Raw genomic sequence first — 114,316 nt, 5'->3', positions numbered from 1 at the left:
TAGTGACTGTGTGCTGTTCTACTTTTGAGGTACCAATGGTAGCTTTCTTTGAGACTGCTCCTCAGGGATGAGCTTCTAGTTTGACTCGAACGTAAGTTCGACTCGAACATCGATCGTTCTTCGAATTACGAACATTATGGGCTGTCGCGGCCCATAATTCACTGCAGCATTGCAGTGCATTGCTGGCTGATGATGGGCCAAGCATGCACTATGACCCGCATGCTTTGGCCAATCACAGCGCAGTAAGAATGGAGAGTCATAATTGGTCAAAGACAGGGTAACTTTGGCCAATTATGCCTCAGGGGATTTAGTACATGCCCCACACTATATAAGGCTGCCTGGAAATCGGCCTTGTGTAGTGTGTTCAGGCGCGCTGAGAGATAGAGAGAGAGAGACAGTGTCATTTAATTTGCGTTAGATAGAGCAGGCAGGCAAGTCAGTTATCTGCAGTCAGTGTATTTAGTATATATATATGCATCCCAGGTGTTTATATATATATATATATATATATATATATATATATATATATATATACTGCATTCAGTTTAGCTAGATCCATTCCTGTTATTCTCTTCCTAATATACTTACAGGCAGGCAGCTGCAGTATTTTCAGTCAGTGTAGTGTATCCTATGCACAGTGTGCAACTAAAGCTAACTACAGACAGTTGCTGGTGTTCTCTTCCTAATAACACCTCAGGCAGGCAGCTGCAGTATTTTCAGTCAGTGTACTGTATCCTGTGCACATTGTGCAACTAAAGCTAACTGTAGACAATTGCTGGTGTTCCCTTCCTAACAATACCACAGCCAGGCAGCTGCAGTATTTTCAGTCAGTGTATTGTATCCTGTGCACAGTGTGCAACTAAAGCTAACTGCAGACAATTGCTGGTGTTCTCTTCCTAATAATACCACAGGCAGGCAGCTGCAGTACTTTCAGTTGTTGTACTGTATCCTAACTGCAGACAATGGGGCGTGGCCTGGCGCGCAGGGTGGATGGAGGCTGCGTGAAGGAGCTCCGACATCCTGAGAGCACTGGGGGCTGAAAAAGACCAGGAACAGAGCCAAAAATGTCATCACTGCTCAGGAGGGGGACACACAACAGATCCCTGCATTCTTTGGGAACCCCTAAAGGAAAACTCACGCCGTCAAGCCTGAGGAAATACCGCTACAGCAGCGGTGATAGAGGGTCCAAGATGGCGCCGGATCACAGAACGGCAGGAGAAGAGGACATGGAGGATGATGAGATCTCCCTTCCTGCACCAGAGGACTCCACCAGAGGTAAACAGACAACTGACCACCCACCAACATTTGCAGACATGACAGAAATAGCTGCAGATGTCAAAAACTCACTATCTGCAGCCATCACTGACCTAAAATCTGACCTGACGAGACTTACAGTCAAATGCCAGTGAATGAAAGGGCTGGTAAGCGAAGTGACAGGGCTCTAGACAGGCTGGATGATATTACTACTTCTCATTTACAACACTTGATTGAAATGAATAGAGATATTGAAGATTTAGACAACAGAGGGAGAAGACACAACATAAGAGCGAGAGGAGTCCCTGAATCTGTCCTCCCTGAACAAATGAAGCCAGCTTTATCCTTCATTTTCAATAATCTCATTGAAAGACCTGAGGCTTCACCGATTGAATTTGACAGAGCCCACAAAGCTTTTAGACCAAGAGCCCCTGATAATACGCTACCCAGGGACATCATTTGCTGTCTCCCTAATTTCTGTCTGAAAGAATAAATTCTGCAGAAGGCTAGAACAAATGAGCAGATCACATTTAATGGAGTAGATGTACAACTTTTCCAAGATCTTTCACCTATCACCTTGAAAAATAGATGGGCCCTGAAACCATTATTGGGGATCCTGAAAGAAAAGGGGATTAATTATAGGTGGAAATTCCCCTTTGCCCTCCAAGCCACCTATAATGGCAAACTATATATGCTCAGAGTCCCGGATGACTTACTACGCTTTTGTGAAAACCTGCACATGGCTCCAGTTGAGCTCCCTGACTGGTATGCAGAATTCCGTATCCCGCCTGCAATTAACAATCTGCCTCCCACATCAGGCTTTTCTCCTGAAAAATCACCCTTTCAAAATGGAAAACAGCGCAGAAATGCAAACAGAACCTCCTATAACTCTCCTGCAACCCAAAGCCCTAAATCAAGGGACTCGAGACAAAACAACCGCTCATAAAAGATCCGTAACACAAGAGAAAAACAAATTAAACAGTTAAATAGCTCACATGGTTTCTTGAGCACATGTTTAAAACACCATTTCTTTTTTTACCCAGTTGATGGTCACTTTTAGCCACTAGAGGACAACCTTTGCTAAGCAATGTTCCTAAACTAGAATCACATATTGCTTAATACACCCATGGCAAACATTAACTAAAACAAATACCATGCTGCAGGACATGTACTTTATTCTCTAAATAGCAGTACCACGAGCAGATCTCTTGTGCTCTTACATATTCGACACAGCACATAAGGATATACAATAAATGACACAGAATAGACATATATTTCTCACAAAACCACCAATAAAGGACCCGCACTCGCCTTAAACCTTTGCATTTGAGGACCACAATTGGCACCCATGTAGTTATAAATGAGTCAACTGAGATGACCAGACACCTCCGTCTCAGACCTCCATCTGCTATTCACAGAATACACAGCTAACCTTCCCATCACACGGCAAAACGGACGACAATATTTTTGCACCAGACAGATTATCATAAATACTGTACTCAATGCATATGTAACTTGATCTTTCTCTTTACAGTTTGTACACACAAGGACTAAATTAATACTCAGTATTAACATATGACAGATAAAAAGACAATACGTTCTAAACCACTAGATAGCGCTTGAAGTACTCTATATGCACTGAGGTTGAATTGCACTGGTCATCTTGTGTATGCTGATTAAAAATAATAAAGTATGATGCAGTTATGTCCTAGATCATACACTTCTATAAGGGCAAAGGATCCTCCTTACACCTGTTGTGCAATTCCAAAGAACTACTCCTTAAAGATCTTCAGGCTGAGTACCGACGTCACGGAGTAAGATAAGAGACACAAAACCCAACTTACCATAAACATTATTGCAACACAGTTCTAAAGTTAATTGTTTAATAATCACAAAGATTTTGAACAGAGATCATACTCATATATGGGTTGTTTACCTACACAAAAATATATATTCCTTCTTTGAATGCATATACTGTTCATATTTAATGAATATCAGATAACCTCTAGAACCTTAATGCACTATATGGGTTATACTCCTGCACAGATGGTCAGCTCCCGGTTGCCTCACAATGTAAATATGAGGTGGAAGGCTTCGGAAGAAGGAGGAGACCGGGAGTTAGACACCTTGGAACCGTTATGTTTAATAATTTGTATTGATATCCATACTATGGTACACTAGAACTACTTTGTTTTTCACAATATGCACCCCTATGCTAGGTACCCGTATCCGGTTACACTCCACTAAGAAAGGAGAGAGACAAACCCTGAGTGGATAAAGATCTGGAGACGGATCCCCCTATGATTCAGCTAGTTATGAAAAAGAGAAAGTTTTATAATCTATATTAGTAATCACAATGTTAGACTTTTTTTCAAAAGCAAAGTTACGTTAGTTCCAACTGTTTTGGTGGTTTATGATATATAACTAGAGTCTCAAGTGTTAATTTCTAAGGTCAAAGAATGCAAATTTAATGTTAATTATACAACACCCCAGCGCTTTCGGATGATAAAGAGCTCAGACAAGAATATTGTCTCCTACCAACATTCTTATCACCCCTTACCTGTCCACCAACGCATCTTCCACTCACCCCCTGGAGTAATAACTGGTGATATGTGATGATAACGCCAGCTTGCTCAATACCCCTGGAGTGTATAAGAGAGCAAATACTCACTTAAGGCTCCATAAAGCCATCCTCTTCCCCTAAGTAACCCTTCAACCCATCTTCTCACATCTAAATTCCCTACCTAGTCCCTCCCCTCCCCCCTCTTTCTCCCTTTTTTTTTTCTTTCGACATGGCATACTCTTTACTAGGGGAATCCCCGAGCGTTATATCGCATAATGTAAAAAAACATAAACACAACTCTGACTCTCTCTTAATGGTGTACATAGCGGTTGTTACAAAACCAGATAAAGATATAACGGATTGTGCCAACTTTAGACCAATCTCCCTCCTCAATATTGACCTAAAAATCCTAACTAAAATTCTCACCAACAGATTAAAACTCCTCTTATCAAAAATCATCAGCCATGAAAAAGTCAGCTGTATGCCAGGTAGGGAAGCCAAGGATAGTACAATCAAAGCAATGAAACAAATCTATTGGGTCAGGGACTCCAAAATCGAAGGCCTTCTGCTCTTTTCGGATGCAGAAAAGGCCTTTGATAGAGTTTCCTGGGATTACATGATGTCCACGTGTTCACACATTGGCCTAGGAAATAATATGCTGAACTGGATAGGAGCCCTTTACCAAAACCCCCAAGCCAAAATCAAAGTAAACAATATACTATCAGACCCAATTAACATAAAAAATGGTACCCGACAAGGCTGTCTCTTATCCCCACTACATTTTAGAATTACTTTAGAGCCACTAATTAGAAGCATCAATCTAAACTCAGATATACAGGGATTCCAAATAAATTGGAAAGAATACAAATTAGCAGCCTATGCGGACGATCTTCTATTTTTTCTCACGCAACCACATTCCTAACCTCCAGAAAATATTCAAGACACTTGGATTCATTTCTAATTTTAAAATAAATCAAACCAAATCAGAAGCACTCAGCCTTACCCAACCCCCCCATTGAACATGACTAAAAGAAATTGCACCTATAAATGGGAACAAAAAAATCTAAAATACCTAGGGGTTAATCTTACAACAAACATTGACTCTATATATGATGCCAATTTTAAACCATTATTAAATTCAATATCAAAAGACCGTAAAAACTGGACCCCTAAACTATTCTCGTGGTTTGGCAGAGCCTTCATTCTGCAAATGACGATTCTCCCTAGATTATTATATTTCTTTAACGTTTTACCAATACATATCCCCAAAGCATTCTTCACTAAGCTTAAAGAACTACAAAGAAAATTTCTATGGGCAGACAAAAGGCCTAGACTGAATCACCACCTACTTACCTTCCCCAAAATCAAGGGCGGTATAGGACTCCCGGACTTCCAAAAATATCATACAGTAACGCACATCACCAGAGTTATCGACTGGCACTGCCATGGAGACATTAAAGAATGGGTACAACTAGAACTCTCCTATAATAAACAACAGCTACTATACTTCTCCTGGACTGTCCACTCCAAATCATCCAGAAAAATAAAACATCCTCTGATCACCACCACAATTGACATACTACATAAAACAGTAACACAATACAAATTAGCCTCAATCCCTGGCCCACTGACACCGATCTCCGACAACCCAGATTTTATCCCAGGGATAAATCAACAGAGACTTCCAAGATCTACAAGGTGTTCCAAATTTCTATCACATTGTCTATATGGTAACAAGTTAAGAAATATAGACTCATTTCAAGAGTTAAAAAACTTCCTCCTGAATAGTGAACACAGAGCTGCATACTGCTCACCCATGACACCTTTGGAATATATATGCTACAAAAGATCCCCATTACAAATCTACTTCTCTTGTATACTCCTGGTTGACCCAAACAACCCTCAATGAAAACAATAGACATAAAGAAAGATGGGAAGTGGATCTGGGTATCAAAATTAGCGAAGCTCAATGGGAAAAAGCCTGTATCTTAGCCCATAAGTGTTCGCTAAGCACAAGGACTCAGGAAACAGCCTATAAAATTCTAACCCAATGGTATGTGACCCCACAAAAGGCCAGGGGGTGGTTCCCTACTACCTCCGACACCTGTTGGAGATGTGGCACAGATATAGGCACATTTATACACATATGATGGACATGTCCCCTGATCCTGAACTACTGGAGTATAATTATATTCTGGATAAAAACCCATTTCCCAGACCAAACTAAATCTAAATGCTGCAGCCTGCCTAATTCATATCAATTCATACACACTTAGCAACTACAAGAAGACTCTAACCAGGCACCTCTTGAACGCAGCTAAAACTTTGATCCCCATACATTGGAAATCCTCTACCAGGCGTCAGGGATTGGTTTGACAGAGTTCAATACACCTATAAAATGGAAGAAATTCAAGCAATGAAAAAAGAAAACAATGTCAACTTTAACAAGACATGGCAACCATGGTCTTTATTCACACTATCAGACGAATATAATACAACGATTAATCCAACTTAACATACGCAGGGTTTTAGCAGATAAAAGTATATAGTCTCTCCACTAGTGATGGCCGAACGGTTCGCCCGGCAGTCGCTTCGTGTCAAATTTCGGCTGTTCGCGGTCCGCCCATTCGGCGGACTATTGGCGCCGTTCGCCCGGCGGACTTCCGTGTTTACTGTGTAAAAGAACTTTGACCAATGATGACACATCCATCATGGGGTACAGGACAGCCAATTGAGACATTACAGCACATGGACACTTGGACATTCCCCCTAACTTATAAATATACCCGATCCGGCGGCCATTTTACATTATTTCTTCTGTCACTATAGGGAGAGGTTGCTGTGTGGAGCAGGGAGAGATTGCAGTGACCCGAATCGCTAGCTATTTGGTACACAAAAGTTCTTTTCAGGACTGGTATAGGTGTTAGGTGTAGTTCACAGTTCAGGATATAGGTTTGCTGTGCTACTGATTGTTGCAGCAGCCTGAGTGTCTTTTGTCAGTTTAGAGAAAGGGACAGGACAGTGTGTCTGCTGTAGGGACAGTCAGTTTAGTCATTAGCTGTTACTATCAGGTCCACAAAAGTGCTATTCCAGTTATTGTTCCAGTAGCCTCTGTTTTGTCAGTTTATATAGGGACAGGCAGGAAGCAGTGTGTGAGGCAGCGAGGGTCAGTTTAATCAGTAGCTGTTACTATATTAGGTCCACAAAGGTTCTTTTCAGTACTGGTATCAGTGGTATGGTAATAGGCTTGTACACATATAATATTCTTTCTTCCAAATATAGAAAGAATATTATACTTGACTGCTGCCCTTCTGCTGCAGTCTGCTAATCATTCACAACCTACTTGTTCCACAAAGCTCCTTATAAGGACTGTTATAACCTGGTGTAGGGTGCTATAGTACATAGGGTTGAGTGAGGTACAGTCTGCCATTCTATAAGGACTGGTATAGGTCCACAATACATAGGGTTGAGGTGCACTACTGCTGACCGCTGCCCTATACTGCAGCAGTCCTTCATCGGTATAGGGACTGACGTACAGTCTGCTAATCACTCACACACAACCTACTTGTTCCACAAAGGTCCTTATAAGGACTGGTAAGGTATAGGGTACTACAGTACATAGGGTTGAGTGAGGTACAGTCTGCTATTCTACAAGGACTGGTATAGGTCCACAATACATAGGGTTGAGGTGCACTACTGCTGACCGCTGCCCTATACTGCAGCAGTCCTTCATCGGTATAGGGACTGACGTACAGTCTGCTAATCACTCACACACAACCTACTTGTTCCACAAAGGTCCTTATAAGGACTGGTAAGGTATAGGGTACGACAGTACATAGGGTTGAGTGAGGTACAGTCTGCCATTCTATAAGGACTGGTATAGGTCCACAATACATAGGGTTGAGGTGCACTACTGCTGACCGCTGCCCTATACTGCAGCAGTCCTTCATCGGTATAGGGACTGACGTACAGTCTGCTAATCACTCACACACAACCTACTTGTTCCACAAAGGTCCTTATAAGGACTGGTAAGGTATAGGGTACGACAGTACATAGGGTTGAGTGAGGTACAGTCTGCTATTCTATAAGGACTGGTATAGGTCCACAATACATAGGGTTGAGGTGCACTACTGCTGACCGCTGCCCTATACTGCAGCAGTCCTTCATCGGTATAGGGACTGAGAGTTTTGTCACAGGGTCATTTAAAAAATGACAGGCAGAGGAAGAGGCAGGCCCTTCCACAGGGGTGGTAGGGGTAGGGCAAGAGCAACAGGCTTGAGCCAAAGTGGGAAGTTGCAGAAGGTGCGTTCAATTACTTTAAAGGACGCACCAGACTTGGTTGAGTGGCTCACTCAGCCTTACTCTTCTGCACCCTCCTCATCCTCTCGATCTGCACCCTCTTCTTCACTCTCTGCTATGTGCACCCCCAAAGACACTACCACCAACAACACCACCACCACCACCACCACCACCACATACCTTCCGCTTGAGTCACAGGAATTATTTTCCGATCCATATCAAGACATTTCTGATGCGCAGCCACTCTTGGTATTGGATCAGGAAGAGGAGGTAGCAACAACCGCTACTCAGTAGTCTGACGACAGTACCCAGATCAGCCCAAGGAGGAGGTTGGTCCCCGGTGTTGCTGCCTACTCCGAGATCTCTACTTATAGCGGTGGGGAAGGTGACGTCGACGATGACGTGTCTAGTGATGTCACGTGGGTGCCCACAAGAGAGGAAGAGGAGGGGAGTTCAGAGGGCGATATGGACCAGTAGATAGGGAGGAGAAGCAGGAATAACTTACATTGCAAAGGAGGGACAAAGCAGACTGCAAACGTATCAGGAGCGAGTCATCGACCATGTACGGTCACATCTGGCGCTCCCAGGACACCGGCACATGGCTCCGCAGTGTGGGCTTTTTTTAACGTGTCCGCTGCTGACAATAGCGTTGCCATCTTCAAACTTTGCAGTCAACGCATTAGTCGCGGTAAGCCCAACACTCACCTAGGGACAACCGCCTTAAGAAGGCACATGAGCAGCCATCACCGGGCCCAGTGGGAGCAACGGAACACACAAAGCCACACTCCAGGCTCTCACCGTCCAACCTCGTCTTCTACTTCTCCTCTCTCCTCATAATTGTCCTCCACTCCACCTTCCATCACGTCAAGCTCACGTTTTTCTGCAAAAAGGCAGGCTTCCGTGGGCCAAATGTTCGAGCGTAAAAAAATGATGACGCCGGATAACCCTCTTGCCCAACGGTTGACGGCTGGCTTGTCAGAACTCATAGCCCGCCAACTACTGCCATATAAACTGGTGGACTCGGAGGCCTTTCGCAAATTTGAGGCCATTGGAACACCACAATGGAAGGTCCCAGGAAGGAAGTATTTCTCAGAGAAGGGCATCCCAGAGCTATATGGCCATGTTCAGCGGCAAGTGAATGTATCTCTGGCACACAGTGTCGGTGCCAAGATACATCTGACCACAGACACGTGGTCTAGCAAACACGGGCAGGGAAGGTATATCACTTTTACTGCCCACTGGGTGAACCTTCTGACGGCCGTCAAGCATGTAACCCGTGGCACCCGTGTAGATTTGGTTTTACCGCCACGGATTGCATGCAGGCCTGACTCTTCTTCTCCTCCTCCTCCTACTCCATCCTCCTCCCTCTCCTCCTCGGCTGACTCCTCCTTTTCCGCTGCTAGCGTCTCTTCCGCTGCGCCGCCCAAGCTCCCCAGAACCTATTCGACATGCCAGGTGAGACGTTGCCATGCTGTGCTGCGTCTGTTGTGCCTGGAAGCCAAGAGCCACACTGGCCCGGCACTCCTTTCAGCTTTGCGTTCACAGGCAGATCAGTGGCTAACACCGCTCAATTTGACAGTTGGTAAAGTGGTATGTGACAACGGTGCCAATCTGCTTAGCGCATTGAAACAAGGCAAAATCACGCACGTGCCATGCATGGCACACGTCTTAAACTTGGTCGTGCAGCGATTTGTTGTCAAATACCCTGGGGTCCAGGACATCTTGCGGCAGGCAAGGAAAATCTCGGCCCATTTCAGAAGATCTTACACGGACATGGCTCGCCTTGCTGACATTTAGCGGCGACACAATCTGCCGGTCAGACGTCTTATTTGCGATTGCTCGACGCGATGGAACTCAACCTTCTATATGCTTGATAGGCTGCTCCAGCAGAAACGTGCAGTTAACTTCTACCTGTATGAACTCTGTGGCAGAACAGGTTCTGGGGAGCTGGGGGTTTTTTCACCGCGCCAGTGGCTGCTCATGCGAGATGCATGCAGACTTCTGCGCCCATTTGAGGAGATCACCAAACTGGTCAGTCGCAGCCATGGCGCCATCAGTGACATGGTACCTTATGCCTTCTTTATGGAGCGTGCATTGCGTCGTGTCATTGATCAAGCTGTGGAGGAGCAGGAGCGGGAAGATGAGGAAGTCGCAATGCTGGATGAATTCCCAGGGGGGGCTACTCTATCTGAGACAAGTCAACAACAGGAGTCTGAAGAGGAGTCAAAGGAGGATGGTGCCGGGGCGGATGAGGAGGAGCAAAAAGAGCATGCTTTAAACCTTTCTGGGATCCCTGTTGTGCGTGGATGGGGAGAGGAGAATGAAGAGGACAACATTATCCTGGATGATGAGCAGGAGCCAGGCCACCACACCGCTTCCACTTTAGTGCAAATGGGGGCCTTCATGCTCCAGTGTTTTAATAGGGACCCCCGTATAAAAAGCATAAGGGTCAAGGACCAGTACTGGGTGGCAACGTACTTAGACCCCCGGTACAAACACAAAATGGCGGAAATGTTACCGCCGTCACAGAGGGCTGGCAGAATGGAGCACTTCCAGGCCTTGCTTCGAGAAATGCTGCATTCTGCCTTTGCGTGCGCTGGCAGAGGAGCAATTCCCACTCCCAGAGAAGGAGTTGCGGGTACCAATCCAACAGCGCCTGCAAGAAGAGGCCAGTTTGAAGATGTGTTGGTGACTTTGGATATGAGGTCATTCTTTCAGCCGACCCATCGACAGGTGTCATCCGGATCCAGCATCAGGGAACGCCTAGACCGTCAGGTGTCCGACTACATTGGGTTAACGGCCGATGTGGATGCTCTGAGGAGTAATGAACCCCTGGACTACTGGGTGGGCAGGCTTGACCTCTGGCCAGAGCTTGCCCAATTTGCAATGGAACTGTTGGCTTGCCCCTCATCCAGTGTCCTGTCCGAAAGGACGTTCAGCGCAGCAGGGGGGATCGTGACCGATAAGCGTACTCGCCTAGCTCACGACAGTGTTAACTACCTCACATTTCTAAAAATGAATGAGGCATGGATCTCGGAGGAATTCAACACATGTCACAGAGGGCTGGCAGAATGGAGCACTTCCAGGCCTTGCTTCGAGAAATGCTGCATTCTGCCTTTGCGTGCGCTGGCAGAGGAGCAATTCCCACTCCCAGAGAAGGAGTTGCGGGTACCAATCCAACAGCGCCTGCAAGAAGAGGCCAGTTTGAAGATGTGTTGGTGACTTTGGATATGAGGTCATTCTTTCAGCCGACCCATCGACAGGTGTCATCCGGATCCAGCATCAGGGAACGCCTAGACCGTCAGGTGTCCGACTACATTGGGTTAACGGCCGATGTGGATGCTCTGAGGAGTAATGAACCCCTGGACTACTGGGTGGGCAGGCTTGACCTCTGGCCAGAGCTTGCCCAATTTGCAATGGAACTGTTGGCTTGCCCCTCATCCAGTGTCCTGTCCGAAAGGACGTTCAGCGCAGCAGGGGGGATCGTGACCGATAAGCGTACTCGCCTAGCTCACGACAGTGTTAACTACCTCACATTTCTAAAAATGAATGAGGCATGGATCTCGGAGGAATTCAACACATGTCACAGAGGGCTGGCAGAATGGAGCACTTCCAGGCCTTGCTTCGAGAAATGCTGCATTCTGCCTTTGCGTGCGCTGGCAGAGGAGCAATTCCCACTCCCAGAGAAGGAGTTGCGGGTACCAATCCAACAGCGCCTGCAAGAAGAGGCCAGTTTGAAGATGTGTTGGTGACTTTGGATATGAGGTCATTCTTTCAGCCGACCCATCGACAGGTGTCATCCGGATCCAGCATCAGGGAACGCCTAGACCGTCAGGTGTCCGACTACATTGGGTTAACGGCCGATGTGGATGCTCTGAGGAGTAATGAACCCCTGGACTACTGGGTGGGCAGGCTTGACCTCTGGCCAGAGCTTGCCCAATTTGCAATGGAACTGTTGGCTTGCCCCTCATCCAGTGTCCTGTCCGAAAGGACGTTCAGCGCAGCAGGGGGGATCGTGACCGATAAGCGTACTCGCCTAGCTCACGACAGTGTTAACTACCTCACATTTCTAAAAATGAATGAGGCATGGATCTCGGAGGAATTCAACACATGTGACCAGTAGACCATGTATATGTCTATAAACAATTGTTTTATTGAGCACAGAGACCTTCTTTCTTCATTTGGCTCACTTCCTTGTCCAAAAAAAGCAAACCGTACTATATGCCCGTACCCTCCTCTTTGAAGAGGTTGAGCGGTGTCATATTTCTACTGGGGCTGCTTATTATGAGGGGCTCCCACCATCCCTTTGCTGTGCTGACATCCTCCTGGGGCTGTACCTCTGCTGTGCATATTATGAGGGGCTCCAGGGGAGGGCTGACAGCCTTAGGCCTGGGGGGCAAGTCCAGTCAAGTGGCCCACTTTAACCCCGAATCAGTTCACTATCTATGCCCACCTTGTATTACAAGGTTACCCATGGCTAGTAGCCAGCAGAGCCCTACAGGCCATGATTAGCTCCCAGCAGGACCTACAGGTGCATGCCCATCTCCCAGCCCGTGGGTCCTGCTCACCTCTGGGTCCTGCTGGCCACTGGCCATAGCCAGCTCCCAGTAGGACCAACAGGCAGCGGTGGTGCGTCCATAAAGGCGCAGGAACGCCGCTCCCGTGTCACTCGCTCTCTCACATAGATTCATGCATTGCATAAATCTATCTATGGTCGCCGCTGCCACCCCCTATTCATGTGCCTGGTCCCTTGTTGGGTGCCATGCATATGAATTACAGCGGCAGAGTTTCTTTGGAAATGCCTGATTAGAGCCATAGGCTCAAATAGGCTTCCTGATTAAAGCCATGGGCTCTAATAGGCTTCCGAAAGGGAAAAACAGTGGGCTGATTACTCATTGGTGTGTTAGAGAACCAAAGACATCGCTTTCCTAACACTGACCTGCCTCACAGCCAATCAGGTTGCTCAGGTCATGTTACCTGTCACCTGATTGGCTGAAACAGGTGCCGCTATTGGACGCCTGACGGGAGAAGAAGTGCAGGAGACGCATGTTGCTGTCACCTGCTGCCCCACAAGACAGGGTAAGTGCAGGGCAGAAGGCGAGCGGGCGTCACACTGGCAGATTTTGGCACACTGGCAGCATTGGGCACACTGGCAGCGTTTGATGGCACAGTGGCTGCATATGATGTATTTTTTTCACATTTTTTCAGTTTGTTTGCCCCCCCCAAAATATTTTAGCACCAGCCGCCACTGCCAACAGGCCATGATTAGTTCCAGCAGGACCCACAGGGAATGGCCAGCTCCCAGCAGGACATCATGTACTGTACCATTCCCGAGTCTTTTCTGCAGGTGATCCCTCTGTGTAGTGCGGGGACAAGGTCATCCAGTGCCCAGGCAAAGATAGCAAACTGCATCCCCCCCCAGGTGGAGGAGGGAATCGGGGTAATAGTGCCATAATGTTTGTGACGTGCTGTGGGGTCACTGGAAGGAAAAAAATGCTGCTGCATTGCTGTCAGTTTGAGAAGGACTGATTGATAACTATGTCAGTGCCATCCAGTGCCACTGTGATAAAATGTAGAATAAGGCTAGGTTCACACTGCTGCGGAAGCGAGAACTGGATGTGATTCGCACCGCACTGCAGTGCAAATCACATCCGATCTCTGTGCGATGCGAGTTCAGCCATACAGATAGTATGGCTGAATTCGCATCGCACCCGCCGTAAAACTCGCACAATACCCTTTTTTTGGTCCGCAGCAGAATCGGATCGCATGGGTGTTCACACCATGCGATCCGATTCCTGTCCGAGTTTGCAGATCGCACTGCGATATGCGGACTGATCTGGGGGTGTCATTAACATTTCACTGACACTCCCAGCAGTCCGCATAGGGCAGTGTGAACTGCCGGCGGGAGGCATGCGATGCGGGAAAACGCTGCGGATTCGCGGCGTTCCCGCATCGCTCCGGTGTGAACCTGGCCTTACTGTATTTTATTGCAGCTTACTGCACCTCTGGACTGCGCTGCAGTGTAAATGGAGCACATAGAGAACAGCTGTATTCTATGTGCGCTAGCAGTGACTGGTATTTTTCCAGTGTGGAAAAATGGCAGTCACTGCACTAGTGTGAAAAAGCCCTAATTCTGTAGTATAAGAGAGAGTGAAGGGCTGCATGTGTTAGAGGCATGATTCTGACAGAACTATTGTTTTAGATAAAAGTAAGCTGGGATGGAAAGGGTGTCAGCCCAAGTACATCTGTGGAATGCCCAGAGCTGACAGGCTACAGTGATTTATATGAGGAGAGCAGAATTACAAAACAGAAGAGAGGATAAAATGAATGGGAAAAAGATAAGTGAATTGGTGCAAGGAGAGTCTGACTTACCTACAGCAAGATTGTACCTGCCGGGAGAGATGAGTACACAGAGGGAGGGGGAGGGGGATGAAGCATGAGTGAAATCAGCCTGGGAAAAATGAAAGAAACTGAACAGAAACAAACCAAACGTGATGTGTCCTGGAAGGAGAGAGGTTATAGGAGTGAAGAGTGATACATTGCAGCCAGTAGGAGAGTTATCACAAAGCAGGTGCAGCTGCTAGGAACAGAGCAGCAGGAGAATGATAGCTTGAAGTTGCTGGGTGGCCGACCCCCTGTGAAGTGATGGGTCTCCCTGCCGGGAGTTGGAGTTACCTGCTGCGCTGCTCAGTTCCCTCCAGTCTCTACCCACCAGACTACAACTCCCAGAATGCAGCGCAGCAGCAACACAGCCAATCGGCGGCCAACTTCCTCAAAAAAAAAAAAGTGTCAGCAAACAGCGGCTGTTTTGATTAAAAGTAAGACGGCCTGGGGGGGAATTTCCACCCTGCCCCCCGGCCCAGCCCGCCCCTGAGGGGCTCCCACCATCCCTGTGCTGTGTTGACTTCCTCCTGGGGCTGTACCTCTGCTGTGCATATTTTGAGGTGCTCCCACCATCCCTGTGCTATGCTCATTATGAGGGGCTCCCACCATCCCTGTGCTGTGCTGACTTCCTCCTGGGGCTGCTTATTATGAGGGGCTCCCACCATCCCTGTGCTATGCTGACATCCTCCTGGGACTGCTTATTATGAGGGGCTCCCACCATCCCTGTGCTATGCTGACATCCTCCTGGGGCTGCTTATTATATGGGGCTCCCACCATCCCTGTGCTATGCTGACATCCTCCTGGGGCTGCTTATTATGAGGGGCTCCCACCATCCCTGTGCTATGCTGACATCCTCCTGGGGCTGCTTATTATGAGGGGCTCCCACCATCCCTGTGCTATGCTGACATCCTCCTGGGGCTGCTTATTATGAGGGGCTCCCACCATCCCTGTGCTATGCTCATTATGAGGGGCTCCCACCATCCCTGTGCTATGCTCATTATGAGGGGCTCCCACCATCCCTGTGCTATGCTGACTTCCTCCTGGGGCTGCTTACGGTGCAGGTGTCAGTGCTGTATATCACGGTGCTGATGTCAGTACTCTCTATCATGGTGCTGCTGTCAGTGCTGTATATCACGGTGCTGGTGTTAGTGCTTTATGTCACGCTGCTGATGTCAGTGCTCTCTATCACGGTGCTGTTGTCAGATGACTCTATCACGGTGCAGGTGTCATTGCTGTATGTCACGCTGCTGATGTCAGTGCTCTGTATCACGGTGCTGCTGTCAGATGACTCTATCACGATGCAGGTGTCATTGCTGTATGTCACGCTGCTGGTGATCATCTCCTGCACCCTCTTCTTTGCCTACCCTGGTCCCTGACCTTCCCTCTCCTCCATTGCCTTACGGTGCAGGTGTCAGTGATGTATATCACAGTGCTGATGTCAGTACTCTCTATGACGGTGCTGCTGTCAGTGCTGTATATCACGGTGCTGGTGTGAGTGCTTTATGTCACGCTGCTGATGTCAGTGCTCTCTATCACGGTGCTGCTGTCAGTACTGTGTATGACGGTGCTGGTGTGAGTGCTTTATGTCGTGCTCTCTATCACGGTGCTGTTGTCAGATGACTCTATCATGGTGCAGGTGTCATTGCTGTATGTCACGCTGCTGGTGATCATCTCCTGCACCCTCTTTGCCTACCCTGACCTTCCCTCTCCTCCATTGCCTTCATGCGCTCCACAGTCCTGAATTGTCACAACAATTTCCCATATAAAAAAGAATGCTTGTAGTTGTCGATCCCAGATTCACCTCATACATGTGTTATGTCATTGGCCATGTGGTGGGACTATGTTTGCACAGCTATTAATTTTTTTGTGGCTGCAAATTTGACCTGTAGGTTTGCAAAGTTCGCCTCCCATTGAAGTCAATGGGGCCCGCCGCGAACGTTCTGGTTCGCAAACTATCGGCCACGTTCGAGGCCCGCGTTCACGAAACGTCCCGTCGGAAGTTCGTCTATCACTACTCTCCACTATTTACAATATTTATAGATTATAGGTGATACATTTTTATCTATAGTATTATACAACCTAGACTAAGTATGTCAAAACCTGTTTTGGTTCTATTATGTTTTTCCCCTCCTCCCCCCATTCTAATTCCCTCTCCCTCTTTTTTCTCCCAAACAAACCAAGCTTCCTACAATATATGCATTATTATTTTATTACCTTATGCAAAGTATGCAATATTAAATTGTTCGCTGACACAATTTTTTCTTTTATGTACAAGTTAACGATGTTTATAAGTCACTTGTATGCTGTATTGGCTTTCAATAAACTTTGACTGTGAAAAAAAAAAAAACTGCAGACAATTGCTGGTGTTCTCTTCCTAATACCACAGACAGGTAGTTGATTCAGTTAGCTGCAGTATATTAGTGTACTGTATACTGGGCACAGTGTGCAGCTAAAGCTCACTGCAGACAATTCCTGTTGTTTTCTTCCTAATAATACTACAGGCAGGCAGGCGATTCAGCTAGCTGCAGTATATACATCCCAGCTTTGTGCAGCTACATCTCATTGCATGCCATTCCTTGTGTACCTATTCCAATACATAAAAGACAGTATGTCTGGAAGGCCAACAAGGAGAGGCAGACAGTCAGAGGCCAATAAAAGAGGACACGCAGACTCTGTGTCTAGAGGCAACAGTCCTGATCGTGGACACGGTGCATCCTCATCAGCACGTGGCTGGGGGGGAGGGGGGGCGCTTGTCCTTTGTCTCGGCAGCTGGCCATGTTGAGCCACAAGAGTTGGTAGAGTGGATGACCAAGCCGTCCTCATCCTCTGTCACCCTTGCTACCTTGGCTGCCAATGCAGGTGCCAAAGCGGCTTATTCCTTGGACTCAAGGTCATCATTGGTTACTCCTTCCCTAGCACCACAGGAGACCCCCCGAACTGTTCGACCACAGTGTTTTGAAGGCTCCGTTGATGGTACCCAGCTTGAGGAAGGCAGTAACGTGAGCCAAGAGAGAAGGGTTGCCCAAGAGGGACATAAAACTGGCAGTCATGTTCCCCCAGCTGCAGCATACTGCCAGGTTTGCTCCAGTGACAAGGAGGGAGGGGATGATGAGCTCACTGACTCTACGTGGGTGCCTGATAGGAGAGAGGAGGAGGAGGCAGAGGAGGAGGAAGGGGAGGCACAACTTCAACAAGGCTTAAGGGCAGCCAACCAACTGCATCACACCGCAGAGCTCCACAAGTGCAGGGCACTGGTGACTCCGCGCGTTAATCCAAATGTTCTTCTGTGTGGGCCTTTTTTGAGATGTGTGCAGCAGATCGCACGTTGCTATTTGCAACATATGTCTGAAGCATAGCAAGCGTGGACTAAACAGCAAGTGCTTGTGCACCACATGCTGAATCAGACATATGTCGAGCTCCCATGCAGCCCATTGGCAACACAGTCCTCTCAGAAACCTGCACTGAGAGGAATAAAGGTGTAGAATTAGGTGTGCCAATCTGCTATCGGTGCACCAACATCCGAATCTAGCAGGCAGATTTGCTTACCCCAGTTGCTTCACTGGCGATAGAAGTCAGCTCCCAGCCATCCACATGTCCAGCAGTTGAATGCTAGCTTGGCTAAATTGCTAACACTTCAACTGCTGCCTCTTCAGTTAGTAGACTCTGCCCCCTTCTGTGAGTTTGTGGAATGTGCGGTACCTCAGTGGCAGGTTCCCAAACGCCAATTTTTTTTCACGGAAGGTGATTCCGGCTCTCTACCGGCATGTGGAAGGCAATGTCCATGCCTCGCTGGACAGAGCGGTCAGCGGTAAGGTGCATATTACCGCTGACTCATAGTCCAGCAGGCATGGACAGGGACGTTACCTATCTTTCACCGTGCACTGGGTGACTCTGCTGGCAGCTAGGAAGGATGCAGGGCAGGGTGCAGTAGTGTTGGAGATTGTTCCGCCACCACGCCTCCAAAATTCTACTAGTGGTGATTCTGCCACACCTCTCTCCTCCACCCCCTGCTCTTCTTCTTCCTCCGCGGCCTCTTCCTTTGCTTATTTGTTCTTGGAACCAGCGGTGCTCTGTAGGAGTTCTTGAGGCTGTTTTTTTATTGTACAGAAATGAGCTTCAGTCTTATTTCTTCCAGCAGTTATGAACTATATAGAAACGTTTGCTAAGTTCTCAGAGCTTGCTGGGGGGTATATTTTGTTAATGGGTTCAACTACTATACTCTCGCCCTAGGGCTTCAATTAGCGTTAATGGCGTACAGTCTTCCTCCTTTATGCTATCTTGTGGCACAAGGCAGGGGTGTGCTTTGTCACCCCTCCTTTTTGCCATTGCTATTGAACTATTGGCATCCCTTCTCCTGTCGACTTCGGACCTAATGGGTTTGGTAAGATGAAAGATGGAAGAAAAAGTAGCACTATGTGCTGATGATGTAATTTTATTCGTATCTAACCTTCGGTCCTCTGTGCCAGCGGTTATGAAATATATAGATGAGTTTGCAAAGTTCTCAGGGCTTACTATTAACTGGGAGAAGTCTGTGCTTTTGCTGCTGGATCCACTTCTGAAGGATTTGCCATCAATATATGCACAACTTGTAATTGTTTCCTTTTTTAAATATTTTCGAGTCACTATGACCACATCCCCTCTGTCATATATAGCGGACAATATTGCTCCATTACTGACAAGATTTCAAATTTAAAGTAGGATTTGTTGTAAACTTCCTCTCTCAGTAATAGGCCGCATACATTTAATTAAGATGGTCTGGATGCCGCAACGTTTATATTTTTTACATAATTCCCCAGTTTGGATTCCTCTGAAGAACTTTATTAAAATCACAGACATTTCATTGAGTTGTATCGGCTGCTGCACAGTGAGGCCTGCCATACTTTTCTTTTTTCAGCACATTCTGCCCGCACACAACCTCAATGCAGCAGTGTAACATATCTTATTTTGTTGTTGTTTATATCTTCCAACTAACACTAATTATAACTGAACAACATTGTGCTGCGATTTTAACTGAGAAATGCATAGCTGCTTATTTGCATTCCTCACAAGGTGCGTTCCTGGGAGGGAGTGCTAGACATGTAGCTAATTAGGGGAGGGAAGTGGGAGGTTTAATTTGTACTTCAACAAAAGTAAAACTATTGTCAGTAAAGAACACTGGAGAAAAGGACAAGTGAGATGGAGACTGCTGGAAAGGTATGAAAACAGCTTACAATGGGGGCAGCATAGGTGGTAACTTACAATATACATATACCTACGATTTTATCATGACGGATAATGTTGGCTTCTTTGTTTTGCTTTCACCTTTGGTCATTTCTGTTTTTGTTGGTTTACTTTTATTTTTATTCATATTATCATTCTATTGTTGTGTAAGATGTATACTCATACAGTGGGTTTGTAGTTAAATTGCCATAGGTATTGTTGTGTTAAATATATACACAGACAGTGTGTCTGTATGTACCTATGATTTAGATATTTGGAATACCTTTCATGTTCCAGTGATATTATCAAAACCTAAGAATGTAGAAGGTTTTTGAGCACAGGGCTTTGCCTGTATACATGTGGCCCATATGAAAAATATGCTTTTTTCCTGCATAAAAGGATTAATTCATTAGCTAACATTCCGGTTGCACAGCCATTTTAGTTACCATTTTGGTTAAGCACCCTCTTACATTAGAGACTTTCATTGAAAGCACTGACCATAATATAACACCTAATGGTTACTTTTGCTGTGAATTAGCCCTTCTTGACACTCAAAGGTTATACCACAGGCTAATGTGACGAATTGTGTTTTGGGTTAATATTAATGCGTTTTTTTATTGCAACCACTGACAGTTATCATTTATGAAAATGTTTTGTACTTTAAAAGTTTTTTTTTAACCTGGTGTTATTCTAACACAGTGTTGTAAGCTCACCTCAGCATTGCAAACAGATTGTTTTGAGCAAAACCTGTTTTGAGCAAAACCGGTTACAGCAACAACAGGTCTTACAGCCCGTTCACACCTGAACGTTTTGTAGCCCTACGCCTGAAGCTACAAAACGCTGGAGGGGAAAAAATCCATTATTCTCAATGGAGATGGTTCACATCTCCACTCCATGTCGCCTGAAGCCCTACGCCTGAAGCTCAAACAAGTTCCAGACCCTTTTTTGTCACACGAATTGGGCTGATTTGGGCGTTTTCATTCCCATAGAAACTAATGGAAACGCTCGATTCGAGCGTTTAGCGTGACAACGAGCGTTTCTACGGGCGTTTTGACGCTGTATCTGCTCAAGAAAAAATAAGCAGATGAAAAATATTTTTCCTATTGGCTGAAAAAAAACGCTGAAGTTAAAAAACGCTCGTTGTCGCGCGTTGTAGTGTGACAAAACGCTCGTTGTCACGCGTTGTAGTGTGACAAAACGCTCGTTGTCGCGCGACAAAACGCCGGTAAAAACTTTCAAACACGCTACGCTCAGGTGTGAATGCAGCCTAATAGTTCTGAATAGTAAATTTCTGACTGTTGTCTGACTGTTATTACAGTCCACTTCAGTGCATTAGCCCAGATGTCCAGCTATTATCTCAGTTAGGTCTGGTCTCAAACCCTGACACTATAGACAACATGAAGAAATCTGGGTATATAAATAATCCCAACTGGGACACCCTCAAATCCCCCTCCTAATAATCAATACTTACATGCAGTCTCTGGCTCCAATATTCCTTACCTGGATCCTAGCCTTAGAAAGTTTAATTCTCAAACCATCATCCATAGGGGGTCCACAGATTTAACAAAATACAAATGCCTCCTCTGAATATTAATATAACTTTCCTCACACTAATGTTTCTCCACTTCACCCATACCTCTCGAATGCACTTAAGGTGCAAATTTATACTAATTACTATACTTATGCCTCCCCACCCATCATATCTAAGAAGTGTTGTACACTGCCACTTATCTAAGCAACACAAAGGCCACTACTTAGCCTTTACCTCCCCACTCAACCAAACTTGCACATAAGCTAACCATATCACCCCCTGTATCTCCACTTCCATAAGCATAGCTCCAAAATTGCAGGATTCGAACACAGGGTGTCACAGTACTACTACAGTGAGCCCACAGGCGAGCAGGTGTCACGGGATCCCCCAGGGTGTGGCGTCTAAGGGCCAGCCAGTATTCTGCCAGGGACCCCCTCACGAGGGATTGGGCTTAGCTGTGTGCTGACCCTAGGTCACGACCCCCAGGTTCACCCTGCTCGCTAGGGGAGTACCAGAAGACACAGTCAGATGAGGATGGATGGACGGATGAAGCAAAGGAGAGCTGGATAGCGAGTCAAGGTCAGGGTGGGCTGCAGACAATGTAATCAGGACAAGCCGAGTCGGTACACAAGAGATCAGTTCACGAGAGGTCAGGTTAAAGCAGTTTACACAAAGGGGCTCAGAAACAAGCATTGCTCAAGCATCCAGAAGATGATCTGGAAAGAATTTAAAAAGAGAAGCACATGGGGGGGCTGGACAGGAAGTAGCAGGAAGGAATGATATAATTAAGCAACAGGTGGAGCCGGCGACACCCATAGCTGCAGAGTGCAGTAGAGTTGAACACAAGCTAGTGGAACAACAGGTGCCAGCCGACCCACAGCAGTAAAGGTAAGACACAGATCAGCTCCACAGCTGATCTGTGACACAGGGCTTTTTTTCTCAAACAATAGGTGCTGGAACTCAACCACGACCCCCCAAAACCACTCCCCTACACACATCCTCCAAATCACATAAAATAGTGGGCGTGGTCAGTCAAATTTCACGAACAGTAGGAGGGTCTTAAAGGTCATTAAATACCAGGATTGCATTACACACAGAGTGCAGAGCTGTCACTTGTAAACACAGAAACCGGACTTTTGTGTTTACAAGTGATAGTGGTGGGCAGGGAGCAGAGGGTCTGTGCCAGAGGTGGTGGAACTGAGTTCCACCAAGTTCCCCCTGAAAAAAAGCCCTGTTCGGACATCCTTAACACTCTAGTCAGACCACGTAAATATACTTTTCTGGAAGAATAGATGGCCTATTTCTTCCTCTGGTATATTAATCCCTTCCCCCCACACCTAACTAGTATTTATTTCACAGTTCTCCCTCATACCCTCCCCTCGTATCTCCCTAAACCCCCCCATTAATCTCCTTATTTTTATCTAACCCTTTTCCCCTTCCCACACCTGACAGCCCTCTCTCTCTCCAAAATTAAAAATCTATGATATATCCACAACTCCTGAGCTTGATACAAACCACCATCTCTATATCATTAGAAAACCATCTTACTATCCTACAGCATGTCTACACAAAATCTCCAAACCACTCCTCTTTCACTGAAACTGGTCTCCATCCACGCCAAAGGCCTAAACATTCCTGAGAAGCACTCGCAACTTCTTAGAGAGTGCCACAAGCTCAAAGCCAATATTGTTTGCATACAGGAAACTCACTTCTTAGATAAAACCCCTAGACTTTTAAATTGAGAATTTCGTCTAGCATTCCATTCAACAAACAAAGAATCCGAAACAAAGGGGGTTTCTATCCCTATATCGAAACACATGCCCTTCCATACGACAGATTCCATGTATGATCAGGTAGGTAGATACATCTTCCTAAAAGGAACAAAAGGCTCCCAGGCGGTCACCATCGCATTCTTCCATCAAATTTGTGACCTTCTGTCCCCTTTCTCAAAAGGGATTTTAATCCTTGGAGGAGAATTTAATGTTTCTCTTTCTAGGCACATCCTCAGGTACCTCAATGATGTCCTACAGGGCGTTAAAACAGTTACTTCAAGGTCTCTTGCTGCATGATACCTGGAGAATGCGGAACCCTCAAGGTAAAGACTACATATACTTCTCGCCCCTTCACCAAAAGTACTCTACTTTTTCATTTCACAACCTGACATCCCTCTATTGCAAAAACCCACAATAGAACCACGACTATCAGATCACCAACCGATCACTATCCTTCTAACTTTCCCTGAAAAAAACACAAGGACACAAACCTGGAGACTCAATCCCACCTATTTAAAGACTCAGTTGATATAGAAAGATTCACCTCTTGCTTACGAGAGTATTTTTCTCTCAACGACACCACAGACATAACATGCCTTATCTTGTGGGAAGCATACAAATGTGTCATCCGGGGGGAACTCATAAAAACTGCATCCAAAATCAAAAAAGAAAGCCAGCTTAAAATGACATCCCTCATGTCCCTTATACGTGCGTTAGAAGCAACCCACAAGCAAAACTTAGCAACCTCTACCTACCAGGAATTGACCCAAACAAGACTTCTTCTCCTTGAAGAGCTTAACATGAAAACCAAAAGACAGTACACTCTAAAGCCCCATACACACTATCAGTTTTTCTGCTGAGTTTTACTTCAGATTTACCTAAACCATATAATATAAGGTCAAACCTTAGGAGTGTCAATTTGTATGCAATCAGGCAGGCCCTTGTACTACATGGTTTTGGTAAACCTGAAGGAAAAACTCAGCAGAAAAACTAATAGTGTGTATGGGGCTTTAGACATAAAATCTTCTATGAACAAGGGAAAAAAGTGGTAGACTACTGGCCAGAGCAGTTCAAAACAAAAAAAGGAAGTGCCACGATAAATCACATAAAGGACAAACAAGGGACCTCACACTCCTCGAATTAGTAGATTACTCACTGTTTCAAACAGTACTACCAATCGCTTTATAATATCCCATCCAATCCTAGCTGCCCCCGTAATTCTGTTACAGGATCTCGCACAATTACAGATTTTCTTTCAAAATATGGGGCACCGCCCATATCTACAGAGATTTATAGCAAACTGAATGTCCCTCTTTCTGAAGAGAAATTAGAAAAAGTCCTTAAGGAACAAAAGTAGTTAAAGCCCCGGATCCAGACAGCCTCCCATCACAATATTATAAAATCTTTAAGGACATTCTAAAATGTTGCTTTTTATATGCCTTTCGTTCATTCGATTCAGAGACTCATACTATTTGAAGCACATATATTAGCCATTCCAAAGGAAGGAAAAGATACCACACAGGTAATGAACTACCGCCCTATATCTCTCATCAATTTATACGTAAAAATGTATGCCCCGTAGAGAGGGTAGTGACAATACCATCAAGGCCCTAAACATCCATCATTGGCTTAATCATAATGGAAAACACGGTTTCTTTCTTTCTTTAGATGCGGAAAAGGCATTTGACAGGGTGGCCTGGGACTATATTGAAGCGGTTCTCACAGCCATTTGTTTACCTAACTTAATGTTGTCATACATAAGAGCTCTTTACACCTCACCCACTGCTGGGGTTCGAGTCACTGGCCACCTATCAAACGCCTTTCATCTCCACAATGGTACCAGACAGGGATGTCCCCTTTCCTCACTACTATTCATCCTCAATCTCAAACCTCTTTTAAACAGAATAAGAATGAACCCAGACATTAAAGGCATTACAATAAAAAAAAAAAAAATGGACGTATAAGCTTGCAGCATTTGCAGACGACCTCCTGCTGTTCTTATCAGAACCCCACATCTCCATACCAAAATTTGCTAAAAGATCTAAAACACTTTCAGACTTTTTCCAATTTAAAGATAAATTACCTAAAATCACATGCCTTAAACATAACACTACCCTCTGACACCGTTATACAATGCCAAAATTTCCCCTTCACATGGGCCACAGACTCAATCACATACCTTGGAATCAAAATTTCAAAATCTCTATCTAATCTTTTTCAAGCCAACTTCACCCCAGCCCTAAAGGAAACAAGAGAACAATTAAAGCGATGGAACATCCTCAATGTGTCATGGTTTGGTAGAACCTCTCTTCTCAAAATGACCATCCTTCCCCGTTTTCTCTATCTTCTACAAAGCATTCCCATACAAATTCCAACTTCTCTCTTTACCTCCTTCCGACAAGCCTGTTCATCTTTCATTTGGAGAAATAAACCACCAAGAATTAAATTCGATAGACTCACCCTTCCAAAAAACAAAGGTGGAATAGTGCTTTCTGACCTCTGCTGCTACTACTGGGCAACTCATCTGACCTGGATAGTGGACTGGAGCATTCACCATGTGGTTAAAGATTGGGTCACTTTAGAACACTCAATCACCCCACAGTGCCTAAGATCGCTACCATGTGTACACCCTCAACATGTATCCTCTCAAACCAAACTACACACCTGAATAGGGCTTACATTAACAATTGCTCATACCTCCAACAAAGCAAAAAACCCCACCCCCTGGCTGAGCCCGCTCACCCTGTTACGTGCAAATCCTTCATTTTTCAATGAGCAATCAGCATTCTCTAGTACAGCATGTTCAGCGTGGGACCAAGATCTAAATATAAAAATCACAGATTCTAAATGAGAATTAATCTCTACCTACATCCATAAGGGTTCCCTGAATGTAGCCACCCAAGAATGTGGGTTCAAGATCTTTTTGAGCATTGCTACATGAATTCTCAAACTCAATCCCTAATAGATGCTGGCGATGAGACGCTACAGATGGTTCAATATTGCATATCTGGTCCAAACATTTTGGCAGACAGTGCATGACACTATCCTCTCTGTCATCTCAGATAATATAGACTTTATTCCTGCCATATACCTACTTCACCTTACCCATATCCCCAAAAAACGCTATCTTAAATCGCTAACAATGTTCATGATAAACGCAGCAAGACACTGCATCCCATGCCACTGGCATGCTCCAGATGTCCCGACGAAAGGGGAGTGATTTTGCAGACTTAACAATATAAAAAAAATTTAAGAACTCATCAGCATCTCACACAAAATGATACCCAAATTCACATCAACATGGTACAGATGGCAAAACTTCAAAACAACAACGGATGAACTCTTCTACATAATTGTTTTACTGAAAAATAAATGTACATACAATTTACCTGTTGATATCTCCTTCGGTCCCTCGCGTAATCCTATTGAGAATGAGGGACCACATTTTCTAATTCCTAAGCTGTCAATCAGATGAAACTATTCTTAGGAATCATATAGGTTTGGTCTGGATTGAGAGAGATGGGGGTCTGGAACTCCCCTCACCCCCTTACCTCCCCCACCTCCTTTACACCCCTTGTCTTATCCTTATACCCTCCCATGAGCTACGTACTATATCTTTGGTCATAGATTATAACATCCACAAACATCATTATGATAAATAATAATAAACCCAGGTACGGCATGTGGAATTGTAGAGAAACGAATGTACTAAATTCTGTCTATTTGTCTCTCCTGATGATGATCCATCACAGAAAAGTATATCTTGTTTAATTGTCATGCTCTCATATACTATTTTAGTTACCCAAAAGTTCATATGCTATAATGACCTACATATCTTCATTATTGTTAACATGTGCAAGATTCTATTGTCTTATTATACGTTTCTTTTACACCAATAAAAATGTATGGAAAAAAAAAAAGGAATTTCAAATTTGCAGTCTAACCAGGCTTAGTAATTGGGAGAGCTACATTTTATTTTTCAAAATGGTGGCTCCCAGGAATTTAAGGCAATTACAATGTCTGCTGGTAGTGAGTTAGGTTTGCAATAATTATATTGCTTATTGGTAGGGAGTTGTGTTTAAAATTATTATAACACCAATGTTTTCTGATTCTAAGATGTAATTCAGACATTTATATTTCTTTATAAAGCTACTGGTGCTCTATAAAGCAGTGATGGCAAACCTTGGCACCCCAGATGTTTTGGAAATACATTTCCCATGATGTTCATGCACTCTGCAGTGTAGTTGAGCATCATGGGAAATGTAGTTTCAAAACGTCTCGGGTGCCAAGGTTCGCAATCACTGCTATAAAGCTTAAGTGGACATTGATTGCACTTACTCTGGTCTCCTTCTCTGACCTAAAACTTTCAAACTAAATAAAGGATAATTTCACTGTTTGAGGAAAAATAATAAATGCACATATCTTTGCTGAAAAAAACAAAACATTGTACCTACGATCAGTGAGCCAGTGGATCACGGGTGCAATGTCAGGCTTCTGCACACTCTCCGTCTGGCTTTCTGCCATTACCTCTGTACAGGCTTTCTGTTTAAAAACTGGAGGAAGAGTGAATGTAATAGGAGTTTGCTGATCAGCAAGCTCACAGTTTATTGAAATTACAAGTCCGTCTGCCGTGGTGGGAAACGGGACTTGTAGTTTATTCATTCACAGATCTCTGTAAATTAATCATGTGATGCAAATTTGAAAATGGGTGGGAGGGAGAAAAACCTGTGTCCGCTGTCACAGGGAGGTGAGGGGGGCAAGAGGGTGTATCTGGTACATTTTACACCCTAAATAAACTGCTAGGGGGGTGGTGGTAAACATGTGAATATTAGCTTTTAGAGATGGGAGTATTAATGCAAACCTGTTGCTTTTCCCTGCATAGGAAAAGTACAGGTTTGTTTTGATGTAGTATACATTTACTGTATACTGACATTTACTGTATGTTATATTGATATTCCTTCGATGTTAATATGCTTCAATCTTGACTTTAATATCCAATATGAGCCACTCTAGGAAAAGTATTTTTCGCTCCCTAACACGCCATAAGATGCACCTGACCATAAGACGCACCTAGGTTTTAGAGGAGGAAAACAAGAAAAAAAATATTCTGAACTAAATGGTGTACCAAAATATTTACCAGTGCCCATGAAATGCAGCCTGACCTGTGTCAGAGAAATGCAGACTTACCAGTGCCAATAAAATGCAGCCTGACCATTGTCAATAATGCAGCCTGACCATTGTCATTATTGAAGCCTGGCCTGCACCATTATTGCAGCATGACCTGCGCCATTATTGCAGTCTGTCCTGCGCCATTAATGCAGCCTGACCTGCGCCATTATTGCAGCCAGACCTGTTACATTATTGCAGCCCGACCTGTGCCATTATTGCAGCCTTCCCATTGCCATCGCTTTGGGGCTGCTCTGTCTTCTATCTCGACAAGCAGGGAGATCGCCCGGTGCTCGCGGGGGCTAGGGATGTCTTTCCTCCACTCTCCTGCCTCTCTTCCGGTACTAAGGTGGTGTCGGCGGGGGGCGGTGCTGGCGTAGGCGGGGGCGGTGCCTGATGTACATTCGGACCATAAGACGCAGAGACATTTTCCCCCATATTTTTGGGGGGAAAAGGTGCGTCTTATGGTCAGAAAAATACGGTACTCTCTGAGAGGACTTAAGGAACAATACCGTAATCACTACAGTTTGTAAATGTGTACCAGTTCAGCTATTAAATTCAAGATATTTAGAAGAACACAGCCAATATACATTGTGAGAGATTAGTATGAAATGAGGAAGAAGTCATGGAACTCAGTATATCAGTCAAAGTACACCTTTAATACATTCTTATATGAAGAAAAAAACAAGAAATACGTGTTTGAAAGAATCCAATGGACTACTGTATATACAAAAATAAGCATAATCATAGAGGTGTTTAGGTTTATTTAAAGTCTTATTACCCATACATATACTAAAACACCATGGTAAAAAAAAAAAACATTTAAGTTGTAACCCCACCCTGCATTCTATTCCACATGTATACTGTACATGAGTATCAGACAGTCCCCACTGGGGACAGTGTATCCACATGTATTATCCAGACTTGTTGTAAGGGGCAAACTAATGTCTACTCTATTCAAAAAATCAGGAGGAACACCCTGGACATTGATAACAGCCCTCCAGTATAACAGATGTAGTGCTGAAACTAAGTTGAAAAGGACAAATTTTCAGCTTATAGATCTTTGAACAAGTTGAAAAAAAACATGCAGAGCTATATACACTCACTGCCCACTTTATTAAGTACACCTGTCCAATTGCTTGGTAACACAAATGCTAATAAGCCAATCACATGGCAGGAACTCAATGCATTTCGGCATCTAGACGTGGTGAAGACCAAGCATTAGCATGGGTCAAGAAAGGGATTTAAGTGACTTTGAATGTGGCAAGGTTATTGGTGCTAGATGGGCTGGTCTAAGTATTTCAAAAACTGCTGATCCACTGGGATTTTCATGCACATCCATCTATAGTGTTTACAGAGAATGGTCAGAAAATATCCAGTGAGCAGGAGGGCTGTGGACAAAAATGCCTTGTTGATGAGAGGAGAATGGGCAGGATAGTTCAAGATGATAGAAAGGAAACAGTAACTCAAATAATCACTCATTACAACCAAGGTATACAGAATACCACCTCTGAATGCACAACACATCAAACCTTAAAGAAGATAATCTTCAGCAGCAGAAGACCACACCAGGTGGCACTCCTGTCAGATAAGAACAGGAAACTGAGACTATAATTCACACCGGCTCACCAAAATTGGACAATAGAAGATTGGAAAATGTTGCCTGGTCTGATGAGTCTCGATTTTAGCTGCGACGTTCAGATGATAGGGTCAGAATTTGGCGTAAACAACATCTTGCCTTGTGTCAACAGTTCAGGCTGGTGGTGTAAAGGTAAGGGGGATTTTCTATGGCACACTTTGGGCCCCTTAGTGCTAATTGAGCATCATTTAAATGCCATGGACTACCTGAGTATTGTTGCTGACCATGTCCATTTCTTTATGTCCATCTTCTGATGGCTACTTCCAGCAGGATAATGCACCATGTCACAAAGCTCAAATCATCTACCACTGGTTTCTTGAACATGACAATGAGTTCACTTTACTCCAATGGCCTCCACAGTCACCAGACCTCAATCCAATAAAGCACCTTTGGGATGTGGTGAAACAGGAGATTCACGTCATGAATGTGCAGCTAACAAATCTGCAGCAACTGCATGATGCTATCATGTCGATAAGGACCAAAATCTCTAAGCCCTTGTACACACGGTCGGAGAATCTGTCGGAATGAGTCTTATCGGACCGCGTCGTCAGATAATCCGACTGTGTGTGGTATGCATCGGACTGATTCCGTCCGAATCTCCGTCCGATCCAAATTTCCAACATGTTGGAAAGATTTCCCGACCAACTGGGCCGGACGGACCTAATCCGATCATGTGTACAGCATTTTCATCGGACCAAGTGCCACGCATGCTCAGATCAAATTCCTACATGAAAGCTATTGGCTACTAGCCTGAATGTAGTCCCATCGTAATGAAATTACGTCATCACGTTCTGAAAGATCGGATTTTTCGCCAACTTGGCCCGACCGTGTGTATGCAACAGTTTCGGATACAATCCGTCGGACTAAATCCGACGGGCAAAATTCGACGGATTTGGTTGGCAAAATCTCCGACCGTGTGTACGTGGGCTGAGGAATGTTTCCAACACCTTGTTGACTCTATGGCATGAAGAACAGCCCAAAGCCATCAAAAGCTGCTCCAATGATTATAGAGGAGCCAAAAATAACACATTTTACATCTTAACAACCTATCTAGGATGGTTTTACATATATTTAAAATGCATCAAGTATTCACTGAACTGATAACATTTGGTGGTAGATGTAGAAAATCATCAAAATCATCAGATCGAAGATTGTGGCAGTTTCAGACCCAGTATCCATTGTGCACTTTAAAGGTAACACATTGCAAACATGTGGATAGAGGGTGCAATGCACTGGCTTTGAAGGTATGGATCTTCAGTTACAGGGTCGAAGGAAATATGAATGTACTACAATTGCAGTGACTTCACCATTGAGAACATTGGGGGTGATTTACTAAGAATAAGGCACTGCACCAGTTCATACATTAATTGGTGCACCGGAAAAGTCATTAATTGAACGTGCGAACCGGCGCACATTGAAGCGCAAATAACGATAATAAATACTCGCATATGTAAACTGCAACTGGCCCTAGGGTAACTGCAGTTTTCTCATTGATAATGGTGCACGCCCAATACAATTGGTTAGTGTCATTGGATGTGTCTTGTTAGGCAATTAGAAGTAGTTCTCAGTTAATTAACCCTTTTGATGCTAATCTCATTCCTATCACTTCTAATATGTCTTTGAAATTAGTTTTTTTCTTTTTTTACCCAAATCTTTCAATACATTACAAAGAACAGAGAAGTGTTTCTAAACCCAATAAATTATTTTTTTCAGATCTTGATCTTTAACCACTTGCTTATTGGGCACTTAAATCCCCCTCCTGCCCAGACCAAGTTTCAGCTTTCGGTGCTCTCACACTTTGAATGACAATTACTCAGTCATGTAATACTGTACCCAAATGTATTTTTTGTCCTTTTTTTCATACAAATAGAGCTTTCTTTTGGTGGTATTTGATCACCTCTGGGTTTTTTATTTTTTGCGCTATAAATGAAAATTTTGAAAAAAAAAGTTGTTTTTCATTGTTTCTGTGATAAAATTTTGCAAATTATAAATTTTTTCATGAATTTTGGCCACAATTTATACTGCTACATATCTTTGGTAAAAATAACCCAAATTAGTGGATATTATTTGGTCTTTGTGACAGTTAGAGAGTCTACAAACTGTGGTGCAAATCATAAAAAAATGTATCACATCTGATGTACTGGTGGCCGATCTCAATTCTTGTGACCCGAACAAGCCAGGAAAGTACAAATATGCCCCAAATTACCCCTTTTTTGAAAGTAGACATTCCAAGGTATTTAGTAGGAGGCATGGTGAGGTTTTTGATGTTGTCAATTTTTCCCACAATTCTTTGCAAAATTAAGATTTTTTTTTCCACAAAAGTGTCATTGTAATAGGTTATTTCTCTCACATGGCATGTGTACACCACAAATAACGCTCCAAAATACATTCTGCTACTCCTCCTGAGTATTACGATACCACATGTGTGGGGCTTTTTCACAGCCTGGCCACATAGAGAGGTCCAACATGCAGGGAGCACCATCACGTGTTCTAGGAGCATAAATTACACATCTAACTTGTTGACTACCTATTACACTTTTAAATGCCCTGGAGCACCAGGACAATGACACATGACACTGACATGGCACTGATGACAGATGGCTCTGATACGTGGCACTGATGGCACGTGACACTGATGACAGATGGCACTAATACATTGCACTGATGACACATGACATTGATGACAGATGGCATTAATATGTGGCACTAATGACACGTGACACTGTGGCACTGATGACAGATGGCATTAATACATGGCACTGATGACAGATGGCACTAATACGTGGCACCTATGACAGATGGCACTAATATGTGGCACTGATGACACGTGACACTGATGATAGATGGCACTGATATGTGGCTACTGGTGACAGGTGACACTGAAAACAGATGGCACGTGACACTGACAGGTGGCACTGATGACAGATGGCACTGATACATGGCACTGGTGACACTGATAACAGATGGAACATGACACGGACAGGTGGCACTGGAGACAGGTGGCACTGGGGACAGATGGCACTGATAGGTGGCACTGGGGACAGGTGGTGCTGGGGACAGATGGCACTGATAGGTGGCACTGGTGACAGATGGCACTGGCAGGTGGCACTGGGGACAGATGGCATTGACAGGTGGCACTGGGGACAGATGGCACTAATAGGTAGCACTGGGGACAGATGGCACTGTGTTGTGTTAGTGTTCACAATTTTTTTTCACTCCCGCTGCAGCACGGAAGCTCTCCCTCCTCACACGCTGTCTCTGTGTGAGGAGGGAGAGCCAGCGATGAGAGATGATCTCATATGTTTACATATGAGATCACCTCTCATTGGACATGCCAAGTGAACAGGAGGATGTCCAGGGACGTCCTCCCGGCAATTGGCATCCGTGCTGTAGACGTCTTTCGTCTATAGCGTGGGCGCGAAGTGGTTGAAAGTGACCATACACTGCAATCAGTTAGATTCCAATAAATTTATAAATTAGATTTAGTGCAAGAGCCTGTTTGATTTCCTATATTTTGAATTAATTGATCAAGTGCGTCTTCCTATTACCTATTTTGCCTAAATATCGAGTTGTACAGAGATTGGCCAATCCGATTGCTTAGTGCATGACCATCTTAAGTGCCAAATTTGGAATGTAGATGTGCCATGACCCACCTGTATTATCCTAATGATATTTCCTGGGCATTATACAAGGTACATGAAAAAACACCTTTTTTCAAGACATGCTAGAGTGATCAGGAATCTTCAAACTACGGCTCTCCAGCTGTTGTGGAACTACACATCTCATGAGGCATTGTAAAGTGGGAGTGCGGCATCTACCCAACTTCCATCTGCTGGTGGACACAAGAATCTACATTTATAGATATATCTATGTACACACACACACACACACACACACACACATTGAAGCAGGAAGCAATATACATTGGCCCAGAAGTGAATCTGTACACTGGAAGTAGGTTTGTGTTTTGAGGCCAAATCATTTAGACATATACACATGACCCACACAAACACCACCCCATGTAAAAATACATTTAAAATGATCTTAACTTGCAAATAAGGATCATCTCTTGAAAGAAATGGTGTGATACTGCGCCACAAAGTATATGATGCAGAAAAAATAAATAAATATATATATATATATATATATATATATATATATATATATATATATATATGTATATTTGTTGGTCAAAGGAGGAATTGCTGCCTCTACATATTACTACCACCTAGTCCTAGGGGGAGCAAGAAAATGAATGGAAGGATGTAGATGTGGTGCTACTCCTCTGGTTTGATATAATTAATAATGAATGAGGACCATGTGGTAAAAAGAGTATTGAATGAATAGAGACCAAGTGATGAGGACCTACACCTGCAGCAGAATCCTTTCCCAGGTTTCTTATTAAAGCGACAAAAATAAAGTGCTAATTTAAATGCTACTGTGTTACACCCTCTGCTTGTAATGAAGTTTACAATAAAAAAAGGGGGTGTTTAAAACACTCTGTGTTCTGCCTGATGCAATTCAGATCAGGTGACAAAGTAAAAATGAAACCAAAAATGAATTGAAGCAAAAAATAAATGACGTGCTAAAAATGTGTTACACCCTCTGTATAATACAAAATATCTGGGATGTATTGTGATGTGATCTTGATGTGATATTTAATGTGAGTGAGGTTATGAAGCCTCCATATGATTTTTAGTGCAGTAATGATGAATCCTATTGTGTTATAAACGACATATGTGTTTGACCCTCTGCTGCAAGAGCTTGCTGCATACTACACAGTCAATTAGAAGGAAAAAACAAATAATAAATGGTGTGCTGCTGTTGCAATTGAAGTGATAAGCAAAATGTGTTTAGTTTGAATTCAGATTGATAAACAAATAAAAATAAAATTAGATTATAAAACAATAAAGTGATAAAAATTGATCCATGAAAATAGATAGTTGAACAATAAATGAATTCATTGGTCATTTAAATAGATAGTGACATTGAATTAAATAGGCAATAGAAATTAGTCCATCATAAAGTGACTTGTGCTCAAAAAACAGTGTCCAATGCCTGGTCAGAATATTGTTGCTGTTCCTTTAAGTGGCAGTGGTGCCAGTGATATTATCCGTGCTGATGATAGATTTGCCCTCACCAGATAGCCTTACCCCCCAGGGGTAGTGCGCATTCAAAGTGTAAGCCCCTGTGTAGCTCTCTGGATTCGGCTGGGCGTTCCACTGGGGTGTTACATACAAAAGAGAGGGATGTCCATAGAGTGATACTGCTTTTAAATTATATGTATTAGGTAAAAAAAAATAATATACTCACTCACAGATGGCAGCACATGAAGTCAGAAGGGGTGGGGTCAATCGGTCACATCACCAGGTGGCCCTGCCCTTGTCTACTTAACAGCTATCACAACCAAGAGACAGCAATACCATTGAGGCAGAGCTTCTTTTTTTTTTTCAAAAACCGTCTATTGTGTTTTTTTGCTATTTGATGAATGGATAAGGGTACAATGTACCCCATACCGATTCACATAGGGGGGTGGGATCTAGGGGCCCCCTTGTTAAAGGGGGCTTCTAGATTGCGATAAGCTCCCTGCCCGCAGACCCCCATAGCCACCGGGACAAGGTGTTTTGGGGGGGACTCTAAAGCTCCCTCCCCATGTTGAAGGCAAGCGAGCGGACTGGTATGGTTCAGGAGGGGGACATTTTCTCACCCCCCCCATCCTGGCCTGCCAGGCTGGTTGCTCGGATAAGGGTCTGGCATGGATTTTGGGGGGGACCCCCCGCCAATTTTGACGTAGAGTTTCCCTTAAAATCTATGCCAGACCAAAAGGGCCTGGTATTGATTTGGGGAAGACCTTGAGCTGTTTTTTATTTAAATTTTGGTGTCAAGTTCCACTTAAAACCTATACCAGACCCAAAGGGCCTGGTATGGACTGGGGGGGGGGACCCATGCAGTTTTTTTTTAATTCTGTCATAGGGTTCCTCTTGTATATACTGTACACTGACTGCACTAATATATATATATATATATATATATATATATATATATATATATATATATATATACACTACACTGACTGCACTATATTCATAGTCTACACTGAATATATATATACTAAACTGCCTGCAAGCCACTAACTAGCCTGCCTCTAGCAAACTTTCTCTCATTCATAACACTATATAGGGCCGCCGTGTAAGCAGCCTTATATAGTGTGGGGCATGGACTTGGCCCCCTGAGCCATGATTGGCTAAAGGCACCCTGCCCTCCCCGGATAGGGGAAAATTACTGTGACACAAATAAATCAAATGCAAGAAATATTTTGAATACAACACGTCACTTTAGAGAATGTCACCAGGGCGATCTTTCCTCATTTCACTTCAGAGGAATAGTTGTCTCACTCGCCCAGAGGAGGTGACAGGGAGAGAAGGCAACTGGGGTGAGAAGGATGGTGGATTTTTAGAATAGGGGTTAAACCTGAGGTGGGATCTGGACTTGCACTTACATTAAGAATGCCTCTCCCCAGAGCCTGCTCCTTCTCTTTTCCTTTCTCTCTTATGTTTTTTTTTTCACATACCTGGATTATTATTTTCATATTTTTTATTTAATGTTTTTTGAATTTTATGGTGTGCTATCTTATCCATATGTCTATACGTGTATGAATGTATACATATGTGTGTACATGTGTGTGTGTGTACATGCATGTGCATATTATCACTACAAGGTGTGTGAAAATGGATCACCCTATATGTATTGCAGCTGATTCTCTTTTTTGGATAATTGCCTGCGGTCAATTAAGACAATCAATGGGTGGAGCCTGTGATCTTTAGAGCTACTATTTATTTCAAAGTTTTACGTCTGTAATGTGGTTATGACTAAGGCCCTATAGGCTAAAACGCATCAACTGACTTAATCTGTGTTTGTTCACTGTGGCTATTCAGTAAAATGAAGAAATTTTAAGAGCAACAACCGTTGCGGATAATTTTTTCTACATTACTCTACTCAGCCAGCAACTGTGGATTGAGCAACTTGGGAGCTCTGCTATCTATATGGTGTATGGGTAGCAGCACTGACTTTTCTGTTTATACTCTGGAGTAGGGAAGAGCCGAACACCCCCCAGTTCGGTTCACATCAGAACATGTGAACAGGCAATACATTTGTTTGAACATCCAAACACCATTAAAATCTAGGGGACTCGAACATGAAAAATCGAAAGTGCTAATTTTAAAGGCTTATATGCAAGTTATTGTCATAAAAAGTGTTTGGGGACCTGGGTCCTGCCCTAGGGGACATGTATCAATGCAAAAAAGAGCAGTAATTTTAATAATGCTTAAAGTGAAACAATAAAAGTGTAATGTTCCTTTAAATTTCGTACCTAGGGCGTGTATATAGAATGCCTGTAAAGAGGCACATGTTTCCCATGCTTAGAACTGTCCCTGCACAAAGTGTCATTTCTGAAGGAAAAAAAGTCATTTAAAATCACTCACGGCTATAATCAATTGTCGGCTCCTGGTAATACAGAGAACAGTCATTGAAAGTCATTGATAAAAAATAAAAATAAAAGTGTGGGGGTCCCCCAAATTCAATTACCAGGCCCTTCAGGTCTGGCATGGATATTAAGGGGAACCCCGTGTCAAATAAAAAAATAATGACGTGGGGTTCCCCCCCAAATATTCATACCAGACCTGAAGGTATGGATTTTAAGGGGAACTCCACGCCAAATTTAAAAAAAATGAGTTTTCCCCAAAAATCCATACCAGACCCTTTATCCGAGCACGCAACCTGGCAGGCCACAGAAAAAGAGGGGGGCGAGAGAGCGCCCCCCCTCCTCAACCGTACCAGGCCACATGCCCTCAACATTGGGAGGGTGCTTTGGGGGTAGGGATTCATCCCCACAACCCTTGCCCAGTGGTTGTGGGGGTCTGCGGGCGGAGGGCTTATCGGAATCTGGAAGCCCCCTTTAACAAGGGGATCCCCAGATCCTGACCCCCCCTGTTTGGAATGGTAACGGGTACATTGTACCCCTACCATTTCACAAAGAAAGTGTAAAAAAAAAAAAAAAACACACAGACACCGTTGGGATAAGTCCTTTATTAAAAATATAAATAATAAAAAAAAGATTCCAGCGGTGGTAATCCACTCTTGGTATCCTGCGATGAGTGATGTCTTCTCTCCAGGTCCAGGGTCCAACAATGATGTCCAGCGCAGTGCATCCTGTCTCCACCAGAGACACCGCAGGAATCCCGGCAGCCTGACAGGTCTCTTAACTGAGGATGGGGTCACGTGACGGGTGGCCCGGCTTCCCCAGTGACGTGTGGGTGACCCCACCCCCTCTGATGTAACGCAGGTTTCCGTTACATCAGAGGGGGGCGGGGTCAAAAATAAAAACTCTGCCTCCATGCAATTGCTGTTTTTTCCCTCTGACAGCTTTTATATAGGCAAGGACTGGGCCACCCGATGATGTAACCAAGTGACCCCGCCCCCTTATGATGCCATGAAATGCCATGTGACAGAGGGGGCGGGGTCACCCAGTTACATAAGCGGGTGACTCTCCTCCTCTAGTCAGTCCACTCCCCCCACAGTTAGAAACACTCCCTAGGGAACACTTAAGCCCTTGATTGTTCCCTAGTGTTAACCCCTTCCCTGCCAGTAGGATTTTACTGGTCCCAAAAACATGTCAAAAGTGACTGATCTGTACGCTGCAATGTCGCAGTCCCGCTACAAATAGCAGATCGCCACCATTACGAGTAAAAAATAAATAATAAAAATGACATAAATCGATCCCCTATTTTGTAGATGCTATGCCTATTGGGATTTATTTTTTTCACCAAAATATGTAAGACTACATATTGGGGGTTATTTACTAAAGGAAACTCCACTTTGCACTGCCAGTGCACTTGAAAGTGCACTGAAAGTGCACTTGGAAGTAAAGTCGCTGTAGATCCGAGGGGGACATGCAAGGAAAATAAAAAACAACATTTTAGCTTGAACATGATTGGATTATGAAATCAGCAGAGCTTCCACTCATTTCAGATCTACCCCTTAGATTTAGAGCGACTGCACTTCCAAGTGTACTTTCAGTGGATTTGCCTTTTGTAAATAACCCCCATTGGCCTAAACTGATAAATAAATTCTTCTTTTTTATTTTAAATTGGGATATTTATTATAACAAAAAGTAAAAAATATTGTTTTTTTTTTCAAAATTGTTGCTCTTTTTTTGTTTATAGCGCAAAAAATAAAAACTGATCAAATACCACCAAAATAAAGCTCTATTTGTGGAGAAAAAAAAGGACATACATTTTATTTGGGTACAATGTCGCACGACCATGCAATTTTCAATTAAATTGACACAGTATCTCAAAAAAATGGCCTGGTCATTAAGGAGGCAAATCATTGTGGTCCTTCAGTGGTTAAAGCCCACCCCTGAGCAATTTTTTTTCCATGTAGTGGGGCTGTACCACATTGCATAGGTCAACTGCTAATTTTTTCCAGGGGTGAGCACAACGTTTATACTCACTGATGCGTGTATTCTCCAGAAAACCGCTCACCCCCATGGTCCAACTGTTTGTGTCTATGGAGCGAAGGGGTGTTGGACAGGTCTAATGTGGGGAGGATCGGTGGATCGAGTAAGAATATCTCTGCTGTCCTCTCCCATAAAATGAAACAAGCAGTTAACCTGTGCAGTGAGGGCACAGCCCTACTGCTTAAAAAAATATATATGCCCGGAGTTCAGCTTTAATTAACCAAAAATGGATTCTACTAAGAACTGGAAACTATTGAGTCCCCCAATTACTTTCTACACCACTATAAAAGTGCCATATCAAGATATTCTGGGCCACATGTGGCCCTCTTACTCTCATAATTTTAATTCAATGAGGCCTCAGCTGTTTTGAGTTGATGAAGGCAACACTTTTTAACTTAATTTTCCTGCTAGATACTTTAGTAAATGTTGTAGTTGCAATTATTCCTGTACTGCTCCCTACAACAGGGCTGCCATTTTTTCTTTGGAATAATGAAATTGTCATTAGTAAAATGGGAACAACCATAGGTAAAATAAAAGCAGTGTCGTGGAAATTCCACCATATGATACGTGTAATCCACGACTCCTGCGCTAATAAAGTGCCCTTTCAGCCTTTTGGTATAATGCATCTGTGTACACCTGTATCTTCCCAAGTAATACAGACATGACCACCATCTCCACATCCACAGCCAGCCTCTGACCATGGGAGTGATGCTTATTTATATAACGATAGAGCTTTATTGCATCACAATCAGCCAATCAAGTACAGGCAAACAGGAGGAGTTTTACAAATCTCAACCAATGAACAATGACTAGGGGAGTTTATGGGCATGTCTGGGCAGGGGCAGTGTGTATGACTGCCTGCCCCTTGTACCTCTAAGCTGTGCTCTCCTGTAAGACAAAGAAAGCTGCATGGCCGGCCTAAGAACTCATGAACACTGCCCTCGAACACAACTCACACAAAGACTCCCGTTTTTACCATTGGCTTGAATTCTTATTCTGCATTGTTCAGAGAACAACGCATACCCAGATTATTCTACCATTCTTGAGGATGGTAGATTATTTGCAGAGACACGCCATAGCCCCTCCATGTGCTGATCAGACACACAGAGCGACACGAGTGTACATTCCCCCATAACCAATAATGTCTTTGTAGAGAGAACACATCCCCCCCCAGATGATTGTAGGTGCATTGCACAGGGGCTAGCGGACATATCCCCACTCTGCAAACACCCCTCTGCAACCTCAGGAAGCTTTACAGTACCAGACGGGTCTCAACTGGCATCAGTCTGCCCCAGTCCGCTCTTTAGAGCAGGCTGCAAGAGAACAAACATTGGGAGACACTGTAAATACATCTTAATAAAATTTCCTCAACAGTCCCTCTTCTTTTGTCATATGCTCCCTTGTGTCCCTCGATGAATCTTGATCTTTTTCTTACACCTGGAAATGAATCAGTCCTTACAGTCCATATGAGTCCATAAAAAGGAAAACACGGCTTGACTTGAAGACTCTGTTCTTCAAGAGGGATGACCTAGAGGAGGACATGAATGCTGGTCGGTCTGGGATCCTCTGTGTCTTGTATGTGGGTTGGGCTTTGTGGCATCTCATCTCAGCGAGGAAGATGTGGTCATCTGCTCGGGCTCTGTTCACTCGTCCAATCAGGCCACATTAGCACCTCATCACGGCATACAGAAGGAATAGAAACAACAACATGAGTATCTATACCCCTACTTCCTTCAACTATGATCTGTTGAAAAATAAAATATCCCCAAAGATTCCCAGACTCTTAAAAGGATTCCAAACTTCACTAGCTATAACTCTGGCTCTGGATCCCTTGCAGGGATCTAACCTTATCCATATGGGCCTGGACTTTGTCACTAGTATCTTTGATCTAGGTACAACAATCTTTACCTATGATTTCACAGAAACCATCCTTGGATGCCAACAGATAATCATGGGTCATCTTTTAATAGAAGGGTCTTGATCTGTTTGTTTTCTTAGCTAATTGGAGGATACACTAAGCTAAACATAAAAATAAACAAAGATACTCCTCATCCTTTGGTGTAGTTGCGCAGCTTCTTGCAGTGGCTGGCATCAATCCAGTTGTCTCCTCCTTTAAGCTTTTTTACAATGACCCAGTCACCTGGTTGGAAAGAATGTAAACCGGTTATTGTGTCGGGGACCAGGAGGGACTCATGAACCCTGTGGTGGAACTTTTGAAGTTTGCGGTACTGTGACTGCACCTACCCCATCAGCTGAGAATGTAGGTGACATCTGCTGAGGAAAGTACAACCCTGTTTTTGGTTGTCCACCAAACAAACCTCATATGGTGATAACCCAGATATGTGGGAACTCAATGACTGTATAACTGTGGTCACTGCATAACCTGTGCGTGGCTTACCATCTGGGGTGTAATACCTGGAACCATTGCCAAAAAGGTTCTTAGCATCTGGGACTGGAACCTCCTTCACCAGACTGCTGGTTGCTGATTCAAATTCCATCAAAGAAAGACAGTAGTGGAACATGTCATCCTACTAGACTACCTAGACTACTTGGTTAGAATTAGACAGTTTAGTATTATTTGTTTTAAAACTGTCATTCTCACCAATATCCCCCCCCCCCCCCCCATTTCTTCCTCATCACAAACCAGAGGAAGAGACGCAGGGTTTAGAATGGTGCAGAAAAAAAAACAATGAAACAATAAAACAGCCTATTATACTTTTACCTTCACTTAGGCGTGTGTATTTATGCATGTGTACAGCTATCTACAGTATGTACATACACTTTCAGAAACTCACTGGACCTGAAAAAGATGCTTATAAACAAAAGTTAGTACTCTGTCCTTCATCTTTAACCTGCAAAGAATGGCAAACAATACAACATTTGTGTACATTGGTAAAGTGTCACTGACATTCCTCAAAACCGACAATAACGAAACCCTCTGTAACTCTTACTTTCACGTTACTACAAAAATGCAACGGCCGCGGCGCATAGGAGGGCTGCCGTGGTGGATTCTCAACATATTGCTACATACAAACAATGAGAAGACTAAAACATGATACAAATGTGAGAAAGATATTTCATAATTTCCAAAACAAAAATAAAAACAAAACAATCAGACGGAATGCTGCCTTCACTCATGTAACAATAGTAAAAAATTCAATGGGAAAAACACAAGAGCAGCTCCAAACCTTGCATGGGCCAGCCACACAAAGTTCAAAAACAGGCAGGAGAATTTTAACCACACAAGCGTGTACTACAGATTTCTGAAGCCATAGCTGAGCTATTTCCAATGTATTTTTATTTTGGAGTCTCGTACCTCCAGACATCAAAAAGTAACTTCCAAAGGAATACACCTTACCCCTCTGACCATATATGCCAATCTTTAAAGAGGTCTCATGTCCGGAGCACCAAAGCCAGACCTCATTTTCAGTGCAGCAGTCTGACTGGTGTGGAGCTTAATTTTTTTCCTCCAATGCATGGATGGCACATTTCTCATGACAATTGGAATTGCTTATGACATGTTCCTGCGTCCAGAGCACCCTTGCAATTTTACAGTACTGGCACCCGGCGTTTCCCGATTATTATACATGGCCTCCCAGTATACTAGAATCTACTCCTCACATGTACATGCTCTCCATCCAATTATCGGCAGCCCTATAAATGTTTGTCAAACTACAAAGCACAATGAAATCCTCCACTATTCAAAACAATATGATTGCTTCTCTCTGTACCTAGATCAGGGGTCTCAAACTGGCGGCCCTCCAGATGCTGCAGAACTACAAATCCCATGAGGCATTGCAAGGCTGACAGTTACAAGCATGACTCCCACGGGCAGAGGCATGATGGGACTTGTAGTTCCACAACAGCTGGAGGGCCGACAGTGTGAGAACCCTGACCTAGATGTTACAACAATAACATGGATGCCTCCCGTTTACTCTCTGCTCAAAACTGTATTACAGTATAAAACTTTGAAAAACAACCAGAATTACATTTAAAAACCAAAGTGTTTTCCATCGTCCCTCCAAACAAACTCCCTTTATGTCCACATGTTTGTTTCAAAAGACCCCAAGCCCCTCCCACCAACTTCCTGTTGATACATCACATGCTGCAAAGAACTTCCTGTTCTCTGCTCAGCTGTAAAAACCTATTCAACTGGTTTATTTACATATCAATGGACAGGAAGGGGAGGGGGAGGGGAAGCATGGCTTCCCTGAACTTCATATTATGTCTATTACACAAAAAAATAGCTATGGCTACCCCCTCTGGACTTTATAACATCATATAGGAGACTTCAACATCTCTAAAAAGAGTGGAAAAAACCTCCATATTGTAAATGGGAGGGAATCCTCAACTCCCATATCCCCTGGGCAGTCAGACCACTGAAACTCCTGCAAAAATATGACTCAAGCTTACTAAACGCTGAAACCTGGCCCAAAAGCAGAGCAATTCCACTCAGAACAAAAACTCAGCAGAAACGAAATGGCAGTTGCAACAATTGAAAATCAGACTGCGACAACATGGTGGACAAAAACCAGACTACAACGTAATGGCTGACGACAATCAGACCACAACAACATGGTGGATGAATTCCAGACTACAATGAAACGGCCAACAAAAATCGGACCATGACAACATGGTGGTTGAAATCCGGACTACAACAAAATGGCCGATGACAATCAAACAGAGGAGGTGCCCCAGGGATTTTATGGGCAAAGGATGAAAACCAGATAAGAGAGTAGAGGATGTAGGTAAAAAAGGAATACAAAGTTTATTGATTACAAAAAGCATATAAATACACAAAATAAATGATCGTAAAAGCCAAACAGATAGTCATGCTATGATAATACAAACAATACAGCTAGGTTCTGGAGCACATGATTGGCCTCATAGTAGGATTTCAACCAGGGTGCATGGGTTCAGAAATCCCAACATGTTTCAGAATATATGATTACATGTTTAATTCCTTCTTCAGAGGCTAATTTGGAGCAAGTGGTATTATCTGGTAACACAACAGCTAAAAATCCAGTCAGAAAAAGTATACAGTATCTCACAAAAGTTAGTACACCTCTTGCATTTTAGTAAAGGTTTTATTATATCTTTTCATGTGACAACACTGAAGAGATGACACTTTGCTACAATGTAAAGCAGTGAGTGTACAGCTTGTATAACAGTGTAAATTTGCTGTCCTCTCAAAATAACTCAACACACAGCCATTAATGTCTAAACCTCTTGCAACAAAAGTGAGTACACCCCTAAGTGAAAATATCCAAGTTGGACCAAATCCCCCCCCCCCCCCGGTGTCATGTGACTCATTAGTGTTACAAGGTCTCAGGTGTGAATAGGGAGCAGGTGTGTTCAATTTGATGTTATCGCTCTCACTCTCTCATACTGGTCACTGGAAGTTCAACATGGCATCTCTTGGTAAAGAACTCTCTGAGGATCTGAAAAAAAAAGAATTGTTGCTCTACATAAAGATGGCCTAGGCTATAAGAAGAGTGCCAGTACCCTGAAACTGAGCTGCAGCATGGTGGCCAAGACCATACAGTGGTTAACCAGGACAGTTTTCACTCAGAACAGGCCTCGCCATGGTCGACCAAAGAAGTTGAGTGCACATGCTCAGCATTATATCCAGAGATTGTCTTTGGGAAATAGACATATGAGAGTGCTGCCAGCATTGCTGCAGAGGTTGAAGGGGTGGGGGGTCAGATATTGCAGTTATCAATAAAGGAGGGAGGAGCGGCAGTCCCAAACCCTCGCAGTTACTTTTAGCCACTCAGTTGCAGCATCTGAGGGGATGCAGTATTTCGGGGGAGGGGAATAAAAGGGAACAAATGATCTCGCAGGGAGCTCTGCATGGTAGTTTGATTGAAGCCCTGGAAGCGGACTCTCTGCTCCTGGGGAGACCAACATTAAAATGAATCACAAAAGTTTGTAAGACACTTAAAAAAGTAATGGGATATAGGGGGGCAACAAAATATACCCCTGTCTGGGACACTAAATATCTACCAGATTTGATCCCTATGGGTAAAATCAATGAAAGGGAAGTGTGTGGTATTAGAAGACTTGTTTAATTATATGCTGGGAGTATGTTGAAGTCCTTTGCTGAGTTGAGCAGTGAGTATGGTATCCCAAACTATTCATTCTATCAATACCTTCAAATCAGACATGCTCATTTTAAAAACCAAGGGTTTGACATCCAAGATATATGAACAGAAATGTAGGAAAACCATTACTGGGGAAAGATTGGTCAAAAATAAAAACAGATGGGAAGAGGATTTGGAGGAAAGAATAACAGAAGAGTAGTGGAGGAGGATTTTGGAACGGAGTCCCCAAGTGTCAGTTTCCCCTTCACAGAAAATGTTGCACTTATTTTTGTTACATAGAGTGTATTATACCCCAAAGAAGCTTTTCCAGATCAGCTGCAGAGTTGATGCAAAAGGCCCAAAGTGCCAAGATACAGGCAATCTGATCCATATGATGTGGAGGTGTCCAAAGTTATTTAGGTACTGCGCAGGGATATTGGAAGACATTAATAATACTTTAGGGATTAAGATGGAACTGGATGCCATGGTATGTCTGCTGTGAAAAATAGAGGAAATTACTGCAAATGTAAATATTAAAACGGCAGTAATAAGATGCCTTTTCCAAGCACGAAAGATAATTGCCCAGAATTGGCAATCAGTGAGACCACCGATACTTTAAAAATGGGTTAAGGTGATGGATGCCACTGTATGGAGGAAACAAGTGGTATTTACTAGATAAAAGAAACATTGACAGATTTTTAAAGCTGTGGAAGCCATGGTTACATAAAATGGGTTGACCACCATAGAGGTGGCTAACAGGTTGGTAGAGATGGTGGATTAAAGGGTAGGTGGATAGTAAGATGAGGAAGGAGTAGAGAGGACGGGAAGGGGGGAGCATGGAGAGAGAAAGGAGAGTAAAATAAAATATACACAATATATTTATTTATTACACAAATAGCCACAGTGCATGGATATGATTGCTTACACTGCAACACAGAGAGGGAGGAGGGGGGGGGGGGGGAGGAAGGGTTGAAGGGTGGGAGGGGGTATAAAGGTTTATAGAATTAACAAGAGGTCAATTTTGCTTTTCCTGTTTTTAAGTGGATTAAATATGAAGGGTGCTTAACCCCCCTGGCGGTATTCCCGAGTCTGGCTCGGGGTGAAAATTCAGAACCATTAGTGGTAACCCCGAGCCAGACTCGGGATCACATTGCTGGATCCAGGATGAGTTTACTTACCTTATCCCCTGGATCCAGCGATGTCTCCCCGCACTGTGAGTGGCTTGTCCTCCGCTCTATTCATCACATCGCCTGGCTCTGTTCCCTGTGAGCGCTGCGACGCACAGGGACGGAGAACGGCGCTAAATTCAAAAAGTAAAACACACACATTACATACAGTATAATGTAATCTTACAGATTACATTGCTGCATGTAATTATTTCACATCCCCTTTGTCCCTAGTGGTCTGCCCAGCGTCCTGCATGTAGTTTTATATCATAAAAACTGTTCTTCATGCCTGGAAACTGGAGATTGTCCATAGCAACCAAAACTGTCCCTTTACATCAAAAGTGGTTTTAGACCAGCTAGAAAACAGTGATAATAAATTAATATCACCTGCAGAATTGAGCGATAATGATTTGTGGGGAGATCCGTCATCAAATACTGAAAAGTAATGACAGTGACAATTCTGCAACTGAGCAAATTTCTGTGTTTTTGATTTGATTACATTATTGAATCATTTTTATTATTATTATATTATCATTTGGTATACTTATTTATTATATTATAATTTATGATTTCATTTTTCAAACTTTATCATACCCGGGATGTCTGCTAGACTGTGGTTTGGACATATTTAAGTGAGTTATTCCTAAGAATTACAGGACTACAATATAAAATGCCAAATTTCCATGCAAAATAATGATACAGCTTTCAGCACCTAAAATCGGAAATAATCATACCGCCAGGGAGGTTAATAAGGTCACAGAAAGTTATATCAGTTTGATAATATGTCTGACATGGTAAAATCTATGATGCTACTGTAATATGCTCTTGGATCTTGATGTTTTTTTTGTATGTGGTGTATGTTTATTTTAAAATGATAATAAAAAGAAGGAAAAAAAAAGAAAAGAAGCGGCAACCATAGACTAATTTGCATCTTAGCCCAGTCCGCCCCATAAAACTGGTGCTACACTAACAGTGTAACGCAAGCCAGTGGGGACTCTTTCCATGCTGCCCCCCTGCAAAGTGTTGCCCTAGGCCTGGACCTTGTTGGCCTAGGCCAGGATACAATGTTTGCCAGAAAAAAGCCATTACTTTCAGCAAAAAACAAAATGGCACATTCTGAGTTTGCAAAAGGGCATATGGGAGGCTCCCAAAATGTATGGCGGAAGATGCTCTGGTCTGATGAGACTAAAATTTAACTTTGTGGCCATCAAAAAGAACTATATGTCTGGCGCAAACCCAACACATCACATCACCCAAAGAACACCATCCCCACAATGAAACATGGTGGTGGCAGCATCATGCTGTGGGGATGTATTTCAGCAGTCGGGACTTGGAAACTGGTCAGAGTTGAGGGAAAGGTGGATGGTGCTAAATACAGGGATATTCTTGAGCAAAACCTGTACCACTCTGTGTGTGATTTGAGGATGGAGGTTCACCTTCCAGCAGGACAATGACCCCAAACACACTGCTAAAGCAACACTTGAGTGGTTTAAGGGGAAACATGTAAATGTGTTGGAATGTCCTAGTCAAAGCACAGACCTCAATCCAATAGAAAATATGTGGTCAGACTTAAAGATTGCTGTTCACAAGAGCAAACCATCCAACTTGAAGGAGCTGGAGTCGTTTTGCTAGGAGGAATGGGCAACAATCCCAGTGGTAATAAACTATAAATTATTAATGCGCTAAAATCAATCCTCAATACTCAATATAGTATTGAATAAGTATCAAATAAATACATAAATATTAATAAATCCCTGTGCAGATAAATAAATATGAGATAAATAAATAACCCTATGGGTGAATAAATGTGATATACATAAACCAATTTGTCCGTAAATATATCTTCCTATTAAATAAATAAATGCAGGTGAAAGATTCAGATCCCTGAATGGATACCTTCTATACCAATAAATATATATACATATGAAGTGCCTTCCGTGCATATAATGCTAATTCCCAATAAACAAAATACATCCAGTATATAAATAAATAAATCAAATAAATCAAAAACTAGTCACATGCAGCTGCTCCATCTCCAATCTAGTTCAGACCACTCCTGTGCGCTGATCTCCTCAGAGCTTCATATGCAGTCTTTAGGAATACCTTATCACCCTCAGTCCTTCAGATTATGTCCACACACACTTTTATCCCACTACAGCATATATAGCATTTTCCTCCTTGCTCCTTACTCTGTATCTTTCACTCTACCATAAATGGAAATAAAGGAGAGAGAGAGAACAAGGGATAGTGTATTACTGTGACACAGGATGATAATAGAATGCATACACCAATCCTACTCACAAAACCAGTTAAAACATGAGTATTAAGCCGGGCGTCAAATTGTATTCCTCCTCACAGCCTCTCCGAACACTGAGGGCTTGACGTAACTGGCTCCTCCTCCCGACGCATTGCGTCACAGGTCACGTGACATTCTCAAGGGAAATGAGCCTAGCCACTGAGCGCATATAGGATCCGTAGCTGCACTGGTGCGGCGCTGTTTCGTCTTCAGCTTCTGTGTCCTGCTACCTGTATCTGATTGCCTTCCTGCTATACTGACCCAGTTTCATCTGACCTATCTGCTCTCTCTGATCTGACCCGGCCCGGACTGTCTGCCCCTGCTCTTGCCTGCTGCCCTGTTCAGTGTGCTTCTGTAATCCCGGCTCTACTCACACAGCTCCAGGGATTGCTGCCTCTGCGCTCATCAGCTCTTCAGGCCGCTGCCAGCCTCTGTCCACCATCACCTGCAATCCAGCCATCACTGAGGGATATCTATTCTGCTACCAGTACCAGCGGCTTCTACATCAGCAGGCACTCCTACCCACTGTGCTCACGAGACCACTGTTCCCATTCCAGTGGCTTCTGAACCAGCGTTCTAAGAGAGGTTTTCTCCTACAAGTCAGGCTCCGCTACCAGGTACTTAACATCAGCCCTGCCCCCTGCTCCCTCTTCACTGGCTTTGATTGACAGCATTAGGAGCCAATGACGCGTGTTGCGGCCTCTGAGCTTATAAGGGGCCAAAGAGAGAGCAGCAATGCTGCTGTCATGCACAACTCTGGATAGGAAACAGGTTTAGGTAAGTATAAGAGAGGGCTAGGGAAAGGAGAGCTGCACTCAAAAGGTTTTTTTTTTATTACCTTAATGACTTTAGAACCACTTTAAATGTATCTATTATTTGAGAATAACCTCCATAAGCAAGTATGGGGGTATTGGGATAATGATGGCTAATTCCTTAACTGATTTTCCTATATTACAGTATGTATTGAATACATCACCTATTGTCTGGTGCTACCATATTATAGGATACCATAAGTTCTGTACTCACATCATTAGCTGCATGTACTGTAGGTTTTACTTATAGCATTAGCACAGTTATCAGCGCGATGGTATTCTCTTTGCCTGTTTCCAGTAGTCTGCATCGATACTGATAATTGTATTATGAATTCTCACACCCATGTTTTATCCCAGTGTCACTGACAGATACCCCCTATTCTTCAATTTTGTTGTGTTGCCCATAGGTTATAAAATGCAAAGCAGCTGTTGCCTGGGCCCCAAATCAGCCACTTGATATTGAGGAGATTGAGGTACAACCACCAAAAGAAAAAGAGGTTCGGATTAAGGTAATTTTTTTTTTTTCAATCTACGATATTTACATAAATTACATAATTACATATCAGGGTTTGCCAACCATCAGTTTACTAACCGTTTGTAAAATTCAGTAATTTTTACAGCTGTCACTAAATGACCGTTAAAGAAATTGTATGGCAGTAAAAATCTGTCCTTTTTTTCCAGGCAGGTTAGTGCTGGCTTGGCAAGTGTAAGAAAGAACCCCTTGACAGCTTGATGCAGCACTAACAGCCACTTATTTAGGCAAAGTTTGGAACCAGTTGGGATTATTTTTAACCACTTATGGACCTCCCGCCGTCATTATACGTCAGCTGTTATGGTCCACTTTCAGATAAAAGTGGTCTCTGCTGCAGATTCGCCGCAAGATCACTTTTATCGGTGGCGGGAGAGGGCCCCCCCACCACGCTCCGGTGCCTTCCGCCACTTACTGGAGCCTCCGGCAGCAGCGGAGGTGACCGTGTCTACTCCCGCCTGTTGTATGGAGCTGAGTGAGGGGAAGATGGCCCCCACCTGTGTCCATACCATTGCAGTGCGGAAGTGATGTCAAAATGTCACTTCCGCCAATAGCACTTAAAGAGAGGTTTTTTGGGGGGATTTTTTTTCAAACTACATTTAATTTATTTATTTATTTTGCATATTAGTGTAAATATGAGATCTGAGGTCTTTTTGACCCCAGATCGCATATTTAAGAGGTCTTGTCATGCTTTTTTCTATTACAAGGGATGGCGTGTTTCTGAGGCTTCGTTCAGTCAGAGGAAGAATGGCGGTGTCACGTACCTGGTGGAAGGAGCCCGGAGTGCAGGGAGCGGCCTCTCGTAAGCCTCTGGCTCGAGATTCCCTGGGAGTGGGAACAGGGACTTTAGAGTTCAGAGGACACAAGTGCCAAACAGTTGGTAATAGGATTGGCCCTGGAACTGGCGTCAGACAGGGGCGGGTACTGGTAGGTGGTTCTGGAACAGCTGGTGAGCAGTCAGCGGCTGGCAGCGGGTACAGGTGTTCACCCAGGAACAGCTGATAGGTAGGCAGCAGACAGCAGCGGTCACAGATGGCAGACTGGAGCGGCTGGCAGGCAGGCAGCAGACAGCAGCGGTCACAGATGGCAGACTGGAGCGGCTGGCAGGCAGGCAGCAGACAGCAGCGGTCACAGATGGCAGACTGGAACAGCTGGCAGAACAAGCAGGGTCAAACACGGGCCGGGTCGTCAGCAGGCAGGCAGCAACGGTACAAAGGAGAAGGCAGAAGCGTGGTCAGACAGTCCGAGGGTCAAGGCTGGCAGCAAGCAGGAGTAGTCAGGAACAGGCCGGGTAGAACAGAGCAGGAACAATCAGGTAAGCAGAGGTAAGTCACGGGAACGCTGTAGACTGGACAGCACCGGGGCACTAGAATGGATTCCTTAAGAAGCCCTCTTGGCGCCAAGAACGGTCGCACGGTGTGCCCGCGCACGCCCACGTGAAACCGTGCAGCCGTTCGTGACCCCGCGCACCCGCGTGCGCTCGTTAGCAACCTCGCGCACCCGCGTGCGCACGTTCGTACCTGCTCGCACCCGCGTGCGTCCGTTCGCGCCAACGCGCGCCCAGGGAAACCTATTAACGCTCAACGAAGGGATTCTGCGGATAGGTCTTCCCTGAGCCACTGGATTCCGGAGACGACTGGACAGGCGGAGAAGGTGGCCGATGCCTTTAAACAATTCTTTTGTCCTCAGCACCCAGGGCTGTTAGGTTTAAGCAACTATCGGCAGCGTCTGCATTATATGGTGCAGGAATATCTAGGGGCAAGAGAAGACTTAGAGAGCTTTCCAACTGAGCATTCACTGGGTTACTGGGTCTTGAGGATGGACCACTGACCAGAACTTGCTCAATATGTAATCAAGCTACTGGCCTGTCCTGCATCCAGCGTCCACAGACTCCATTGATAGGCTGACATTTATCAAAATGAATCAGTCCTGGATCAGCAGCTATCAAGCCCCTGATGCTGATGTAACTGAATTTGCTAGGGATATGGGATCCCTTGAAGACTGCTTATGCTGCCTATTCTATTATTGTTGATTATTATGATTATGCTAGCTTCCAACTATATTTGTGGCTTAGGGCACCACCAACACCCAAGGCCCAATTTTTCTGCACCTGTTTGACAGGGGCAAGTAATTTACATTTTTTACAAATTTTTAACAACAAGGCCATTTCCTGTGCCCAGCAAGAGTAACTGTGAGGGGTTACAGCGTTCAGGCACCACCAACACCCAAGGCCCAATTTTCTGCATCTGTTTGACAGGGGCATGCAATTTCCTTATTTTTACAAATTTTTAACAGCAGGGCCCATTCTTGTGCCCAACAAGAGTAACTGTGAGGGGATAGGGGCAGCGTTTTTAGTGATCTTGTGCCTGGGCTCGGGTGTGGACGGGACCCTTGTACCAACCACAGGGGTGTCCTGGACAGGAGGCACAGAAGGAGCAAAAGAGGACACCAGGAGACAGCACTGCCAGGAAAGTCTCCAGGGAGAGGAACAACTAGTCACAGCCAGGAGGGCTGGTGAGTAGCATGCACAGTCCTGAGAGAACTGGGGAGGCACGCCTGAGAGGACTGGGAGGATGCAGTCTGGGATGGGTGCAAAGCCAGAGGAATGGACTTTGGTGTCATGGGCAGTGGAGAAGGGCAGCTGCAGCCAGGAGGGCTGGCAGGGCCTGAAGATGGCTGACTGGGATCAGTAGTTGCATGTAGGGCAGCTAGGACCAGAGACTTTCTATCTTGCTACACTATACGGTCCTTGCTTGTAAAAGGTAATTGCTAAGGCATGGCAGAGCCAGTGTCAGGCATCAATGAAAGTGACATTCACCAAACACTCATTGGTAACTTCCTGGTCACTATGTTTTAAGATGCAGTAGTTGATTCACCTGAAGTGCATGTTTGGTGAATGTTACATACAATGCTTTATAAATACTCCAATATATACTTTTTTATTCAGAAGCAGAAGTGTGTGTATTTTATGGTTAAGTTTGTATAAAATATCCAATCATTTATTTTTATTTTTTGTCATTATGTTCAGATGGTAAACACAGGAATATGTGGAACAGATGACCATGCACTTGACAATACTACAGGAATGGCGCATTTTCCTGTTATTTTGGGTCACGAGGGAGCTGGAATAATTGAAAGTGTTGGAGAATGCATAACTGACCTAAAACCAGGTACTTTAAAAATGTCAGACGTTTAAAAAAAAAGTAAATTTTTTTTACAATTTTACATAAGCCATTATTAGTGATAAAAATTAGTGATAAAAAAAAAATCCATTTTGATCTGCATCCTCTGATTATGTACAAGTATAAAAATTCAATGTCACTTCTTTGTACCTTGGACAAATCTATTCACAGCATGTGTAAAAAACACTCCCAAAAATATAATTTCCTTCTCATGTGATTGACTCACTTTTTTTTCTTAGGATTTTGCTCAATGCTTGGGGTTTAATGTCAGGTACTTAAGGAGTTACATTTTTCTGGACATGTTTTCAGAGTCCTAGAACTAAGCCTGGGTTCACACTAGTGCGAACACAGACATTGCATATGATTTGCACCGCATTTCTGTGCAGATCACATGCAATGTCTGTGCGATGCAAATTTAGCCATACAAACTGTATGGCTGAAATCACATTGTATTCGCACCAAAATGGTGCAGGACTCTTTCACACCCATGCGATCTGATTCCTGTACCATTTGACAGTTCGCACTGCGATCTGCGAACCACTGAGGATGTCATTAACTTTCTATTGACACCCGCAGTGGTTCGCAGAGGGCAGTGTGAATTGGTTCCCGCATCGCATATGTGTGAACCCAGCTTAAAGGAATGTGTTTCAGCACATAGACAGCTTCGGTGATAATCATTATATCGTATTTAACCACTTAAAGCGGGATTCCACCCTAAAGTGGAACCTCCGCTGATCGGAACCCCCCCCCCGCCGGTGTCACAATTGACACCTTTCAGGGGGGAGGGGGGTGGAGATACCTGTCAAAGGCAGGTATTTTCACCCACTTCCGGGCATAGCCTCCCACGGGAGTCCATGCCATTTCCTGCCCTGCCGCGCTGTCTGCTGGGACACACACGGGTCCCAGTGACAGCGCGGAGATTTCCGATTGCGCGGCGCGGCTCGCGCATGCGCAGTAGGGAACCGGGAAGTGAAGCCGATTCGCTTTACTTCCTGATTCCCTCACCTCGAATTGGGGCAGCAGCAGCCGAGGCCCGAGCAGTCGATCGGCCTCGGCTGCCGGCATCGCTGGAACCCGGGACAGGTGAGTGTCCATTTATTAAAAGTCAGCAGCTATAGTATTTATAGCTGCTGGCTTTTAATATTTTTTTTTGGGGCGGAATCCCTCTTTAAGGACCCAGCCTTTTTCTGAATTTTGTTGTTTACAAGTAAAATCAGTATTTTTTGCTGGAAAACTACTTAGAAACCCCATCTAGCTGCAGCCATAACCCTACCCTTGAAATAAGTGTGGCCTCTTATACTAAAATACCAAAATAGGAATAGTAGGAACTTGTACCATCATCCACTCTACTTAGCAACACGCCTGGTGTGTTATCCACCAAATGAATATAAGAAATAAGTGTGGCCTCTTATACTAAAATACCAAAATAGGAATAGTAGCAACTTGTACCATCATCCAGCTCTATATCACATCATAACCCTACCCTAGTAATGACGTAAGTTCCCAGTTAGGTGGTCGGCAACCAAAAATAATAATGTACCAGATTACCAAAACTTACCAAACTTGGGTTGGCTGCATTCATTTTAATTTTTCAGGGTTTGTTTTACCTTTTTCACCCATGAGTAATATGTTTCTTGTTGTAGTATGACAATGCTCACTCACCCTACTGTATAAGGACAACAGAAACAGGACAGGAGTACTAGAAGCTCCTTCTTTCCTCTTGTTCATAACATGGAAGCCGTCCTGTATCCCTCAGAACAATATAACTGATAACAGTAAAGCACAGGCAGAGCACAAGAAGTTATGAGCTGACACGTTTTCCTGCAAGATCAAAATATATATTTCTGCACTTATCAAATTTATATATATATATATATATATATATATATATATATATATATTTCAAAGATGAGAAGTATCGATGAGGTCACTTATGACTTACTGTATGCAGTGACAGTTTCCTGGTGTGATTGAAGAGCATGGTGGGGGCAGAGAGCACTGAACAGCAGACGAAGATCACGGGGGGGGGGGTAATCAATAGCACTGGGGAGGAGCGCAGGTGGGTGGAGAACATGGGGGGGTGAAGATCACTGGGGGGGTGAAGATCACTGGGGGGGGGGGGGGTGACTGAAGAGCACCAGGAATGAAAGGTAGCATAGGACAGAACTTTCACCACGTCCCGCCTGCTGAACCAAATAGGCAGGGTGAGCGGTCCTACTTATGCAATAAGTACATTTTTTACTGCATCATTGTATGATCCTGTTTGTCCTCATCTTAGGTTAGGGACCTAAAGGGCACTAAAAAAGTTTGTATTTCCTTAGGTTAAATATGAACATTATTGCAAATGAACTGTATGTGGAACAAATAGCAGTGGAGCTCTCAGCAAATTCTCATATATTTTCCTCTGTCTCTTTAACAAATGTTGTAAACATCTGTATGAAGTATCAAGGAGAGATCATGTCTACAAGGAGGCTACTTTTCCTACCCCATCTTAAAGAGGAGTTCCAACCTGGGGATAAAAAAATAAAAGTCAGCAGCTACAAATACTGTAGATGCTAAACTTTTAATATAAGGATACTTACCTGTCCAGGGATTTTGCAATGTTGGCAGGCGTCAGTATCTTCACTAAGGGAAACAGGAAGTGAAGCGTTGCGGCTTCACAGCCTTTTCCCTGCTGCCCATGCGCGAATCACACTGCGCTTTCTGTATGGTCTCACTGTCTTCTGGGACCTGTTTGTCTCCCAGAAGGCAGCTGGGGGGGGGGGGGGAGTAGCTTGAAATTGCGTAGATGGTCGCACAACGATTGCGGCGATCTTACCTGTTAGTGGGAGCGGGTACCTGGTTTTGACAGGTATCCGCTCCCCCCTCTCCCCCGAAAGGTGCCAAATGTGGCAGCAGAGGGGGGTGAAGCAAACAAGCAAACCTTCCCCTTTTGGGTGGAGCTCCGCTTCATATTAACTGGCCCATAGTGTTAAAGGAATCCTTTGTCATTGAATGATTGTTTGTAAACTGAAGAATTATAAACATAAATGTTAGTTTAAAAATGTATAAACGTAAAAATTACTCAAAACTCCTTTAAAAGGAACTGTATACTTTGTGTTTGGAAAAGAAGCCTGGGTATCTATCTACTATATCTACATGATAATATTGCAATGTTTTTATAACTTCTGAGCGTTCAACCATTTTTAAGATTGCTGTAACTTTATATATGTTTTGATATTGTTTTTGATTAAAAAAAATAGTGCATATTTCACGTAGTGTAATAATAGCTTTTCTTGTTTTTAGGAGATAAGGTTATTCCATTTTGTATTCCTCAGTGTGGAAAGTGCAGTTCTTGTTTAAATCCAAATGCCAATTTTTGCTTTAAATCACAGTAAGTACTTAAAAACAAGGAACTCTTATATCCTATAAGTTGCTTAAATTTGTGTTATTATTCAGGGGCCTCAAACTGGCGACCCTCCAGCTGTTGCAAAACTACAAGTCCCATGAAGCATTGCAAGGCTGACAGTTACAAGCATGACTCCCACAGGCAGATGATGGGACTTTTTGTAGTAGTTTTGCAAAAGCTGGAGGGTCACCAGTTTGAGACCCCTGATTTACACAGAACCTTTTCCTAAGAAAACTGTTTCTGTAACTGAATATAAAGTATTGGGTGAGGTTCAGCTTTAATTTGTCAGTGTATTTAAATCTGCAAGAACATCCAACACTGTCCTCCCCCCAACTGACAATGCTGCTGTCCAAGGGTGTCTCCGTGCTACTTTATCCAGAGTGTAAGTACTTTCAGTCAAGAAGTGTGTTACTAGCAAGATCACCAGGCAAAAACAAAGGGGAAAAAAAACAATGCAGCCACCACATCTAAGGCTTGGGAAACTGCAATATATTACATTTTTTCATTTTAAGTTTAATACAGCTTTAGGCTGGGTTCACACAGATGCGGCTTTTAGCAGGGGTCTGGTGCATCTCCCTGTTCTCCATTTCAGGGACGAATCGGGTCCGAACTTTTGCCTAAATTTGGACCTGAAGCAGAGCCAAAGACACAGAGGACTCTTGTGCAAGCCACTCCGCAGCCACCACGAAGATGTGTGAACCAGCTCCATTGAGAGCCGACCACAATCTCCTGTCATGCATATGACCAGCGCCCCAGAACAGCCGCTATTGTGCCCCCCGCTGTGATTGCAACCTAGCTGTGTTCCTAGAGCATTATCTCTGTAAAGAGCCAATGATGCGGCTCTTTAACCATGTGATCGGCTGTGTGCAATCACAGCCGGTCACATGTAAATGCGGAAGTGCCGTTAATCGGCTCTCCTTACCTCACCTTAAGAGAGTGTGTGGCGAGGAGTGCCGATTAGCTGTATCTCTTTGCAGGAGAGACCAGAGCAGGTAATCAGGACACAGATCATCAGTGTCCTGATTACAGTAAAGCCCTGCACTGCCCATCAATGGCACTAATCAGTGCCCATCCTTGAAACAAATCAGTGCCCATGAGTGTTACAAATCAGTGCTGCCTCTCAGTGCCCATCAGTGCTGCCTCTCAGTGCCCATCAGTGCCTGCACATCAGTGCTGCCCATCAGTACTGCCTATCCATGCCTATCCTTTGCCATAAAAAGTGTATGGGGACCTTGGTCCTGCCCCAGGGGACAAGTATCAGTTGTAAAAAATGTTTTTAAAATGGCAGTTTTTTCAGGATCATTGATTTTAATGCTTAAAGTGAACCAATAAAAAATAAAAATTCCTTTAAATATTGTGCTTGGGAGGTGTCCTTAGTATGCCTGTAAAGTAGCGCATCTTTCCCATGTTTATTACTGTACCACAGCAAAATTTAATTTCTAAAGGAAAAAATGTAATTTAAAATTGCTTGCGGCTGTAATGAATTGCTGGTTCCCGGCAATATAGAATAAAAATCAAAGAAAAAAAAACGGTGTAGGTTCTCCCCACCAGTCCATACCAGGTCCTTTGATTCTGGTATGGATATTAACCGGTTCCCGACCGGTGCACGCCGATGTACATCGGCAGAATGGCACGGGCAGGCATATTGGCATACAGGTACGTCCAATCTTTAATGCTGCCCTGCCATCGCGAGCGTGCCGCCGTGCCAGTCGGGACCCCCGTGAGTCCGGTCGTGGTTCCCGCGGACTCGATCGCCGCGGGCATACCCGCGATTGTCTCACGGGGCGGCTGAATGGAGAAATGCCATTGTAAACAGCATTTGCCCGTTCTGCCTCGCAACTAGCGACGCTGATCTCTGCTCCATGTGATTGGAGCAGAGATCAGTGTTTACTAAATGAAAGTCCAGCCCCCCACAGTTAGTAACACACCCCTAGGAACACTTAACCCCTACACTGTCACCCACTGGTTAACCCTTTCACAGTGTAATTTACACAGTAATCACTGCATTTATATAGCAGTGATTGCTATATAAATGACAATGGTCCCAAAAATGTGTCAAAAATGTCTGATGTGCCCACCATAATGTTGCAGTCACAATAAAAATCGCTGATCGCTGCCATTACTAGTAAAAAGAAAATTATTAATAAAAATGCCATAAAACTATCCCCTATTTTGTAAACGCTATACCTTTTGCGCAAACCAATCAATAATGGCTTATTGCGATTTTTTTACCAAAAATATGTAGAACAATACGTATCAGCCTAAACTGAGGGAAAAAACGTTTTTTTTATATATTTTTGGGGAATATTTATTATAACAAAAAGTAAAAAATAATGTGTTTTTTTCAAAATTGTCGCTCTATTTTTGTTTATAGCGCAAAAAATAAAAACCGTAGAGGTGATCAAATACCACCAAAAGAAAGCTCTATTTGTGGGAAAAAAGGACGCCAATTTTGTTTGGGAGCCACGTCGCATGACCACGCAATTGTCAGTTAAAGCGACGCAGTGCTGAATCGCAAAAAACGGTCTGGTCTTTGACCAGCAAAATGGTCCGGGGCTGAAGTGGTTAAGGGGAACTCCACTCCAAAATGTAAAAAAAAAAATGGCGTAGAGGTTCCCCCCAAAAGCCATACCAGACCCTTATCCGAGCACGCAACCTGGCAGGTCAGAAAAGGGGGGAAGCGAGCGCCCCTCCCCCCTCCTGACCCATACCAGGCCACATGCCCTCAACATGGGGAGGGTGCTTTGGGGTCCCCCCAAAACACCTTGTCCCCATCTTGATGGAGACAAGGGCCTCATCCTCACAACCCTTGCCCAGTGGTTGTGGGGGTCTATGGGGGGCTTATTGGAATCTGGAAGCCCCCTTTAACAAGGGTGCCCCCATATTCCACCCCCTTATGTGAATGGGTAAAGAAGCAGCTGGAGGAAGAAGGAGAAAACCAAAGGAAGACCGGAGAAATATGCGTGGAAAGAAAAATACATTTTTAATAAAGGAATTTTCAAAAAACAGCTATTGTATTTTATCACATTTCACTGCTTTTTTAGGTGAATGGGTAGAGGTACAATGTACCCAATAACCATTCACATGGGGGGGCCGGGATCTGGGGGCCCCCTTGTTAAAGGGGGCTTCCAGATTCTGATAAGCCTCCCTCACGCAGACCCCCACAACCACTGGGCAAGGATTGTGGGGATGAGGCCCTTGTCCCCATTAAAATGGGGGAAAGGTGCTTTGGGGGACCCCAAAGCACGCTCCCCATGTTGAGGGCATGTGACCTGGTATGTTTCAGGAGGGGGCACTCGCTCATCCCCCCCTTTCCTTACCTGCCAGGTTGCGTGCTTGGATAATCATCTGGTATGGATTTTGAATTTTGGGGGGACCCCTACGCTAATTTTTTTCTAATTATGAAGCAGGGTTCCCTTTAAACTCCATACCAGACCTGAAGGGCCTGGTATGAATTTTGGGGGGACCCCATGACAATTCTTTTTTTCATTTTGCCGTGAGGTATGCACTGGGGGGGAACCCTACCCAGTTTTTTTCCTTGATTTTTGAATAGCTGGATTTTTGGAATTCCACACCAGAATATTTTTGAATAATTACATACCATTGTCTGCATTTAAAGAGTTAAAATTATGGAATAAACCAAACTGAGCACAATGTACGTCTTCAGGAGGTGATACTATTGATGGGATTCAAACCCGTGGCTTGAACCTTTGAAGGTATCAGGGCCTATCACTATGCTATGGAGCTGAGCACAATCATACATAGAAGAAAGTACTATTACTAATGTTTGCTTCTTTTTATTGTATACAATAATGTTTTGCATTTGAGGCATTATTATTATAATTATGTTTATTAATATGGTACCATAAGGAGGGAAAAAAAGTGGGACTTTAAAATGAAGCGGCTGAAGTGTGAGGGTCAGAAAAAGGTAATTTAATTGAATCCATAATATATGATACAGAGTAAATTCATATATATACATACATACATGTGCCATTGTAGGGCACAAAATGTGTTATATGGAGACATCAAGGTGTATGTAAAGACACATAAAGTCAAAAAACATATATGAACAGTAAATAGTATGTGGAGCAACAGCATAGCCTAAAAATGCCTCAGGGCGACATATCCGGTACCTGTGTTTGTAATCACATAATGTAAACATAAATGTACTGAATTAATATTAAAAATTAATTAGAAGTAACGTCGGGCCGTAGTAATTATCACTGTAGCATCAAATGTAGCTCTACGCGTTTCGTGGATGTATTCTCCACTCATCAGGAGCAGATGCGACAGATACCTGTAAAATATATAGATATGGTAAACCACACTCTGTATAGAGGGGAATAGGTACAGTACATAGAGTGCTTTCAAAAGAGGTTAACTAAGCATATCTACCATCCCCGGCAGCGAACATAGCAAACAGCAACTGGTCCGTGGTGCGTCGGAGGCGCAGATCGCCCCGCCCGGGAGCTGAGGCGGCATATTTGGGCGGCGGATATAGTGAACAGGTGCCTGGGTATGAAGATAAATTCCATGTGCTAACAGTGCTGGTATATGGAGAATAGGCGTATCTAAAACAAAGTATGTACATGAGCGTTAAGTGAGCGTGTAAAAGAATTGTAATGAAATAAAAGAGATTGTAAGTGTGTGAGGTGAAAAAATAAATATACAAAGAATTGCGTGATAATGAGAAATAGTGTGTGGGAATGAGAGTGTATAAAAATGAAATGTATGGAGAGTGTTGGAGCAATGCAGGTGAAGACTAGAGGATGAAGTGTAGACATATATGTTGGTTGTGATGTGCCTGCAGAGGTATGAAAAGGATAAACAGTGTAGTGAGAGTGTGGAGTGTGAAATGAGCCAAAGCAGAGAGAGTGCTAGGTGAGTGCGGTAAAAGGATATGTACATCGGGTACAGCCAAGAACGGACTTGGTTTATTGGTGTATGTTGACAACAAGTCTAAGTATTTTATATGACATCTCCGGTACAATCCCTATGGTTATACATGAATACTCATGTCCTATGCATGTCTATGTCTCTGGTGGTGATCTGCATTTGGCTGCTGGTAGCGTTGGTGGCGTTGGCGGCCCCTTTTCCTCACCTATGGGAGCTGCGATGCACATTGTGGGCTCCTCCCCCTCCTCCCTGCACATATAATTTTTATGTCCGGGAGGTTCGGGTGGTTGTCCCTCCGTGCATCGGCGCCACGGTTTGCGGATTTATTTTTTTTATTTTTTATTTTTTTTTTTTTCGTACCATCTACGTGACCCTGACGGGGGTGTTTGGGCGGCGCCAATTGCTGGGCAGCTCCACCTGCTCTAGTGTTGGCGCCCCTCCCCCCCCCCCCCTCGGTTCACACACGTGGTGCTGGCGGCTTGTATTTGGGCTTTCCCAGGTGAGGATGGCTGATTGACACAGCCGGTCTCCTCCTGTGGTTCCTGCACACCAGTTGATTTCTTACTGGGTGATGCTGGGTTTACAGCTATCGGGTAGGTGTAATTTGGTTCTGGATTCACTTTGGTTGTTTTTTTTTTGTTTGCCCTTTGTTATATCACTTTGTATCACCTATACACTCACTTGTTTTACATCTTTATCCTTTTACCGCACTCACCTAGCACTCTCTCTGCTTTGGCTCATTTCACACTCCACACTCTCACTACACTGTTTATCCTTTTCATACCTCTGCAGGCACATCACAACCAACATATATGTCTACACTTCATCCTCTAGTCTTCACCTGCATTGCTCCAACACTCTCCATACATTTCATTTTTATACACTCTCATTCCCACACACTATTTCTCATTATCACGCAATTCTTTGTATATTTATTTTTTCACCTCACACACTTACAATCTCTTTTATTTCATTACAATTCTTTTACACGCTCACTTAACGCTCATGTACATACTTTGTTTTAGATATGCCTATTCTCCATATACCAGCACTGTTAGCACATGGAATTTATCTTCATACCCAGGCACCTGTTCACTATATCCGCCGCCCAAATATGCCGCCTCAGCTCCCGGGCGGGGCGATCTGCGCCTCCGACGCACCACGGACCAGTTGCTGTTTGCTATGTTCGCTGCCGGGGATGGTAGATATGCTTAGTTAACCTCTTTTGAAAGCACTCTATGTACTGTACCTATTCCCCTCTATACAGAGTGTGGTTTACCATATCTATATATTTTACAGGTATCTGTCGCATCTCCTCCTGATGAGTGGAGAATACATCCACGAAACGCGTAGAGCTACATTTGATGCTACAGTGATAATTACTACGGCCCGACGTTACTTCTAATTAATTTTTAATATTAATTCAGTACATTTATGTTTACATTATGTGATTACAAACACAGGTACCGGATATGTCGCCCTGAGGCATTTTTAGGCTATGCTGTTCCTCCACATACTATTTACTGTTCATATATGTTTTTTGACTTTATGTGTCTTTACATACACCTTGATGTCTCCATATAACACATTTTGTGCCCTACAATGGCACATGTATGTATGTATATATATGAATTTACTCTGTATCATATATTATGGATTCAATTAAATTACCTTTTTCTGACCCTCACACTTCAGCCGCTTCATTTTAAAGTCCCACTTTTTTTCCCTCCTTATTGTGCTAAATACCGGGATGGAGGCGCTAACCCGTGCCTCATTTAAAGTCCCAAACTGCTGCGCCTACTGTTACAGGGATGGGAGCGGCTGGAGATTTGGATTAGTAGTGCTCCCCTGCTATCCATGTGCTAGGGTCATTCTTTAGATGTCCATATGCCCTACAGGGATATGTACATCGGGTACAGCCAAGAACGGACTTGGTTTATTGGTGTATGTTGACAACAAGTCTATTAAGTATTTTATATGACATCTCCGGTACAATCCCTATGGTTATACATGAATACTCATGTCCTATGCATGTCTATGTCTCTGGTGGTGATCTGCATTTGGCTGCTGGTAGCGTTGGTGGCGTTGGCGGCCCCTTTTCCTCACCTATGGGAGCTGCGATGCACATTGTGGGCTCCTCCCCCTCCTCCCTGCACATATAATTTTTATGTCCGGGAGGTTCGGGTGGTTGTCCCTCCGTGCATCGGCGCCACGGTTTGCGGATTTATTTATTTATTTATTTATTTATTTTTTTTTTTTTTTTTCGCGGCATCGCGCCGACGCCGCAGGTACCATCTACGTGACCCTGACGGGGGTGTTTGGGCGGCGCCAATTGCTGGGCGGCTCCACCTGCTCTAGTGTTGGCGCCCCTCCCCCCCCCCCCCCTCGGTTCACACACGTGGTGCTGGCGGCTTGTATTTGGGCTTTCCCAGGTGAGGATGGCTGATTGACACAGCCGGTCTCCTCCTGTGGTTCCTGCACACCAGTTGATTTCTTACTGGGTGATGCTGGGTTTACAGCTATCGGGTAGGTGTAATTTGGTTCTGGATTCACTTTGGTTGTTTTTTTTTTTGTTTGCCCACCTTTGTTATATCACTTTGTATCACCTATACACTCACTTGTTTTACATCTTTATCCTTTTACCGCACTCACCTAGCACTCTCTCTGCTTTGGCTCATTTCACACTCCACACTCTCACTACACTGTTTATCCTTTTCATACCTCTGCAGGCACATCACAACCAACATATATGTCTACACTTCATCCTCTAGTCTTCACCTGCATTGCTCCAACACTCTCCATACATTTCATTTTTATACACTCTCATTCCCACACACTATTTCTCATTATCACGCAATTCTTTGTATATTTATTTTTTCACCTCACACACTTACAATCTCTTTTATTTCATTACAATTCTTTTACACGCTCACTTAACGCTCATGTACATACTTTGTTTTAGATACGCCTATTCTCCATATACCAGCACTGTTAGCACATGGAATTTATCTTCATACCCAGGCACCTGTTCACTATATCCGCCGCCCAAATATGCCGCCTCAGCTCCCGGGCGGGGCGATCTGCGCCTCCGACGCACCACGGACCAGTTGCTGTTTGCTATGTTCGCTGCCGGGGATGGTAGATATGCTTAGTTAACCTCTTTTGAAAGCACTCTATGTACTGTACCTATTCCCCTCTATACAGAGTGTGGTTTACCATATCTATATATTTTACAGGTATCTGTCGCATCTGCTCCTGATGAGTGGAGAATACATCCACGAAACGCGTAGAGCTACATTTGATGCTACAGTGATAATTACTACGGCCCGACGTTACTTCTAATTAATTTTTAATATTAATTCAGTACATTTATGTTTACATTATGTGATTACAAACACAGGTACCGGATATGTCGCCCTGAGGCATTTTTAGGCTATGCTGTTGCTCCACATACTATTTACTGTTCATATATGTTTTTTGACTTTATGTGTCTTTACATACACCTTGATGTCTCCATATAACACATTTTGTGCCCTACAATGGCACATGTATGTATGTATATATATGAATTTACTCTGTATCATATATTATGGATTCAATTAAATTACCTTTTTCTGACCCTCACACTTCAGCCGCTTCATTTTAAAGTCCCACTTTTTTTCCCTCCTTATTGTGCTAAATACCGGGATGGAGGCGCTAACCCGTGCCTCATTTAAAGTCCCAAACTGCTGCGCCTACTGTTACAGGGATGGGAGCGGCTGGAGATTTGGATTAGTAGTGCTCCCCTGCTATCCATGTGCTAGGGTCATTCTTTAGATGTCCATATGCCCTACAGGGATATGTACATCGGGTACAGCCAAGAACGGACTTGGTTTATTGGTGTATGTTGACAACAAGTCTATTAAGTATTTTATATGACATCTCCGGTACAATCCCTATGGTTATACATGAATACTCATGTCCTATGCATGTCTATGTCTCTGGTGGTGATCTGCATTTGGCTGCTGGTAGCGTTGGTGGCGTTGGCGGCCCCTTTTCCTCACCTATGGGAGCTGCGATGCACATTGTGGGCTCCTCCCCCTCCTCCCTGCACATATAATTTTTATGTCCGGGAGGTTCGGGTGGTTGTCCCTCCGTGCTTTGGCGCCACGGTTTGCGGATTTATTTATTTTATTTTATTTTTTTTTCGCGGCATCGCGCCGACGCCGCAGGTACCATCTACGTGACCCTGACGGGGGTGTTTGGGCGGCGCCAATTGCTGGGCGGCTCCACCTGCTCTAGTGTTGGCGCCCCTCCCCCCCCCCCCCCTCGGTTCACACACGTGGTGCTGGCGGCTTGTATTTGGGCTTTCCCAGGTGAGGATGGCTGATTGACACAGCCGGTCTCCTCCTGTGGTTCCTGCACACCAGTTGATTTCTTACTGGGTGATGCTGGGTTTACAGCTATCGGGTAGGTGTAATTTGGTTCTGGATTCACTTTGGTTGTTTTTTTTTTTTGTTTGCCCACCTTTGTTATATCACTTTGTATCACCTATACACTCACTTGTTTTACATCTTTATCCTTTTACCGCACTCACCTAGCACTCTCTCTGCTTTGGCTCATTTCACACTCCACACTCTCACTACACTGTTTATCCTTTTCATACCTCTGCAGGCACATCACAACCAACATATATGTCTACACTTCATCCTCTAGTCTTCACCTGCATTGCTCCAACACTCTCCATACATTTCATTTTTATACACTCTCATTCCCACACACTATTTCTCATTATCACGCAATTCTTTGTATATTTATTTTTTCACCTCACACACTTACAATCTCTTTTATTTCATTACAATTCTTTTACACGCTCACTTAACGCTCATGTACATACTTTGTTTTAGATACGCCTATTCTCCATATACCAGCACTGTTAGCACATGGAATTTATCTTCATACCCAGGCACCTGTTCACTATATCCGCCGCCCAAATATGCCGCCTCAGCTCCCGGGCGGGGCGATCTGCGCCTCCGACGCACCACGGACCAGTTGCTGTTTGCTATGTTCGCTGCCGGGGATGGTAGATATGCTTAGTTAACCTCTTTTGAAAGCACTCTATGTACTGTACCTATTCCCCTCTATACAGAGTGTGGTTTACCATATCTATATATTTTACAGGTATCTGTCGCATCTGCTCCTGATGAGTGGAGAATACATCCACGAAACGCGTAGAGCTACATTTGATGCTACAGTGATAATTACTACGGCCCGACGTTACTTCTAATTAATTTTTAATATTAATTCAGTACATTTATGTTTACATTATGTGATTACAAACACAGGTACCGGATATGTCGCCCTGAGGCATTTTTAGGCTATGCTGTTGCTCCACATACTATTTACTGTTCATATATGTTTTTTGACTTTATGTGTCTTTACATACACCTTGATGTCTCCATATAACACATTTTGTGCCCTACAATGGCACATGTATGTATGTATATATATGAATTTACTCTGTATCATATATTATGGATTCAATTAAATTACCTTTTTCTGACCCTCACACTTCAGCCGCTTCATTTTAAAGTCCCACTTTTTTTCCCTCCTTATTGTGCTAAATACCGGGATGGAGGCGCTAACCCGTGCCTCATTTAAAGTCCCAAACTGCTGCGCCTATTAATATGGTACCAACCATGCTCATGTGCCATTGGCTATTGATTAGGGATGAGCTGAACACCCCCGGTTTGGTTCGCACCAGAACTTGCGAACAGGCAAAAAATTTGTGTGAACACTGTTAAAGTCTATGGGACATGAACATAAAAAAATCTAAATTGCTTATTTTAAAGGCTTATATACAAGTTATTGTCATAAAAAGTGGGGTGGTGGTCCCCCCAAAATCCATACCAGACCCTTATCCAAGCAAGCAACTAGGCAGGCCACAGAAAAAGAGGGGGGGGGGGTGAGAGAGAGCGCCCCCCTCCTGAACCGTACCAGGCCCCATGCTCTCAACATGGGGAGGGTGCTTTGGGGTCCCCCAAAAACATCTTGCCTCCATGTTGATTGGGACAAGGGCCTCATCTCCACAACCCTTGCCCGGTGGTTGTGGGGATCTGTGGGTGGGGGGCTTATCAAAATATGAAAGCCCCCTTTAACAAGGGGGACCTCCAGATCCCGCCCTATGTGCATGGGTATCGGGCACATTGTACCCCTACCCATTCACCAAAAAAAAGCAGTGAAATGCGACAAAAAAAAAATAGCTGGTTTTTGACAATTCCTTTATTGTAAAATAGCTCTAAGTGGTCTTCTCCCCTGAGCCGTGTCTCCCGCCATCATCTTCTCCTGCTGCTGTCTCACTTGCTGCCATCTTCTGTCACCGTCCTCTGTCGCTGTCTCTCCCGCCACCGCCTACTTCTCCCGCTTCCTCGCCGCCGTCTTCCTCCGTTGTGTTATCATCAACTGTATGGCATCTCTTACACAGCCATGGGGCATGACCATCCATTGACATCACATGGATGTCAAGCTGGTTCACACTGACAGCTGGAGGAAATCATGCGAGTTCAGCTGAACTCCCACGATTTCATTCCTGCATGTCAGTCCCAACTGTGGGAGGGAATTTCAGAGACTTTCTGCACTGATGTCAATAAAAATCGTACACTGAAGTCGCCAAAAAGTAGTACAGAAACTACTTTTGGAAATTGTGGCGCCGCACCAATTAGAACGGTGCAGTTGCTGCCAATATGTCAAATCGCATGTCAAATCGCACCAATGTGAACCAGGGCTGACATATACAACACTGCCTATCCACCGGCTGAATTCATTACCTGCAATTCTCCACAGCTGTTATATATAAAGATTCCACCTTTATCATTTACTTGCAGGTGTGCTGAAGAGATGCGTTTTTTTTTTTAGTGCACAAATACATATAGAAATAAGATATAGAAGAAAAATATTTCACTTGCCCAAAACCACCACCCCCAAAACTAATTACAAAGAAGAATAGAGGAAAAAAAAAACACAATAAGCTCAATAATGTACTTTTATTTTGCCAGCAGAAACAAAATTATGTACATATACATAGGGGTGACCATGTTCTGCTGGAAGCTGCATTTCTGTGTACATGGTTAACCACTTAAGGACCGCCGCATGGCAATGTACGTCGGCAGAATGGCACAGACAGGCACAAGCACGTACATGTACGTGCTTGCCTTCCAGCGGGTGGGGGGTCCGATCGGTCCGTTTCGCTTCAGGAGCGATCTGGGATGAGGGGATGGCTGTTGGTTTCTGGCCATCCCCTCTCGATCGCTCCTGGCAAATGAGAAGCTTCCCCCACCTGTGTATTGTAAACACAGGCAGGGAGGAAGTGATGTCATTCTCCTCGGGGCGGTCTTTTTGACCGGACTGCGAGGAGAACAGAGAAAGTAAGTGCACCAAACACTACACTGACATGTAGGTACACATAGGCACACAAATCCCCCCCCCCCCCCCCCCGATCACTCCCCTCCCAGTCACAGTGTCACTGATTGCAGTGATCATTTATTTACTGATCACTGCATTCAGTGTCAGTTGTGACAGTAAAAACTGTCAGGGCAGTTAGTGTTAGGTCTAGGGTAGCCCCCTACCCCCCTCAATAAAGGTTTAACCCCCTGCTAGCCCCAAGAGTTAACCCTTTCACTTCCTTTTGCCAGTGTCACTAAGCGATCGTTTTTCTGATCGCTGCATTAGTGTCACTAGTGCCGCTAGGTAGCTAGTTATTTTTTTAGGTTCACCGCCAGGTTTTTATAGCACTAGGTACCCCAATATACTACCCAATAATGGTTTTAACCCCCTGATTGCCCCTAGTTAACCCTTTTACCCCTTTTTGCCAGTGTCACTAAGCGATTGTTTTTCTGATCGCTGCATTAGTGTCACTGGTGCCGCTAGGTAGCTAGTTATTTTTTTAGGTTCACCGCCAGGTTTTTATAGTGCTAGGTACCCCCCATATACTACCCAATAACGGTTTTAATCCCCTGATTGCCCCTAGTTAACCCTTTCACCCCCTTTTGCCAGTGTCAATAAGTGATCGTTTTTCTGATCGCTGCATTAGTGTCACTGGTGCCGCTAGGTAGCTAGTTATTTTTTTAGGTTCACCGCCAGGTTTTTATAGCGCTAGGTACCCCCATATACTACCCAATCATGGTTTTAACCCCCTGATTGCCCCTAGTTAACCCTTTCACCAGCGATCACTGTATAAGTGCCACTGGTGACGCTGGTTAGCCAGTTAGTTATTTAGGTTCCCCGTCAGGTTTTTATATAGCGTCAGGGACCTCCATATACTACCTAATAAAGATTTTAACCCCCTGATTGCCCCTAGTTAACCCTTTCACCAGTGATCACCGTATAAGTGTTACGGGTGACTCTGGTTAGTTAGTTTGCTTTTTATAGCATCAGGGCACCCACCATTTATTACCCAATAAAGGTTTAACCCCCTGATCACCCGGCGGGTGATATCAATTAGCTTTTAGGGTCAGGGTCTGCGTCGCCCCAGGCAGCGCTAGGTTAGTGCCAGTACTGCTAACACCCACACGCAAAGCATAAACCTCCCGTAATGGTATAGATTCTGAACAGATCAATATCTGATCTGATCAGATCTATACTAGCGTCCCAGCAGTTTAGGGTTCCAAAAAAACACATTGTTAGCGGGATCAGCCCAGATACCTGCTAGCACCTGCGTTTTGCCCCTCCGCCCAGCCCACCCAAGTGCAGTATCAATCGATCACTGTCACTTACAAAACACTAAACACATAACTGCAGGGTTGGCAGAGTCAGGCCTGATCCTTGCGTTCGCTAACAGTTTTTTCTTTTTGGTAGCGTTTTATATTTAAATCCTGAAGGCAGTGCTTGGTTTTCGGGGCCCGTACGTGGCTAGGCTCCCAAAAAGTCCCCCACATGTGGTATCCCTGTACTCGGGAGAAGAAGCAGAATTTATTTTGGTGTGTAATTTCACTTATGCCCATAGCATGTGTGAGCAATATATCATTTAGTGACAAATTTGTGCAAAAAAAAAAAAAAATAATAATTGTAATATTCCTGCAACTTGTGGCAAAATATAAAATATTTCATGGACTCAACATGCTTCTCAGTAAATAGCTTGGGGTGTCTACTTTCCAAAATGGGGTCATTTGGGGGGGGGGGGGGGTTTGTGCTATTTTGGCATTTTATGGCCTTAGAAACTGTGATAGGTAGTGAGGAGTGAAATCAAAAATTTGCACCCTTAGAAATCCTGAAGGCAGTGATTGGTTTTCGGGGTCCCGTACACGGCTAGGCTCCCAAAAAGTCCCACATATGTGGTATCCCCGTACTCAAGAGAAGCAGCAGAATATATTTTGGGGTGCAATTCCACATATAACTATGGCATGTGTGAGCAATATATCATTTAGTGACAACTTTTTGTAAACTTTTTATTTTTTTATTTATTTTTGTGTCATTATTCAATCACTTGGGACAAAAAAAAAAAATTCAATGGGCTCAACATGCCCCTCAGCAATTTCCTTGGGGTGTCTACTTTCCAAAATGGGGTCATTTGGGGAGGGGGGTTTGTACTGCCCTGCCATTTTAGCACCTCAAGAAATGAGATAGGCAGTCATAAATTAAAAGCTGTGTAAATTCCAGAAAATTTACTCTAGTTTGTAGACGCTATAACTTTTGCGCAAACCAATAAATATACACTTATTGACATTTTTTTTACTAAAGACATGTGGCTGAATACATTTTGGCCTAAACGTATGACTAAAATTTAGTTCATTCGATTTTTCTTATAACAAAAAGTAGAAACTATCTTTTTTTTTTTAATTTTCAGTCTTTTTCCTTTTATATCGTAAAAAATAAATATCGCAGAGGCAATCAAATACCATCAAAAGAAAGCTCTATTTGTGGGAAGAAAAGGACGCAAATTTTGTTTGGGTACAACATTGCATGACCGCGCAATTACCAGTTAAAGCAGTGCAGTGCGAAATTGTAAAAAGACCTCTGGTCCTTAGGCTGACAATTGGTCCGGGGCTGAAGTGGTTAAGCAATGAGATGAAAGAGTAGAAGGTCAACAGATTCTCCCAAACCATGTTTGCATGGTCAGACAAGAACAATACAACACTGACAGCATGGCCACATAAATCCACTTTAGATGGAAAAAATGCACAAAAATTTCAGCAAACAAATAGCCCTAGTTGGGCGTTTGTCAATATGCACAATATCATTCCTTCTCCCCCACAAATCACAGCAAAAAAAAATGGCCAAATGAACCCCCCCCCCTATTGCAGCCCTTTATATAAGATAGGTTGTATTGTTAGCGCACTGACCCACGCCCAATAGAAGTACACGCCCACCAGTATCTTTATGTATGTCTAAAGTAATTGCACCTGATGAGCAGGAACACATAATACTATTTGCAACTGTGTTAGCCCTTGGCTATGTGCATCAAATCTCCAACTACAGGACAAAGATCAAAGTCCATTTGCATGCACATAAAAAAGGCAACAGTTTTCTAAGCATATGTACCCGTGCAGTGTAAACCCTACAATTTTAAATGTCCAAGTCCCTGGGCATGATTAGTGCTAACAAACATTAACATCACTCCCTGGCTGCAATGTGCTTCCAATCTAAAGTCCAAAACTAACTTTCTTACATTAGAGACTATTTTGATAGGAGAAAAATAAAATACCAGCATGTCTTTGGATTGTGGTGAGAAAACCACACAGGGAGAGCATATAAACTTTAACACAAGCATCAGGATGTTGGGGAACTGAACCAGCAACCCCAGTCCTGCTAGATGGAACTGCTACCCATTTAGCCAGCAGGCAGCCTCACACATGTTGTCTGCATCTCTGTGGTGGGAACCAGTCCTAAGACCATAGCCATGCTCAGTGTCACAAGCAATATACAATATATTATCTGAAGTATTGGGGCGCCTGCCTTTATATGCACATGAACTGTAATGGCATCCCAGTCTTATGCCCTGTACAAACGGTCAGACTTTCTGCCGAAAAATGTGCAATTGCATTGTGTTGTTGGAAAATCAGATCGTGTGTGGGCTCCATCGGAATTTTTCCATCTGAATTTCTGACACACAAAATTTGAGAGCTGGATCGAAAAATTTCTGACAACAAAATCCGATCTTTTAAATTACGATCGTGTGTAGACAATTCCGAAGGACAAAGTGCACGCATGCTCAGAATAAATTACATGACAAAAGCTATTGGCTACTGGCCTCTTTATAGTCCTGTTGTACGTGATTTACATCACCTTGTTCTGAACAATCGGATTTTCCGACAACTTTGTGCGACAGTGTGTATGCAAGACAAGTTTGGGCCAAAATCAGACGGATTTTGTCGTCGGAATGTCCGACCATGTATACAGGGCATAAGTCCGTAGGGTTCAAAATTCATTTGGCCCACCCTTTGCAGCTATAACAGCTTCAACTCTTCTGGGTATGCGGTCCACAAGGCTTGTTCTGTTGTGTTGAGGTCAGGACTCTGTGCAGGCCAGTCAAGTTCCTCCACCCCAAATTCACTCATCTATGTATTTATGGACCTTGCTTTGTGCACTGGCCAAATCATTTGGTGAAGAGGAAATTATGATGTGGGGCTGTTTTTCATGGGTTGGGCTTGGCCTTTTAGTTCCAGTGAAGGGAGCTCTTAAGGCATCAGCATACCAAGACATTTTGGACAATTTCATGCCCCCAACTTTGTGGGAACAGTTTGGGGGTGGCCCCTTCCTGTTCCAACATGACTGCACACCAGTGCACAAAGCAAGGTCCATATAGACATGGATGAGCGAGTTTGGGGTGGAGGAACTTGACTGGCCTGCAAAGAGTCCTGACCTCAACCCTATAAAACACCTTTTGGCTGAATTAGAGCAGAGACTGCGAGCCAGGCCTTCTCATCCAACATCAGTGCCTGGCCTCACAAATGTACTTCTGGAAGAATGGTCAAACATTCCCTAAAGCCCCATACACACTATCAGATTGTCTGCTGATTTTTTCCTTCAGGTTTACCAAAACCATGTAGTACAAGGGCCTGCCTGATTGCATACACATTGAAACCCCTAAGGTTTGACCTCATATTATATGGTTTTGGTAAATCTGATGGAAAAAATCAGCAGAAAATCTGATAGTGTGTATGGGGCTTTAGAAACACTAAACCTTGTGGACAGCCTTCCTAGCCTTCCTAGCTGCAAAGGGTGGGCCAAATCAATTTTAACTCTATGAAAAAAGACTGGGCTGCCATTAAAGTTCATGTGTGTGTAAAGGCACATATCTGAATACTTTTTGCTAGATAGTATATCTTGCAAGATATACAATGGTGGTGGAACCCTCCTACACATAAATACTACTTTTAAACATCGCTTTAGGACCTACAGTAGGTAACCACGATTTTGTGTCAATCTCGCCGCTTCTAGCGGCGAGATTGACACCCTACGAGCTCCGTCGCGGGAGCCAGTGCCGAGCTGGCTCGCATCGGGAAAGGAAACATTTTTTGTTTCCTTTCCCGATAAGCTACAAGCATCGCTGGCCGTGTTGACACTGGTGCGGGGATCCGAATTGGATTCCCGCCAATACCAGGCACTGTGTTTGGTATGAATCCTAAAGGAGAACTCCACGCCAAATGTAAAAAAAACGGCATGGGTTCCCCCTTGGGAGGCATACCAGGACCTTAGGTTCGGTAGGGGTTTTAAGGGGAATTCCCTTCGCCAAAAAAAACGGCGTGGGGTCCCCCCCAAAATCCATACCAGACCCCTATCCGAGCATGCAGCCCGGCAGGAAAGGGGGTGGGGACGAGTGAGCGCCCCCCTCCTGAGCCTTACCGTGCCCTCAACATGGGGGGTGCCTTGGAGAAGGGGGGGCACGCGGCCCCCCTCCCCAAAGCACCTTGTCCCCATGTTGATGGGGACAAGGGCCTCTTCCCGACAACCCTGGCCGTTGGTTGTCGGGGTCTGCAGGCGGGGAGCTTATCAGAATCCGGGAGCCCCCTTTAATAAAGGGGCCCCCTGATCCCAGCCCCCCACCCTATGTGAATGAGCATGGGGTACAATGTACCCCTACCCATTCACCCGTGAAAAAAATGTACAAAAAAACACAACGCACAAGGGTTAAAATAGTTTATTGCACAGCTCCGGGGGTCTTCCGTCTTCAGGGGTCTTCTCAACTCCTCTGGTATCTTCTGCTAGCTCTTTTGCTAGCGGAGGAGCCCGGCTTTCTTCTTCGTCGCCGCCCTCTTTTTCCGACTTCGGGGGTCTTGTCCCCCTCTTCGGTTCTTCTTGCCGGGCCACCGCTTCTTATTCCAGCTCTTTTACTAGCGGTGGCCCGGTCTTCTTTCGCCGTCGCCGCCGCCTTCCGTTCTTCTTCTTCTGGAGATGACTCGACGCTGTCTCCGGCCGCAATGCCAGGGACGCGGTGCACGACGACTTATATAGGGACAAGGGGTCACTGGTTGATGTCACATGGTGACCCCGCCCCCTTACGATGTCACAGTCCCAGCATCCCCTGGGACTGTGACATCGTAAGGGGGCGGGGTCACCATGTGACATCAACCGGTGACCCCGCCCCTTGTCCCTATATAAGTCGCCGCGCACCACGTCCCTGGCATTGCGGCCGGAGAGAGTGTTGAGTCAACATCTCCAGAAGAAGAAGAGCGAAAGGCGGCGGCGACGGCGACAGAAGGCCGGGCCACCGCTATTAAAAGAGCTGGAAGAAGAAGCCTGTCGCCGGGAACCAGCGTGATACTGTCACGCTGGAAGCACAATATCGGCGGCACCTACTGTAGGAGATGAGATAATGTCGCTACATGAAGTGCCATATTTGGGATTTGAACCCAGACACTCAGGGATGCTAAGCAGACGCTCTAACCTCTAGGTCACCTCTAGTAAATGCTGCATTTCTTTGGACATACAGGTGATGGAATTACATTACTCAAGATTTATTCTTCTTGATTTATTCTGTGATATTTGGTGGTTCTTTGTGGATCAGTGTAGAATAGTGATGTTGCCCTCAAATTTTGGGGAATTACATTTTGATTTCTGATGTTGGTACACATATCACATTTTTTTAGCTCAAATTATGATTATTTGGAAATAATAAAAAGCACAAAAAATGTGACTCGTTTTAAATTTGCATCAGCAATGGTATTTTTTTGTGGTTTGTAAAGACACCTGTATGAGTTTGGGTAAAGATTGTTGTGAGATGGAGAGTGACAAGTGAAAGTGACAGAGAAAAATATATTGTACCAAAACATCAAAACATTCCACATTCTAGTATTCTTAAAGTGGGGTGCCCGTAAAAAAAAAAGTCAGCAGCTACAAATACTGCAGCTGCTGACTTTTAATAATCGGACACTTACCTGTCCCAGGGTCCAGCGATGCGGGGGAATGAAGCCCTCCCTCGTTCCCCACTCCGCTCACAGCGTCGTCATTTGTACTGTGGGCACCCGGCTGTGACTTCACAGCCGGGGCACCCACTGTGCTTGCACGAGCGGCGCAGGGCGCCATGATGCGCCGCACAGTCATCTGGTACACGTGACAGGTCCCAGATGACTGTGCGGCACGAGGGGAAGTGATGTCACCAGCCTGGGCAAGGAAGAAGGCAGACTACGAGGGACCCCCTAGCAACAGGTATTTAGAGGTGAGTAAAAAAAATTTTTTTTTTTCCATTGTTTTTTTTTTTTTTTTTTTTTTTCACTTTTTTTTTTTTGGTGGCAACACCACTTTAAAAACAAAATAGTTGAAGTAGAAGCAACATTGTTGCAAAAGAAAATACATTTCAGAGAAAGATATATTTCATCTCAACATTAAAAGGATTTATTTGGGGGATTTCCAATTGTACCATTAGAATCAATGGCTAAAACTTGCATTGGACTATAATAGCACAGATTTTCACTCCCAAAAAATGATCTTTAACACAGCGCTCATTTTGGTATTTACTGTAGCACCCTGTAAAAAAGACACTGGAGCTAAAATGAGAGATGTTTGCTGGTCTGAGCATGCACCTAGTTGTACAAAATCAGGGAATTTATCTCTTCTCAGACTTTTAAAGATATTTCAGTGTAGAAATCATGTATTCACACAGTTTAAAAGCTGATTATCTTTAAATAATATACCGCATATTTCATTACCATTTAGGCAATTATATCATGCTCCAAACATTATTTCCATGTGCAGGTTTTAGCAAAGTAAGGGTTTAGGCCTTTTACCAGCTCTATAGTGAATAAGAAAAGGTAAAAAAAAATCATCCTAATTTATGATTTGTGCAGGAGCTCAGCAGGAGATTGACCTAGTCTAAACTAAAGAAAAATCATAACAATCAGTTTAACACAACTAAAACATTGCTTCTGTATTGCATTTCCTTTTCATTTTAATGCAGGTGTGAACCACAGAATGTAATGCCCGACAAGACATCACGATTTTTGTGTAAAGGAAAAGTAGTGAATCATTTTTTGTGGACAAGCACCTTTTCTGAATATACTGTGATGCCTGCTGAGTCTGTTGTAAAGATTGATGACAAGGCTCCCTTAGAGAAAGTCTGTATTTTTGGATGTGGCTTTTCCACAGGATATGGATCTGCTGTTAATACTGCCAAGGTAAAAATATATTACTGTTTTTCCTGTTTTATATATATATATATTTTTTTGTGTTTGAACTGGATGGACTTGTGTCTTTTTTCAACCTAACTAACTATGTAACTATGTAACTATGTTAGATCTGTTTGAGTAATTTAACAGCCTCAGATTGCACACAGAGATTAAACAAATCTCCCTACATAAGTTTTACATGTATATCTGCTGTCTTCAGCTTGCTATAATCTTTAGAATTCTTACATCGTGTTAGAATTTTTACTTCATCATTCAGCAGTAGGAGTGTATTCTGGCATATACTGTGTGACAGCTGATTGGAGGAAAGGCACACACCCCCACTCCACATAGGCAGAGGAATGAAGAAACATGCAGAGCTGTACTGTGAATGGACAAACCCTCTGCTAATCTAGCTCTAAGTCCCCTCCCTGGCACAAATTTCCAACTGCTTTTATCTCCTTTGTCTGAGAACTTGTCAGAAGTTATCATGTCGATAACAGAGGAATGGAGAAGCAGAAAGACAGGGGACTTAGTGCTTTGGAGAGAGATAAGTAAGCCCCACAGATATATGTGGATAGGTCGGATTTCATAAATGGGATTTACATCCACTTTAAGTATTCTTATGTACAAGTAGGTCAGGCTTAATTAGGGTTAAGGGTCATCTTAATCCTTCAGGTGCTGATTGTCACTAAGATTCTCTTCAGTTGAAAAGTATTATAGGCAAGATAATATTTGGTGACCAATACCAATGACTTTAAGATCACATTGAATTTGAGAAGTATTGAAGGGACTATTATCATATGGGAACTCTTGTGTTTCCCTTTGTTCTGTTCTTCTCCTGGTAATTTTTCAGACCTTAAGAGGAAGTAAACCCTTCCAAACAACTTGGACCTATAGGTAAGCCTAGATTAAGGCTTACCTGTAGGTCCAAGCAATATCTCCTAAACCTATATGGTTTAGGAGATATTTGCCCGAAAATGGGCACCGCTGTCTACGGCGCATGCGCCGTAGACAGCGGCGCGCAGGCGCACTAAATGCGGCAAATCCAAGAATGGATTTGCCAAATTTGTCGACTCCCGTGCGCATGCGCGGGAGTGACGTCATCGCGGCTTCGCCGTATGACAGCGGCGGAGCTGCGAGGCGCGACTCCTGTGCGCATGCGCGGGAGTGACGTCATCGCGGTTGCGCCGCTGTGATTCGTCGGAGCTGCGAGACGCCACAAGCAACATGGATGCGGCGGACTACAGGGGACAGCGGCGACTTCGCTGGCTCCTGTGTCAGGTAAGTGACACATAATGAGCTACTATGCGATGCATAGTAGTCCATTATGCTTTACCTTTGCAGGGAAAAAAAGAGGAAGTAAACCCATCAGGGTTTACTTCCTCTTTATAATAATGCTTTTATCTTTTATCTTTGCCATGATAAAATATGATGTTTGTATGACTTTGTGACAAAGGATCATTCTTTAAGGTGTCTTTATAGTCCCATTTAGATATATTAATATCTGCATTTACCTTTATTTATATACAAGAATTATGTTGAGCCCTGCTAAAATCATCCAAGAACCTATTCTTTGTCACTATACCCACTATGCCCATACATAGATAACATATTATATCGTAATATTCCTTGTAAAAAAAGGCATCCAAGCCCTGCTGTAAAAACAGTTTTCTGCCCTTTCTTCTGCTTGCAATTGCTTCATATTGTATTTATATTTAATGCTACAGTGCAAACTGTTTTTTAATATATTCAGTCAAACTATATGTTTAACTGCTTGCCGCCCACCCTGCCATTATATAACGGCGCCCCAAAATGACTGCTCTCACGTGCCAGGGGGCGGGCAGCGTGGCTGTTGTGGCCGCACCGTGTTTCTAGGACATGCCACGACCCTGATCTCTGTAAAAAGCCACGTCTGTGGCTCTTTAACCATGTGATCGGCTGTGTCCAATCACAGCTGGTCACATGTAAGCAAGGAAGTGCCGGTAATCAGCTCCCCTCGCCTCACACTGACAGAGTGTGTGGCGAGGAGAGCTGATCAGCAGCATCTCCATGCAGGGGGACATTTAGGATTGTAATCAGGGCACTGATCATCAATGCCCTGACTACAATATTGCAATATAGTGTCACAAATTAGTGCCCACCATTGCCCACCAATGCGAGCTATCAGTGCCCACCAGTGGCAGCAATCAGTGCCCACAAGTGTCACCAATCAGTGCCCATTAATGATGGCAGTCAGAGCTGGCAATCAGTGCCGCCTATCAGTGCTGCCCATCAGTGCCCATCACTGTTGTCAATCAATGCCCATCAGTGTCGCCCATCAGTTCCAGCCATCAATGCCCATCCATGCACTTATCAATGCCCACCAGTGCCTCCTAACAATGCCCATCAGGGCTGCCTATCAGTGCTCATCAGTGCCACATATCCGTGCCACCTATCAGTGCCCATAAGTACGGCATATTATTGCCTCCTCATCAGTGCCCCCTAATCATATAGTTTATAAGTGTCACCTCATCGGTACCCATAAGCGCCACCTCATCAATGCCCACCAGTTCAGCCTATCAGTGCCGCCTCATCAGCGCACATCAGTGAAGGCAAAAAATTACTTAGTTACAAAATTTACTGTCAGAAAAAAAGTAAAAAACATATTTTTTCCAAAATTTTTGGTCTTTTTTTTAACCCCTTACCAACCGGCTCACGCCGATATACATTGGAAGAATGGCACATACAGGCATATTAATGTACCTGTATGTTGCCCTTTAAGAAGTGGCATTGTGGGTGCGAGCGTGCTGCGAGCTCCGTGAGTATGATTGCAGGTCCCACTCACTCGGTGTCTTTGTCGTCTCACTGAGAGGAAGAACGGGAAAATGCTGATGTAAACAAGCATTTCCCCATTCTTCCAGGTACAGGACACTGATCACCACTCCCTGTGGTGTTGTTGTGTTGGAGCTGTTATAGCAGCAGATCGCCAAAAATATGTAGAAGAATATGTATCAGCCTAAAGTGAGGAAATTCTTTTAAATATATTTTTGGGGGATATTCATTATAGCAAAAAGTAAAAAATAATGCGTTTTTTTCAAAATTGTCGCTCTTTTTTAGTTTATAGCGCAAAAATAAAAACCGCAGTGATGATTAAATACCACCAAAAGAAAACTCTATTTGTGGGGAAAAAAAGGACGTCAATTTTGTTTGGGAGCCACATTGCATGACCACGCAATTGTCAGTTAAAGCGATGCAGTGCGGAATCGCAAAAAACGCTCTGGTCTTTGGCCAGCAAAATCGTCCGGGGCTAAAAGTAGTTAAACAAAAAACTCAGCAGTGATTAAACACCACCGAAAGAAAGCTCTATTTGTGTGAAGAAAATGCTAAAAAATTTGTTTGGGTATATTGTAGCATGACCACGCAATTGTCATTCAAAGTGCGACAGCGCTGAAAGCTGAAAAATGGCCTGGGCAGGTAGGGGGTGTAAGTGTCCTGTAGGCAAGTGGTTAAAGTCCAAAACACTTTCTTGGTTTTGGTTAGAATGAGAAAGGGTTTTAATATCGGTCAGCGTTTTCCTACTGTCTATAATATTGTTGGGAAAGTGAGCAGATCTCCAATAGAAATACAGACAATAAAAAAACTCTTTCTTAACTCATCTTCTATGAAATGTTTAAATATCTGTTCATGCTTCCATTGCAGAGATATGGCTCACTTCCTGTTATGGTGAGCATGCATGAAGTCAAAAAACAACCCCCCCATTTTTTTTTGAAAGGTGATATAAAGGAGAACTTTCCCTCTGGTGTTTAGTTAAGGACCAGTAAGAATATACCTTGTTATCAAGTTGGATGAGCAACATTCTAAAATGTAGATTCTATTCATCCTAAATACACTATATTGTCAAAAGTATTGGGATGCCTGTATCTATGGGAACATTTGACCATTCTTCCAAAAGCACATTTGTGACGTCAGGCCTCGCAGTCTCTGCTGTAAGTCATCACAAAGGTGCTCTACCGGGCTGAGGTCAGGACTCTGTGCAGGCCAGTCAAGTTCCTCCACCCCAACCTCGCTCATCCATGTCTTTATGAACCTTGCTTTGTGCACTGGTTCACAGTCATGTTGGAACAGGAAGGGGCCATCCTCAAACTGTTCCCACAAAGTTGGGAGCATGAAATTGTCTAAAATGTCTTAGCCCTTGTACACACCGTCGGACATTCCGACAACCAAATCCATCGGATTTTGTCCGACAGATTTTGTCCGAAACTGTTGCATACACACAGTCGGACAAAGTTGTCAGAAAATCCGATCGTACTTAACGTGATGGCGTTATTTCGTTAGGATGGGACTACATTCAGGCTAGTAGCCAATAGCTTTGGTCTAGGAATTTGATCTGAGCATGCGTGGCACTTTGTCCAATCGCAATTCTCTACACATGATCAGACAAAGTCCGATCAGATCATGTTGTCGGAAAATGTTATAGCCCAGCTGCAAAACTTGGTCCGTCGGATACTCTGACGGAAAAAGTCCGATGGAGCCCACACACTGTCAGATTATCCAACAACACGGTCCTATCGGACATTGTCCATCGGAATGTCCGACCGTGTGTACAAGGGCTAAGTATGCTTTGGGATGATTTAGAGTGGAGATTGCGAGCCAGGCCTTCTCGTCCTCATCAATGCCTGACCTCACAAATGCACTTCTTGAAGAATGGTCAAACATTCCTATAGACACACTCCTAAACCTTGTGGACAGCCTTCCCAGAAGAGTTGAAGCTGTTATAGCTGCAAATGGTGGGCCAATTCAATATTGAACCCTACGGACTAAGATTGGGATGCCAATAAAGTTCATGTGTGTGTAAAGGCAGGTGTCCCAATACTTTTGACAATACAGTGTATTTGATACTTTTTCCTCTCTTCTTGTATGATATCCATTTTATAAATACATAATGTATTCATAAGGGGTGTTAATGCAGTTTTGGTGTGTGTTTATCCAAAGCCTAGCTCTAGATAATACTTTTTTTATAATATTTTGGACAGACTTGGAAAAGAGTAGATACTCTGAAATTCTGAATTGCTGTACATGACCACATAAAGGGGCTTAGCCTGATTCTAAAGAGAAGTGGATATGGAAGTCAGACAGTTATCATTTCCTGGCAGAGGAATACTAGTAAGCCCACTCACTCAACACCTTTGTATCTCTCTAATGCCATGCACACGCGACCGGACTTTCCGGCAGAAAAGGTCCAACGGTCTTCCCGACTGACTTTTCGACAGAGTTATGATGGACTTCCGAACGAATGGACTTGCCCACACATGAACGGACTAAAGTCCGTTCGAAAGTCCAATCATTTATAGCATGACGGGACTAGAAATGGAAGTTCAATAGCCAGTAGCCAATAGCTGCCCTTGCGTCGTATTTGGTCCGTCGGACCAGCATACAGACAAACGGTTTTCCCGATAGGAATTGAGTCCGTCGGACAGATTTGAAACATGTTCTTTTTCTATGTTCGTCTGAATTTTTTTAAGAAAAACGATCGGATTATCCCACACATGATCGGAATATCCGACGGAATGGAAATGATTCCATCGGACCTATTCTGCCGGAAAGTCCGGTCGTGTGTATGCGGCATAAGAGATATCCAAAAGAAAAAGATATACCAATGAAAATGGAATAGGTAGAGGTAAACAGAATCATATTGGCTTCATTCAGTGGACAGAAGCCAGAACTCAAATAACGCACTGAGTCCATGAGAAGTACTACTTTATACTGTACAATATACAGTGCCTACTGCTTTATATTAGACATACATGTTTTTAATTTGCCTGTTCAATTTAACTAACTTTCAGATAGAAAGTATCAGTAACATATTTTGTATTTGTACAGGTGCAGCCTGGTACTACTTGTGCTGTATTTGGATTGGGCGCCGTTGGCCTGTCCGCCATTATTGGATGTAAAGTTTCTGGAGCATCAAGAATAATTGCTATAGATATAAACAGCAGCAAGTTTGAAAAGGCAAAGCTGTTTGGAGCCACTGACTGCATCAATCCTAAGGATTATACAAAGCCGATTCAAGAGGTGATCATGGAAATGACAGGACATGGAGTGCATTATTCCTTTGAATGCATTGGCAGTGCAGATGTTATGGTATGTAATTGTAAATGTTGTTTAGCAGTAATCAGCCTAATCTAAGCATGCACCGGACCGAACAGCCTTTCTGTATGATGGGAAATGGCCAGCGGGGGAGCCAATCAGCGGGTCTGGTGGACTCGATGTTCACCAGCCACCCGCGATCATTCCCAGCAGTGACACAACGGGGATCTACCATAGTAAACAGGCCAGATCTCTGTTCTGTCAGGGGATGACACAATAGATCCTGTCTTTCTGCTATGCAAGAAGATGGATCTGTGTGTTGATCCAGGCAGCTCATCCCCCATACAGTTAGAACACACAGTGAGGGAACACAATTAACCCCTTGATTGCCCCTGACGGCATTAGTACTTCAGTGCATTTTTTTGCATTGACCACTGTAATAATGTCATTAGTTCCCAAAAGTGTCAAAAATATCAGTTATGTGTCCGATCTGTCCAAAATCGCAGATCACCGCCATTACTAGTAAAAAAATAAAAATAAAAATGCCATCAATCTATCCCCTATTTTGTAGACACAATAAGACATTTTGCAAACCAATAAATATACGCTTACTGTTTTTTTTTTTTTTTACCAAAAATATGTAGCTGAATACAAATTGGCCTAAATGAATGAAGACATTAGATTTTTAATTTTTTTTATTGGGTATGTTTTATAACAGAAAATAAAAAAAATATATATTTTTTCAAAATTGTCAGCCTTTTTTTGTTTATAGCGCAGAAAATAAAAATTGCAGAGAGGATAAAATACCAAAAAAAAAAAAAAGAACATCAATTTTTTGTCAATTGTCAGTTAAAGCGACGCCATGCAGTATCGCAAAAAATGGCCTGGTCAGGAAGTGGGTAAATCCTTCCAGGGCTGAAGTGGTTATCACACAGCAAACACATGATTGTAAATCCAGCCTTAAATGAATTAAAGTCACTGCATCTATTTTCTTTTTTTTATAAAATCAGGATTGTAATAGCACTACACATATAAATTATTGTTGACAATCCAATATAAGCGTACTTGGAAATTGCCCCTTTATGTTGTGAATGCTGCCTACCTGCTGCCCATCTCTTTCTACAACTTCCTAGATTCCCAGCATGCTTTGCAGCTTCTTCTCTGCTCATTTCATTGATTCACTTTCCTTCTCTAAGGACTACATCTCTCATGGTAACTTGCTGCCTGGAAGCAGTGATGATGTGGTGTGTATCCTTTACTGACTGTGCCTTCAGTAGTTTAAAAGTTAGGCTCTGTAAAATGTGTGACACAAATAGTGCTTACTCACGGGGCATAGTGAATATGTGTCATGTAAATATATACATATTCTTCAGGTACATTTTCAGATTTCAAGATCATTAAAGTGGATGTAAACCACTCTCATCCTTTCTAAACTACTGCAATATTGGTTATCTAGAAGGATATACATGCCTTATCTGTCAAATGTCTCCCCTCCGTCTGCTATGAGACCCGAAAAACTGCAGATTCTGTGGGTGGGTCTGTTTTCCAAGGCTCAGTGTGTGGAGTCGTGACGTCAGTAGACTCCCCGCCCACCTCTACACTCCCCTTATCAACATGCATTTTCTCCTGTGTATTTCTTACACTGAACTTCTGCTATGATCACTAACATCCAGTCAAAACCCAGAAAAGTCCCCACATGACTTCAGCATGCCAAATCATGCTGAGGTGTGGAACAGCCAATCCTTACAAAGCAGCAGAAGAAAGGAGTGGGAGGGAATTAAAAAATAATGCATGTCTCTTAGACTAGTGCACGAGATATGTAAATCACCTGTCACTCATGGCAAGGGGGGTGATTTGACAAAGATTTTCTCTGTTTATCAAGATTTATCTCACTGAACAATAAAAGAGGATTGCTCAAAGCTCGATTAACACTTTGTGGCAAGACTGGGCTCAAATTATAGGAAATCTTATACTCTACGTTATGACACAAAAAAAAAAATATTGGGTTTACATCCACTTTAAGACAATTAGAAGTAGGCTAGAAATAATTGAAATTCAGTCTAGAATTTATTATACAATATGATTTAATATACAATATGATTTCAAATTTTGACCATAGATGCACTTTTTTTTTTACTAATGTTTATGGATTTTTAACAACAGGAGTCACAGTAGTTTTGTTTTTAACCTTTTATTGTTCTTACCTTTCATGCAGCGCTGTACCCAAACAAAATTGACATCCTTTTTTCCCCACAAATAGAGATTTCTTTTGGTGCTATTTGATCACCTCTGCGGGTTTTATTTTTTGCGCTATAAACAAAATAAAAGCGACAATTTTGAAAAAAAATAACTTTTTTTTTACTTTCTGCTATGATACATACTCAAATAAAAATGATAAAAAAAACTAATTTATTCATCAGTTTAGGCCGATACATATTTTTCTACATATTCTTGGTAAAAAAAATCACAATAAGCGTTTATTGATTGGTTTTCACAAAAGTTATAGCGTCTACAAAAAAGGGGATAGTTTAAGTTTAATGGCATTTTTATTAATAATTTTTTTTACTAGTAATGGCGGCGATCTGCGATTTTTATCGTGACTGCAACATTATGGATTGGATACTTTTGATGCTATTTTGGGACTATTCACATTTATACAGCGATCAGTGCAATTAAAAATGCCCTAATTACTGTGTAAATGTGACTGGCAGGAAAAAAATCGCAATAGGCATATATTGATTGGTTTGCGCAAAAGTTAGCGCATCTACAAACTACAGGATTGATATAGGGACTTTTTTTAATAGTTTATCTAGTAATGGCAGCGATCTGTGATTTTTTGCGGGACTGCGACATTGCAGCAGACAAATCTGATCCCAAATTACACTTTGTAGGGACCAATGACATTGATCAGTGCTATAAAGATGCACTGATCAATGTAAAACTGACACTGGCAGGAAAGGGGTTAACACTAGGGTGTGATCAAGGAGTTAAGTGGGTTCCCTCAGCGTGTAGGGGGGTTGAGCTTACTGAAAAATGACAGAGGTCACTGCTCCCGATCACTGAGAGCAGTAGATTCCCCCGTCATGACACTAGGCAGAACAGGGAAATGGCTTGTTCCCCGTTGTGCCTCTCCTCGCCGTGATCGCGGGCTGCTGGCAGACATCAAGTCCACGGGACCCACTGGCACGCTCCCACGGCACGTGTCCGCTATCCTGCTTTTATGGACTGACATACAGGTATGTCAGTTTGCACAGGAGAGCCATTCTACCGATGTATATTGGGGTGAGCCGGTTGGCAAGTGGTTAAAGTCATGTTCTGGTCACTGCTACCCAGATTTTTCTTAATTTGAATTTTTTTCATGAATTCTGCAGTGTTTGACATTAACAGATTTAGCAGAGCATCATTATTTCTAGTTGAGGCTTCTGTGCACTATAAAGTTACTCAGCGATAAAGACATGCATTTCTGTCCCTTTGTCGAGTAATTAAAATCTCCCAATATTATCTGTGTCCCAGCCTGTCCCAGCCTGTGCCACCCATTTTGTTTGAGTGTTACAATAAACAAAATACATTTTAACAGCTTGCTGACCGCCTCGCGCCCCTATTACTTGGGCAGAAGGGCTCGTACAGGCAGAATTCCGTACTTGTACATTGCCCTTTAAGTGGCGGTCAGTGCACGTGCCCACGGCAACCTCCGTGAGTCGGGCAGCAGGTACCGCGGACTCGATCGCCGCGGGGATACCCGTGATCACCTCCCGGGAGGAAGAATGGTGCTAATCTAAACAAGAATCTTCTCGTTCTGCCTAGTGACAGTGTCACTGATCTCTGCTCCGATCACACGCATAGACGTATATTGGCGTGAGGTGGTCGGCAATCGGTTAAAATTTTGTTTATTGTAACAGTGTTCTGGCTTTTATGAGTGGCATTATAGATGGCAATGCTGAATGAAATGAAAACCACTGTGACAGTGCCTTAGCGTCTGCGGTGAGGTATGAGCTATTGAAGCAGTGCTGTGGTGATGGACTGAACTCCTCATCTGCCGAACAACCTCCGCTGGGGAGGACGTTAGCAGAGCCGGATGGATGGAACAACTGTCAGGCAAAAGCATTGGTGATAGGCGGTGGGGCAGCCAGGGGAGGAGAGGAGCAGATCAATGGCTGGATAACCACTACAGAGGAGCGGCAGGTGGAAGTACCAGAGCGCGATGTCATACGCTCGGGTAGCTTGGGTCCAAAGTGATGGCGTGGTGTACAGGGTAAACGTTGAAGCACAAGCCAAGGAGAGGAGGTGAGGTGTAGGGTGTTGTCATGACTAATGCTTTTTACCACACTGATATCATCAGAGACTTTTTTCCATTGCGGAATTTCCATTTAGCGCTTTTAGTTGTGGCGGTTTTCTGAGTACTAATGTTTTAAACTCATATTGTTTTAACTTCCACTTTGAACTTATTTAGTTCACATGGCATGCTGTGTGCAAGTTCAGAGTGAATCCCTAAGTTAAATTTGGAGACAGTGACGGAAAAATGTGCTTTTTAAAACTTCACAAGACACACTGTGATATTTTATTTCACCTGGATATCATCGTTCTTATAGCTTTTTTTCTTATTGAATTAGAAAGCAGCACTGGAGTGTACTCATCCAGGATATGGGACCAGCGTGATAATAGGCATAGCTGCCTCTGGTGAAATGATCACCTTTAATCCATTGCTACTTCTCACAGGACGCACATGGAAAGGTTCTCTAATTGGAGGTACAGTTTAGCATAAAATGCTGATGTCATATTCTGTTTTCTTCAAAGGAACCAAGCAAGATAGGAAAACAAGACCTGCAATTATGGACAGTGTTTAAAGGATGGTAGAGAGTGATAGATTTCCCGGGAGCCACACATCAAGTCAAAGTCTGCTGTGGGATAGTGAATGGCAGTCTCAACCTGGACCTTCACCAGGCCATGCCCCTGAAACATTTCCCTCTGTCCACCAGAGCTTACTCATGGGGAAATTCCTCATTTGTATGCTCTGGTGGGCGGAGTGAAACGTGTGGAGGGGGGGCATGTGCTGGTAGGGGTCCAGGTTGAGACTGCCATTCACTATCACACAGCAGGCTTTGACTTGTTGTGTGGCTCCCGGGACACCTATCACTCTCTACCACTACCTAGAGCATAGTTGAGCTCTCTTCCCTGGCCAGAACTCACAGTGGTGGGCACAGGACTTCCTTCCCATTCAGCCTGAGTAGCTCACACACATACCTTGGTTCGCAGTATTTAAAGGATGTTATCTATATTCTTTGATTATTACTTGTTAATTCACTGGCCTGGAACATGCATGTGTATTTGGGCATCACAACACATGATATGCACATGGTAGTTCGAAGTCAGCGACACACTAAATAGTGATCGGGTTAAGGATGACAGTCCCTAGAGCCTGTACAAATTGGACTATAAAAGTACCCTGATAAGCCTAATGCCACATACACATGACCGGACTTTCCTTCACAATAAACTCTGAAGGTCTTTCCAGCGCAGTTCTGCTGAAACGGACTTGCCTACACACGATCACACCAAAGTCCGTTCGTTTAGAAAGAGAAGACGTACAACGGGACTAGAAAAGGAAGTTCAATACCCAATAGTCAGTACTTGCGTCGTATTTGGTCCGGGAATAGCATACAGACAAACGGTTTTCCAGATAGGAATTGATTCAGTCAGAAAGATTTAAGACATGTTCTATTTCTAGGTCCATCAGAATTTTTGAAAAAAAAAGTCAGGTGAAGCTCACACACGATCGGAATATCCGATGAAATGATTCCGTCTGACCTTTTCTGGCGGAAAGTCCGGTCGTGTGTACGCGGCATAACACATATTTGAGAATAGTTTATTTTTAAAGATTTTCAGTAAGGCTACCATTGATAAGCTGGCCCCCCCACCCCAAAGCACCTTGTCCCCATGTTGATGAGGACAAGGGCCTCTTCCCGACAACCCTGGCCTGGGTGACGGGTTCTGCCGGCGGGGGGCTTATCGGAATCCAGGAGCCCCCTTTAATAAGATCCCGCCCCCCACCCTATGTGAATGAGTATGGGGTACATTGTACCCCTACCCATTCACCTGGGGGGGGGGGAAGTGATAATAAAAAAACACACAACACAGTTTTTTAAAGTAGTTTATTAGGTAGCTCCGGGGGTCTTCTTCCAACTTCAGGGGTCTTCTCGCCCGGCTCCTCCGCTATCTTCTGCTTTTTTGCCACTCTTTTGCTAGTGGAGGAGCCTGGCTTTCTTGTTCATTGTCGTCACCTTCCGGGGGTCTTCTTCCGACTTCTCTGCGCTTTCCTCCCACTCTTCGGTTCTTCTGCCGGGCTCCTCTGCTATCTTCTTCCAGCTCTTTTACTAGTGCTGGCCTGGTCTTCTTGTTTGCCGCCGCTGCCTTCTTCTTCTTCCTTCTTCTTTTCTTCTGATGTTGACACAACTCTCTCTCCCGCTGTAATGCCTGGGACACGTTGCGCGGTGACTTATATAGGCATAAGGGGCGGGTCATCGGGGGATGTCACATGGTGACCCCGCTCCTTATGATGTCACAGTCCCAGCATCCCCCAGGACTGTGACATCATAAGGGGTGGGGTCACCATGTGACATCAAAATCTGAGCACTCCTTTAACACTTTGTATCAAAAACTGAGCTTTTAGTGTATATCCAGAAAACAGAAGGGCTGCAAAACAATGGTGTTACTAGGCTTAAAGCTAACGTTTCAGGCCATGAGCTTTATTCAGGCCAAATAAATTTGCTGTCAGGTTGTGTCTTAACCCCCTCTGACACATTTTACCCCTGTGGGATTCATTGTGTCTCTACAAATAAGCCAGTAAGCATGAAATGCACCATGGCAGGTGATTCCAAGGAGAGACACAGCTACATTTGTGCTGCCTGAATAAAGTAGGTTTTAAGCCTAGTGACATGATCGATGCACAGCCTTTCTGTTTTCTGGTTATATGGTGCATGGAATGAGGATGTGCACATGGGCAGGCACCTGATTTACCTGTGGCCAGAAGGGAGATAAATGTATGAAGTGTTATTTCTCTTTGATTTGACTAACCAAGAGGTTTTAGTTGCATACATTTGCAAATATACAGTATTGGAAGCCACATTGCCTTTGCAAAGGACCCTTTTCTCTGTAAAGTGTGGTTCCCAAAGCTTCCATCTTAGGGCATACAAAGCAATACAAAGCAATAAATAAATTGAAGGCATTTCTGCAGCTGTACTGTCCTTAGCTGTTTGTTCTTAGCCAAAGCCCTACCCTTGTGCTGAATGACAAATGTATCTCCTTCTGATCAGAGTAGTCAAACAAAATCGGTATGGGGGTGGTCCATTGTCAACGACACTCGCTGGCTCAGCAACCACAGCATGTATCATAGCAGAACCAAGAGCATCGTGTGTTGTGAAACAGAATTACATGCAGGAAGTTTACCTTTTTTTTAGGTTGACCTTGACCTATATGGCACTCTACAGTTTTTTTTGCAATAGTCTACCCCTGAGATTCTGTGGATTACGGGGTGGCAGTACACAAACTACACCCCTGCAAGCTATGAGAAAAGTCTAGCCTGTCCTAACCAGTACTCAGGCACAATTTCCTGCCCACTTTACCTACAGTCCAGCTCTTTCCCCAAATACTAATCCATGCCCGAGATTAATTCCTCATTACATGGAGGAATATGAGATCTTTATAATGGTGCCAACTTTACTTTGATATCACGTAACATAACAGTCATTTTAGATAATGAGGTTACATGCTTAAACAAACAGCTGAAACTGTCTTCAAGGCAAGAGAGGCCTGCCCGATACCGCATAGCAGAAAGTGCCCCAGCTCTCCTCTCAAGGAGAGATTCTGTGAGTTTGCCTTACTCCCCTTTATGTAACAGTCTCTGCACTCATCTACAGGGGTAAAGTATACTTCAGGCTACTCAAGCTTACATGGTATTCTTTGGTTAGGCTCACAACAGAAGAGAAGTGTCCTCAATGCCCTCTACAGCACTGGGAGGTTTTCACTAACCACTCATGCTCTAAAACCCATTGTAAATATCTGCCAAGTGGGACTGACAGGAACACTGCTCAGCAAGCACAAGAAGAAGTCATTCCTCAAATGGGCTTTACACCGGGGGGCAGACACTACAAATTGTTTGCACATATGGCAGAAAAAAACATTACCTTGTAGTGCCAGTTCACACTGCAGCGTTGTCCGAGATAAAAAGTGATTTGGACCGCACTGCAGTGCAAATCACATGCGATCTCTGTGTGATGCGATCTCTGTGTGATTGGATTTCAGCCATAAAGATAGTATGGCTGAATTTGCGGTCCATACTCGCACAGGACCCTTTTTTTGGTCTGCAGCAAAATTCCCACCCATGCGATCTGATTCCTGTTCGAATTTGCAGATCGCACTGTGATATGTGAACTAATTTAGGGGTGTCATTCATTTTTGACACTCCCAGCTGTTCCAATAGGGCAGTGTGAACTGCCACCTGGAGACACGTGATGCAGGAACCCGTAGTGGATTCGCAGGGTTCCTGCATCACAGGAGTGTGAACCGTCGCTTAGTACCAGTGATGAAAGAGCCATCTTCTACCTTATGGCTTTCCTCATACTTAAACTTTACAAATGCTTAAACTATGCTTAAACTATCCCTGTAACCCTAAGGCCGCGTACACACGCGGGGACTGTTCGCCCAACTTTGTCCGCTGAACAGTGTTTCGGCGGACAGTCCGCTCGTGTGTGGGCTTTCAGCGGACAGTTTCAGCGAACAGTCCGCTGAACAAGGTTTTTCGGAAATTCCGAAAAACTGTCCGCTGAAACTTTGTTTCAGCGAACAGTCCCCTCGTGTGTAGGCTTGTTCGGCAAACTAAGTACCGCGCATGCTCAGAAAGGATTTACACGCCGAAAGTTATAATGCAGTGTATAGGACGTCGTATTTTTCGTCCCGTCGTACGTGCCGTTCACGTCATCGCGCACGGTTTCAGCAAACTGTTCGTCCGTCGTGTGTGGCCATGTCCGTCCATGCTAATTTTGAGCGGACTGTTTGCCGAAACTGTTTGACGGACAAAGTTGGGCGAACAGTCCCCGCGTGTGTACGCGGCCTGAGACTGTTGTTACAAGGGTGGTTCCATTAGTGACAATATATTCCCAGCTGCAAATTCACAAGGATGAGTCTACAGCTGAGGATATACAGTATCTCCAGCAGCAAAATCTTCCATAAGAGGCTTCCATCTACCTCTATGGAAGTGATCACTGGCTGGCCCTAAAAGCTGCCAATTTTTCCTTGAATAGGACCTCTACTGATCCAGATGCCAAGTAAAGCAACTCCAGTAAAACAGATCTGTTAGGAATCTTGCTGCTGATTAGCTGTCACCGGCTACAGAACTACATGTTAAACATGGGCCTAATCGTAACTTTACCTAAACTGAACATAATCTCTTATTTACACAGCAGCGAGGAAGCCGTACAGATTGGAAGAGGATACCAAGCGTGCGTGCCAGAGCTATTGGGTGCCTCCACCCATGAAATGCAATCACAGAATGTGGTTGTATTGCGGGTATAAGCCAGTACCTGTGTACACACGTGCACACATGTATAACCCTGGATACAGAATGCCTGCGTGCAGAGTTGTATGTGGGTGCCCATGTTTACGCAAATAGCAACGTATACCCTGAGTACAGCCTCATGGTGTAATTGCTTTCTATGGGTGACTGTACACAGCAGCTTTGGCTTCCTTTTTTGTCAAGTTCTGTACACTTTTGTATGCTGTATGCTCTCCTTGTGGCTTTGTGCATGAGACCCAAGAAGTGTGAAAATTATTTTCTATAGCCAGACTCTGTGTGTACCTCAGAGCTGGTGATGAGTGCCATGTATACATATTCAAGTCATGTGGACCAGGCAACAAACAAATCATAGAATTGTTCCTTGTGAATAGAACTACAGTGTAATTATTTTTTGCAGAGACTGGAGTAATGCGATGGGGGGGGGGGTTGAATATTGTAATTAAAATGCAATTATCCTGTAATAGGGTATCTTATGTTCTCAAACTTATACTAAACAAGAATTTTCCTTTTGCTTTTCAGGTTTGAAGGGTGCAGAGTCAATCCCCCAGTTAGTTTCTGACTACATGGCAGGCAAAATTAACCCGGATGGTTTAGTGACTCATACTTTGCCTTTTATTGAAATTAATAAAGGGTTTGAACTTTTGAGAACTGGGAAGAGGTGAGTATTAGTAATAATGCACAATTCTCATATATCTCCTATACAGTAAAACCTTGGATTGCGAGTGCAGCCATGGTGTTAGCACTACCGACAAACAATCCTCCAACTCACTCCACTGCCAGACTTCATACATCCTTTCCAGAGACAATGACCAGTCTTTTGCAAGCTTTGTTTTTGTTGTTTTATTGGGGGGTACAACTTGGATAGGGATATGGGGTGCCCATGGAATTAATCATTGTCATCATCAGAGGCGGCTCTAGGATTTGTGAGGCCTTAGGGAAATCTTAGACATGAGGCCTCACTCAAGCCCATAATGGGAAAAATAATTCAAACATTTTCCTGGCCCCCACGCCTAGCAATTTCGCTTCCCATCCCAACATCTAAAAAAAAAACGAATCTAAAAAAAACTTTAATAATGTAAACATAAAGATCTAGTTCGCACTCACTGATTGGTTACTAGAGGTCACTGCACATCATTACTTCTTACTGATTGGTTGCTGGAAGCTACTGCACATTATTACAGCTCACTGATGGGTTGCTAGAGGTTACTGCACATCATTACAGCCTACTCATTGGTTGATAGAGGTTACTGCATGTCATTACCGCTTACTCATTGGTTGCTAGAGGTTACTGCACATTATTACTGCTTACTGATGGGTTGCTATGGGTTACTGCTTATTAGTATCACTCACTATTTGCTTACTGGGTGGCAGGGCAGTATTATGGTGTCTGATGCAACTGTTGGATTACAGTTGGTTGGATGACAGGATGTAGTTTGGGGCGATGGTGGCAGTATTGGGGAGAGGCTGAGATCATATCTCCCCTATAATGATAGGGGGTAGGGTGATAGGATGCCAGAGGTGGGGTACAGGAGAAATTAAGATGATAATGACAGGAGATAGGGTGGTAATATGCCAGAGATGGGGTACAGGGATGATGGGGATGTTGATGACAATAGGCGCAGTGGTAGGATGTCAGTAGTGGGGTACGGGGGGATGATGATGAGGTGGGGTGGTAGGCAGCTGACAATGGGGTACAGGGGATGAAGATAATGATGATGATAACGGGGGTAGGGTGGTGGATGCTAGAGGTGGGATAAATGGGGATGATTATGATGACAGGAGACAGGGTGGTAGGATGTCAGGATTGGGGTACTGGGGGGGTGATGATGGCAGGGGGTGGGGTGCTAGGAAGCTGGCAGTGGAGTACCAGGAGGGATTAAGATGAGAATGGTGACAGGGGATTGGGTGGTGGGAGGCCAGAGGTGGGACACAGAAGGATGATGGGAATGTTGATGAGTGGGATGTTGGCAGTGGGGTACGGGGGGGGTGATGATGATGATGTGGGGTGGTAGGCAGAGTACAGGGGGAGATGATGATGATGTGGGTTGGTAGGCAGCTGACAGTGGGGTACAGGGGGGGGGGTGATGTGGGGTGGTAGGCAGCTGACAGTGGGGTACAGGGAGGGGATGATGATGACGTGGGGTGGGGTATAAAAGAGAAGAGAGGTGCCTCTAAGTGTAGCAATATGTTGCTAAATGTTGTACCTTCATTAAATGTAACCATATAGCTACACTTAGAGGCGCCTCTCTTCTCTTTTATACTCAGTTGTGACATGACGCTACTTGTATATCAAGACATCGCTTGTATATCAAGTCAAAATTTATTAAAAAATATTGCTTGTCTTGCAAAACACTCTCAAACCAAGTTTTTACACTGACTTCCTTGCAGGCAGTGAATTATGCAGCCTAAAAAGCCTTGTGTCTTCATCCTGTACCAGCGCAAACATTTTTTATATTGCAGCTTACAAATTCTTATGCTGCTTACACATGATCAGACTTTCCAGCAGACTTGATCCGGCGGACCAGAGTCCGTCGGACAATTTGATTGTGCGTGGGCTCCAGCTGACTTTTTCTTCCCCAAAGTCTGGCAGACCTAGAAATAAAACATGTTTTAAATCTTTATGCAGGACCCAGTTCCTGTCAGGAAGTCCGCTTGTCTTTATGCTGGTCCGACGGACTAACTACGATGCAACCGCAACTACAGAACCTGCCCGCGAGAATGTTTCCAGTGCGATCCTATCATGCTGGTTCTTGGCTACAGGGTACTCTACACCAGGTCCTTAGGTGTGGTATGGATTTTAAGGGTAACCCCCTACGCCGAAAAAATGGTGTGAGGGTCCCCAAAAGCACGCAGCCTGGCCGGTCAGGAAAAGGGGTGGGGACGAGGGGGTAGGGGCTTATCAGAATCCGGGAGCCCCTTTTAATAAGGGGGCTCCCAGATCCCGGCCCCCCACCCTATGTGAATGAGTATAGGGTACATCGTACCACCTACCTATTCACCTGGGGGAAAAAGTGTCAATAAAAAAACACACTACACAGGTTTTAGGGGGGTTACCATCAAAATCCATACCAGGTGACGGGGCTCGCAAAGTGTAAATCTCGCCGATGAAAGCAGCGAGATTGACTTCTGTTTCTTGTCCCGTCGTACCTGGAGTCACGTTCAAAATGAACGGACTTCAGTCCATGTGTTGGCAAGTCCGTTCATTTTGAAAGTCCGTCGGACCTCTGCCAAAAGTCCAGCAGGAAGTCCTCCGGAAAGTCAGTTTATGCCCTTGTACACACGGTCAGAGATTCCGACGGAATGTGTCCGATCGGAGCGGTTTGTCGGATATTCCGACTGTGTGTGGTATGCATCAGACTGTTTCCGTCGGAATATTCGTCGGACCAAATTTTCCAACTTGCTGGAAATATTTTCCAACAAACTGCTCCGATCGGACATACTCCGATCATGTGTAGAGAATTCCGATCGGACAAAGTGCCACACATGCTCAGATCAAATTCCTACATCAAAGCTATTGGCTACTAGCCTGAACGTAGTCCCATCGTAACAAAATTACGTCATCACTTTCTGAAAGATCGGATTTTCCGACAACTTTGTCCGACCGTGTGTATGCAACAGTTTCGGACAAGATCCGTCGGACAAAATCCGACGGATTTGGTTGTCGGAATCTCCGACCGTGTGTACAAGGGCTAAGTGTGTGCAAGTCCGCTCATTCGGACAGTCCGAGGGACCTCCACTGCAAAGTCCAGCGGACTGTCCGCAGACCAAGTCTGCCGGAAAGTCCGATTGTGTGTGCGTGGCATTAGATGTGATGGCTGCCTTTGTTTTATTTTTTAGGCTTTCCTTCCTTTATTTTCATTTGGTGATCTGGCTAGTTAGTCTGTTATTTAAAAGAAACAAAAAAAAAAAAAAACAAGCTTTTTCAGCAGACAAAAGCTGGATGTGCAGGCTTTTTGTTGGATGTGAACTCTGATTTTCGGATGGTCAGTACAGAAATCGCTGCACAAAAGTCGAAAGTACAAACACGCATGCTTGGAATCAAGGAACAACTGTGAAGCGTTCGGTCTTGTAAACTACCATCCGTAATCTAGAATTAACATTTGTGACGAGGCAGTTAATGAAGTGTCAAAATGCAGAACACATTCTCATCTTCTTTAACCACTTCAGCCCCGAAGGATTTACCCCCCTTCCTGACCAAGCCCTTTTTTGCGATACGACACTGCGTCGCTTTAACTGACAATCACGCAGTCGTATGCTCTTGTGCCCAAACAAGATTTTTCCCACAAATAGAGCTTTCTTTTGGTGGTATTTGATCACCTCTGCGGTTTTTATGTTTTGCCCTATAAACAAAAAAAGACAGACAATTTTGAAAAGAAGTCATATTTTTTACATTTTGCTATAATAAATATCTCTCAAAAAAATCTAAAAAAATGTTTTTCCCAAAGTTTACACCAATATGTATTCTTCTACATATTTTTGGGTGAAAAACAAAACAAAACGCAATAAGCGTATATTGATTGGTTTGCACAAAAGTTATCACATTTACAAAACAGGATATATTTATGGCATTTTTATTAATATTTTTTCTTATTAGTAATGGCGGCAATCTGCGATTTTTATAGTGACTGCGACTTTGCGGCGGACAGATCGGACACTTTTGACACTATTTTGGGACCATTGGCATTTATACAGCGATCAGTGCTATAAAAATGCACTGATTACTGTATAAATGTCACTGGCAGGGAAGGGGTTAAACACTATGGGGCGACCAAGGGGTAAAATGTGTTCCCTCAGCATGTTCTAACTGTAGGGGGGATGGGCTCACTAGAACATGACTGAGATCACTGCTCCCGATCACTGGCAGCAGTAGATCCCTGTCATGTTGCGAGGCAGAACAGGGAAATGCCTTGTTTACATTAGCATCTCCCCGTTCTGCCTCTCCATGCCACGATCATGGGCCACTGGCAGACATCGAGTTCACGGGACCCACAGACAACGTCCCGCGGCAGGTGGGCACGAGCGTCGCCAGCGGCGTACGCACTCCCCTAGCAGTGGATGACTCAGTGACGTACGGGTATGTTATTTTGCGCACCCGTGACACTTTGCCGGTGTATATATCGGCGTAAAGCGGTTGGCAAGTGGATAATGGGATAATAATGAAGCTGCTTTGCTGGTGATACTGATGTAGTTATACCAAACGGTTTTTAAAAGGCATTTGTTTTGTACAATCTGAAAATTGCAAATCAAAGCTCACCAAACTTCTACTAACACGAAATTAGCAGAAGGGACCCAAAGGGTGGCGCTTGAGAAATTAACTTCCTATTTATAATCTCATAGTACGTCACTACGTTCGTGTTTGTCAAACGCCAATTTTTCGGATAGTTAGTATGCTAGACAAAATCCTGCACATGTGCTTTTGACGAAAATCGGACGCTCGGTCATACAGCATTCAAACCGTGTGTACAAGGCCTAACAGTGCTGCTGTCCAAAAGTGCCCCCCGTGCTCATTTATCCAGAGTGGGGGCACTCTAAGCCCTTGTAAACACGGTCGGACATTCCGACAACAAAATCCATCGGATTTAGTCCGAAACTTGTGTTGCATACACGCGGTCGGACAAAGTTGTCGTAAAATCCGATCGTACTTAACGTGATGACGTTATTTTGTTACGACGGGACTATGTTCAGTCTAGTAGCCAATAGCTTTGGTCTAGGAAGTTGATCAGAGCATGCGTGGCACTTTGTCCGATCGGAATTCTCTACACACAATCAGACAAAGTCCGATCGGATCATGTTGTCGGAAAGTTTTATAGCCCAGCTGGAAAACCTGGTCTGTCGGATACTCCGACGGAAACAGTTTGATGGAGCCCACACACTGTCGGATTATCCAACAACACGGTCCTATCGGACATTGTCCATCGGAATGTCCGACCGTGCGTACAAGGGCTAAGAGTGATTTCATAGAAGCATGTAGATCTGAATGCTAATGTGAATTTTAGTGAAAGGGATGCAAATGTCCACTTTGAAAACAAGCTTTGGCTTTAGATACACTTTAATGTAGGGCCAAAAACGATATCTTACTGAAATGTAAAAAAGTATGTTGTCTATGTATTTTTTTTTACTGTGTACCATCCTGACCATCACTGTCTGTCTTATTTCAAGCATTCGCACGGTCTTGTGGTTCTAACCGAAGACTTCTGGTGGACTGATGTTATGCCTAATGTAAATGTGCTCTGTTCCCTCTGATGAAAAAGACATTTGAGTGAATCATGACTTATGATTTTTTTTAATGTAGTTTACATGACTGTTTTGATTTGATTTTTGCCACTTGCAGCATTAAAATTCTGCCATCCAGTCACAGTTAAATACAGCAAATTGCAAAGATTACAGTTGATTGTGATTGATAATGATTGTCAGAGAGCTATTGTTGTGGAAATTTCTGCTATGCTTTCTCACATTTGTAACACTAATAAAATATTTTTCAACAGTGGTTTCTCATTCAATTCTTATTAGTGGAGGATGAATCTTTGTAACGTATAGAGATATATTGGAAATGTACTTGTGTTGCCCCTATCCAAATGATGTAATACAAACACACAAACCTACCACCTCACTCAGATGACTAGAGTGTTCAAACCACAATATAAGCAAAACCCACATTAAAACTAAAACAATGAACTGCTGCTGAGACATAGTATGTGTACCTACACTTGTAATAAATAAAAGTAAAAAATGATGCTGCTCTGCTCAGAAGATTACCCACATAAATACTATCTCAGTGACTTTGGTGCTTATATCAATCATATATCAAATAAATTAACATAAAGATAACTCCCATTCCCACTTCCCCAGCACGCCCATCTACTGTTGGACAGCTCTACATATAAATACATCTCCCAGCAGCCACTCCCATTCCCACTTCCCCAGCACGCAAATCTTCTGTTGGACAGCCCTACACATAAATACACCTCCCAGCAGCCACTCCCATTCCCACTTCCCCAGCACGCCCATCTACTGCTGGACAGCTCTACATATAAATACACCTCCCAGCAGCCACTCCCATTCCCACTTCCCCAGCACGCCCATCTACTGCTGGACAGCTCTACATATAAATACACCTCCCAGCAGCCACTCCCATTCCCACTTCCCCAGCACGCCCATCTACTGCTGGACAGCTCTACATATAAATACACCTCCCAGCAGCCACTCCCATTCCCACTTCCCCAGCACGCCCATCTACTGCTGGACAGCTCTACATATAAATACATCTCCCAGCAGCCACTCCCATTCCCACTTCCCCAGCACGCCCATCTACTGCTGGACAGCTCTACATATAAATACATCTCCCAGCAGCCACTCCCATTCCCACTTCCCCAGCACGCCCATCTTCTGCTGGACAGCCGTACACATAAATACACCTCCCAGCAGCCACGCCCATTCCCAATTCCCCAGCACGCAAATCTTCTGTTGGACAGCCCTACACATAAATACACCTCCCAGCAGCCACTCCCACTCCCACTTCCCCAGCACGCCCATCTACTGCTGGACAGCTCTACATATAAATACATCTCCCAGCAGCCACTCCCATTCCCAATTCTCCAGCACGCAAATCTTCTGTTGGACAGCCCTACACATAAACACACCTCCCAGCAGCCACGCCCATTCCCATCTCCCCAGCACGTCCCTTTTCTTCTGGACAGTCCTACACATAAATACACCTCCCAGCAATCCTAGTAGTTCCCTAAAGCATTCATTCCTCGAAAGAGACTCTGCAATTCACATTGACCACTGTGTGTACAGTATATGCTCCTTATCCCCTTATTTATTGCTGTCTGGGTAGCTATGGGAGAGATTCTGCTTATTTCCTGTCCTTCTGACCCCAGAGGAAGTGAGGGGTGAATCTCCACAATGGGGACACAGACAGTGATAAAGACTTGTCAGATGGATCTAAACCATTCCCACTCTACTATTGTGACTAATCCGATTATGGGATTACATGATGGAAACAGAAATACATTTGATTGTATTTATGATTTATGGCAATTGTATCCTTTTCAATTGAAATCCACTTCCCCCAGATATTTTATACTGATTGAATGGGTTGTCATCTATAGACTGATTTTTCCTATTAAAGGAGATCAATCAGAAAAGAAATTGATCATTTATCAAAGCGTCTATGGCCACCATTAGGGTTTAAAGTGTATTTTCTGTGCGTGGGTGGTTTCTCAAAGTCCATAAGCAGTGCATATACAGTGCTGGATTAGAAAAAAACCATTGACAATAGACCTGTTTTAATGCTGCTTCAAATATAGTACATGTTTTTCAGCGCTATTGTGTTCACAAGAAGATATTTTTTTGATTTTTTTTCAATGGCTGTCATACACAATATATTCCACTTGATGGCACCCTTGTATAAATCTTTTTTGGATTTTTGTTGAACAGGTTGGGCTTCATCATCTCCATCCCTGTTCTTTTGGTGATTTCTCTTCACCATCTCTGCTGTCTGTGGACACCGAGGCTCCCTGGCATGTGGGGGCCCCCGGTGCTAATTGCATCTTGGGGCATCCCTCTGGGCTCAGTCTTCTCTGCCATGCTATGAGTCACATGCACAAAAGGGTCTTGTCCATCCAACCTAAAACGTACCGCCCACCAATTGTGTCGGCGGCCTCACGACGCCTGAAGTCATCGCGCCACTCTACGCGGTAACACCGGACGCCGATTGTGCCGGGGGATCGTCTAGTAGATGAGTCCTGACGCACATTTGGTATACAGGTGATCGTTAAGGCTCATCACCTGTGCTGGGCCCCCCCAATCACCTGATACCCATCAGTCTGATCCATTGGACCATGCCAACACTCTGGACATATACTACACGACCCCCCATTCCCTTATAAGCCAGGTAAGCTCAGTCATTTATTGCTGCACAGCCAGGACCATACAACATCCCATATTTGAGATACCCATACTAAACGGCTACCGTAGGGAAGTGCCATTGCGGTTCCTATGCCTTACTATCCTTCCACCACCTTTATATCTTGCTGCGTGGGCTGCCTGACCCGTTGGGAATGGGAGGTCCACATCATGATACTCTTCATGGTGTTGCATCCCCATGCATGCATTCGCATGACATGGCGATTCACTCACACACCTATATTATTATATACCTTTTTGGCCTAATATGCTATGTTCTCACATAGACACATTTTTTGTGGCAGATTCATCTCCAACATTTTGGTTGATCCTTGTGGGCCTTGGTGTCCCATGCAGGAATGCTTCATGCTTCACTTACACCACACAATATACTGTAACTGATTTGGCACAAGCAACCGAGTATCATCGGTGCTGTATGAGGACGTATAATCAGCCCCCCAGTCAATATCTAGATGGAGATGTGCGATGGAGCAGTTCAGAGATGGAAACCCTTCCTTTGTGTGAATCCTGACGTGTACTGTAATTCACAAAAGATAGTTGCACTGTGAGTATCACCTGCTTTTATTACCTGCTATATCTATATGCCATGCTATTACCTACTGTGCGCTTACATTTGTATATTTGTTTATTTTCATATCTCTTTACCAGACAAAAAATAGCTTGTTTCAAATCAGCCCCTGAAGAAGGAATTAATTATTTATACCTATATTCCGAAACATGTTGGGACTCCTATGTATACATAGATCACTTGGCCTCCCATTAAGAGATCGACTGTGTGTTTCAGTATCTAGATGTTATGTAACTATCCAGTCTGACAAAATCGTTTTTAGGTTAATATACCTTATGTGCCCATTCTATTACTGCTTTGTACTCAATACATTTTGTATATTTTTATACCTTTTCTGGTTACGACCCTTTGCCCATAAAATCCCCCGGGGCACCCCCTTTTGCAATTTTCTATTTTGTACTGGGATGTGGCGAAGGTTTCCAGTATTATAGCTATAGGTTGTTTTCTTTTATATATATTTTCATGTATAAATACTAAACCTCTTAGGCCGCGTACACACGGGCGGACTGTCTGCCCAACTTAGTCCGCTGAACAGTGTTTCAGCGGACAATCCGCTCGTGTGTGGGCTTCAGCTGACTTTTTCAGCGGACAGTCTGACGAACAAAGTCTTACGGAATTTCCGTAAGACAGTCCGTTCAAACTTGGTTTTGTCCGTCCAAACTTGGTTTCAGCGGACAGTCCGCTCGTGTGTAGGCAAGTTGGACGGACTAAGTATGGTGCATGCTCAGAAAGGGTTTACACGGCCGAAGGTTGCATTGCAGTGTATTGGACGTCGTTTTTCTAGTCCCGTCGTACGTGCTGTACACGTCATCACGCACGCTTTCAGCGGACTGTCTGCTCATCGTGTGTGGTCAAGTCTGTTCATGCTAATTTTGAACGGACTGTTTGTCGGATTGTCTGCCGAACTTAGTTGGGCAGACAGTCCGCCCGTGTGTACGCGGCCCTAGAAGTCTGTTTTATGAAAAGTATGGGAACCAAGATTACTGGTGTCCTTATGAAAAATACTATTTGCCTGGCTGTGTCTGGCTATAACATTTTTGGGTTACAGAACACTCATGCTGTGAATGTGCATCAATTTTTTTTTATAATTAGTTATCACAGCTCTGAAACTTTAGCCTCAACTTGACAGCCAGAGAAGTGAGATGCCCAGAAGGAGAGATCAGCAATGGCAGTCTCCATTAATCTCTAATGTTGTACAGTAAAGTAAAGCATAAAAGAAGAGTGCACACCATACTAGTGCAACACAAGAACTTTCATTTGAAGCTGAACACATGTGATGCCGAAACCTCCATACCTGAGAAAACTAAAATGTAATTATTTAATGGGGCAGTCCAGGGATAGGAAATCTCAGGGAAGAGCTAGAGGATGCTGGATGTCCTCCAACAAGGAAATGAGGCAAGCTCTATCTAACTTGCTGCAGATTCTAATGAACACTGTGGGAAGCTTACAGTATGCAGTGAAATCAGAGTAAGGCCGCGTACACACGGGCGGATTGTCTGGCCAACTAAGTTCGTCAGACAATCCGACAGACAGTCCGTCCAAACTTTTGAATGAACGGACTTGCCCACACACGGCACTTTTTGAGCGGACTAATACGGCGGACTAAGTCCGCCATACAATCCGCTCTACTTTTGAAATGAACGGACTCGCCCACACACGCGGAGGAAAGTCCGCTCATTTTGAGCGCGTCTCCAGGTAGGCGGGGCCCGCGAAGGAGACGTCGCTGGCCCCGCCGCCTGGAATGGACTTAAAGGGGAACCCCAACGCCGAAAAAAATCGGCGTGGGGGTGCCCCCCAAGTCCACAACAGACCCTTGTCCGAGCACGCTACCCGGCCGGCCAGGAAAGGGGGGCGAGCGAGCGCCCCCCCCCCCTCCTGAGCCGTACCAGGCCGCGTGCCCTCAACATGGGGGGTGCCTTTTGGAAGGGGGGCCGCGCGGCCCCCCCACCCCAAAGCACCTTGTCCCCATGTTGATGAGGACAGGGGCCTCTTCCCGACAACCCTGGCCGTTGGTTGTCGGGGTCTGCGGGCGGGGGGCTTAACGGAATCCGGGAGCCCCCTTTAATAAGGGGGCCCCCGGATACCGGCCCCCCACCCTATGTGAATGAGTATGGGGTACAATGTACCCCTACCCATTCACCTGTGAAATAAAAGTACCAAAAAAATCACAACACACGAGATAAAATATTTTATTGCACAGCTCCGGGGGTCTTCCGTCTTCGGGGGTCTTCTCGCCGGACTCCTCCGCTATCTTCTTGTAGCTCTTTTGCTAGCGGAGGAGTCCGGCTTTCTTCCTCCCCGCCGCCGGCCTCTTCTCCCGACTTCGGGGGTCTTGTCCCCCTCTTCGGTTCTTGTGTCGCCGCCGCCACCGCCTTCCGTTCTTCTTCTTCTTTTTCTTCTTCTCCAGGAGATGTTGCCTCGACGATCTCTCCGGCCGGAATGCCAGAGCCGCGCTGCGCGGCCACTTATATAGTGACAATGGGGCGGTGTCACATGGTATATGTCACATGGGTTGGTGTCACATGGTGATCCCGCCCCCTTACGATGTCATAGTCCCCATGTGACATCAACCCATGTGACCAATCCATGTGACATATACCATGTGACACCGCCCCATTGTCACTATATAAGTGGCTGCGCAGCGCGGCTCTGGCATTCCGGCCGGAGAGATCGTCGAGGCAACATCTCCTGGAGAAGAAGAAGAAGAAGAAGAAGAAGAAGAAGAACGGAAGGGGGCGGCGGCGGCGGCGACAGCGGCGACAGAAGACCGGGCCACCGCCTGTAAAAGAGCTATAAGAAGGCCCGGTGGCCCGGCAGAAGAACTGAAGAACCGAAGAGGGGGACAAGACCCCCGAAGTCGGGAGAAGAGGCCGGCGGCGGGGAGGAAGAAAGCCGGACTCCTCCGCTAGCAAAAGAGCTACAAGAAGATAGCGGAGGAGTCCGGCGAGAAGACCCCCGAAGACGGAAGACGGCGTTGGGGTTCCCCTTTAAGTCCATACCAGGCGGCGGGGCCCACGACGTCTCCGTCGTGTGCTCCGCCTACCTGGATACCCGCTCGAAATGAGCAGACTTTTCTTCGGGCGGGAAAAGTCCGCTCATTTCGAAAGTACAGCGGACTGGCACACACACGGGCGGACTGTCCGCTCAAACCAAGTTTGGACGGACAATCTTACGGAAATTCCGTAAGACTTTGTTCGTCAGACTGTCCGCTGAAAAAGTCCGCTGAAGCCCACACACGAGCGGACTGTCCGCTCAAATGTGTTTCGGCGGACTAAGTTGGGCAGACAGTCCGCCCGTGTGTACGCGGCCTAAGCAATTTCAGGACAGGCGAGGATCCTGTACAACTGTGCAAGACTTGAAGGGAGGGCTGGAGTTAAAGCAGAGTTCCACCCAAAAATGTAACTTCCGCTGTCCGGATTCCTCCCCCCCGGTGTCAAATTTGACACCTTTCAGGGGGAGGGGAGAGCAGATACCTATCTAATACAGGTATTTACTCCCATTTCCAGGAAAAAGATCACTGCAGTATCCACGTGATCTACCCCATGTCCGGCCCCTCCTCCATCCCCCGATTGTCTTCTGGAAGACACACAGGTCCCAAAAGAGAGCAGGGACCACTCAGAACGCACAGCGCAATTCGCACATGCGCAGTAGGGAACCAGGCTGTGAACAGGGGCGGATCCGGGGGGGCAATGGGACAATTGCCCCCTCCGAGAATGTGAGCGGGCGGGCAGTTGTCGCCGCGGGTGAGAGAGCCGGCGGGCGGCTCCACGGTTGAGAGCACGGGCGGCTCTGTTGAGAGACAGCGGGTGGCTCCGCTCGGCTCACTGACAGTGTGTGAGCGGCTGCTGGCCAATCGGGGAGCCGGCAGGCGGGGGAGAAGAGAGATCGCCTGCCCTGCATCCCTGCAGTTCCGCCCTCACTGTGTAGTGTGCAGGCAGCCGCAGCAGCAGAGAGATTACTTCATCTCTCTGCTGCTTGACTGGTAATCTGCTGCCTGGGACAGAGCAAGAGACAATCTGCATTGTGTGGCATGGGACATGGCAAGTGACAATCCACATCGTGTGGCATGGGATGTGGCAAGGGACAATCCACATCGTGTGGCATGGGAAGTGGCAAGTGACAATCTGCTTCTGGGGAAAGGTGACGTGGCAAGTGACAATCTGCAACTAGTGTCATGGGACATGGTGAGTGACAATCTGCATCTGGTGACAGGTGACGTGGCAAGTGACAATCTGCAACATGTGGCAAGTGACAATCTGCATTTGGTGACAGGTGACGTGGCAAGTGACAATCTGCATCTGGTGACAGGTGACGTGGCAAGTGACAATCTGCAATGTGTGGCATGGGACGTGGCAAGTGACAATCTGCATCTGGTGACAGGTGTCATGGCAAATGACAATCTGCAACGTGTGGCATGGGACATGGCAAGTGACAATCTGCAACGTGTGGCATGGGACGTGGTGAGTGACAATCTGCATCTGGTGACAGGCGACGTGGCAAGTGACAATCCGCAACGTGTGGCAGGTGACAGCGGCAGGTGACACGCTCGGGGCTCCCACTGATTCTGCATTATGGTAAGTTGAACCATTACATTTTTTATAACAATGTAATAATAGTAATGTGCTTCAATCATCCTGACACCATAACAACCATGGCGCCGTGATGATTGAATTGCTAACACCAGCAATTTCCCTGATAAATTTACCCCCAAAAAACATATTTTCTGGCAGTGCCCCTCCCGAGACTAGGCTCTGGATCCGCCCCTGGCTGTGAAGCAGCAAGGCTTTACTTCCTGATTCCTTTACTTAAAGCGGAGTTCCACCCAAAAGTGAAACTTCCGCTCATGTGTCTCCTCTCCCCCTCCGGTGCCACAATTGGCACCTTTTCGGGGGGGGGGGGGGGGGCAGGATACCTTTTTTGACAGGTATCCTTTTCCCACTTTCAGGAGTCTGGGTCGCAGCCCATGGCGTCACCTTGGGGCTTCCCCCTGTTCCCTCCTCCTCCCCCTGTCACTGGGCAAGTAGGAGAGAGGAGCGGGGCCTCACGCATGCGCAGTAGGGACCCGGCCTGAAGCCGTAATGCTACACTGCCGGGTTCCCTTACATGCAATGGTGGTGGCAGCACCCGACATCTGATGGAAACATCAGCTTGCCGTGCTGACATCGCTGGACTCCAGGACAGGTAAGTGCCCTATTATTAAAAGTCAGCAGCTGCAGTATGTGCAGCTGCTGGCTTTTCATTTTTGCAGTGGTGGGCGGACCTCCTCTTTAAGATGCCATCGCTTCCACCCGGAGCCGAGGGATGGGTTGCGTGCGGGTGAGGACATCACGGGCTCCCTGGACAGGTAAGTGTCCTTATTTTAAAAGTCAGTAGCAGCAGCAGTTGCAGGCAAAGGCAACTGAGGATCACATGTCATCGACACATATTTTTCTTGATAATATCATCTTGGTTCTAGGTCACAAGCAAAATGTCAATAATTCAGAATAAATACTAATACCAAAAAAAAAAAAAAAAATGGAGCTTGAGAACAAATATAAGCCTTGTTGCCAAGAAAATGACTTCACAGAATTCTTTTGAAGACGGAACCAATAACTATTGGAAGGAAGCCATAGAATGCTCGGGTAGCTGGAGATTATCCTAGAGCAGTGTTTCTCATCTTGAGTCCTCAGTGGATATTAAGTTTATGCTTTTCAGATCTCTTCACAAAATGTTATATTAAATATTTAAAATATATTTTAACCTATTATTGAGTAATCCTTGCTTCTGCTTGTAAGTAGATAACATGTACTATCAGTACTAGCCATTGGATACTGAGGCTGCTGAAAAAGCGGTTATTTGTATGCAAAAACCTATAGTAGGGCTGTTAAAATCTGCATTCTACAAACACCCCATCAGTATTGCTCTTGCTACTTAGGTTTAAATCCCACCACCTTTTTAGTAGGTTAGCTAAATGGCCAGCAATGAACTAGTTAATTTAGCGTGGTTGATGAGAAAACAGTAATAAGGTAAAAAATTAAGTTGGCATAGATTTCAAACCCTGTCCTGAGGATAATACAATAAAGACTTGTTAAGACAAGTAAAAACTAAAGTAAGAAAATTGATATGAGAGAATGTGATTCATGATTTTGGAACCTTACATAAAAAGTGAAACATTTTATGAAACTAAAAAAAAAAAAAATCCAAACAGGTAGGCTTTTAATTGCAGACATACTACATTAGGGCCTCTTCCACACAAGGCGGATCCGTTTCAGCGGAGTCTGCCAGCTCAGCAGGAGATCTCTCCGTTGATCTCCACTGAACAGGTCTGTCTCTGCTCACTGAGCGGAGAGGGGCCTGTTGAGTGACACTGATTCCTATGGAGAAAAATTTGAGTTGCCACCTGTCCGGCATTCACCCGGACAGTAGTCCAGTTTTTACATCCTCTGCCTGGGTTTCTCACTGCCTGACACCCAGCCAAACAGTCAACCAAGGCACCCACAATGACTCTTCCAACACCCCCTTAGCAATCCCATAAAAGCTTAATTATAATTTTTGCTTCCATAACATGTATCAGATGTTCACCAATCTTCACATATTTGTAATTGTCAGGATGGAAACAGCCCTAATTACAAGGGACTTGTTTCTGTTTCTCTGTGGAGGGATACAGAACCCCCTGGCTGCATTTTCCGATGCTTTGCTTCTAGATTCGGCTACTGGAGCACTTTCAGGACTGTTCACTCTGACAGACCGATGTATTGGAGAGGAGCTGTGAGTGTGTGTGTGGGCGGGCAGAGGAAGGAGCTGCATGGAGTGTGAGGGGACAGCAGGACAGAGTGGGACGGAGAGAAGCTGGCTGCCCATTACCAGGCTACATATGTATGTATTCATCTCACAGTATGTTGTGGTTGTGTCTAGTGTGTTTATACCTGTTTGTGTGTTTCTGAGTGCATGTATGTATATGTATATATCTGAGTGTGTATGCATGTATCTGTATATATCTGATTGTGTATGCATGTGTCTGTATATATCTGAGTCTGTATGCATGTATCTGTATATATCTGAGTTTGTGCATGTATCTGTATATATCTGAGTGTGTATGCATGTATCTGTATATATCTGAGTGTGTGCATGTATTTGTATATATCTGAGTGTGTATGCATGTATCTGTATATATATGAGTATGTGCATGTATCTGTATATATCTGAGTGTGTATGCATGTATCTGATTGTGTATTTATATGAGTGTGTATGCATGCATCTGATTGTGTATATATCTGAGTGTGTATGCATGTATCTGTATATATCTTAGTGTGTATGCATGTATCTGTATATATCTGAGTGTGTATGCATGTATCTGATTGTTTATATATCTGAGTGTGTATGCATGTATCTGATTGTGTATATATCTAAGTGTATATGCATGTATGTATATATATATATATCTGAGTGTGTGTGTGCATGTATCTGTATATATCTGTCAGAAACCATGAATCAGACTGAGACAGAAGTACAATTAAATCACACTTGTTTATTAATAAAAAAGTAAATAGAAAAAGCATAGTCAAAGCATAGCTAGAGTCCAGTAAGTAGGCAAGTCCGACGAGCATGATCAGGAACAGCTGGTAACTGTGGAGAGAGATGAGAGCTGGCAATTAGCCGACAGCTGAGCAGCCAGCCCAGAGGAGGAAGGGCTAAGCCAGGCCTGACAGTACCCCCTCCTCAATGACACCTCTCCCTCGGAGGGCCACTGGGCTTGAGGGGAAACCATCTATGGAACTCGCGGAGGAGGACAGGGGCATGTACGTCCAAGGATGAAACCCAGGAGCGTTCCTCAGAACCGTACCCCTTCCAATGCACCAGGTACTGTTTGCGCCCACGGAACCTACAGGAGTCAACAATGGATTGTACCTCATACTCCTCATGGTTCTCAACCTGAATAGGGTGAGGACATGGCACTGAGGTGGTAAATCGGTTACAGACCAACGGTTTCAATAAGGAGACATGAAACACATTTGAGATGCGCATACTAGGAGGAAGGTCCGATGTGTAAGCCACTGGGTTAATCCTGCGAAGGATACGGAAAGGCCCAATAAACCGAGACGCAAACTTCAGTGAGGGAACACAAAGCCGGAGGTTGCGAGATGACAGCCAGACCCTGTCCCCAACCTGGTAGGAAGGCGCAGGCAGGCGTCTGCGGTCAGCATGGAGTCTGTACCTATCATTAGCATGACGCAAAGTCTCCTGGATTTGTACCCAAGTGGAACGTAGACCACTGAGATACTCCTCTAACGCAGGAATACTCTGTGGAACAAATGAGTCAGGCAACATGGAAGGTTGGAAACCATAATTCGCCATAAATGGAGACAATCGGGAGGCAGAATTCAAGGCACTGTTGTGAGCAAACTCTGCCCAAGGTAATAGGTCTGATCAGTTGTTATGATGGTCAGAAATATAGCAACGTAGGAATTGCTCCAAGGACTGATTGGCTCGTTCTGTGGCTCCATTAGGCTGTGGGTAATACGCAGAAGAGAACACAAGCTGGATTCCCAACTGTGCACAAAAGGCTCGCCAGAACCGAGAGACAAACTGACTGCCCCTGTCCGAGACAATCACCTTGGGTAGCCCATGTAAGTGAAAGATCTCCTGAGCAGTTCCTTAGAAGTAGGCAACTTCTTAAGTGGAATACAATGACATATCTTTGAGGACCGATCAACCACCATAAGCATAACAGTGTTACCTTGGGAGTTGGGCAACTCCACAATGAAATCCATTGACAGGTGAGTCCAGGGCCTCTCTTCATTGGGTATGGGTTGTAGGAGGCCCACTGGAAGGTGTCGTGGAGTCTTACTCTGAGCACACACAGGACAGGCATCTACGAAGTCAGTAACATCTGCCTGTAGACTAGGCCACCAGAATTGTTGGGAAATGGCCAAAATGAGTTGATTCTTCCCAGGATGGCCAGCTGCCTTGGGAGAATGGTAAGTCTGGAGCACAGCAGACTCTCTGATACAAAGCAGTGGTCACAAGGTTTCTCAGGAGGAGCATGGACCTGAGCAGCAAGAATTTTGTCACCCAAAGGAGAAGTAAGACTGGTGCGAACCATAGCCAAGATGCGATCAGGAGGAATCATAGGAACCGAAACCGACTCCGGAAAATTGTCGTGACAAGGCATCAGCCTTTACATCCTTAGTACCAGGTAAGAATGAGACAATGTAATTAAAGCTCGACAAAAAAAGAGCCCATCGTGCCCTTTTGGGAGAGAGTCGCTTAGCCTCAGACAAGAATGTACGATTCTTGTGGTCAGTAAGAATTAGAACAGGCACAGTGGTACCTTCAAGGAGATGTCTCCATTCTTTCAGGGCTAAAATGATCGCCAACAGCTCTCTGTCACCAATCTCATAATTGCACTCAGCAGGTGACAATTTCTTGCAAAAGTAGCCACACGGATGCATAGCGCACACAGAGTTAGGATGTTGAGACAGAAGGGCGCCAACTCCAGTCTCAGAAGCATCAACTTCTAGGATAAAAGGCAACGTAGGATCAGGATGTGTCAACACAGGAGCAGAAACAAAGGCAGCCTTGAGAGTCTCAAAGGACTTAATGGACTCCGGAGACTAACTCTCTGGGTTACTGTCCTTTCTGGTCGTATCAGTCAGGGGTTTGACCAGAGACAAGAAGTTACGAATAAACTTCCGATAGTAGTTGGCAAAGCCCAGGAAAAGCTGCAGAGGACCTAAACCCACGGGTCGAGGCCACTGTAGGACTGCCGAAAGTTTCTCTGGGTCCATCAAAAAAACAGCAGTGGAAATGACATAGCCCAGGAATGTAACCTGTTCACAATAGAACTCGCACTTCTCCAGTTTACAATAGAGATTGTTCTCTCTTAGTTTCTGAAGCACACAACAGACATCTGTGTGGTGGCTCTCCAGGGACTTGGAAAATATGAGGATATCATCGAGATAAACCACCACACATAACTGCAACAAATCTCGGAGGACATCGTTAATAAGTTCCTGGAAAACTGCTGGGGTGTTACAAAGGCCAAAAGGCATTACCAGGTATTCATAATGGCCTGTTCTGGTATTAAATGCAGTTTTTCACTCGTAGCCCTCCTAACCGTTGCCTCCTTGAGGCGGTCAAATAACTCTGTAATCAATGGAATCGGGTAGGCATTCTTAATCGTGACACGATTGAGACCCCTATAATCTAAACAAGGTCTCAGTTCACCGCTCTTCTTCTTCACAAAGAAGAAACCAGCACCAGCAGGAGACGAGGATTTGCAGATGAAACCTTGAGAAAGTGCTTCAGCAACATACTCCTCCATGGCCTTATCCTCCAAGACTGACAAAGGGTAAACCCGGCCACGAGGAGGTATGGCACCAGGTTTAAGGTCAATTGCGCAATCATAAGACCAGTGTGGAGGCAAACTACCGTCTTGACCTTTATCAAAGACATTGCTAAAATCGCGGTACTCCTCCGGCAGGGACGGGAGTGAAGAGGTGCACAGGACCTTGGATACCTTCAGGAAGCATGTCTCACTGCATTGTGGTGACCAGGAGAGAACCTCAGCATGGAGCCAATCAAAAGAGGGGTTGTGCCTCTGTAACCAAGCATAACCTATAACCAGCAGAAACCTGGGTGAGGAAATAGCTTGGAATTGGATTATCTCATGGTGAAGAGCCCCTATGGCCATGGACAACGGCACCGTCTCATGAGTCACATGGGCAGGCTGTACAGGTCTCCCATAAAGAGTCTCAATGGCAAGTGGAGTGTCACGCAGCTGCAGCGGAATCGAGTGCTGCAAAACAAATGCAGCATCAATGAACAGGCCTGCAGCCCCAGAGTCGATTAGAGCCTGTATCTCGATGGACGACTCAGCCCAAGAAAGGGTGACCAAAACCAGGGACTTGTCTTTCTGGATAACTGGGGACAAAACAACGCCACCTAAGGTCTGTCCATGACAGGACCTCAAGGTTCGGGTGTTCCCTGGACGGGTAGGACAAGACTTCAAAAAGTGACTTGCCTGGCCACAATAAAGGCACAATCTCTCCCTCCTCCTAAAGGCTCTCTCATCCGCAGAGAGACGCGCAAAGCCCAGGTGCATGGGTTCATCTTCACTGACCGACTCGGTACCAGGAGGCATGGGAGGTGAGGGAGGCATGGGTGGGACTACAAAGCACGGAGGTAAGCATACAGGAGGCTTCTGCAAGCGCTCCTTAAGAGAAAATATTTCTCTGAGTCTGGAGTCAATGAGGATGGCAAACGAGATCAAGCTCTCCAGCTCAGTGGGTATATCTCGGGCTGCTATCTCATCCTTGATGGAATCCGAGAGACCATGAGAAAAAGCAGCCATGAGGGCCTCATTGTTCCAAGCAACCGCTGCTGCCAGAGTATGGAATTCAATGGCGTAGTCGGCAACAGTTCTCGTACTCTGTTTGATGGACATGAGGCACTTGGCAGCAGAAGCGGAGCATGCGGAAACGTCAAATACCCTTTTAAAGGAAGCCACAAACTAAGGGTAACTCAAGACAACAGGTTTTTGCGTCTCCCATAGAGGGTTAGCCCAGGCCAAGGCTCTCTCAGAAAGCAAAGATATCACAAAACCTACTTTGCTTCTGTCTGTGGGAAACGCCTGGGGTAGCATCTCGACGTATATCTCAACCTGATTGAGAAACCCTCTGCATTGAACTGGATCTCCCCAAAATCGCTGGGAAAGGGGAGCAGAACCAGACATACCTCCTATAGAGGTAATACACGAGGTGGGTGCCTGCACAGAGACTGGCGCAGCAGCAGGGAAGGCCTGTGACTCAGGTTGTACCGGAGCAGCCACCGTGGGGGATTCCAGGTGAGCCGTGCGACTCAGGAGCGTTTGTAACTCCATGGCAAACTGATCCATGCGGTGATCTTGCTCATCCAATCTGGAAAAAATATTACCAACAAGTAGATTGAC

At 44.4% G+C, this 114,316-nt stretch overlaps 1 protein-coding gene across 1 annotated transcript; it reads left to right on the top strand.

Annotated features, from left to right (window-relative positions):
- Positions 1–19,549: 19,549 nt before the first annotated feature.
- On the top strand, positions 19,550–99,378 carry LOC143974847 (alcohol dehydrogenase 1-like). The gene is made up of 9 exons (XM_077476605.1): positions 19,550–19,693; positions 50,089–50,190; positions 53,239–53,380; positions 56,678–56,765; positions 77,050–77,266; positions 83,117–83,377; positions 87,934–88,069; positions 93,411–93,549; positions 99,051–99,378. The coding sequence occupies exons 1-9, from the start codon at positions 19,676–19,678 to the stop codon at positions 99,073–99,075; spliced, it is 1,128 nt and encodes a 375-aa protein (XP_077332731.1). The 5' UTR covers positions 19,550–19,675; the 3' UTR covers positions 99,076–99,378.
- Positions 99,379–114,316: the final 14,938 nt, after the last annotated feature.

This window comes from Lithobates pipiens, unplaced genomic scaffold (assembly GCF_037356315.1).
Source record: "Lithobates pipiens isolate NorthernLeopardFrog02 unplaced genomic scaffold, aLitPip1_a1.2 Scaffold_13, whole genome shotgun sequence".
Classification (NCBI taxonomy): Eukaryota; Metazoa; Chordata; class Amphibia; order Anura; family Ranidae; genus Lithobates; species Lithobates pipiens.
The sequence above is the reverse complement of the archived record's forward strand: the minus strand, read 5'-3'. Positions and strand labels throughout refer to the sequence as shown.

Excerpts from the sequence above, each read along its gene's own strand:
- LOC143974847 (XM_077476605.1), top strand. Across the intron at positions 50,191-53,238 it reads AAAAAGAGGTTCGGATTAAG|ATGGTAAACACAGGAATATG; the intron begins GTAATTTTTTTT and ends CATTATGTTCAG. Across the intron at positions 83,378-87,933 it reads TTGGCAGTGCAGATGTTATG|AAAGCAGCACTGGAGTGTAC; the intron begins GTATGTAATTGT and ends TTATTGAATTAG.